The sequence below is a fragment of the Terrapene carolina genome, unplaced genomic scaffold (genome assembly GCF_002925995.2).
Source record: "Terrapene carolina triunguis isolate 2854851 unplaced genomic scaffold, T_m_triunguis-2.0 Scaffold42, whole genome shotgun sequence".
Lineage (NCBI taxonomy): Eukaryota > Metazoa > Chordata > Testudines > Emydidae > Terrapene > Terrapene triunguis.
Genome location: NW_020664393.1, coordinates 58,220,716 through 58,344,228, shown reverse-complemented (window position 1 = coordinate 58,344,228; position 123,513 = coordinate 58,220,716). Strand labels below are relative to the sequence as shown.

The 123,513-nt window shown below is 42.0% G+C and overlaps 1 protein-coding gene across 1 annotated transcript; it reads right to left on the bottom strand.

Annotated features, from left to right (window-relative positions):
* Window positions 1–33,053: 33,053 nt before the first annotated feature.
* GREB1 (growth regulating estrogen receptor binding 1) lies at window positions 33,054–113,555 on the bottom strand. The gene is made up of 32 exons (XM_024192595.1): window positions 113,399–113,555; window positions 105,774–105,896; window positions 104,740–104,916; window positions 91,714–91,896; window positions 91,255–91,398; window positions 89,711–89,836; window positions 87,563–87,685; window positions 86,748–86,885; window positions 83,674–83,859; window positions 81,192–81,542; window positions 80,338–80,466; window positions 77,854–77,979; window positions 77,181–77,378; window positions 76,920–77,100; window positions 74,018–74,210; window positions 71,992–72,128; window positions 70,515–70,854; window positions 68,938–69,053; window positions 68,039–68,238; window positions 66,978–67,067; window positions 63,105–63,718; window positions 55,250–55,352; window positions 53,658–53,816; window positions 51,888–52,030; window positions 50,706–50,867; window positions 48,195–48,399; window positions 46,854–47,028; window positions 42,536–42,754; window positions 39,501–39,636; window positions 38,738–38,938; window positions 35,638–35,776; window positions 33,054–33,217 (listed from the first exon to the last, which is right to left on the bottom strand). The coding sequence occupies exons 1-32, from the start codon at window positions 113,553–113,555 to the stop codon at window positions 33,054–33,056; spliced, it is 5,838 nt and encodes a 1,945-aa protein (XP_024048363.1).
* Between the last annotated feature and the right edge of the window lie 9,958 nt (window positions 113,556–123,513).

The following is a 123,513-nucleotide window of genomic DNA, read 5'->3' as shown; positions in this document are numbered from 1 at the left end:
ATTCACATTGGTTTGAATAGGAGTTGGATCAGACCCCTTACAGGGGAGAACTGGAAGTGCTAATAAATAAATACAACTATGACATTGTTGGCATCACTGAAACTTGGTGGGATAATACACATGATTGGAATGTTGGTGTGGATGGATACAGCTTGCTCAGGAAGGATAGACAGGGGAAAAAGGGAGGAGGTGTTGCCTTATATATTAAAAATGTACACACTTGGACTGAGGTAGAGATGGACATAGGAGATGGAAGTGTTGAGAGTCTCTGGGTTAGGCTAAAAGGGGTAAAAAACAAGGGTGATGTCATGCTAGGAGTCTACTACAGGCCACCTAACCAGGTGGAAGAGGTGGATGAGGCTTTTTTTAAACAACTAACAAAATCATCCAAAGCCCAAGATTTGGTGGTGATGGGGGACTTCAACTATCCGGATATATGTTGGGAAAATAACACAGCGGGGCACAGACTATCCAACAAATTCTTGGACTGCATTGCAGACAACTTTTTATTTCAGAAGGTTGAAAAAGCTACTAGGGGTGAAGCTGTTCTAGACTTGATTTTAACAAATAGGGAGGAACTCGTTGAGAATTTGAAAGTAGAAGGCAGCTTGGGTGAAAGTGATCATGAAATCATAGAGTTTGCAATTCTAAGGAAGGGTAGAAGGGAGAACAGCAAAATAGAGACAATGGATTTCAGGAAGGCGGATTTTGGTAAGCTCAGAGAGCTGATAGGTAAGGTCCCATGGGAATCAAGACTGAGGGGAAAAACAACTGAGGAGAGTTGGCAGTTTTTCAAAGGGACACTATTAAGGGCCCAAAAGCAAGCTATTCCGCTGGTTAGGAAAGATAGAAAATGTGGCAAAAGACCACCTTGGCTTAACCACGAGATCTTGCATGATCTAAAAAATAAAAAGGAGTCATATAAAAAATGGAAACTAGGACAGATTACAAAGGATGAATATAGGCAAACAACACAGGAATGCAGGGGCAAGATTAGAAAGGCAAAGGCACAAAATGAGCTCAAACTAGCTAAGGGAATAAAGGGGAACAAGAAGACTTTTTATCAATACATTAGAAGCAAGAGGAAGACCAAAGACAGGGTAGGCCCACTGCTTAGTGAAGAGGGAGAAACAGTAACAGGAAACTTGGAAATGGCAGAGATGCTTAATGACTTCTTTGTTTCGGTCTTCACCGAGAAGTCTGAAGGAATGCCTAACCTAGTGAATGCTAATGGGAAGGGGGTAGGTTTAGCAGATAAAATAAAAAAAGAACAAGTTAAAAATCACTTAGAAAAGTTAGATGCCTGCAAGTCACCAGGGCCTGATGAAATGCATCCTAGAATACTCAAGGAGCTAATAGAGGAGGTATCTGAGCCTCTAGCTATTATCTTTGGAAAATCATGGGAGACAGGAGAGATTCCAGAAGACTGGAAAAGGGCAAATATAGTGCCCATCTATAAAAAGGGAAATAAAAACAACCCAGGAAACTACAGACCAGTTAGTTTAACTTCTGTGCCAGGGAAGATAATGGAGCAAGTAATTAAGGAAATCATCTGCAAACACTTGGAAGGTGGTAAGGTGATAGGGAACAGCCAGCATGGATTTGTAAAGAACAAATCATGTCAAACCAATCTGATAGCTTTCTTCGATAGGATAACGAGTCTTGTGGATAAGGGAGAAGCTGTGGATGTGGTATACCTAGACTTTAGTAAGGCATTTGATACGGTCTCGCATGATATTCTTATCGACAAACTAGGCAAATACAATTTAGATGGGGCTACTATAAAGTGGGTGCATAACTGGCTGGATAACCGTACTCAGAGAGTTGTTATTAATGGTTCCCAATCCTGCTGGAAAGGCATAACGAGTGGGGTTCCGCAGGGGTCTGTTTTGGGACCGGCTCTGTTCAATATCTTCATTAACGACTTAGATATTGGTATAGAAAGTACGATTATTAAGTTTGCGGATGATACCAAACTGGGAGGGATTGCAACTGCTTTGGAGGACAGGGTCATAATTCAAAATGATCTGGACAAATTGGAGAAATGGTCTGAGTTAAACAGGATGAAGTTTAACAAAGACAAATGCAAAGTGCTCCACTTAGGAAGAAAAAATCAGTTTCACACATACAAAATGGGAAGAGACTGTCTAGGAAGGAGTACGGCAGAAAGGGATCTAGGGGTTATAGTGGACCACAAGCTAAATATGAGTCAACAGTGTGATGCTGTTGCAAAAAAAGCAAACATGATTCTGGGATGTATTAACAGGTGTGTTGTGAGCAAGACACGAGAAGTCATTCTTCCGCTCTACTCTGCGCTGGTTAGGCCTCAACTGGAGTATTGTGTCCAGTTCTGGGCACCACATTTCAAGAAAGATGTGGAGAAATTGGAGAGGGTCCAGAGAAGAGCAACAAGAATGATTAAAGGTCTTGAGAACATGACCTATGAAGGAAGGCTGAAAGAATTGGGTTTGTTTAGTTTGGAAAAGAGAAGACTGAGAGGGGACATGATAGCAGTTTTCAGGTATCTAAAAGGGTGTCATAAGGAGGAGGGAGAAAACTTGTTCACCTTAGCCTCTGAGGATAGAACAAGAAGCAATGGGCTTAAACTGCAGCAAGGGAGGTCTAGGTTGGACATTAGGAAAAAGTTCCTAACTGTCAGGGTGGTTAAACACTGGAATAAATTGCCTAGGGAGGTTGTGGAATCTCCATCTCTGGAGATATTTAAGAGTAGGTTAGATAAATGTCTATCAGGGATGGTCTAGACAGTATTTGGTCCTGCCATGCGGGCAGGGGACTGGACTCGATGACCTCTCGAGGTCCCTTCCAGTCCTAGAATCTATGAATCTATGAATCTATGAATCACCGGGACTAACAACAGCAGGGGAGAATGGCTTTTCCAGACCAAAGCTGCCATGTGAGCCAGGCGTCAGGGCCTTTCTCTGACCTTTGGCAGATCAGTGATAAAGTTTGCAAATGACACAAAAATTGAGGGAGTGGTAAATAGTGAAGAGGACAGGTCACTGACACAGAGCAATCTGGATCTCTTGGTAAACTGGGTGCAAGCAAACGCTATGCATTTTAATATGGTGAACTGTAAATGTATACATCTGGGAACACAGCGTGTAGGCCATACTTATAGGACGGGGAAAGCAATGACTCAGAAAAGGATTTGAGGGCCATGGTGGATAATCAGCTGAACATGAGCTCCCAGTGCAACACTTTGGCCAAAAAAGGTAATGCCATCCTGGGATGCATACAAGGGGGAAGCTTGAGCAGTGGTAGAGAGGTTATTTATCTCTGTATTTGGCACTGGTACAACCATTACTGGAATACTGTGTCCAGTTCTGATGTTCACAATTCAACAGTGATGTTGATAAATTGGAGAGGATTCAGAGAAGAGCCATGAGAATGATTAAAGGGTTAGAAAACCTGCCTTATAATGATAGACTCAAGGAGCTCAATCTATATAGTTTAACAGGGAGAAGATTAACAAGGGACTTGATTGCATCTATAAGTACCTACATGGGGAACATATATTTGATAATGGGCTCTTCAATTTAGCAGGGAAAGGTATGATGTGATCCAATGGCTGGAACTTGAAGCTAGACAAATTCAGATTGGGAATAAGGCATAATTTTTAGCAGTGAGGGTAATTAACCATTGGAATAATTTATCAAGGATTATGATGGATTCGCCATCACTAAGAATTTTAAAAGATCTCTAATAGGAATTTTGGTGGGTGGTGGGGGAGTCCTATGGCCTGTGTTACACAGGAGGTCAGACCAGATCACCACAATGGTCCCTACTGGCCTTGAAATCTATGAATCTAGAGATCCACAGGTACCCGGGCCACAGCAGTGTTCCAGTTCTGACAAAAGCCAGGCTAAAGGAACATGTCACCTACCAACTCTTTTCCGCTTTGTTTCAAGTTGCCAACCTCAGCATGTCACAGCCAGCATTAAACATGATCCTTTGGAGAACGGCGGTGATGTATAGGGACAGTAAGTGACATTACTAACACAGTGTGCCCATAGTCAAAAGTACTCGTGGGGGAATTCTGCACCACTGCACACACGCAGAATTCATGTCCCCTTTCCAAGGGGGGAGCAAAGGAAAGCTGCAAGAGCAGTCACACACCCCTCCCCAGTGGTGCGGGTGTGTAGTTTTGGGCACCCGGAGCAGCTGGCAGAGAGGTAAATCACTGGCGGGGGGCTGGGGATGCCCTGGCCGATGCCAGGTCAGACCCACCCACCCCCATCTGCCCAATCCCTGTGCATCCGCCCCAAGCACACCTCTTTGTACCCAGAACTCCCAACCAAGCTCTGTGCACCCAGATCCCCACACCGAGCCACTGAAAATACATACAAATTGGGAAACACATCAAAACTTGATTTACCAGATTCTTAATGGGCCAGCTTCACGCTACCGCAGGGCTTCATGATGGCTAAGATGCATGATATGGTGCATGGCTGGTGCACCACCACAGAACAGAAACAAATAATCGAATAGCAGGTTGTGACCTTTCCTAGCAACCTAAACATTCTAGCTCATGAATCTGGCCATCACATACAGTCCCCAGCTAAAACCTCTCCAACGCATCATCAGTGATCTACAACCCATCCTGGACAACGATCCCTCACTTTCACAGGCCTTGGGTGGCAGGCCAGTCCTTGCCCACAGACAACCCGCCAACCTGAAGCATATTCTCACCAGTAACCACACACCGCACTATAACAACTCTAACTCAGGAACCAATCCATGCAACAAACCTCAATGCCAACTCTGCCCACATATCTACACCAGCGACACCATCACAGGACCTAACCAGATCAGCCACACCATCACTGGTTCATTCACCTGCACGTCCACCAATGTAATATATGCCATCATATGCCAGCAATGCCCCTCTGCTATGTACATCAGCCAAACTGGACAGTCACTACGTAAAAGGATAAATGGACACAAATCAGATATTAGGAATGGCAATATACAAAAACCTGTAGGAGAACACTTCAACCTCTCTGGCCACACAATAGCAGATTTAAAGGTAGCCATCCTGCAACAAAAAAACTTCAGGACCAGACTTCAAAGAGAAACTGCTGAGCTTCAGTTCATCTGCAAATTTGACACCATCAGCTCAGGATTAAACAAAGACTGTGAATGGCTAGCCAACTACAAAAGCAGTTTCTCCTCCCTTGGTGTTCACACCTCAACTGCTAGAAGAGGGCCTCATCCTCCCTGATTGAACTAACCTTGTTATCTCTAGCCTGACTCACTCTTGCTTGCATATTTATACCTGCCTCTGGAAATTTCCACTACATGCATGCGAAGAAGTGGGTATTCACCCACGAAAGCTCATGCTCCAATATGTCTGTTAGTCTATAAGGTGCCACAGGACTCTTTGCTGCTTTTACAGGAAAATATAAAAACACTCTTTGGCATTATTTGCCTCTCCACGCAGACAAGCAGCTCCAAACCTTTTAATTTGTAAATTTATCTCAGCCACCAGCACTGCTATGAAATTATTTCCTGAATAGGCCGTATATGTCCACCTTTCCCTGTCCATACCAGGCTACACTTTCCATGGGAATGTACACATTCACCCCTCTGCAGAGGACTAGCACAAGGCCAGTGCACCAGTTAAGTGCTTCTCAATCATATTTTGAGGGCTTAATTGGGATGTTTCACGGATCTTATATGGTCCCTTAACGACATGTTCTCTGATCTGTCACCCAGGGCCGTCTCCAGGCACCAGGCAACCAAGCACATGCTTGGGGCGGCACCTGGTAAGGGGCAGCCAATCTTGGGGTGGCAGGGGGCAGCGCGACACGGCATTCTGCCGGGGGGGGGGGGTTCCGGCGGCGCGGCGCTCGGCGGGGAGGGCTCGGCGGAGCGACGCTTTTTTTTGCTGCTTGGGGCAGCAAAAAAGTTAGAGCCGGCCCTGCTGTCACCCCACCTACCCTCAAATCCATTCACTGGCTTCTCCTTTTCTGCCTCAGATTCAAGGTCCCCATCATCACTTTTTAAGCCTCTATTCTACACTGTCCCTGCCTGCATTTTCTCCTATACTTTCTCTCAGACTCTACCCTCTGTCCGAAGCCTCCATCTTTAACGCTGCCTTTCTCCCAGAAACACAGTTAGGCTCCTATTCAGCAAAGCACGAGCTCACCTTTAAACATGTGAGTTGTCCCATTGACTCTAGTGGGATTACCAACATTCTCAGAGTTAAACACTCGCTTAAGTACTTTGCTAAACTGGGTCCTCAGTCCACAAACCTTTCCAGGCTCAGTGTGCCTGTAAAAACATTTCTTTCTCCTAAAGCTGCCCCCCCTGCATAAAACACTGAGTATCTAAAATTGACTGTTCTGTTCCCCTTCTCTGTTAACCTATCACCCATTGGGCAAGTGGTGTCAGCCAGAAATTAGAAACGTGATCTAGTCTTGTTCCTGCAGTCATTAAATATTGGTACAGTATGTCTGCCAAACTTCTATTAATAAATCACCTCTCTCTCTCTCTGCCAGTGGGCTATTCTATGATAAAAGTCCAGCCCTTCCCGCCCCACCCCTTCCCTCTTCTTTGTACTTCACAGATTCTCAGGAACTGCTTTCAACACTCTGCTAGCTCCTAATCTTTTGAAATGTGTCAGTCATACCCACTCTCTAAACCAGCACAAATCAGAGGAGGAGGAATGTTGAAATCAATGGTATTACTCACATGAGTAAGGGTTACAGGATCACGCTCCTTTGAAATGTAATGCTGTGAGCAGAATATGTACAAACAAGCAAAAAATATCATAAGATTTGGTATTAACAGGAATTGACCTATGTACACACAACAATAGAAAGAAGATGACTGTGTATATTACAGGAAAAATACATCAACAGTAAATTGTTAACCAAATAATTCCTAATCTAAGTCAGCTATTATAAGAAGACTTACCAACATCTCTCAGAAATTTAGAACCCTCTGGAAATTTCTTCTAGGTTTCTTTCAGACTCTATGTGCGAGAATGTGCAGTGCTCTCCTTTTAAATCTTCCAATACTCTCAAGAAAAGACTTCAAGTAATCAAGTTTTCCCTTTTCATTCCTGTCACCATTTACCAAGTCTTAGCACCAATAACCTTCTCAGTGAGTCCCCAGCTCCACACTGAACTTGAGAGCAGTTAGACTCGTAAATGACTAAAGCATGTAGCGCGCGCACACACACACGCGCGCACACACACACACCCTCACCCTCCCTCTGTAGAAATGCTTTGTGGACATCTCTTCAGGTTCTATTCTACCAGCTGGAGTGCTCCGACATCACAAATCTAACACAGGAGTGCTGGATGAAAGCATAGTGGGCAGTGAATTTGAAAATAAGATAAATTCTCTTTTACTCTTCCTGCTGCTTTATCCTAATGTTATTTTTTATACTTTTCCATAAGGGATGGGCGTTATTTTGCACTATACAGTATATTTAATCATCATCATCCCTAGTGCTTATATAGCTCTTTGCATCAGTAGGTCTCAAAGCACTTTACAAAGGAGGGCAGCATTATTATCCCCATTTTACAGATGGGGAAACTGAGGCAAGAGAGGTGGCTGACCTGACCAAGTTCAACCAATGGTTGAACCAGAATAGAACCGAGGTCTCCTGAAACCCAGTCCAGCATGATGCCCACTAGGCCACACTGCTATAGTTTACATGTCTGTGGTATCTGAAAAGCATCTCTCTAATATACACACAAATGAAAAGCTTTAAAAGAAGGGCTTTGTAAGTGCTCGGCCATTTTTTGTCCAAACAAAAATGTTCAGTGAATAACAAGTACAACTGACTTTCCAGGAAAGATCCAGTCAGACATCCTCAAGACAGGACGACTTGAAAGCAGAAGTTGGCAGAGCAAGAGTGAGTTAAAAGTTTACCCTGAAATGAGAGCCCCTCACTGTCTAGCTAGCTATCTAAGGGTATGTCTACACTATGAGAGTAGTTCGATTTTAGTTAAATCGAATATTTGCAATCGATATTAGAAAGTCGAACGTGTGTGTCCACACCAAGGACAGTAATTCGACTTTGTCAGTCCACACTACCAGGGAAAGCGTCGACATTGGAAGCAGTGCACTGTGGGCAGCTATCCCACAGTTCCCGCAGTCCCCGCTGCCCATTGGAATTCTGGGTCGAGCCCCCAATGCCTTCTGGGGGGAAAAAATGTCTCGAGGGTGCTTTTGGGTAACTGTCGTCATCTAATCGTCACTCCCGCCCTCCCTCCCTCCTTGAAAGCGCCGGCGGGAAATCAGTTCGCGCACTTTTCTGGTCAGTGACAGCGCGGACGCCACAGCACCGCGAGCATGGATCCCGCTGCGACCATCGCTGCAGTTGTGACCATTGTCAACGCCTCGCAGCTCATCATCCACCTTTCACAGAGGCAGATAGAGAGAAATCAGGCGAGGAGGCTACGGCAGCGGGGTGAGGACCTGAACTCCGAGAGTAGCACACGCCTGTCAGAAACCATGACACCCAGCGCCGAGGACATCACGTTTGCAATGGGGCATGTGGATTTTGTTGAACGGCGATTCTGGGCCCGGGAAACAAGCACGGAGTGGTGGGACCGCATAGTGCTTCAGGTCTGGGATGAATCCCAGTGGCTGCGAAACTTTCGCATGCGGAAGGGGACTTTCCTGGAACTTTGTGAGTTGCTGTCCCCTGCCCTGAAGCGCAAGGACACCCGGATGCGAGCAGCCCTGACTGTCCATAGCCCTCTGGAAGCTTGCAACGCCGGACAGCTACCGGTCAGTCGCGAACCACTTTGGCGTGGGCAAATCTACCGTGGGGGTTGTTGTCATGCAAGTAGCCAAGGCAATCGTCAAGGTACTGCTGTCAAAGGTAGTGACCCTGGGAAACGCGCAGGCCATCATAGATGGCTTCGCTGCGATGGGATTTCCAAACTGCGGTGGGGCTATAGATGGGACTCACATCCCTATCCTGGGACCGGGCCACCAGGCCAGCCAGTACATCAACAGAAAGGGGTACTTTTCAATGGTGCTGCAAGCACTGGTGGACCACAGGGGACGTTTTACCAACATCAACGTCGGATGGCCGGGCAAGGTTCATGTCGCTTGCGTGTTCAGGAACTCTGGTCTGTTTAGACGGCTGCAGGAAGGTATTTACTTCCCGGACCACAAAATAACTCTTGGGGATGTGGAGATGCCTACAGTGATCCTCGGGGACCCAGCCTACCCGCTAATGCCCTGGCTCATGAAGCCCTATACTGGCGCCCTGGACACAGAAAAAGAACTGTTCAACTACCGGCTGAGCAAGTGCAGAATGGTGGTGGAGTGTGCTTTTGGCCGTCTCAAAGGGAGATGGAGAAGCTTACTGACTCGCTGTGATCTCAGCGAAACCAATATCCCCATTGTTATAGCAGCTTGCTGTGTGCTCCACAATCTCTGTGAGAGCAAGGGGGAGACCTTTATGGCGGGGTGGGAGGTTGAGGCAAGTAGCCTGGCTACTGATTACGCCCAGCCAGACAGCCGGGCGATTAGAAGATCCCAGCGGGATGCCCTGTGCATCCGGGAGGCTTTGAAAGCTAGGTTCCTGAGTGAGCAGGGCAACCTGTGACTTTTCAGTTTGTGTACAGAAAAGCTGAACCTGCCCCCGTTTCTTTACCCAGTTCATTTTGACTATCCTCTCCAGTTACATACCCCCTTTACCCCCTTCCCCTTCCCAAAAAATAAAATCAGTTCTATTTTGTTAATGAACACCGTTGTCTGTATTGCTGTTTTCGCGGGAATGTTTTAAACCAGGGACGCAGACTGTGGCGGGGGGCGGGTTTAGTGTTCTGATGCAAATGATGCTTCTAAACTCCCGGAATGACAGGCTCCGCACTGGTGCACTGGTTATTTCAATGGAGCCTGCCAGCACTCCTGGGGGGGACTGTGTGTATGTGTCGGCTATGTGACTTTCTGGCAGGGGGAGTAGGGTTACAGATCCCCTGCTGCGTGGATCTGTGAGCCAGGATAAGGACCGCTACATAAGATCTGTAACTGCCCTCCCCCGCCACAAAGTCACAGAGCAACCCCCCCCACCCCCCCCAGAACATGAAAACCACCTCCAAGACTGACCAGGGTAACCAGTGACCGCACTGTGTATGTGTCCTGATGCTGGACCTGACCCCGCCTCTGTACCCTGCTAAAGGTGACTGTCCTGTCCAATTACCAAGCCCCTTCCCCCTCTTCAGACAGACTCTCCTCCAAAAGAACAGGATGGAAACAGTAATGAACAGGAACAAATATTTTATTATGAACCACACATTAAACGTGGGGGCTGAAACTTGCACGGGGGCTTGTGTGAGGTGGGTAGGAAAGGACTTTTCAAATTTTGGGGAATGAGAGCATTCTAGTGCTAGAGCAGTCTGCAGGGGTGGAGTGAAAGTTTTAACGGCCCTTGCCGCCCCTCCTTCTTTGGACTTTGGGTGAGGGGGGTGTGGGACTTGGTGGCGGGGGAGGGCGGTTAGAGAGAGACTGCAGCGGGGCTCTCTCCTCCTGCCTCCAGTCCTGCAGAACATCCACAAGGCGGCGGAGCGTGTCCGTTTGCTCCCTCATTAGTCCAAGCAGCGTTTGAGTCGCCTGCTGGTCCTCCTGTCGCCACCTCTCCTCCCGTTCCATGTTTGCCCGGTGCATTTGGGACAAGTTCTCCCTCCACTGTGTCTGCTGGGCTGCCTGTGCTCGGGAGCATCCCATTAGTTCAGCAAACATGTCTTCCCGTGTCCTCTTCTTCCTCCTCCTAATGTGCGCTAGCCTCTGGGCAGATGTGGCTGTGGGAATTGGAAAAAGGGAGTGAATTCCTGAGACAGATCAATGTATCTGTGAACAGAGAACATAGTCTTTCTCTGTGAACAAGACCATGCAGAGCACCTATCACACGCGCACTGAGGACAAGGTCGAATTTTCGGCCCTCGCCTACAGTGCCTGCGGTCTTGCTGTGGCGAGCTGAGGAGCGGGGCAGGACACCGAACTTTGTCTAGCTGGCAAACATGGTAAGCCGTAGACTTGTGGCTGCTTAAAACTTTAAGAGTGGCACTGGCCTCCTTTCACATAGGAAGCAATGCGAGTCTCTGCTGGCAGCAATCCTGCAAGCATGAACTCTGTCCCTGTCCCACCCCCTCGCGGCTGTAAACCGCGTGGCTGTAAACCTGCGGTTACCGTTCTGTAAAGGAACGGGCAAGCAGTCCCAATACTAACTTTCCCCTACCTAATTCAAAGCAGGGCATCATGCCAGACATCACCCTCCTGAGGGTCTCGGAGAGCCAGAAGGAGAAGATGCTTCGGGACAGCCTGCAGAAACCGGGGCCATTTGCTGCTATGCTGTGCAAGGCCATGATCCCCGAATACCTGCTGGCGTTGTGGCAGGGAAACGTTTCTTACCACGGGGGGCCCAATAAGCTCTCCCTGCCAAGGAACCTGATAATTAGGCTGGAAAGACACCTGCAGGAGGCCTATGAGGAGTTCTCCCAGGAGGATTTCGCCTCTATCCCCGGACACATCGACCAGTTTTTGGGTTAGGTGCCCTTGGAGGGACAAAAGAGTGGAGCGTCTGGGGCAGTGTAATCATGAAGCGGACATTGTTGAATTTTCTTAAAATGGTTCGGACTATACATTGAAGCGGCCAAAGACACAATAATCATGATACCCTTTGTTCAGATTCCCCTTTTTGTTGCACTTTCCTGTTTACATGTTTAGAAGCACTTTACCCATTGTTAATATTTCAAATCTTCCTGTTCTGTTATAAATAAAAGTTTACATACTTGAAAGCACTTTAGCTATTGTTAATATTTAAAATATGCAAGTTCTGTTATAAATAAATGTTAAGATATTTAAAACACTTACTGCTTGATCCTTCCCCTGAATCTGTGTCTGGGGTAACGGCGGGGGACGGTTGGTAGGGGATCTCTGTGAGGGTGATGAAGAGCTCCTGGCTGTCGGGGAAATCAGCAGTGCCAGCGCTGTCGACTGCCTCGTCCTCCTCATCTCCTTCTTCATCTTCCCCGTCCGCTAACATGTCCGACGAGGAACCGGCCGCGGACAATATCCCATCCTCAGAGTCCACGGTCAGTGGTGGGGTAGTGGTGGCGGCCGCACCTAGAATGGAATGCAGTGCCTCGTAGAAACGGGATGTGTGGGGCTGGGATCCGGAGCGTCCATTTGCCTCTTTGGTTTTTTGGTAGCCTTGTCTCAGCTCCTTGATTTTCACGCGGCACTGCGTTGCATCCCGGCTGTATCCTCTCTCTGCCATGGCTTTAGAGATCTTCTCATATATCTTTGCATTCTGTCTTTTGGAGCGCAGCTCGGCAAGCACGGACTCATCTCCCCACACAGCGATGAGATCCAAGACTTCCCGATCAGTTCATGCTGGGGCCCTCTTTCTAGTCTGAGATTGCACGGCCATCTCTGCTGGAGAGCTCTGCATCTTTGCCACTGCTGCTGAGCTCGCCACGGTGTCCAAACAGAAACTGCGATTCAAACTGCCCAGACAGGAAAAGGAATTCAAATTTTCCCGGGGTGTGGCTGGTCAGAGCATCCGAGCTCGGACTGCTGTCCAGAGCGTCAACAGAGTGGTGCACTGTGGGATAGCTCCCGGAGCTATTAGCGTCGATTTCCATCCACACCTAGCCTAATTCGACATGGCCATGTCGAATTTAGCGCTACTCCCCTCGTTGGGGAGGATTACAGAAATCGATTTAAAGAGAGCTCTATGTCGAACTAAATGGCCTCGTGGTGTGGACGGGTGCAGGGTTAAGTCGATGTAACGGCGCTAAAGTCGACATAAACGCCTAGTGTAGACCAGGCCTAAGCTACTTACGTGGCTCCCGTGCTCACTGTTGCATCTGAGCATCTCACAATTTTTAATGTGCTTATCTGCACAACACACCTGTGAGGTAGAGAAGTGCTATTATCCCGTTTTACATATGAGGAACTGCTGTACAGAGACTAAGGGCCAGACTTTCAAAGACCCATAGGTGGGATTCACAAAGGTATTTTGGCACCTAATTCCCATTGAAATCAAGGATAGTGTCCATTTTTTCTTTTGCACAGAGACTGTCTGGCCCATGATGGCATATATCACATTGGTAGATGTGCAGGTGAACGAGCCGCTGATGGTGTGGCTGATGTGGTTAGGTCCTATGATGGTGTCCCTTGAATAGATATGCGGACAGAGTTGGCAACGGGGTTTGTTGCAGGGATTGGTTCCTCGGTTAGTGTTTTGTTGTTGCTGGTGAGTATTTGCTTCAGGTTGGGGGGCTGTCTGTAAGCGAGGACTGGCCTGTCTCCCAAGTTCTGTGAGAGCGAAGGGTTGTCCTTCAGGATAGGTTGTAGATCACAAATCAGACACAAATCAGACATCAAGAATCGTAACATTTAAAAACCAGTAGGAGAACACTTCAATCTCCCTGGACACTCAATAACAGACGTAAAAGTGGCAATTCTTTAAGAAAAAACCTTCAAAAACAGACTCCAATGAGAAACTGCAGAACTGGAATTAATTTGCAAACTGGACACCATCAAATTAGGCCTAAATAAAGATTGGGAGTGGCTGGTTCACTACAAAAAGTAATTTTTCCTCTGCTGATACTCACACCTTCTTGTCAGCTGTTGGAAATGGGCCACCTTGATTGCATTGGCATTGTTAGCACTACAAAAGTAATTTCCCTTCCTTGGTATTCACCCCTTCTTGTCAACTGTTGAGAATAGGCCACTTCCACCTCAATCGAATTGGCTCGTTAGCACTGACCCCCCCCACACACACACACACACTTGGTAAGGCTACTCCCATCTTTTCATGTGCTATAATATACATACATACTGCTTACTGTATTTTTCACTCCATGCATCTGATGAAGTGGGTTTTAGCCCACAAAAGCTTATGCCCAAATAAATTTGTTAGTCTCTAAGGTGCCACAAGGACTCCTCGTTGTTTTTGCTGATATAGACTAACATGGCTACCACTCTGAAACCTGTCAAGGATAGTTTAGTTGCCCAACCTGCTTAGATGATTTGAAAATCCCAGTAGGCTCCTAGCTACATATTTAATTGTCTAAGGACCTTTAAAAATCTGGCTCTAAGTGACTATAGGTTCCTGCAGAGAAGTTTCCCAAATAATAAGACGATAGTAGTAATAAATAATAAGGTATTGATAAAATGAAATATACAGTTTTATTACTGTTTTGACAAAAAATTCACAATTGGAGCTTGAATTTGTGTCTACAAATTCACCTTTAGAAGCCTGCCTCTGATTCTTGACAGCATAACTTCTCAGAAATTATTACTTAACAGCGTATTTCACAACCTGTATTAGCTTGCTACTTGCTACTTACATAGCTTCATCAGTGCAAGGTTTTACTACACAGAGTTAGCAAACTAGGCCTCAGTCCTGCAAAGAGAACAGTGTAGAGGGAACCTGGCATCTGTGCAGAGTCTCACTGATTTCAGTGCGGCTCTGTGTCAGGTCAAGGGTCTGCCCCCATAATTCACCTAACAGAGTCAGAGATCAACTGTGGAAGTTCTACATCTATTATATACAGACACTGATATTTAGACTTTGTAAGATTGTTTTGTACCCTCAGTGTTTTCACTATGAATGAAACACTCATATCCCAAAACGTAACTGAGATTTTACTCTGCCTGTCTTCCAACATAGTGGTTTTCAACCTGTAGTCCACAAACCCCTGGTGATCTGCAGACTTTGTCTAAGATTTCCAAAGGAGTCTGCACCTCCATTCAAATTTTTTAGGAGTCCGCAAATGAAAAAAGGTTGAAAACCACTGTACTAACAAAAAAGAAGAGAAATTGACATCAGCCAGAAATAATACATGTAGCCACTGGAGGTCACTTTTGTTTCAGCTATCTCGAGCTTTAGAGTGCTTGGTTTATCAAAAGAGAATTAAAAAGTCAGAAGGGTGCATATGGAATTTTATCTGACAATGTTCATTTAATTCCAGGCCATTTTGTGACCCACAAATTTGGTTTCTTGTGAATCATTTTTATAAAAAGGCTATTTTCATCAAAACCATTCCAGATTTCAGAGGTTTGCAACATAAATTTATTTTTGTCCGAAAGCCATTTTGAAATTTAAAAAATGAATAAATCATATTTTAAATTCAAACATAGGAACAGTTTAGATCAGTGGTTTTCAACCTTTTTTCATTTGCGAACTCCCCCTAAAAATGTCAAATGGAGGTGTGGACTCTTTCGGAAGTCTGCAGACCCCTAGAGGGGTCCATGGACCACAGTTTGAAAGCCACTGTTCTATGGTAACAACAACAACCTTTTGCAGATCCCTTACACATAGTCTGCGGACCCCAAGGGGTCTGCGGACCACAGGTTGAAAACCACTGGTTTACAGTGAAAATGAATCTATGTGCTTTTCATGAAACTGGATCATTATTGAAAATCATTAACAAAATATTAAAATCTCATGCTTGGTTTGTGCATTAAACACTGTGCGCACATCTACCATTTAACTCAAAGGCTACACGTGCCAGACTGATGCTGCCAATGAGGAAGAGAGGAGAAAAAGTAAAACAGTAAGACAGTGTACACCAAAAAAAGGGTCAGATCCTGCAAAATCATACCCCTACCAGTAGTCATTATTCATGTGATGAGTCTAATTGACTTCAAGGAGATTACTCACATGAGTAAAGTTCTGCTGGACCAGTCTCTACCGTTTGGTTTGTTCGCTCTCCTTTGACTTTTGTTTATTCAGGACCTCATGAATAAACAATATCTCCACGGCAATGCAGAGAGGGGAAGATGATTGCAGCACAGATAGACTTGAGCTGGCTAATGATGAAGCCAGCAGCACGGACTGTATAAGCTCTCTTGGGACCCTGAGTAATTATCCAGGTGACTAGCCCCACTGAAGTCCATGTCGCCCGGCTTCACTGCTATCAGTATATGAGCTAGCTATATTAAAGCTAACTCATATGTATCTACACGTGCTTCAATGACACCCCTCTGATAGCAGTATACACAGCCTCTTTTGATTAGACCAGCACATATACTACTAGGTCCCGCTGCATTCACGATATGCACAGGGCAGCAAACGTTCAGTTCCTACATCAATAACTCACAGCTGTGATTCTACAAACTCAGCACTGCGCTTTAGCCAAATAAAAGAAGAAAGAGAGATTGCAGCTGAATACCTTGACAGGCGTTCTTCAAGTCAGGTGTGGAAGTCAAAGTAGGAGACCCAACTGTGCAGAACTCCATATGCTGAACTAGAATAGGGAACGGTTGACGTGCATGAAGCACTGGGCTCAAACCATTCAAATAAAGGTTAATTTTAACTATACCATCTTGTATGAAATGTTGATACCAACCAAAACCTGTAATAGTAAGATAACATTAGAGGCATTTTTCCAGTAATCCTACTGAGTTAAGGTGTTGGCTATTATTTTATTTAGCAACTTGTTCCTGTTTCTTTACACACACAAAACTCCTATTGATTTCAATGGGCCATATTGGGAATCCGAGATCAGCCCAAGAGTTTGTTAGTGAGGAATGGGAAACAAAGAGAAAACAAAACACCTGGCAGGGATGGTTTAGATAATACTTAGTCCTGCCTTAGTGCAGGGACTAGCCCTGATGACTATCAAGGTCCTTTCCAGCCCTACATTTCAGATTCTCTGATTCTAAAATAGAAGGGAGGGAAATCATCTGGAATCTCTGTTCTGGTTTTTATTTTACTTTTTTAATATTTTACAGTCCTTTAAATGTCCGGGGAATAAAGAGATTTATTTACAGCAGTCTTCCCTTCCCATCTAAGGGCTAATGCTCAACAGGATTGGGATTAATTAGATTGATTCTTGTATGGTGTTTTACTAAATAAGCCACTAATTACATGAAGTAATATTAAATAATAAGCGGTGCTACAAGTCGCTGTTGCTGTTCCATCACACTGACAAGGAGTTCATGGTGTGTGTCCAGGAAATAACATTAGTGGGGAAATAAAGTTAAAATCCAGATGTAATCTTTCTGCCAGGCGGAGCCAGCAGCAACAGGGCTGAGTTCAATACCTTTCCATCAATACAATACAGAAGCGGCTCGAGCCCCCACCCAGTAACCTGGGAAAATTACACACCATCCCTGGGTGCCTCTGAGAGGCAATACTTCCCCACTCACAAGCACAAAGTCGAAGTGTAGAAAAGAAACTTTTAATAAAAGGAGGAAAGTAACAGCATTAATTTTGGAAAACACAGCAAACAGGGTTCATAAACATAAACCATGAGCAAAAGACCCACCCTCAAGTAAGTTGAGCAGTGTCCTTTTCCTTCAGGTTCTTAAGTTCAGCAACCCAAAAGTCTCTTTCACGTGCCGGTCCCTTCTCTGCACCCCACTCACAGTTGCTGTCCTTGGTCAGTGCAGACCCAGAATTCAGAGGTGCATCTGCAGAGTTCACCTCCCACCCTGGGTGGAGGTAAGGAGGAACCTTACTTGCTCCACTGCTCGGGCACTCACCTGCTGGCCACTCTCTGCGCCTCTCCATCAGCCACCTTGCTGGCCACTCGCTGAACCTCTTCAGCCACTCAGTCGCCAACTGACTGTCAGTCACTTTTTGCTGCCACCTGCCTCTCTGCTGTGACTTCTGCACATCAGTCTCAGTGATTTCCAGGCTGGGTAGAAACACTGCCCCATCTCAATTGATTTCAGCTCTGATTGATCATTTAAAATAACAAAAGAGGCTCCTAATGAAGCCTATTTAGCTATTTCTTTGAACATTGGGGAGGAACAGATTAAACCAGATCAGGAGAACCCTTAAGGCTGAGACACCTCCTGGCTGAGACACCTGCCCCCACCCCTCTTACCTTCACAGGGCTCTGGCATTCGAGCCCCTGGCTTAACGAGGTCCTTTCAGCTAAAGGTGACCCTCCCCTCCCCCTTATTTGGGACAGGTTAAGCACAGTCCTGCTTCCCTGTATTCCTACAATAATTACAACATTTTGGTAACAACATTTCACTACCCCTGCACTCAGTACTAAAGTGATTTGTAACCCAACACCAGACAACGTTGGTTACTTTGGGTAAAAAAACAACAAAAAAACAACAACGCTTTATTTGCTGGATATCTAAGCAGAGCAGGAGCAAACTGTATTTACATAAACTCACCCAAAGTCTCTCCCTCTCTCAGCTAGCTGTCAGGGAAGAATTCATTCCCTGCTTATAGAGATAAAAAGTAAAGTTCCACTGATATGTTCGAGAAAAGTGCCAAGGGAAAATTGACAAGGGTAACCAATATGACTCTCAGAAGGAGTGTATGTCCAATCTCTGCTACTTCCTTTGTCTTTTCTTCATTTTCTAGGTGTCTTGCATGTAGACTGTAAGCTCTTTGAGGCAGAGAACAGATCTAGTTGTATCTCTGTAAAATTCAAATCCAGTGGAAACCATTGCATTGACTACAATGTGGAACAGACCCTAAAGCAGCATGCAAAATTTTGGTGCTCTATAAATACTGATTAAAACCTCAGCCTGCCAGGCCTTCCTGAAAACAGGTGTCTATATAAACATCTAAATAAATGCATCTATAAAAGACTTCCTTGCCTTCCTCACAGAGACCTGAGAATGTGTTTGTAAAATGCTTGTGTGGTATACTCCAGTATTGCTAGTGATCAAATCTACCTCCAGTGCCCAGCCACAGTGACTATAACCTCCTGCTACTCAGTGACCACTGGGAGAGTTCTCCTTTAGCTCCAGGGGGAAAGGCCTGTGGTTTTAGTACTGAACATTCTTGCACCACTGCCGGCCAAGGTGGCTGTGTAGATAAAGCTGCCGTTTGTTACGCAGTGATGATTCAAAGTGCTGTAACTGCTAAGTGGTATTATTGCAGGGCACACAGACACCAGAACTGGGTTCTTTAGTAAAGTATTATGAAAGTATTAGAGACTGACACAACTCTGACACCCCTTCTGCCCCAACACCTTCTTAGCCCAAAAAAGAAAAACTTAATAAAATGTAAAAACTAAACCAATCCCACTGCCCCACCCCCAAATAGAGCTTTTACCCATCAAAGGGAGAAGAGCCAGAGACTCTGGGACGTCCACTAGGGACTGTGCTGTTGATTTGATGTTCAGGGTGCTCAGATACTACAATGATGGGCAACAGGATAAACCCTGAGGCCAGATCTACACTACAGACTTATATCAGTAGAATTACGTCACTCATGGGTGTGAAAAATCCACCCCCCTGAGCAACACAGTGAGACCACTCGAACCCCTGGTGTAGACAGCGCTATGTCAGCGGGAGAGCTTCTCCCGTCGACACAGCTACCACCTCTCATGCAGGTGATTAACTATGCTGACGGGAGAGGCTCTCCCATCAGGATCTTCACTTAAGCACTGAAGTGGCACCGCTGCATCGGTGCAGCTGCACTGAGGCACCATTTTAAGTGTAGACCTGCCCTAAGACAGCCAGCCAGAGAATTACATTAAGGTTTGTATTGCGTAGGAAATGGAAATGAATAGCTTCAATTTTCAAAAATATGCAAACTGTTACATTAAATGAAAGAGAAAATGTTCTATGTGCATTTCTTTCACACCTGCACCCATAAGCATTATATGGCTGATCTGCACAAAAGTTCTGAAGATTGGTTGTTGCTACCAAAATCTCTTTGATGAATCTAGGCCTTTAACACTTCATATTTTGAGCAGAACTCTCAAATGTGACAACTGTTCATGTCCTTGGTGTTTCAGAAACTGGCCAGGAGGTTCATGTTGCAGGCACTCATGACATTCAGTGCCTTGCAAAAGACACCTTCTTTACCTCCAAGATGCTTGCAGATTACAGTGATTTATTTGTAAGAGGAAATCTGGTACATTTCCATCCCCTCTCAGCTCTCTCTTTTCCTGTTCAAGTGTTTGATCACTTCTCAGCCAAGCAATTCATTTTTCCACAGCTTGCATTTTCATTTGCAATATATTTTATAAAGTTTCCTATACCTCAGCCCTAGAAAGTCACAGGGACAACACAGAGATCTACAGAGCCTGAATTCAGTGCCTAGGCTCCTATCCAATGAATGGGGAGAAATAGGTGCCTTCAACTATGACCACAAAGATAGCATGCCAGGCAGGGAGCCACCTAATCTAGCCAGTGGGAGATGCTGACCAGACAAGTACATATTAATGTATTTAGGTCACAGGTTAAAACCAAACCAAATCAGTAATGATCAAAAACGGTTATCATGTGATGGTTGTTCACTGGAGTGAGAGAGGTGTGGTATCCTTCCAGTTTGCAAGTGTGGACATGTGCCCACATCATGGAAAACACTGCCAGTTGGCACTAAGGGCTTGTCTACATGGGGAAGTAGCCCAAAATAGCTATTGCTGCATAGTTATTCCACACTAGCTCTTCATATGGACACTGTTAATGCAGAATAAGAATGTCTGGAGTAACTTTACATTAACACCCTAGCTTAAGTCCCAATAGCTTCCCCATGTAGACAAGTCCCAACACCCTTGGGGCCAATTTCAACAGGTGCTCAGATGCCATGGGAAAGGGCCTATTATAAAAATCGTAAATAGAATAGACACGAGGCTAGCTATTGACTGGGTGTAGAGATTAACTAACCTAGACACCTTACACTGCCCTTGCCCATGTTCTGTCCATACTGTGGATAGATAGAGGAGTTCAGGCCCTACTGCCATCAGTCTGGCATCATTCACATGAGAGTTTCCACCCAATTAAGAAGAAAAGATTTTTTGTGGTGGATGGGTTTCATTTCTGAAATTCAGATTTTGACTCAGCTGTGTCCAAACTGTGCCTTCCCTCTTCTCTCAGACCCCACAGAGCAGCAGCAGGGTTACCCTCACACACTAGTCCTGCAGAGCTAAGGATGCAAAGGTGATACAGACAGACATTCTATTCATTTTCTCTACCCTGCCAACTCCCTGGGTGGTTGGTCCTGGGGTAAGCTGCTGGCTGCAGAAGCTCTGGTAGCACAGCTGCAGCAAATCCTTATTGTCGGGAGTTGACGGGGGGTGGGAAGGATGTCAGCAGACACCATTAGGGGCCTCGCAATGATTTCTTCCCCTTCCCATAGGAGGAAGGGAATGATTGAACCTATACCAGTTTTTTTCCCCTCTCTCTACACTAGGTGCATTTTGCAGTTCACCGTATCATAATCTGCTGCATTATAAACCCAAATCCAAAGGCCTGCTAATGGCCATGTAAACTCAGCTGTTGGATTTACCTGGGATTTTATAAAAAATATGTAAGATATGCCAAAACCATAGGCTAAATAATTGTGTTGTAATTTAGGCTTCTAGTTCTATTGCCACTGAGTCTGAATTTGAGCAGTTTGTAAGCGGAGGTCCTTGATTCATCAGGGGGCCCATATAATACATTAGCATAAAGGCAAACATCATTTAGCATTTTCTCCTGAAACAATGTTTCTTGTAACTGCTAGAAAATAATCAAAGCGGGCAAAGAGACAGAACTAGTTATGCAAGTTTTTAATCCATAGTCCATCCTTCCTACTTATCCTATAATGAACAACAATGGTGGTTTGTTAAGCTCTTAACTAGATTTCTATTATAAGACTGAGTGATGGTTCTATTTAAATTCCTATACTGCGCTCAGAGACATGTTACATGTGCTCCTTCCAGTGATGCATTACGTGACATAATTTGTCTCTGTTTTATGAGATTATTTCTCCATTCCTCTCCCCAAAAAGGAAAATTATGTATGACCCCCTCTACATTCCCCTTTGCATGACATTTTATGTGTGTGGTCTCTGCAGTGAATCAGAGGAAGTATTTTGGAGGGTATTTCTAAAAGTGAGAGAATTTTCACTTTGGGGAGATTATTTTGATAAAATACCATCTTTAAAAATAAAAAATAGCTTGGCCTAGACACACCAAATGTGCATTATTATTCTATCCTCTGTTAGAATTAGCATCTTTCAATATTTGAGGGAAGGTTTGATTGTGGAGTTATTTACTGTGGACTCAAATACATGAGTTCTCTTATGGATGCTAAGGTCTATAATCTTCTGCATCTCCTAAGAGATCTTTACAGTTGAACTAGTCACCATACTCCTACTGAGTGTAAGCACTTCAATAAGTTTGTGGAGGCAAAACTGCCACACTCTTTAAAGTTCTCAGTAGAACTTCAGGTTTAAGAACTTAAGAAGTCAACAGTAGTTCCTTTGAATGAACTATAGTGCATCTGTTGCGAGTAGAAGTTCAAAATATGCCCATTACACAGTTGTCAATTCAGTGCAGAATAAATAGTTCCATGTAGCAATATTTGTGATTTTTTCCTTGACAATTAAAAAAATGCTAGGGACATTCCACGACAATAATGTTATCTTAATCATAGAACATCAGGGTTGGAAGGGATCTCAGGAGGTCATCTAGTCCAACCCCCTGCTCAAAACAGGACCAATCCCCAGACAGATTTTTGCCCCAGATCCCTAAATGGCCCCCTCAAGGATTGAACTCACAACCCTGGGTTTAGTAGGTCAATACTCAAACCACTGAGCTATCCCTCGCCCCCATTATGAGTGTAAATACATACCATTTAAGAAATCAGCCTTGGTAGAACATTGGCGTTATGCATTAAAATTAAAAGCCAGGACATTTTTACATGTAAAGATTAACAAAATTAACCCTTCTTTAAAATCTGGAAATTCAGAGTTATATTTCTACAAAAAAGTTGAAACTGACTTTAGAGCATTGACCATCTTCTAAGTATACAACCAGCAATGCTTTATTCAGCCAACAGGTTCTCAAAGTGAACTGTAAATGCACAGCATTGCTTGCCCTGAAGTCTCCAATGTGTGGATCTGCAGCATGATTAAGTAACACATCCTCCTCCCCATTTCAAATATATTTGTAAATGTCTGTAGGTGGAAATAGAAATGAAAATCAAATCATCAGTTAAACACTTACACTGCTGGAGAAAAGTGGAGTAGATTCAAGTCCTACCAGTTCTATCCTGTCTGATATATGAGGTTTTATACCATAGTTAGTAAAACTCTTCTACTGCTTTAAAATGTTGTGCATGTAGGTTTAGATTATAAGGCCTTACCCAAGACCAAGAAGATTCTGCAGGGGTTCCTCTGTGTCCTGCGTCTCCGGACGACATCTTGAGATGATAATTTTCCTCCATTCCCAGGGAATTCTTTACCCAGGAGTGCTAAAACTGGGTTTTGCTTTGGTCATAAACAAAAATGCTGCCTTCAAGTAATAGTTGTTGACAACAAAGATCCAGAGAAAATAATTTCACTGTGCTCATGTTCGCTTGCTAATTTTACCTGCTCAAGTTCTTGGAACCGCAGCCAGAGCAAGAAACCTGAGCCCAATAAGCTAGTGCACACTTTCCTTTCAACTGACTCCTCAAGTATTCCAAGTAAGTCACCAGCTTCAGTGGAAGGAAAGCGGCATTACAGACACAAAACACCTTCCAGCTGGATGGTTTCTTTCTTATTTTGAAAGGGTTTTTTCTGGGCAGGCAATTTGCTGAGCTCCTCTAACTGTGAACAAAACTCTATGCCATTTGCATTCTGCAGGCATTTTAATGCATTAGATATGTCTTTAAAATTGGCCCCTAGTGTCATAACCCAATCGTATCCTCCTACACAACCCCGGAACTCCGCAGCTTAAATGTGGTTACATGGGTGTAACTGAAGATAGATTTTGGCCCTTAATACCTGCCTGTCTATTTGATTTTGTAGTGTGGAACGCTACAGTTAGATTCACAAGAGTTTCTTTGTCAGAGCTAAGTTTAAAGAGAAATACAACTTCTTAAACCACTGGTTTTGAGTATGCCCAGCTGGGGAGGGTGCAGTTTCAGAAACACTTAATGTAGTCCTCCTTTTGAATCCAGATAGCCTTTCCCCTTAAAGCTTCAAACTCTGCTACTTCCAGTCCAGCAGCTGAACTCTTTAGCAAGTCCTACCGGTCAGAAACTTGACAGCAAATTAAAGATCTCTCCTGGTTTCATGCCAATACTTTCAGTGTAATTTATAAAATATCTTCTAACTACAGTATGGAATCACTGAACCAGGCACTAAGCTTCTAGTGTAGAAGCACCAAACCAATCAGGAGTAGAAAAACGTTAAACTCAATTTTCACAGCTATAGAAGTAGTAATAAGTATGATATAAGTACTTCAAGTACAGCAGCTTTTCCTAGCTTTGGTGATTCATAATATCAGACCCTAAAATCACATTGTTCAGATTACACTCTTGCATTTCTAGTATATTCTGTATTTACAGAAGGCCTAAAAGGATTTTCTCCAAAGAAAGTTTTTTCCTGTTTGCTCTTTATCTGAGAAATATCAGGACTGTCACTTCAGGTTTTGCTGGTGCTCTCTGATTGTGAGTTTTCTGAGCTTTCTTAACAGAAGATGCAGTGGTGTTTCTAATCTCTAGCAAACACAACGTTTCTCTCAAGAGTTTCAGATGTTTGAAATAAATAGCTGTTAAAAACAAAGTTCGACAGTTTGAATAAAAATAATTTACACTCTTTATTATGTTTCACTTGTTTGATGCCTCTGATGTTTTAAAACTACTAGGTCTCCAAATAAAGCCTCATTTTCTGCTCCCTTGTATCTTTGGTTATCATTTGCATTTGTGAAGAAGGGATACAGTATACTTCCATTCTGATTTGATACCAGTTTGTACGCACTGTTCAGAGCTGGAAAAGAGCAGGGCCCTTTTTTTCAGGAAAAGCAGCGTAGCCAAGGCCTGGATTTCTAATATTAAAAACTAATGCGGGGGGGAGGAGCTATATTCTGTTCTTCTTTATACATGAAAGAATTTATAAAGATTACAAATCCATTTTTTTTCCTTCATAGATATCTTTAAGAGTGTGACCTAGATCAAATGATTATCAGACTCCGCCTATCTAACTTAAGACAAAATTCTCCAAGGTTTCGGGGAGATATTACCTATGTATGGGTGACTAGAGTCCAAAGCTAACCTACTCCCATTGAAATAAAGGGCAGTTCTGCCATTTACGTCAATGGGAACAGGATTGGTCTCTTGGCCCTTTAAGTTTATTCAACACAGTGACAGCTGGAATTCCTTGCCTCACAGGCTCAGCGGCTGTCTGTTCAGTGAAGCACGCTAAGATGATTTTCGGGTATGTCATGAGGGCTGCTTTTAAATCTGCCAGTCTGACCCCTTCTGGTTTGAGCTTTATTAATGTCACTGTGTAAAGTGTTGAAATAAAATTGTGATTGAATGAACTGAGCCCAGGATCGATACATCTGCTACTTCATGTAAAGGCTTCCAAATCTTTCCATTCAGTTGTATAACTTTACTTGCTATTTATAGCAAGCTATTACAAGATACTCCTAGAGTCAGTTATAAACAAACTATCGGCACCACCAGGGAAATGCTAAATGCAATGACAGCCTCAGTTCCCTGGATGGAGGGGGCATGAAACTTCCCAACTTCTCCATAGCAAGCACTTCTCTGAAGGTTATAGCCCTAGGGTGAGGTAGTTCCTTTCACTAACCAAATACTCTCTGAGACTGTTGCTTGGGCTTTGCTAAAGAGTGTGTCCAAAGGAGTGGCTTCCACCTCCAAAGAGTTTCTTGTAAGATCCAACCCTTGAGGAGGACAAACAAGATGTCCCAACCTGAGTCCCTCTGCTGCAGTCCTCCCCACTTTGCCCATCAGCCTGGAAGAGCAGTAGGGGGCAGATACCCACCTCTCCTCCAATGCCCTACACCTTGATCTTCCTGCTGGGACAGTCCGCTGTCCATCCACAGGTGCTGAAGAGCCTCCTGCAGGGCACCATGCATTACCACCTGGTCAGCTGTCCAATATCCTCCTGCTGAGGGTCAGCAACCCCAGACTGCTCTACAACTCTGTGTCCACTACCCTGGGTTTTCAGAGACCTGGTCTGCCATTTTCTCCAGGACATCTGTTCCTATAACCACCATGCTGAACACTGCCAGCCTGAACTATGAGAGAAACTGGCCATCTGCTGTCCCATTTGGACCAGGAATATCATGTCTAGAAAGAGGACCAAGGCTGTTCTGGCTCTCTTCTCTGGGCTTAGCTCTCTCCCTATGGCTTTCATAATGGGAGAGAGACACAAATGGTAGAGTCTGTGCCCTCCTCGCTAGTGTGGACTGCTCTGGTACCCAACACCATCCTGAAAAGCTTCATCCAGGCCTGGGACACATTATTTGCATTGTGGTAGTACCTAGAGTCCCCAGCTGAAACTAGGGCATCATTGTGCTCTCTGTGCACACAGTCCCTACCACAATCTAAGTCGATAAGACAAAGGGTGGAAGAGAAAACGGGGTGAAGTGACTTGCTCAAAGTGATAAACACATCAGTGGTAGAGTCAGGAATAAAACCTAGGTCATCAGACCACACTGCCTCACAGGCCATATGTGCAGTGATCCCTCCCTCACTCCATTAAAGGGATGGGGGGGTGCTCAACATACACCTCGTGCCTGCCTGTACAAGACAGCATTGTTACAGTCTACACCAGCTTTAGCTCCATGTTCCAAAGGACAGTCTGAAGTATCAGGATCTACCCTCTGTTAACCTTTATGTATAAATCTGTTGTTTCTATGGCATTGGCTGTGTTGGCAAGATTGCGTAGCTAGTTATGTGTAAATAGATATGTTGCATATTCGCCTGAAGTGTTCCTTTAAATAATAAATCAGGAGCAGCGGCACAGATGCAGTGGCACAGGAGCCAGCAAACAGAGCTGAAAACAGGGGCGCTTGAGGGACGCCTATGTGTGTGGTGTTCTGGTGTTTGTTTGTTATTTTTTTTCCTTGCTAGTGTAGGTGGGAAGGCTATGACAGATAACAAGGTGGCAGTGGTAGTGACCCAAGGAATGGAAGGGACAATGAAGATGACTGGATGGGGAACCTGAAAAGAACTTCATTTGGATGAAGTGCCACCTGATAGAGCAGATGGAAAAGAAGATCTGAGGTTTGGAGATGCAGGTGGAAACTATGGCTGAGTTTCAAAGGGGATTTGAGCTAATCATGGAGGGAAGGGAAGAGGAAGCTGAAGGGGAAAGTCAAGACACGCAGATGGAAGCTGGACTGAAGAACTCGGAGGGGAATCTGCTGGGTGAGGAAAGTGGCCAGTAGACACATCTGACTATGAGAACCAGGCAGAGGAAAAGACTGGCTAGTGAAGGAGAAAGAGCTCAGGAACAGGTTTGCTGAAAATGAAGGAGGGGCAGAGTAGGCAGTAACTGAAGGTGGGAGGGCACGAGAGAAGAGCAGCTAGTCCTTAAGAAGACAGGAAGAGTCAGTGGAGGTACCCAGAGTTCAGAGCCCCAGGAGGATACAGGATGACTCTCAGGAGATTGTAAAGGAGAACAGAAGACTAGAGGACTTGCAGCCAGAAAGAACAGGAGGAAGGCCAGAGAATCACACCAACTCCAGGAGAAGAGGCAGGTCTGTGTGATTGGTGACTCCCTACTAAGAAGCACAGACAGGCCTGTCACCAGAGCTGATCTGGCAAACAGAAGGGTCTGGGAGCTAAGATATGGGATGTGGACCTGGGGCTGAAGAGGATCCTAACGGGACAGGAAATAATCCACTGATTGTCCTTCATGTCGGAACAAATGATACAACTAGATTCTCACTGGAACATATCAAGGGAGACTATGCCAGGCTGGGGAAGATGCTTAAGGAAATGAAGACTCAGATGATCTTTAGTGGGTTCTACCTGTCCCTACAGGGGGAGAATGAAGGAGAGACAAGATTATGATGACCAACAGATGGCTCAGGCTGCGGTGCTATAAGGAAGCCTTTGGGATGTTGGACCACTGGGAGGCATTCATGGACAGAGGACAATTCTCGTGGGATGGCCTCCACCTGAGTAGGGAGGAAAACAGCCTTCTGGGATGGAGGTTGGCACAACTGATTAAAAGAGCCTTAAACTAGGAACTCAGCAGAGATAGTTGGGAGGTGCTCATGTAACCACCACCCCTGATTCTAACACTGAGTGGAAGAAAAATCAAGAAAGGGGATATAGGAATTGAGAAAGAAGCAGCAGTGGGTAGGAGAATGGCTAATGTGGAGCAGGGATTTGAATTTGGGTCTCCTGCCCAGGAGATTGCCCTAACCACTAGGGTAGTCTCAGTTCTTCAAACTGAAGCTGTTCCACTGGGTTTAAATACTATGCATTGGCCTAGAGGGTGAATGAGTCTACAGCCAACCCATGACAGCACTAGCCCAGTGTTCCAGACCCATTGCTCAGTGACTAAGCATGCTAGTTTTTGTACATCCCATTCTCAGGTGTCTGACTCACCTCAAGCATCGCTCAGAAAGCCTGGGGCCTAACTCAGAGCTCTGGATTCCATTGGGCAGCAGGGCACCTAAAGCTAAGCATAGACACACTGAGTATTGAAGCACCTAATATCCCCCGGGGAATCTCACCCATAGTGATCAGATACAGGAACACCATAAACTTCCTCTTCATGACAGGCCAAACAATCCTGTCCTTCTTGGGCTCCTGCCCCTCTTTTCAGGGTCTCGCCTCTTTCTTTCTTTGTGCAGGGGCTCTCAATAGACATTTCCTCCTAATGCAGAGAAGTATTAGCTGATGCCACCCAAGGGTCCAACTGAGGTGCAGGGGAACCTGACCCCTCCAGCATCCAGGCCACACAGCGGAGCAGTCGTCAGCTCCATTAGTCCACTCCACTGTTTGCCAAGGTGCTTCTGCATATCCTCTTTCGCAGGCCCCTTTTCCAGGTTTCTGCTGGACTCTTCCAAGTTTTTCCCAGTTTCTGGGCACATGTCCTTTAGTAGCTTCTTCCCCAAAGCCACTACATTGGCCTGCTCACCCTGCACTTTACCCTTGCTGAAAGAAGACCGATGCTTTATATCCCAGTGGGCAGTCACAAGGCCATGTCAGTTATGTGCTCCACCTGGGGACAATGACACCCAGACTCCCTGGCCTTAAAGGGACAGCAACTCATAGCAGAAAGGTAGTGCTTGTAAGCTTAGGTATTGCACCAAGTAGAAAGCACTCAGCACAAAATTTCCACAAGCTGCACCTAGTTCTTTTATCTCAGTGTCTCTGAATGGACTCACCAGCTCCCTCCTATGACGGGGTGCTCTATTCACTGCAGTTATAGCACCTCCTCTTGGCCATTCTGGGGAAGAGCTCACCAGAGCTATACTCCTATTGAAAATTGTCCAATCCTGAACTCATGGATCAAATTCACACCCACAGAGAATACCCATAGGGATTAGTACTCAGAGAAGAACAAAGGCTGACTACTAAGCGCAGATGATTAGCGCTTAGATGGGCTTTTTGAACAGAACTGATTGTACCATGCCAAGTATAACCTACCAGGCATAACCTACATGTGCAGGCAGCCAGTTTTAAGTTTGCTTATTGGAATAAAACATTGTAAATGTGGAGTTTCTGTCAAATATGAACATTGTCATGTAAAAAGTGCAATAGAACAAAGACTAGGAGACTCGTGTATAACTGGACTTTGGTAGTTAGCATATAAACACTAAAGCAAGATGGTGCATCAGAAATGAGCTCAGTTCACTGATTTGAGAAGTGTAGTTTAGTTGTAATTATTTACAATTATATTTCAAGTATACTTGGCACAGTGCAGTGTTTATAAACATAAATAAGCCTTGGTAAGTAATAGCAAACTTCACTACAGCATTTGCCCACTACATTTTTTGTTGCGAGGTGAGGAAACTACAGGTCTCTGTGTGTGAGAGGGTGTCTGATGTCATTACTTTAGACAGGGCTACTTTGAAACCAATGAAGAGTTCTGTTTTTAAAATAATGGCATCCTATGTTTCCAATTTTCAAAGCAAAGAAGTGCAGATTAGCTGTTCTAATGACTATACTGGGGTGGATGTCATTTTGTGATGTTACAAACTAACATTTATCAGAGGGGTAGCCGTGTTAGTCTGGATCTGTAAAAAGCAACAGAGAGTCCTGTGGCACCTTTAAGACTAACAGATGTATTGGGGCATAAGCTTTCGTGGGTGAATGCCCACTTCGTCGGATTGGTTCACAATTCTAGTCAAATGAGGTGTTTTACTTTGGCACATAAATAGAGTTCAAACAAGTAACACTGAACTATAGCTTCTTAGCACCAATCAATTAAGCATACCATTCAGGAAATGCTTTTTTTAAACTGCTCCCAATTAGCTTGTTCTATACTTGGAACACTTCTCAACCTGAAAGGTTTTAAGATCCAGATGATTTTCTTTTGTTGCTGAAATTCTAAAATGTTGTAATTATTTAATTACAGAAGGATTCCGTCCAATCCCTTTTGACACAAAGAACTTTTAAACCAAGTAATCAATTAAAATATTTTGCAGTTCTCTAATGCCTTCTAACTACGCATCTCAAAGCACATTACAAACATTAAAAAATTAAGCTTCAAGACCTCCCTGTGATAAGTTATGTATTAATACATCTATTTTATGAATGCAGAAACTGAGGCACAGGGAGGTTAAATGATCTACTCAAAATCAGGAATAGAACACAGATCTCGTGAATCCCAGCCCCAGTCTAAGCATTAGACTAATCTTCATGAAATAAATATAATTGGTTAGCTTTATTTGGAGGCTGTATTGTACTTTTCTGTCTCACAGATATTTGTTGAAATGTCTGCACTCAGGGTCATACCAAAAGGTTGGACTATTGCTACTGTAACCCACAGAGGGGGATCTGTGACAAACAGTCACCAGTAGGTTAAACTAATTCTTGTTTGTTAAGAAAGAAAGAAAGAAAGAAAGAAAGAACAGATAAACAAGAAATCATTCCGGGATTTGCCAAACACTATTGCATTTCTTTACCACCTCTGTTTTAAAGACTCTGCCCAGTATATTCATGGCAGGAAAAGCCAAACAAATGGTCGACTATACAAGGAAAACTGAATATATAATGCAAGCTCTTATGAAAACACAGAGCTGAAAAAATTTTCATTCCAATGTAGCTAGTACTTAATGGCCTCTTTTCAGGTTATGCATGGTATCACTGCATATTTAATATCATCATTTGGAGAAAATGCAGGTTTGAAAGACTTGTGAAGTAGATTTTATGACTAAAAACCCAAGATACAGAGATTGCATTTACAGAAAGTTGATTTTGATTCATAATTTGAACTGTTTTCAAAGCTTGTTTTATGTTTGTATGTCATGAGTTCCCTGCATCCATAGTCCTGGATCTATCCCAAAAGTCCTGAACTGTTGAAAGCTTGTAGTAGGTGCTAAACAGCACTACATTTCCTCTTGATGCATGCAGGGTAATCCTAAATCTTATTAGCTTCCTTTTGCCAATGCAATTTTCCCCTGTGAGTGTGAGCATTTGACAGTGGTCATACATCACCCAGACACCTATCCATGCATTACATATTTTATTTATAAAGGATGAGTAAGACTTGAATATTACAACCCTTTAAAAAGTTTAAATTAACTAATCAAATGGAGGGACCTGCACAGGAGATACTATTTACACAGAATAAAACAAAACTAAAAAGAAAGTTCTTACTCCAAAAGAAGCACAATGAAATATACAAGCATTTCACTTTCTACCAAAACAGTTGTGTAAACATTAACCTAAATCTCTCCCAATCACTTAATTTATTTGTATTCCCTGAAAATAAATCTAAGTCAGCTCTTTGGCACAGATTATTAGTGTCTTAGTTACAATACCTCAAATGTGTTATAGCCACTTAATGCTGCTCCACCAGCACAAAATGGTCCTATAGTTGGCATAGCCAGTCAGGAGAGGATTCACATATTATAAAGGGTTTTCTGGTGACTTTTCTGTCACCTTTCATGCCTATACCTGGCACAGAGTGTCTAGGCCAAGCCAAGTATCAGAGCCACTGTCTCCATAAGGATAAACATGAAGTTCTGGGATAAATATAACCAGGTGTTTTCAGCATGCACTCTACATTTTAACAGTCCAGGGTGCAAAATACTATACTGCATGATGCATTTTCTAAACATCCTCCTAGATTTCTACATATACTCAGCAAAGATGCCACCTGACTGTCCAGCTCTTTTGAAGTGCCTTAGCAAAAAAGCATTCTGGAAGGGTATTCTGAAATTGGACTTCAGTGCTATATGCATCTCCTGTCTGAATTGCCTGGTGGCCAGGTTTGAAGTCTTAAGCCAGTGCAACAAATTCATCTGTAACTGGAAGCACCAGTTCATTTAGCTCAAAATTATTTATCTCAAAGTTTGGTTGCTGTTAATCTTCCCCTTAATCTCTTTGGGACTTTGTCCCAGACACTGAAGTGTTCTGGAATAAATGTTCACATCTCCTTCTTTCGCATCTCTTGTTCACATCTCTCTACTTTCAAAGTGTTCTTTCCTGACCAACCAAACACAGGCACCTTAATTACACATCCCCTTCCAAAATCCTGTATTATAAAATTATTCAGTGTGACACTCACACCATAGTTATGGTTGCAACCAGTTCCCATTACATAAAAAATATATTTTACACCTCTAGGTATAAAAGCCTCTCTGTATCAATCAGTAGCAATGGATTACCAAAATGTAAAATTTCCTGTAAAATCTGAAATTTGGTCTGATGTCTTGTGCTGACTTCTAGATAAATAAGACTTAAAAGAACAAAGTCTACTTCTAAACGTACATTCCCTATTTCTCTAAATTTAAATTCCCTAATTGTACAAAACTGTTTCTAAACATCTTAATTTTGAAACATTTTGTGTGCTCTCTGTTTTGACAGAAGAAATGTGATCTCTCTTCTTATCCAGAAAAGTTTCCACCATGTGAAGTAATAAGTCGGTACCTCTTTCCCAGGTATCAGGAATTACTTCTACTGGGTAATTAAATTAGAAGAGTCACTTCCAATGCTTGGCAATATAAACATACATTAGTTGATTAAATATAATTTTAATAAAAATATTTCAAAACTGCTCAGCTGATGGCTACTCAGGAAACATGTGCTGGAATATTTCAGAGCACAGAGCCTCTCAAATGCTAAATGCCTTCTTTTTTTTTTTTTGACCAGTGAGAACTCAGCCTCTTGTACTACCCCTTCTCATTAGCCAGTTCAGGAAGCCTGCTCGTTTTCTATCAAATATGTCGTCCAGTCAGAAAGAAAAGTGGTCTGTCTTCTTTGGCGTTGGCAGTTTGGAATTCGTCCCTCAGTCGGAACTGCCATTCATCTTCTAGTTCTAGCCGGACAACAGTCTGGCGAAGAGAATTGCGGTCTTGGCAAATAACACACAAGGTAGCACCTACATGAATGGTTAAAACAAACAAGTATGAGTGTTTTGTTTTATTTTCTAAATCATCAACCTGGTCCTGCAAGCTTTCAATTGTCTTCAGTGGGAGTTCTATGCCTGGAAGAGAGAGGAAGGATGGTTCAGTGCTTAGGGTGCTAGTCTAGGACTTGGGAAACCCAGGTTCAATTCCTTGCTCTGTCAGAGACTTCCTGTGTGACCTCAGGCAACTTACTTGGCCTTTCAGTTCCCCATCTTTAAAATGGTGATAACAATACTTCTGTACCTCACAGGGATGTTGTGAGGATAAATACATTAAAGATTGTAAAGTGCTTAGATGTTATGATAATGAGATCCATCTAGTACTTCAGATAGATCACAATCAAGCCTTAGGGCTGGTCTTCACTGCAGGGAGATCAACGCTGCTGCAATAGATGTAGCAGGGATTGAGTTAGCGGGTCTAGTGAAGACCCGCTAAATTGATGGCAGAGCGTTCTCTGGTCAACCCTGGTACTCCAGCTCTCTGAGAAGAGTAAGGGAAGTCGACTGAAGAGCATCTCCATCGACGCAGCGCAGTGAAGACACTGGGATTAGTCGACCTAAGCCACGTCGACACCAGCTATGTTATTTCCATAGCTGGAGTAGCGTAACTTAGGTCGACTTACACCCTCCCCCCACAGTGAAGACAAGCCTTTACATTTGTGACAGTTCCATGGGCCAGATTTTGATGTACTTCTTAGTGTGAATAAGGGTCTTACTGATTGCAGTGGGACTACAGGGTCCTAATTCAGCAAAGCACCTCAATTTTAAAAGAGATTGAGGAGTTCTGGATACTTAAGCACGTGCTTAAATGTTATGTTGAGCAGGAATGGACTTAAGAATGTACTTAAAGTTAAAATTAAGCATGAGCTTAAGTTCTTTGCTGAACTGTGGACTACGTTACTACGCAGTGTAAGGCTGGAAGAATCTAGACCTATATCAATTGTGCCATTTGAGGCCAATATCCTAAATAAGCAATCATGGACAATCAGGATCCAGACACCCTGGGGGGGAAAGGTCTAAACCCCAAAGAATAAGTAACTGAATCAACGGATTCTATACAATATTACTGTACTATAGAAGTATATTGAGTAAAATCTCAAACGAAAGCTAGTGAAACGCCAGTCGTGATCTATGTGCGGATGGTGTGTAAACAGTTATGTATGTGTGCTGGAAATACATCCTAGAATATATTTTTGGGGCAGACATGATAAAAGGAACGTCCTAGACAAAGGAATGTTGTTTTGTGTGTGTCTCCAGTGTCAATTGAGCAAGGTGAGGCCAGAGACAATGAAAGTTACATTTACACACAAGCCAACAGAGGGAAGGGATGTCAGCAGGAAAGGACAAACAGCAGGGGAGAAGAACTTTATGGGGGATACTCTTCAGAATGATACATTTCAAAGGTTTACTGGACTATAAAATGAAGGAGAGTGAACCCCTTAGTTATCTATCACTTAAGGGAAAAGGGGGACAGAACCCTCTGATTCTGTGAACATTGGATCTTCCTGACAGAAGGGCTGGAGATGGAAACTTAACTAACCTTCATTCCTAAAGTTTCCATCTCCAGACCTGTTCCTCCAGGTCAAGATTAAGGCCTTGTCCACGCTGCAGAATTCAGTCTTCAATAGCCAACCACCATTGCAGTGGCGAAACCACTATACTCCATCACTTGTATCAGTCTAGCATACCCCTGCTTGAAACTGGGTTAAGTTGTACTGTACTGATCCAAATGGTAGTTTATAACAGCTTTGCCTGTCTACAGATCTGCAACAATGCAGCTGCGCCAGTGGCTGGCCACTGATGGCTGCAACTGGGACAAATCCCCAGAGTAGATAAGGCCTACAACACAGTGGCAGTGTAGCATGGGAGACGCTGGCAATACAATTGCTTGTTTGTAGATAGAGGACATCAGTCTCCAGTGCCGTCAGTCTGGAACCTTGAAGACTAATTTGATTCATTTGGTTATTATTTGTTATTAATATTAAACAACCCATCCTTTTCCCCCACAATCTACTGAGTAGAATCTTATGGGTAAGATTTTGAAAATTAGAGGGGCACAACTGCAAGCATACAGTGATGCATGCCTATTGCATACACACAAATACCCAATCTGCAAACATACACTGAGTATTTATGAATATACATTAGGCAACTCAATGGTATGTACGCACCAGTGCCTGCCTAATTTCAAAAATCTATAGAACTGATAATACTTGTATGAGGATGTAGGTATTAATCTGCTGTAGTGCTGGATTGGTGTGATCCCAAATGGGGAGACATGGACCTGGTTGACGTACAAAGGCAAAACATTATTTAGTTTCTGCCCAACGGTGGATTTGGCAACTCCAAACCAGACAGACACTGCAATTTGTAACAATCATTCTGCAGCTCACCTTTCAGGAAGTGAAACTTTTTCAAAAAGCTAGCTACAACGAAGGAGTCACAGAGGTAAAGCAGGAGTCCACTAAACATCAAACCAGAGCAACTGATGTTCAAAGAGTGAGGTCGGGAACTCACATAGCAAACTGCAATCTGATTGGAGGAAAGAGGGATCAGAAATTAATTTTCCTCAGACTTCAAAGTAGTGTTGCTTCTTAGGGCTTTGCACAGAGGTGTGAATGTCTGCACCAGTTTAAAGTTTAGCAATCCTTCCTAATTATAGGAATGGTCTTTGTGATCAACCATTTGTGAGCATCCCTACTGCTCCCAAATAAAAATCCCTCCTCTGAAAAAAAAAAGTGTTGTATAAACAGGTAGGTAGACATGGCAGGATTTACATGCCTCAACAACTGTCTCTCCCCTTAAAAACAAATCTGAGACATGCCTTGCACGTTTTACACACACACACACACATACACACACACACACACAGCTGTATGGTCCAATACAGCAAACACTTATGGAGGTTCATAATTTTACTCAAGTGTCAATGGAACCACTTATGTGAGTAAAGTTATGAATGTCCATAAGTGTATTCGGGATTGGGTCCTAAGGTTTTCCCTAGAGACTGGAAACCTTTCGCTTTCCAAAACTCTCTGTTCACTCAGCCTTCTCAGGCCGGTTAAGAACCTTGGAGATTCACTGAGATGTTTAAAGATTTGTCGCTCTCCCCCAATAAAGAAATTTTCCACATAGGACTTTGTGTCCAGAGTACTTCAGCTTATCAGAAATCAGCCAGAAAGGAACTTTAAGGACTTAGAGCATTTGGGGGTAGAGCGAGTTGTGAAGTCTGTTACACAGCTGACTCGGGGAGGAAGACAAATTGGCAGGTCTACCAAGTTTGAACTTCATGTAGTTTTCCAGTTGGATGGGAAGGCCAAAAGAAACAAATCAAAACACTACCAAAAAAACTTGCTAGCATCATTCATACTTGATTTGCATTTGAGTCCAAATATGTATCTTGGTTTTAGAGAGGGGCCTGGTCCGAGCACAGGACTGGGAGCCAGGAACTCCTCAGTTCTAATCTGAGCTCTTGTGTGGAGCATTCACGTCTTGGCTTCGACTGGTCAATGTTTGTAAAATGCTTTGTAGGAGGAAAGTTATAAATATAAATGTAAATGGCCAAGTTATTATATTAAGTTGAGGAAACACTCACGGGACTGAATGGCAATTGGGACGAATTACAACATGGGTTTACGAAAGGCAGGTCGTGCCAAACCAACCTGATCTCCTTCTTTGAGAAAGTAACAGACCTTCTAGATAAAGGAAATGCGGTGGATCTAATATACCTCGATTTTAGTAAAGCGTTTGATACGGTTCCACATGAGGAATTATTGGTTAAATTGGATAAGATGGGGATCGATAGGAAAATCCAGAGGTGGATAAGGAACTGGTTGAGAGGGAGATTGCAGAGGGTAGTACTGAAAGGTGAACTGTCAGATTGGAGGGAGGTCACCAGTGGGGTTCCTCAAGGTTCGGTTCTGGGTCCGATTTTATTTAATCTATTCGTTACTGACCTCGGAACCAAATGTAGGAGTGGGCTGATAAAGTTTGCGGATGACACTAAGTTGGGAGGCATTGCCAACTCGGAGAAGGATCGGGATATTCTGCAGGGAGACTTGGATGACCTTGTAAATTGGAGTATTAGTAATAGGATGAGATTTAATAGTGAGAAGTGTAAGGTGATGCATTTAGGGATGACTAATAAGAATTTCAGTTATAAGCTAGGGACGCATAGCTTAGAAGTGACTGAGGAGGAGAAGGACCTCGGAGTCCTGGTTGATCGCAGGATGACTATGAGTCGGCAATGCGACGTGGCTGCGAAAAAAGCTAATGCGATCTTGGGATGCGTAAGGCGAGGTATTTCTAGTAGGGACAGGGAGGTGCTGCTTCCGTTATACAAGGCGCTGGTGAGACCTCACTTGGAGTACTGTGTGCAGTTCTGGTCTCCTATGTTTAAAAGGGATGAACTGAAACTGGAACGGGTACAGAGAAGGGCAACTAGGATGATCCGAGGAATGGAAAACCTTTCCTATGAAAGGAGACTCGAGGAGCTTGGTTTGTTTAGCCTAACCAAAAGAAGGCTGAGGGGGGATATGATTGCTCTCTTCAAATATATCAAAGGGATAAATACCAGGGAGGGGGAGGAATTATTTCAGCTCAGTGCTAATGTGGACACGAGAACGAATGGATATAAACTGGCCGTGGGGAGATTTAGGCTTGAAATTAGACGAAGGTTTCTAACCGTCAGAGGGGTGAAATTTTGGAATAGCCTTCCGAGGGAAACGGTGGGGGCGAAAGACCTCTCTGGCTTCAAGATTAGGCTAGATAAGTTTATGGAGGGAATGGTTTGATGGGATTACGTGATTCTAATCAATTAGGCAATAACGGCCATCGCTGGTAAAATGAGGGTCTGGCTAGAGATTCTTGCCTGTATGCTCGGGGTTCTGCTGATCGCCATTTTTGGGGTCGGGAAGGAATTTTCCTCCAGGGTGGATTGGCAGTGGCCCTGGAGGTTTTTCGCCTTCCTCCGCAGCATAGGGCAGGGGTCACAAGCTGGAAGATTCTCTGCGACTTGAAGTCTTTAGATCACAATCAGGAGACTTCAACAGCAGAGATAAGGGAAAGTGGGGGGGTCAGCTTTTGTGGCCTGCATCATGCGGGGGGTCAGACTAGATGACCATATTGGTCCCTTCTGACCTTAAAGTCTATGAGTCTATGAGTCTATGGGAAAAAAAATTCGGAGGCACTGGTCATTGAGACCTGACTAGAAAGCACAGGCTAAATTACTATAACTATTCCTTACTACAACTGTAGGATTGTGCTCGGTGTACTTTATTTTTAGTGTGCATAGTCATTCATAGCTTCTAACCATTCATTTCCTTTTTTGTAACTTACAAATTGATTTTTTAAATATCACAACAATCTATATTATACAGTTCAGAAGCCATGTAAAAATCTCAAAGGAATAGATCACAGAACTAGTACAACACTTGGGTTAAATATGGGCTGGCCTAAACTGCAGAGCTACTTGAAGATCATTTTGTTCAGTACCTGTGGTCCTAAGTTAAGGTAACAGTCCACAGATAGCACTGGATGGCTATAATTCTTCAGTGAAAGAGGAAAGAAACGATGGCTGTGGTACTGGAGATATTTTTCAAGCAGCAGCTGAGCAGGTGCTGCTAAGAAGGTGTGCTTGCTGTCAGGAGCACAGATATACTGAGCAGGTGCGGTTGAGACTGGAGTTTCAGAAACCTACATGGAAAAACATTGTGATATTGATAAATCCTGATCAGCCAAACCCCAATCATCTGAATTTGGGGTTGTACAAAATGTATCTCTGTCCCAAAAATCCAAAATGCATATAGCCACCAAAAATAGGTTATCCAAAACTCCTATTACCCAAAGGTTTCAGTTATCCATGGAAAATTGGAGTTTAATTATAGTTAAATAGCATTTTGGATTCTGCTTTGACTCAAAAAGTTCTTCCTGAACATGAAATGGTGTAAGGAGGAGTTATTAAGTAATACTTTACAACAGTTCTACATCAAATTCACAGTGAAAGTCTTTCTTGTTTGAAAAAAAAATTATGTGGTTTAAGACATTACACAGGAAGATGACATAGGAAGCGGTCAGGGTACATTTATGCCGTGGGAATTGTGGGTTCCAGGAGTTTCATGTTAAAAAAAAAATCTAATGGCACATGTGTCCCATCTCTGGCAATAGAATGTACACCAACAAACCTCACTCTCTACATTAAAGGTTAATGACTGCACAAACAAATAACTAACAATGAAAGATAATTATCAACTTTTACCTTAGACTTAATATGAAAGGACCTGTGTCCTCCTACTGCAATTTGCTTCTTCATGACACTGAAGCGATTGAACCGACAGATCAGAAGACCGGCACTGTGGGCACGCAGGTTGAAATCAACATCATCGCACATAAATCTAGCAGGAGCGGAAACCACAGCTATTAATAAACATTGCTTGTTCTTGAACATTAGCAGACATATAGGCACTCAGATACTACAGTGAGGCAGATTGTACAAATAGAAAAGAGTATGATCCCACCACAAATAAGGTCAATATAAAGGTTTCCACTGACTTCAAAGGACATGGATTAGGCCCTAGATGAGACACCCAGAAGTACACGTCTCTGACCATATATTTCTCCTCTGTAACAAGGAGCATGTAACTGTTGAAATTTTCAACTTCCCTCTGTAGAAATGCTATCAGTCTACATCAGTGAGATCAAGCATTTAAAAGTCACAGAATCACTTCTTCATCCAACAGCGTTGCAAAGAGCCACAATTAAGCAATATGGGCCAAATTCATCCATGTCTTAAGATTTAATTGGGTTGGATTTGGCCCATTTCAAATTAGAGATGGAACCGAATGGAAACTATCAATCCTGATCTGAATTCAGTCCAGATTTAGCAGGTCAAGCTTCTAAAATGGGCCATACCCATGTACCCTCATCTTTGGGTAATATTGATTCTATTTATTCCCGATTGTAAATATACATGTTCTACAAGAGAACTGGAATGACTTTTAGAAGTATGAGGATCTGATCCAGGATTTGTATCTGCGCTTTTGGTTTCACACATCTCTTCTCAGAAGTCAGAAAATCCCTATGTAACAAGCATTTTGTAAAATAGAGTTACTACATTCACCAAAACAGCAAAATAAAGATTACAGGAGGACTGGTTCTATTTAGGGCTCAGTGAGTAATCTGCCATTTAAAGCTATCAGTTTTTAAAATTATGGCTCTGTTGATAGATACTCTGTTGAGTGATACTCACATGTGTCTTTGCTATCTCTGGCTGACTGTGTCTCTTTTTGATTCAAAATGCCATGTTTTCTCACCACCAATTCATCCTTGGAATGTCACACAATATTGCCCAAGCCTTAACAGAGAGCTGCATGCAGAACTATGGTGAGTCACCAGTGATTAAACACCCACAGGTTAAGTATTGCTAGTGTAAACTGGCATAAAACCTTATTCTTGACATTTTTGCATCACTCTATGCATTAATATTACTTTGCTTTATTGCATTGTTGGGTCCAGTACTATTCAACATTTTAATTAACGACTTAGATAATGGAGAGCAGATGACACCAAGCTGAGGGAGGTTGAAAGCACTTTGAAAGACAGGATTAGAATTCAAAACAACCTTGGCAAATTAGAGAATTGGTCTGAAATCAACAAGATAAATTTCAATAAAGACAAGCATGAAAGTACTAACACTAAGGAAGGAAAAATCAAATGCACAACTACAAAATGGGGAAAAACTGGCTAGGTAGTAATACTGCTGAAAAGGATCTGAAGGTCATAAATTGAATATGAACCAACAATGTGATGCAGTTGCTAATATCATTCTGGGGTGTATTAACAGGAGTGTCTTATGGAAGACAATGGAGGTAATTATCCCACTCTACTCAGCACTGGTAAGGCCTCAGTTGGAGTACTGTGTCCAGTTCTGGGCCCTACACTTAAGGAAAGATGTGGATAAACTGGAGAAAGTCCAGAGGAAAGCAACAAATGATAAAAGGTTTAGAGAAGCTGACCTGTGTGGAAAGGTTAAAAAAACTAGGCATGTTTAGTCTTGAGAAACAAAGACTGAGGGGAGACCTGATAACAGTCTTCAAATATGTTAAGAGCTGTTATAAAGAGGACGGTGACCAATTATTCTCCATGTCCACCGAAGGTAGGACAAGAAGTAATGGGCTTAATCAGCAGCAAGGGAGATTTAGGTTAGATATTAGGAAAAATGTTCTAACTATAAGAGTAGTTAAGCTCTGAAATAGGCTTCCAAGGGCAGTTGTGGAATTCCCATCACTGGAGGTTTTTAATAACCCCTATCAGAGACGGTCTAGGTTTACTTGGTCCTGTCTCACTGGGGGGTGGGGCTGGGCCAGACGACTTTTTGAGGTCCCTTCCAGCTCTACATTTATTCAATTCTATGATTATTGTTTTCTTAGATTAGCACTCAGCTTTCCATTCAAAAACGGCCTCAAATGGTAATACTCTGTGTGAAAATGTACTATGCCCCCACAGGCTAAACAGCCTGAGAACACCGCTGTATACAGGAGATACATGTGGCTATGGTTCTAGTGCTCTTGAAAAGTGCCAGTGACAGACTTGAAGATTTAAGTCACCTGTTTATCCATAGAATAGTTAAAGCAGAGATGCTTCCCCACAAATATGCCTCAATCTAGATTTGGAAAGATCACTTCTAGAGGTGATAGTCTCTTATCCTATTCAGCCCTGTGCCCCTCTGACAATTAGTGGCAAATGTGGTGGTGGTTTTGTGATGTGAACACTTGTCCCCGAGGAACTGAGTTCACTATTTCACATGGGTTAATGAACAGCTGCCAAGTGGTATCTGTAGTGAACGGAGCTTTAAGAACCACAGTGACTATGCTTGGCACCTTTAAGGTCTGGAACATTATGTGTGGCCCAGTTAAAAAAATGGGTAGCAGAAGGTGGGTTGGAGATTGAACCCAAGAATGGAGTGGGCTGGATGCAGCTTCTCCCTAAAGGCCCCCCATCAATGTTAGAGGGATTTGTTTTTGTTGTTTTTCTTTCTTATTATTGTTCTCAACCAATTAAAGTTATTGTATTTAATTAAAGAGTATGCCTAGCTTAGGTGGAGAGAGATAACAGTCTTTTTAGCCACTTCTTACCTGGGCTGGACTGGAACCAGCAACTTAGATGTAAAATTTATCTCTATTCTATTAGCAGTCTCCTGAGAAATCCAATTCGAGTGAGTGAGAGCTTAGCCAGAGTGAAGGCTGCATGATTTGGTCCTTGCTCTACATTAGAGGCGCCTATGGATTCACTCACCTGTTCTGGTTATATTGGACATTCTGAGTCAGATCCACATTCAGCATGATGAAGTCATGTACATGGCAACAGGAGAATGGTTCCCTGATCTCACCACTATTTGTTTTACTAGACCATTTCCTCATCCCAATCAAGGCGTAGTGAGTGACATTAGGGGTTGCTTCAATGTGTTGCAGAATTTGCTTCAAGGAAACGTTCCTTTCAGTCCATGTATATTCACTACAATAGGTTGGAAAAAAATGTTTCAGATTCAAAGTGTACAAAAAATAATCCAGTTCATCTGAGCAGTATCTTACAATAGTTATAAATATGAGCATAGTAAACAGGCAGCAGTGATGCTAGACCTACTGCCTCATCTACCTAAAGCTCATTTAGCTTGGGCTGACATTATAGGTTTGAAACTCAGCCTGGATTTCTCAATATGTTCATTAAGGTTTGTAAATGTTTTAAGTTAACCTAACTCTTGCTCCAAGTGATCCTGGGAAGATATGTTTACCATCAGCCCATTACAAAACCACATGGAACTTTTCAGTTTTGACTGAACTTTGCTTTTGTTTTGGGATTTGACATAAAATCAAACATACAAATTGAAACAGAAAAAAAGATTTCTCCAAATCCCTGCACAGCAAAGCTGCTGAATTTAGCACAGCTCTGGTAATAAGTAAAACTGGCCCAATCAAGTACTGTTTTAAAAAGCTAAGAGACTTGTTTTATCGTTTGCAAACTGAAATAAAGTAGAAGTCACATTGGCTCCTTTGATAGTCCCAGCCTAAGAGATGTACTGTAGGTGGCCAACTCCCCCTGAATTTCCATTAACTCCCTTAGTTCCTTCAAAAATCTTACCCAGAATGCCACCCATGTGCCTCAACTGCTGAGTGAACTTGATGGGGGTAGCAGCAAATGGGACAGACCCGGCAGCAAGACCACTAGGTACATCCTCCACCCTGGTAGTCTCTGGCACCCACTGGTCAGTTGGGGGGAAGGATGCTGTGTGGTCTACATCCCCCAGCTCCAGCACCATGTGGAGTCTCTTTTGGCTCTGTTCCACCCCTACCCACCCAGAACTAGGAATGGGAATCCAGCCAGCAGATGCTGTGGATCTAGCCCAGAGGTGGGCAAACTACAGTCCACGGGCCACATCTGGCCCATAGGACCCTCCTGCCCGGCCCCTGAGCTCCTGGCCTGGGACCCTCCTGGCCCCCGGCCCCTCCCCTGCTGTTCCTCCTCCCCTGCAGCCTAAGCTCGCTCCATCGCTGGCACAATACTCTGGGTGGCGGGGCTGCGAGCTCCGGGGGCAGCACAGCTGCAGAGCCGGGGCCTGACCCAGTGCTCTGTGCTGTGCTGTGGCGTGGCTGGCTCCAGCCGGGCGGTGCAGCTGCCTGTCCTGGTGCTCTGGGTGGTGCGGCTGTAGCGCTGCCAGCCACCGGTGCTCCAGGCAACGCGGTAAGGGGGCAGGGAGCAGGGGGGGTTGGATAGACGGCAGGGGAGTTCGGGGTGGGGGTCAGGGGGCGGGGGTGTGGATAGGGGTCAGGGCGGTCAGAGGGCGGGGAACAGGGGGGTTGAATGGGGCAGGAGTCCCGGGGGGGGCCGTCATGGGACAGGGAGCGGGGGAGGGTGGATGGGGCAAGAAGCAGGGGGGGTCGGATAGGGGGTGGGGCCGGGCCACACCTGGCTGTCTGGGGAGGCACAGCCTCCCCTAATCGGCCCTCCATACAATTTTGGAAACTGGATGCGGCCCTCAGGCCAAAAAGTTTGCCCGCCCCGATCTAGCTGTTCGTCCATTGGGGGTCAGAGAGGATTTTTTCTCCCATAGGGCCAATTGGCAGAGGACAAGGGAGTTTTTCACCTTCTCAGCATCTTTGAGACACAGTAGGTTAAGTAGTAGGGCTGTCAAGCTATTAAAAAAATTAATAGCATGATTAATCGCACTATTAAACAATAGAATACCATTTATTTAAATATTTTTGGATGTTTTCTACATTTTAAAATATATTGATTTCAATTACAACATAGAATATAAAGTGTAAGTGCTCACTTTATATTTATTTTTGATTACAAATATTTGCAGTGTAAAAAACCAAAAGAAATAGTATTTTTCAATTCACCTAATGCAAGTACTGTATTGCAATCTCTTTATCATGAAAGTTGAACTTACAAATGTAGAATTATGTACAAAAAAACTGTATTAAAAAATAAAACACTGTAAAATTTTAGATCCTGCAGTCCACTCAGTCGTACTTCTTGTTCAATCAATCGCTCAGGCAAACAAGTTTGTTTACATTTGCAGGAGATAATGCTGCCCGCTTCTTGTTTACAATGTCACCTGAAAGTGAGAACAGGCGTTCTCATGGCACTGTTCTAGCTGGTGTCGCAAGATATTTACATGCCAGATGCGCTAAAAATTTATATGTCCCTTCATGCTTCAACCACCATTCCAGGGGACATGCATCCATGCTGATGATGAGTTCGGCTCGATAACAATCCAAAGTAGTGTGGACCGATGCATGTTCATTTTCATCATCTGAGTCAGATGCCACCAGCAGAAGGTTGATTTTCTTTTTTGGTGGTTCAGGTTCTGTAGTTTCCATAATGGAGTGTTGCTCTTTTAAGACTTCTGAAAGCATGCTCCTCACCTCGTCCCTCTTAGATTTTGGAAGGTACTTCAGATTCTTAAACCTTGGGTCGAGTGCTGTAGCTATCTTTAGAAATCTCACATTGGAACCTTCTTTGCGTTTTGTCAAATCTGCAGTGAAAGTGTTCTTAAAATGAGCATGTGCTGAGTCATCATCCAAGACTGCTATAACATGAAATATATGGCAGAATGCGGGTAAAACAGAGCAGAGGACATACAATTCTCCCCCAATGAGTTCAGTCGCAAATTTAATTAACGCATTATTTTTTTAACAAGCATCATCAGCATGGAAGCATGTCCTCTGGAATTGTGGCCAAAGCATGAAGCGGCATACAAATGTTTAGCATATCTGGCACCTAAATATCTTGCAATTCTGGCTACAAAAATGCCATGCAAATGCCTGTTCTCACTTTCTGGTGACATTGTAAATAAGAAGAGGGCAGCATTATCTCCTGTAAACAAACTTGTTTGTCTGAGCGATTGGCTGAACAAGACGTAGGACTGAGTGGACTTATAGGCGCTGAAGTTTTACATTGTTTTGTTTTTGAGTGCAGTTATGTAACAAAAAAAATCTACATTTGTAAGTTGCCCTTTCACAACAAAGAGATTGCACTACAGTACTTGTATGAGGTGAATTGAAAAATACTATTTCATTTTTACAGTGCAAATATTTATAATAAAATATATACACTTTGATTTCAATTACAACACAGAATACAATATATACGAACATGTAGAAAATATCCAAAATATTTAATACATTTCAATTGGTATTCTATTGTTTAACAATGTGATTAAAACTGCAATTAATTGCGATTAATTTTTTTGAGCTAATCACGTGAGTTAACTGCGATTAATCGACAGCCCTATTAAGTAGGAATGTGCTTAGTCCCTAACTGAGGTAATTGGTTGCACTGTTAATTTGTCTCAACTTGTGGCCAGTTTCCAGTGTGATTAAAAAGATACAGTGCACGGTTCCCAGAGGTAAAAGACCTTGGATTTTCCTGATGGGACGTGGGCTCATGGGGTAGAGGGAGATCTTGTAACCCTTGTGGGCTAAGGCCTGACATCCCCACCCTTCTGCATCCTCTGTCTCCCATATGGGTGGGGGAGGGGGTAGGATTCAGAGAGAGCTGAGTCCTGGGAGGGGGTAGTTGAGGAGAGCCTAGCCTCAGTGATGGGTTTTATGGTAGGAGCCCTGTAACCCCTGCACTGGAACCACTTAATGCCTGGTATAGGTGAGCGTGGCTGATGGGCAGGTAGTGCCCCTCCCCTGTGGTAAAGCTAAATAAAAGTTCTGGTCTGCCACTTAAAATCCATCCATGTGTGTCTGTACTCCTTGCACCGCTGTATCCGGATCAACTGTACATGTGACGGCCACCCCTCTTGGCCAACACAGCTGGGACTGAACCACACAACTCCAGAGCCAAAAGCATGAGTCACTCCAGCCTGAACTGAAGTGCCAAGCGGTATGGCTGAAGCTGTAGACTGGGAACAGATGGGAACTAACCTACATGCAGACAAATATATCAAGAAATATTTCTCTGTCGCCAGGCAAATATTATACCCTACTTGTTACACAGAGTAAAAGCCTTGCTGTTTCCATGATATCATTTCAACAAGTTGTGCTCAGAGTTTAAAGTGATCAGCTGAAAAAAGTCATGTTCCTTCATTATGGTGTTTTACCTCTTTCTGTCTCCTGAACAATCGATTTCTACCGCATTCCACATAACACAGGAATCATCCGAAATGACAATGAAAGGCCAGATATCCTGGGGTTTAATCCCCAGTTCTTCTTGCCGATTTCGTTCTAGTTCCAGATTGTGATAAGACAGCTCTTTTATTAGAAAGTGTGCAGCACCTGAAACCAAAAACAGCATAAACAAGAGGAAAATTCTGGGATGGGAGGTGGCGGTGGCAGGGGCAGGAGTTGTTTGTTGATAAGTGCCAACCTTTCAAATGTTCATGGAGCACAGTGTGGCTCACTCACTCTGAAGGTTAATAATAATATTATATAAGGAGATACACCTATCTCATAGAACTGGAAGGGACCCCAAAAGGTCATTGAGTCTAGCCCCCTGCCTTCACTAACAGGACCAAGTACTGATTTTTCGCTCCAGATTCCTAAGTAGCCCCTGCAAGGATTGAACTCACAACCCTGGGCTTAGCAGGCCAATGCTCCAACCACTGAGCTATCCCTCCCCCCACTACAAGGTTGGTAATTAAAGGACTCCAGAGCCAATCTGTCACCATCCCCTACCAAATGCAACTGAGTTGATGGGTGTGGGTGTTGTATCAGGCTGCTAAGGCCACATGGGACACCACTGAGGAAACTAATAAGATGAGTTTGATTTTTGTGGTGGGAATTTATGTGATGCCTTTAAACTGCGAGGGGCAGATTTACCTCCACTGATACCTCCTGGCACCAGCCACTGCACATGGGGACGGACCCACCTAAGTGATGAAAACCATAATTCCCTCTGTCTGTCCACCTTGGGGGTCACACCAGAGCAGACTCTGGGTGCTCCATAGAAACCCTTCTGGCAGATGCTACCTAAAAAATGCACAGGATCAGTGCATTATTAGGCACCATAGCCACTCCCCGTCCCTGGCCAGCACCAAACTCATTTAGGGCTATGCTAGTCAGCTATGAGCCCTGCTCAAGTTCCACTGCCTTGAGATGCTGCAGTTCCTCCCACTGACAAATGTCCTGTGGCCAAGGATCCTCTGCTGCATGTTGCAACTGGGAGAAAATGCCCCAAAGTCACATGCCTTCTTCACTAATGTTAGCATTATAAGGTTAAGTAGGAATGACTTATCAGGTGCTAACTGATTTTGCATTTACTTGGGATACAATACAGTTAACCACCTATCACAGTAAAGAAGGAGGGTGTGGTTTCTGAAGCACAGTATATATGGTGAGATATACTGTGTTGCAAGAGATCACTTATTACAAACCTCTCGGTGAGGGCGTCTGTACAATAACACACATATGTTTTACCTTTTTTTTCTCCTCCTAATACCTACCTACTCCAGCACTGTTGAAAATACTCGGCAGCACTAGCATGATGTGGTTCGGCCAGTATTTTTTATATATGGCCATTTCATACTCCTTGACAACTAGAACATGCAAATGGCTGGCACCATCCATTGCATGATACAGGTTGAAAAGTCCATGTTCATGACGCCCAGTTGTGGGAGTAAAAGTGGGGCTTTTTATGTAATCCTGACTCTGTAAAGTAAATACAAAAATGAAGGATGAGTCTCTGTATTATGCTGAATATTATTTAAACAAAAAAGGCCAGATCCTCAGGTGGTGTAAGTCAGCGTACAATGGAGCTATGCTGATTTACACCAGGTGAGAAACTGGCCTAATATCTAAATAAAAGAGAAATTAGGAATTTTTATAAGAGTTGGAAGAGAACAACTTCTATCAAGTGACAAAGAAAAGGGTCTTGATCGCTTGATTGGCTGGTAAGAGAGGGATAGATACATATAGCCCCAGATGGGATTGCTAAATCTTGATCTACCAGGGATATAGGATCCTCAGTGGCTTGACAGGCCCTGAGGAAGGAAAAAGAAAGTAAAGAGCAGAAGAATAGAAAGCAACCAGACATTAAGAGAAGTGAAAGAACAACGAGAAAAAGACTAAGATGATAAAACTTTACACAGCTATAGTGACCTACATCCAATGATCTCGTAGCACTTTGCAAACATGCATTAAGTCTTACAGCAGCACACCCTATGAAGAAGGTAAGTATTATACAATTTTTACAGATGAAAAAAACACAGAGAAATTAAGTGATTTGCCAAAGGTCTCACGGCAGATCAGAGGCAGGGATGGGAATAGAATCTGTGGAGACTTGACACCTAGTTCCCATGAAGTAACCATAGTAAATTGAGGGTGTTTCCGGTGGCACACAGTAAATTGGGATAATTTTGTATTCTCATCAGCTGAAAAACACAACGCTCTCTCAGATAAAAGGTGTTGCGTAACTTCAAGTTTGATTGCAGTCTGGCAGATGTATATTAAAAAACATGCTCCTACCTATTTAGGTATAAGCTGCCAAAAGTGAAGGATGGAGTATGGATCAATAACTTTTTTGTGGACAGCTTACCTTCTGCACCATAAAATCTCGGCTGCTACTACTGTTCCACAAATTGCTCCAGTAGTCTAAAGAGAGTATACTTCATTGAATCAGGCAGAGATTGTTCCGGGCTTGCAGGGGTCATTGTACAGGCTCATATCAGAGACAAGACAGACTGCTCAGATTGATAACCTCTGCAGCTGTCTTCCCTGAAGCTACCATGAGGTTCTGCACAGTCACCACAGAGATTCTTTCAAAACTCTCCTTTATGTTATCTGGTGGAACCACTTACGCAGGCCAGGACAGGCAAGCCAGTGATAAATTGCTTCCTCTTACTAGTCATAGGCTAAACAAAAACATGTACATTTGATTCTCAAAGCTGAGACCATTCCTCTCTTCAGTGTGTTTATCCAGAACCCTGAGAACTCCTGAGTCACTGCACAACAATCTCCAATTGTCATAGTCCCAGCTCACAAACAGTGTGTGCCCAGGACCAGCCTTGATTATGAGTAAGGCTATGATTATGTCACAAAGGTTGCAGAAGTAACTGAAACAGTGACTTCCAGCGACCTCTGTGACATTGGGGACCCCCGCAGCTGACCAGCCACTGCCAGCAGCGGGGGACCCTGCAGCAACCTAGCCTCCATGGGGGGCGGGGGACCCTCCCACAGCTGCCCAGCAGGAACCCCCGCAACTGACTGTTCGCCGCCGGTGACAGCAACCCCTGAGCTGCCCAGCGGCTACCACAGGGGTCCCTCCTGTAGTGGCTCAGCTGCTGTGAGCAGCCAGGCCCCTCCCCGCAGCTCCCAGCCACCGGGGATGGCAGCAGAGGGACCCCAGAGCTGCTCAGTGGCCGCGGGTAGGGGGGGCCCTCCTGCAGTTCCCAGGCATGGGCAGCGGTGGCAGAGGTACCCCGAAGCTGCTCAGTGGCCAGGGGCAGACGGGCCACCCGCAGCTCCCAGCCCTGCAGGGCAGTGGGGGGACCTGTCCAGCTCTAGCCCCACACAGTGGCAGCCACTGGGAAATGGGGTCCCTGCAGCTCCCATCCGCTGCAAGGGGGACAGGGTGCTGGATCCTTCTCCCTCCCTATTTAGTCAGAGCTGTTTTTAGTAAAAGTCAGGGACAGGTCACAGCTTCCATGATTTTTTGTTTATTGCTCGTGAGCTGTCCATGATTTTTTTTCTAAAAATATCCATGACAAAATTGTAGCCTTAATTATGAGCAAAGCAAGTATTTGATTGGGACCTTGCATTCCAAGCAATTTCTGCAGCTTGTCTTCCTCTCCAGCAAGGGCACCCAAGGAGAAGGAAACAACTCACTGCCAGACCATTCTCACCATCTCCCGGCAGCAGAACCAGTAGTGAAGCCAAAGTATGATCTGACCCTACAAATCTTTAGATCAGCCCTGTCTATGCCCCATATGTGAGTATAAATATAGTTATCCATCTACCTTATCTGTGACAAGCGGTAACCTCATACTTTCCAGCTGTCTTCCTGGTTGACTAAAGACAAAATGGTGCTCCTTTGACTTGGGGATGATAAAATGCAGCTGGATCTCCTCTCCGAGCATGGAATAGGAAAAGGCAAAAGCATGCAGGGTGGACTCATAAAGCTGAGGGGGGGAAAAAGGACAAATTTAATTATTAGATTCTAACTTTCCTTCTCAAGAGAGCACAGAACAGTCCGTGGACACCACTAAGTCAGCGCCAAACCAGAAGGAAACCACACATGGCACAGGAATACTTTTTACCTCATAACTCATATTAATACTAATCAGTGACATTTGGCTCAAGCCCAACATATTCACTAAACAATTTACCCAGCTTCCTGGCCAGAAGTCGTCAATTTGCTCTTTGTTTCATTGATGGTAGCAAGGCTTGTGGGCCAACCTCGTTTCTCAGTAATGCCATGTGCTATACAATAGCTGCAGTACTTGCGTTGCTGATGCCTTTTTCTTCACATTCTAATGAGCAGCGAACTGGAAGGTTTGTTTGAATAATCAGAGTCCACATGATGTGTATCAAATGCTCTCTGCAGCAATCAACTTACTATCTTCAGCAACTGCTCTGCCCCAGAGCAAATGTTAATAAACTCTAGGGGAAGGTTTACTGGGAAATCAATGATCATTTATAGTGGTTAGTGTAGAATGTTGATTATAGCACTTCATAGGTCAGTGGGAATGATCCAAGGAACAGTCGTGCAAAGTCCACAGAGTGAAACTGTTGACCTCCATGACCTTTACTGACCCTACCAGCCATGAATCTGGTTACTCAAAGAATACCAGAAGATATTCACAATGTGCTTTTGTCATGCACTGCTGCCACTATCAAAAATTAATTATCACTAAGATAAAACATTTTGTCTAAACAAAGATCCCAAAACTGCAATCCAATCCACTCACACAGACCTCTGTGCCTGGGCAGGACTCCACTGACTTCACTGGGGCTCAGTGCAAGTGCAAAGATCCAACTGCAGTATCAGGGCCAAAATGTATACATCAGTTCTCTGTGGAAATGCTTATAGAGCAAATATGCAACTTGGGTACCAGTACTGATACTGTAAAGTATGCACAATGTAATTTACAGATCTGCTACAGATTTACTATCCTAAATAAAAATTAGGCATGATTTACCTGATACCTGGGATTGAAGCCCATATATTGATGGCACTGTTCACAGTGGTGGTATGTATTGTATGCTGCATACTTAGATAATCTCATTCGAGTTGTCTGACGGCGCATATACATGTCCTCCTGTTTTCTGCCCATTGATCTGTCTGTAAATAAAAAAAATTGGACTGTATTCATTTTAAGTATATTCTAGGGCCCATTATATCCCCCGTGATGAATAAACTGTTTATGTAATCATCACAAGCCTGCATCGATAGTGGGAACACCAAACAAAATAGATATTCAGCCTGAGCTTTGGTTTTATTATGTGTGTATCGAAGGGGAAAGAAAATAACTGTAGATTTAAGTGCTTTGTCATGATGGGTTCAGTGCTCATTTATAATAACGCAGAGGTGCAGGTAAAGCAAAATTATTATTATGATGATTACTATTTGTTGAGTGCTGACTTGTGCTGGGCACAGAACAAACAGAGAGGAAGACACCGTCTCTGCTTTCACAGAGTGCAGTTTAAAATGCTCTCTGCGTTATTATAAATGACCACTGAACCATCATGATAAAGCACTTAAATCTACAGTTATTTTCTCTCCCCTTCAATACACTGGGGGGAGGGGCTAGTAATGGGATATCAAGTGGAAGGACAGTATCGTGGTTAATGCAATGGACTGGTACTTGGGTTCTGTTAGACACTGGGCAAGTCACCTTCAAATGCTCTAGTTTTTAGATGCCCAAACTGTGCTGGGCACCCGCAGCTCCAGCTGAAAATCAGGCCCCATGTGCCTCAAAATAGAGGCAACTAAAATCAAAGGCTATTTTTGCAAATGTTGGTGCTGATCTCTCTGGGCCAAATTTACACAGGTATTTAGACATGTACAGATGCATATAGGTGCCTTGTGAGATGTACAAAAGTAAATCGGAGTCCAGTGCCTAGCCCACTTAGGCACTTTTGTAAATCAAACTTGGTGCCTATCTGCATCTTCAGAAATAAAATTATCTTTGAAAATCTGTCCCAGAGAGGAAGTTGCTATCATGTGATTGATGTCAGAGCCAAATGAGGAGAGTGTCTAGTGACATTGTGATGTGGACTTTCATCTAGTTGGTCCTGAACTGAGACACCAACTCGTTTCACACAGCCCACCAAACAGCCATCAAATGGATCACTACTTCAGTGGACCACATTCAAACTGGTGACCTACAGTTCAATCCTAACTTTAGCCAAGGCAGAACATGGTTTTGGGCCCACTCTCCTAGCAGCTAAACAACCGGGAAAAAAAAGCCAGCCAATCAGGAGTGGAGGGAAAAACTAGCCGAGTGCCACAGCAGTTTGGAACCCCAGAAGTTGGTGCCTGGGTGGCCGCCCGGCTTCCCCACTCCTAGAACCAGCCCTGCACACATGCGGAGTCTTATTGAAACATAATGGGACAACTCAAGCAAGTAAATTTACTCAGATACATACGTGTTTGTAAGATCAGGGCCGTACTAGTGAAAGGCTACATAGCTTCCATGCCACAAAACACTCACATTGCTCATCCTTATGTGTTGTTCCTTATCTGACAAACTTTTAATCCTTTTTCAATTTAACCCTCATGTTAAAACTATAAACAATATAGCTCTGTACATTGTAATTACATATCGACGAAATCCTGGCCCCATTGGAATCCTGGCCACATTGCTATTTGCTTCAATAGGGCCAGGATTCCATCCATACTGTCTATAGTGGGTGCAAGTAAATAAATAAATACATGCATCTCTCTCGGTTATATTTTAAATTCTGACCATCACTGTTCATATTTTGAAGCCTTGTACAAATCAGACTTGCATCTTCATATTTCGGATCATGAACAGTGTAGTCAAAAGGTATCTTCTTAAATGTCTCCAAATCAGGCCACATGTCTCCTGGCTGGTGATAACATTGATCTGATTCTTCTTGGAGTTCTATAATAATAGTAAAAAAAAAAAACCCCAAACATGCAGTTTACAATAAATGGAATGATGTCTACAGTTTTACAGAATGCTTTTTTAAAGAGATGTGTGAAATCAATTGAAAGGTTCAAATGATTGCATAGAAAGATACCCCAACCTAAAGCAAGTCTATGCTATTCATATAGTTTAGGAGGTTATTAATGATTATTATTGTACTATTATTTCTTTTACTATTTTAAGGCAACAACATCTGTGAAGCTGTTTTCTGCAGAAAAACTAGTGATCATCTGATCAATTACTCAACATTCCTCACCCCTCAATGCAATTCTGCCATAACAGAGTAAAAGCACCAGTCAGAAGCCATCTGGAATCATATATGCACTGATAATAAAAGCACCACAGCAAGGATTTTGCTGGTAAAATGGACCAGCCAGCAGGAGTCTCTCCACTGACTTGGATACACTTTGGAGATAGAGTTTTCAGTTAAGGGAATTTGGTTTGTTCTTTTCCCCACTAGTAAGGAGTCCAAGGTGTTTGGGGGCAGACCCTAAGCTGTTGCAGTGTCATAGTTCCACAGAAGTGACTGGAGCTCTAATCATTTACACCAGCTGAGGATCTGCTGCTTGGAAACTAGAAGTAAATAGGAAACTCAAGCAGAGCTACTCACACAGGATAAAATTCCTCCCCATGCAGAGGGCCAGCCAGCATACAACGTATGATCCTCTTAGATTCTCCGTAAGCACTCAAAACAAGAATTTAAATGAGACTTACATGAGGCAAAAGCTTTGTACTGCTTCTCTGCACAGGGGAGAATTTTACCCCCAATAGTAAAAAAACCCATCAAATAAATCACTGTAGTGATTGATCAAAGTAAATAGCAGAGCCTCGGAGACGTCTAGAATTACATCTGGAGAAAGAGGGGAATGAGGGATATGCTGAAAATACTGAGAATAGGATCAACTACTGGAAAGCAGGAATGTGTGTATGGTCTTTTCTCATTCATATGATCTCTTGTTTACCTAAATTGTATAATACAGTGACAGTATTGCTAATGGTTATAAATCTGTCAATGTTTCCAACTAACCCCCTTTTTTGCATTTGACCAAAAAATAATCATTCCAGGCTTAAAGTCAGTATATTGTTTCTCGGCATGAGATGAACTATTTTTAACATACAAAATGCTGCTGCCAACTTTCTAAGAAAAACAGAGATGTGCTGAGAGGAGGAGTGAGCTCTAAATGGAGAGAAATTAGCTAATCACAGGATTCCAAATTAGAAATTAAAATCCTTAACTCCTTAATTTAAGAACTCTAAATGGATTGCAGTAATGTAAATGAACTACAGTGTAAAGGTGAAAAGCACATGATAAAGTAGTCAACAACTGGTCCAATTAACAATGTGACAAAAAATCCCCAGAAGCGAATGTCTCTTCATCAACAACTTACTAATATTGATTTCTTCCTCATCATAAACATCCACTTCCGTCAGTCTAATCAGCATTCTGGACAAGATACTGAGGAACTGAAGATAGGCTCCCGTTTTTCCTATCTGTAACAAACATATAAATCAGAAACTAAACAGTTGTTTATCATGAATGCCATTCTGTCATTATTTGGAAACTTGGAATTGTAATGACTATTGTAATCTAATTTAAAAGTAGGTTAAAGTCCAACTCTTAAATTCTGTTGCATATACATTCCTATTCCTGTACATTCACAAGTTTATATGGGATGATTAATGACTCATCTTACACAGTAATGCGACTTTTATGCAGGAAATTAACATTCAAAATATACCTTATATGATACCCTTGGGATATAGGCATACAAATAAAAAAAACTCACCACAAGCAACTTCTCTCCCCTGAACTATACTCCCTACAATGGGCAGGAAAACACATTTTTAATAATCCAGACAAGTACATTACATGAAAATCTGCCAGGGAAAAGCACAATATAACTAAAGCTTTACCTCAACCCTTCCAAGCCTGTGCATTCATTGATTGACATATTGAGGCAACTTTCTATACTGAAGAATGAGTTGAAACAGGTCCATAGGACGGAGAGCAGCATACCCACATAGTTTCTCTTTTCAGTCAGATATGATATGCAAAAATTTTATTTCCCCACAAAGCTTATGTGATCCATTTTTTAAATTACATCAAACATCTAATGCTTTTCTTTTTTTAACCCAAACCAGAGAAGATACAGTCCTTCTCTCCACTATGCAGACATGCATTGCTGTGCTTTTGTACAATTTACTTTTGCACCTGATTTTACAAAGGGATGGGCCAATTACTCTCAGGCAGCAGATAGTTTAACCCAGGGGTAGGCAACCTATGGCACGCGTGCCAAAGGCGGCACACAAGCTGATTTTCAGTGGCACTCAAACTGCCCGGGTCCTGGCCACTGGTCCGGGGGGGCTCTGAATTTTAATTTAATTTTAAATGAACCTTCTTAAACATTTTAAAAACCTTATTTACTTTACATACAACAATAGTTTAGTTATATATTATAGACTTATAGAAAGAGACCTAAAAATGTTAAAATGTACTACTGGCACGCGAAACCTTAAATTAGAGTGAATAAATGAAGGTTGCCGACCCCTGGTTTAACCAATGAATTGTCCTATCATCTTGCGTGTGAACTTTACTGGACACAATGTTAAATAAATAAATAAATAAATGAGCAAGCACCTAAACACAGCACTTGACAAACACTGGGCCCTTGACGTTAATGTGGCTCAGGAAGAAATGTCCATCTTGCAGGGATAAGAGCAGCTTTCATAAATCCTATTTGCACTTTGCCTTCTTTCTGTGTAATTCAACATTAAAAATTACACTGAAGACAACTTGATAATCATAAACAAGAGTTGCCTCTTCAGTGCTCGGGCTTACAAATTAATTATAATCCTGATCCTGCTTCTATTGAAACTGTACAGTTTATTTCAATGGGAGAGCATGAGGCCTGATAATAAACTGACAGTAGTGCGGATCCTGCTTTCCTGATGTACCCCAAGAATCCAGTTGCCATGAAATAACTATACTGGAGATTTGAGGAACGTAAGAAATGTAGGGTTGAGTCTAATGAGAGTTGCATTATTTTAAACAGTTATGGAATAAATGTTCATTTCACTTTACATTTAAAAGGAGGCGGCTTTGAAGCTAAAACAAGTCAAAAATAACATTTGTTCTCTTTAAAAATGACAAACAGCAAACTGGAACCTGCACTTCCTACTAAATCAGATTTCTCTCAGAACAGTTGTTAACCTTGGAACTGATCCAAAGCCCATTGATTTCAATGGGAATTTTTTTATTGACTTCAGTGGGTTTTAGATCAGGACCCTAGAGCTGAAAATAATAGCTATATTATAGTGACTCCCTGGGTCCATTTATTTGTGAATCAACTAAACAAAAATTTCATATCTTGGAAATGATCCCTCATCTAATATTTCATGCAAATGTGTAATTGATTGTGTTTAGTTCCAGGAGAGTATAGTACCTACATCGTCTCTCAGATCTGGGATTACTTCTATGTATCTTTATCAGAGCTTTCATTTCATCTGAAGTGACACTTGGATTTTCATTAAGATCATCAGTATTCTGTCAAAATTGGGTGAATTTGACAGATTCTCAGTTTGAGAATAATTTTATTGTTTGACAGTAATAAGGTGACTCTGTAGCTCAAACATATGCCCCTCATAGCTGAAATAGGCAGGATATCATTACCAAGTTCATTTTGATTGAACACAACTCCCTTAATAGGACAACAGCTTTCCATTCATTCAGTCAACTGTCAGCTCCAGAAAGCAAAATTTTAGAGCTAATGGATTTGCAACATGACCTTCTCAGTAAATGGAGCTGCCCGCAACACTTGTTGCTGATAACATTAGTTTTTACATCTAGCCTCCCTATCAATCTAAGTAAATAAGATACCAAATGGGGTAACTTTGCCTAAAAGAAAGCAGAGGTATTTTATGACTATCAATAACCTCCAAAATGTGGCAGTGCCCAGTGCCTTCTTAGATGAGATGTTTTGAGTTCCATACAATCTTTTATCCACCTTGATGTAGAACACTTACTCTGTTTCTTTTTCTGTCTACACAAAGTAGAAAGAGTGCAGTCTGATGCAGACAGAACAGACAAGGCCTTGGAAGAAAAAGGCTCAAGAAGGGAAGGAGCAAAACTCTCAAGCTTTTAGATCATTTATGAAAACTGAGATGTGTGGCACCAGCAACCATTCACTAGTCTGATTTCTGCTTGACATTTGCCATGATTTGGGACATGAAAAACTGGGGATACATTTACATTCCAACCTTTTAATCAGAATGCCATGTGACAGTATTTACTACTTATGATGACAACATTTAGGAATGAATCTGAGTTGAGGTTTTCCTTGCAAGATGCTCAATGGTGGGAAGGCCCAATTTTTGTGTACTAAAGAGACACGTATAAAGTACAATACCTGCTTAAGGGGAAAGGCAGTCCTGAGATCTTAGCCAGGATATTATTCTTTCCATGGATATCTATGGTAAACTGAAAGCAGGTGGTCCTTCTGTCCAGCAATCAGAGGGTGAGATTCCAGTCAGCAAAATGGTTTAAGTGCTACCATTTTGATTTGTAGAAGAGACATTCAAAGTGCTGTTATAACATGTACCATAATGGGTTCCCCTTTTTCCACTGGTTTCAGACACTGCACAGCAGGATGATTGACAGGAATGGCTCTCAGATACAAACTCCTGTGGTACAAGCCATCTGATTGACCACTTTCTTATCATCTCTACTACTAAGAATGTGCTTCCAAATCTTCACATTTAAAAAAATATGGCAAATGGAAAAACACTGCTATAATTTTTTCTAATCCAGTTTCCAGGTGAGAGAGTTCTGAACAGACCACAGCAGTGGTTCTCAAATTGTGGTCTGTGAAACACTTGTGGTTCACAGAAAACATGCTGATGGTCCACAGATGGTGCTGGTTCTTCTTTTTTCCACCTGCTACATTGCACTAAAAGACAGCTAACAATAGATACATTAAATACTTACCTAATATTATTTTTGCACGTGAGCAACTAGCTCTAGAAATCTGAGATGTTATCTGTGAGTGGCAGGGCAGGTGGTGTAAGCAGTCATGGATGGAAGGTTGCCCTGAAGACAATCTTTCTTTTAGGCTGTGGTTCACACAACAAACACGTTTGAGAACCCTGTATCACAGAGTCGTTCACAGGACTTAGACTGCTTTCACACTTATAGAAAGTGCTGTTTTCAGGGTACAAAAACACAACAAAGAAACCCAGCAATAGCACCAAACCTCTTGCATGTAATTTGGGAACATAAAAGAAACTTTTATTTCTTCAAAAAAAACAACACTCCAAATTTCAGTGAATTTGGTGGTCATGGATGGTATTATATTTGAGCACCCTGGATGATGAATTTATATCCACAGACCTGGTAAACTTTTTCACAGTAGTGCATATTTATCCATACTGCCCAACCAGTGTCTTAATATTTTTCTAGAGAGATCACCCCAGGGATGAAGCAGCAATACCATCTCCATGCCTTTTCACTCTTTGCCCTCTGCTAAGACTCCCAACAAGAAAGATAATTGTTTCAGTAGGTTTCTTAATAATGTGGACACCTGTCTACTGAAAAATGGACTGAGTCTACCAACTCCTTTCACGTGAAAGGAACTCTTGACAATGGACATGAAGATAAAAAAATTTCTAGGGCAAGTTGACTTCTTTCCCTCATTAATTTCCAAAACCATTCCCAGGGGATCTGAAAGGCAGTCAGAGTAGATCATTTCCAATTTACACAAAGCTTTTATGCTATGAACCTACAAATAAATCTTGAGACAATCCAACCCAGATTGTTATCCAAGAATGCATTCAAGTGTAATCAAAAGACTATAAATAGCTTGTTGAAAACGCTTTGGGGCAAAGATAAAATTGAATAAAGACAATCTAGACGTGCAGGTCACCAACCATAGACCTTGGGAAGAATCCATACTAAGGTAGGACTGTGGGATGCCATAGAAGCATGCAGCCTTCAGGACCACATGCCAGAGGGTCTTCTTACCTCAGAGCTAAAAACAATGGTGCAAAAGGATGTATTAATGAAACAAAACTTGAGTGTATTTCTTTGAGTGCCATAGGCTGAGAATCTAAGGTGGGCGATGGGTGGGAAACAAGACTTCTTAGAAACCGGAAGGAAGTACCAGGAATAGTACTCTGGAGACAAGTTAAAGTAATGGTCCAGTGGCTCCACAGAATGGGGTGAGTGTTCCAGATTTAGTAGGTTTGGAACTTGAAGCATCTTCTCTCCTTCCTTTTATCCTTAGATTTGTCTTTCTGGATATAAGGCAGAAACTGTAAGAAATGCAGAGGCACCCTGCATTCACTAAGGATTTGGGCTCACCAGATAGGGTGAGAGAATTTCTCCCCATATTTCATTCAAAAGAAGCAAAATAAAAGGCTGCTGAGAAAAATAAGTATTGGGGTTAGCTAATGGCAAGTCTGTTTTGCCCCTTTTATTCCTGTGTATGTATTCAGTCCACTGGTTGATGTCTTTACATGCAGTTTTTATCATTAGTTTATTATTGGTATTGTGGTATTACCCGAAGGCCTCAGTGGAGATCAAAGCCCCATGGTGCTAGGGGCTATACATATCTTGACTGGAAGGTAGCCAGATAGAAAACATGTTAGCCAGCCTTGGAGGTGTTATGTATATGAGGGGAAGGAGGAGAATTCCTGAATGCTAAACATTTCGGCAGTGATACTTATAGTTTTGGTTCACTAAAGTGCTTGATTTTTCTTAAATTGACTTCTTATGTTGTATGGTACGATAACAACAACAACTTTCTAGTCCCTGAAAGGATTGTGTCCACCAATTCAGAGATCTTTCTCCAGCTTAATATTCTGGCTGAATTGTTATTTATACACTTAGAATGGCATTTCTAATAGCTGATCTCTATCAGCTATTATGAACTCTGGCTTTCTGTGGTTTTAGTCATTAGTTTAGTGGTTAATGTTACAAAAACTGGAAATCTAAATCTTTGCCTTAGTTTGGATTTGTCTTTAAAAAGCTCAGACAAGATATTATCGTGTCAAAATCTTCTGCTGAGTCCTCTTAATGCAGTAGGTAGCATAACTCCACATATAGTGCAATGGTTATGAAACAAGCCCATGAGCAGAACACACTTCTGGAAAGAAAACTGTTTATTTCCAAAGTGAGACAGGAGCTCACATTTGCTATATGTTTTCTTTCACCTTTCCACTAGAATAGACGCGATACTACCATACATTAAGCCAAAAGCAACCAACATACTTTCTTAACTGTTTTGGAGGTTTTTAGAATATATTCTCTTTAGTATGTTTGGGATTTAGACATTAAATGGAGCTAAGCAGCCATGTTCCCCAATATACCCCTAAAAATGAAACATTTAATAAAATGAAACATTTAATTCCTGATTTCCTCCATAAAACATTCAGTATGAAACAGGTGTGTAATCAGGAAGAACTGGTGAGTATGCAATAAATAAATGCATGGAGAATATTTTTAGGACCTGATCCAACTCTCATTAAAGTCAATGGGAAATTGTAGGTCAGAACCTTTGTTCTGGAGACAGTCAGAGAAGAGATGGAGTTGTAGAACAGACAATGTTCTTCTGAGGTGAAATTCACCTCTGTGCAGAGGGCCAACCTTAGTCCTATGTACCACTTAATCCCTCAAAATCAGGCTTGCACTCATGCCCCATGATGCAGACAAATGAATAAATAAGCAGACTATATTTTCTGCATATATTTGGCCAATGACACATACCATATATGTGTTAAGGGCCAAGTTCTGTCCTCAGATGAACACAGGACTCCCACTGACTTTGTTGAGAACCATAAGCATACATCTGTGGGCAGAAATCAGTTATCTTATGGCCAAATTAATGGCATAGTAATACAAACTACTACATATGGTTTATTTTGTACCCTTATTGTAGCTTTGGGAACCATAACTTGGAACTTCTTGATTTTTAGGCATGCAAAATTCCAACCAAAATTACATCAATGTATGTTTTTCTTGGATATGGGAACATACTAGCTATCTGTTGCACAGTATATCAGTTTTTACCTTGTCTGTGTTTACCACATATTCATCTCTTTTGAACACTTATTATCTTAATTCACAGCAAACATTGAGAGTTTTGATCATGGAGATGGAGAGCAGTGAAGAGATGTTCTTCAGTGATCCATCTGGTACCCTCTATACATTTATAGCAGCACTTGCAAGTGCCTACGTACTTCAAATACATAGAGTCAATTCATACTCTTACTTACCCCAGTGTGACACCATCTATTTCAATGAATTGCACCTATTAAACTGGGAGCAGAATGTGGTCTTTTCAGTACTGAGACCTCTGCAATACACAGGTACAGAAGAGTGAGTGGCAGATTGAACTTTGGCTTTCTGTGGTTTTAGTCAGTGGGTGAATGTTACAAAAACTGGACATCTAAGTCTTTGCCTTAGTTTGGATTTATTTCTAATTTCTGAGGGCTCTAAGCAATATTCTCTCTGTGGCTATGGTGTTTCCCCCATGCCTGGCATGTTGCATAAAACTTCAGTGGAACATTAGAACTTTTAGTATATAGTATATGCATTGAATTGTAGAGACACTATGCTCATAGCTGCATGCTAAATATTCTTAGGGCACTTAAGAGGGAAAAAGCTCCCTGAAGTCTTTACCTACTTCCAAGTGTCCTTACAAAGTCACTTGAAAACTCTTGGGCCAGAAGTTCTGCTGTCTTTGTTGAAGTGGATCAGTCCCTCTTGTATTTGCAACAACTTCTATTTCTCTCCAAACCATGAAGAAAATGGCTGACTGCCAATTTCACACCCTAATCAGCTTGACCATAAGAAACTGATCCTGGGTGGCTATTCAAACTTTATTTAAAATTTAACTCCTATTAGTCTGTAACAAGCTGCAAGGGACAGCACGGTGTGTAAAATGTATTTTCAAAGAAAAAAAGAGCATCGTTTCCTTAAAACACAACACTAATTGTATAAAGATTGACAACAAAAAAAAGATATCACTACAACTTAATTGTCCTTGCCTCAAGTTAACAGTGAAGAGAGGAAGATTATTTAACTAAGGTGGATACAGTAATAAAAACATATAAGCAAGGTTATTTTTCGCCAGTGAAAAAAATCAGTTAGCTATGAATAATAATCTCATTAATCTAGCACTTAATGAGATGAAGACAAAATTAATCAAAATAAAACAATGATAAAAATACCCTCTTCTTATTACACACCTGAGGTGGCCCACTCAGCAGCAGCCTCCTTGGGTGAAAGGTGTCCATTCTGCCCTCATTTCTATTATTGTAGTCCATATGGATTGGTTTGGGAACTGTCCACTGGCGATAGTATAGAGACTGCTCCGTGCAGGTCATCATTTTACTCATGACAGGGCGGAAAGAACTTGCCCACATCACAGAATGATAAGGCAAGAGGGAAGATGACTTGGGAAGTCCGCTGCTGTCAGTAGAAGTAATAATGTCATACACCAGCTTAGGCAGGAAAACAATGGGGGGCTGTTTCGATGCTTTAGTCATGGAGCACTGAGACGTCTGCAGGATGAAGGAGTTGTGAGTAGGTGCAGAAGAAGAGGAAGAAGAGGAGAAAGGTGATGACGATGAGTTGATGGAAATTTGGGCACTTTTTATGTTCTGTTTTGAATCCAGCTGTTCAGCTGCAGCTGGCAAGTGCTTGCTGATCACCGTTTGCGCCCCCTTTTCTACTTTCTGCCTTTGCCTTTCGCAGTTGTTTGCGTTCTCTTCAGTAGTGCTGCTTAGGACTTGGTGGGGTGATTTTGCTATGTCCCCTGGTGTTGCTAAAGGAGGAGACGATTCAATGCAGAATGCTACACCTAAAAGCAAAATCTGTATTTCAACATGGGGTAATGTGATTCTTCAGCAACTACATTGAACCACAACATTTCTATTACACTTTTCATTGTCAAACCACAGTAAACAATATATAATGCAGACATCAAAAGCTGTGAGTCCAGACCTGCTCCTGTTGGGCCAAACTGTGTTCACCTAACTCACACAGGTAGTCTTATTGATACTAACGGGAGTATTTGTATAAGTATTTGGGAGTATAAGCCCATGCAAATTTGGAATACTAAAATATATGGCAAAGCTCCCATTGATTTCAGCACTGAGCCTTATGTTTGATAAATTTTCCATTTCTTCGAGAAATGTAAAAAAATATAACTTTAAAAAATGTAATAGTCACAGGTTATTTTCCCTCCAACTATAACAGTTTTAACATAGGCATGATTTTGATCCTAAATGTTCTACCGGAATCCCATTAACATGACACTTATCAGCCTCCTGGAAGGTAAGGGCCTGATCCTGAGAGTTGCTGAGCATCCCCAACTCTCAAAGATTTCAAAAACGAGATGCAAATGATCAGCAGTTCTCAGATTAGCTTTTCAAAATAGTCCATTTGCCGAGGCACTGATCTCCATAGCACTTATTGGAGTCTCCCCGCAAGCAATAAAAAAGAAAAGAAAAAAGTGATTGTCAGCACTGATATAAACAAACACAATCTCATAAAGTCAAGTAGACTTCAACCATCTAATCAGGGCATGCACCAATTTCCAAGAAAACAGCTATACAATTCACACTCCAAAACCAGAGTTCCCATAAACCCATTGCCTAGATGCCCATGACATCATGCAGGAACTCCACAGATTATGCCTACCAAAGATAGACACAATCTCCATGAGACATGGATCAACGAAGTTGGGGAGTGTTCACACTAAAATTCACATATCATGCTCCCTTACACCAGACACTACTCCACAAAACCCTCTGTCATGACTAGCTATGGGGGACCTTTTAAGTGTGAACTCCATAGTTTCTGGGAGATCCAAAAGTGATGTACAATAGTTACGTGCTGTGGTTCCTTTCTTGACTTTCTATTTTTCCACAAACATATATGAGGGATGCCCACTTGCTTTGTCCCCATGAAACAGGAAGAGACATCCCAATTGCATACTCCAAAGCAGCCAATAGCAGAATAAAAACAATGGTAAAAATGTCACCAACAATGTGAATACATTTTGGACTTAGTACTACTGTGACAACATGCCAAAGACCTGTATCCATGTGCAAGAACTGACCAAAGAGATTTTCTTTAACAAACAGATTCAGGCCAACAAAGCCAAAAGTGGCATCCTAGGGCAGTGGAGAAGAGATCAGCAGCCTGACTTTGAAGAACAGTATACATTTCAAAAATTAAAAAATTTGGTGCTTTTCCATTTGTAATGGCAACTGTGCCTTATGGCAAAATAATTCACAGTCAGAATACTCATATAGCTGTGGTGAGAACAATAATTATTTGGAAATAACTTGAAACATTTAATTTTACAGCTAATGCAACATAACATGTTTTGTGACGTTACATGAAATTGTAATCTTCCACATAAATATTTATGTATTTTTACTGAAGTATGATATAATGCATATTGCACATTTGTTCTGATCCATTAGTCTCCACCCATAAAAAAAACATACAAATTTAAATTTTTTAGTACCTCCTGACATTGCTTCAAACTTTTACTCCTGGGGGAATTCTGCACCACTGCACACATGCCAAATTCACACCCCCCCCCCCACAGCTTTTTTTCTCTCCACAGAATACTGTAAACCATTCTGCCAGGGAGCCACTGCAATTACACCTTTTGCCCATCAGGGGCTGTTGTGGCATCAAAACAGAGGGCAGACAGCTCCTGAGCCAGAGCAGCCAGCCACAGAGCCGTTGAGAGCAGAGGCTGCTTTTCTCACAGCGATATACCTGGGGTTCAGAACAGCTATTGGGAGGGACAGATTAGGGTAGAGGCACAGGAGCTAGTGGGATGACAGCATTGAGCCAGAGACTGAATGGGAGTGGGCTGCCGCTGTAGGGACACATGGGGACTGGGGGAAGAAGGGTGCAGGGAAAGGCAGGGACAGGGCAGAGGTGCCCGAATGAATAGGAAAGGCTAGGGGTCAGCCCGGGTCTGCATGGAAGAGGCTCCCCAACAACCCCTTGTCCCCCTCCTTCTTCTCCCTCCCCCCTGCAAAAAACCCTGTTCCATACTTCTCCCACCCACACCTAACAACACTCCAGGTTCACTCCCAGACTGCCAGAAATTAATTCCCCCTCCCTCAGCTCCTCCATTACCCCTGACTCCCCCAAGCCTTTGCACTGCTTCTGAGGGGTGTAGGAAATACATTTCTGTACAGTAGTTTAAATTAATTATTACTCAAAGTTCTGTATTAATATGCCTAGTAAGGAATCTATTTGTCAAAAAAACATTTCTTGAATCTTTTTTGTTGTCTGTATTGTTACAGACACACTTGCTGACAGGTATTTTGAAATAAATTACCAAAATAATTGAAATTGACATGATTATTTTGACAAATAAAATATGCAGAATTTTAAAATATTGTGTGCAGAATTTTAAATATTTTTGGTGCAAATTTTTTATTTTTTTGGTGCAGAATTCCCCAGAAGCAAAACTTTAATGGTCTGTTCTTAAACCAGTTTTCAGATTGAGAAGAAAAACTATATATTCAATGTATAGGGCAAAGTATTGACAAAATATACTCATTTCTAAAAGGAACACTCTACACTGAAAAATTTGTGAGCACACATTCTAGTGCCCAAAAAAAGTTCATGAACATTTTTTCAGGCAAAATTTAGGACAGTCCTTTGAACATACAGAGGCAGGTCCTTAGCTAGTGTGAGTTGTCATGAGTCCACTGGTTTCAAATGGAGCTCTGACAATTTCCACCAGCTGAGGATCTGCATCTTGGTACCTGTCATAAAAATATTAAAGAACATTTCTGTTGCTACGATACTGCTGTATAATACAGTGACCCCGCTCGCAGGTCGGTACAATGGTCTATGCATTCATGGACCAAGCATGAGGCAATCTTGTTATTTTTTTATCTCAGAAGTAAGACTCTTGAAAGCTCCGATTTTTTAAAAATTTAATTGTTAGCAAGTTCATTAAAACAGGTTTTGCCAAAAAACTAAGGATTTGTGTCTTTTATTCTTCATTTGCCAGGCTAAATGAATTGCCACTTTTACATCCTAAATACCACTTGAGAAAGATTATCATAAAGTCTTACTTGAAGCTTTTGAAGACAGAGATGAAGATGCAGAGTCATGGGAGCGTGATCTCTCTCTTTTGACAGGACTTCTCTTTTCTGAAGTGGAGCCTGTTTCATGAGAAGAGGGAGGATGGAGGAGAATTACAATTCTAAAGACCAATTCTCTGCTATGGCCAAAGTGCATAAAGTGAAGGGATGCTGGGCAAAAGTGGCTTAAAGCTCATCTAGGTGCCCTGATTCAGGTGCTGTTCTGAGTGTGGCCATTCTTCCTAGGCTATGGTGGAGCAGCCTAAGGGCTGTTCTAACTTTGGCTGAGCTACAACAGCCTCTAAGAGCCAAAAATGCAATGAAGAGCTGGCATAGTGCAGAGGTATCTCGGCCGCATTCCCTCTTTGCTAGTCATGCCTCCTCTTCTTTGCTATCCCAGCAGCATGGAGGATGAGTGACACAGTAGACCCTATGTTGATACTACCAGGTGCCCACCCTTAAAATGGGATTTTAAACCAACTTCACAACCAGACTGTACCTTTCTCTTTGATAACAATATAATTTCATCCCCCTCTCAAAATACATCTTTCTGTTAATTTTCGCCCCTATTCTGCCTCCCTTATTTGTGCTGAATAACACTTTATTCAGTTGAGCAGTCCCTTTAATGTGACCTTGAGCAATCACTTATCCTCTCTGTGCTTCAGTTCCCCCATCTGTAAAATGGGTAAAAAAATGACTTTTCAAGGGTTCTAAGGTTCAACTAATTAATGATAATAAAATTCTTTGCATTCCTCAGTTGTAAGACACAATATATAGGAGGTACAAATAACATTATTTGATAAGTTTAATTCCAAAAGTGCATAAACCATCACTGTAAATTCAAATAATGTCTCCCAATCTTTTGCAGCTCCCCATGCTACTGATTGCTGTATACTTATGTATTTACTGTTCCCTTCCTTTTGACAGTTTGCTTTGCACTCTTAAAGGCTAATGTCCATCTCACTTAGCTGAAATTTATGGTATTAGTATTTAATACACAATTGCTGTTTGAGTACCTTTTAAGAGCACTGGCACTACACAGGTTCATTTACCTTCTGTTACTATTTCTTCATCTTCATTATCAGTACTGCTCAGTTTCTCCGGGTCACTCTCCAACACATCATTCACGACCACCTTCTCCATGTGGATTTCTGAGCTAACAAAATATGCTGCCAAGCCAAGCTCTTGCTCCAAGGCTGTCCTTACTAAGCAAGAGGAATTTATTAAACGTAGGTCACAATATCTCAATGATCTGGAAAGAAACCAAAAGATACTATGAAAACTCACGGTATTCCACACCTTTGATTGTGTTTGCAAAAGAAATAACGAGGAATTTTGTCATTGCCTACTTAACTGATGTGTGAGATAGTGACCCATTGATATCACTTTGTTCTGTCTTTCAGTAAATTCACCACTATATTGTGTCATTATTACTTTAAGCAGTATAATCTAACGCATTAGGCATAAATTTAGGAGACAGATTCTTCAGAGTTCTAATCCTGGCTCTGACACTTACTTTCTCTCTACTCTAGGGATGTCACTTAACCTCTTTGGACTAATTCATAAGCAGGCGCAACACTGATGTTGATGGGAACTGCACCTGCCTACACCAAGGGTTAGTGGGATCTTTTTGTGTCTTGGTTTCCTCATCTATAAAACAGGAATAATTGGGAATGTTATGAAAATGAAAAACTGCACCCCACAGCTCAGCCTCACAACCATTACCACCAACCTACTACACCACAAATGTTCCACTTTTTTGATATAGAAACTACCAAAAATCATCCTGTCACTCAAATTTCACCAGCCTTTGCACCCACAAAGGATTATGGGTCACAGCAGGTCGCAGAATGATTTTTCAGCCATTTGAAGGGCGCAGAGAAAAAGGAAGTTGTGAGCCATTGAGAATGAACAAATGTCATGGAAATATTTGTCAGTATTTCCTTCCTACCTTGGCAAGGCTTCCCCTTGGGGGTCCATTCCACTAAATATTAATATGCAAGGCAGACCTTCTAATTCCAAATAGGTCTGTGGCCTCCACTCCGCATCTTCAATTTTCTGCCATATCTGTCATAGAATATAAAAACATTGGTGGGCATATTTACATGGCATAATTAAGAATGAAGAAACAAATGATTTATTGTCTATTGTATGGACCTAATTCTGCAGATGTTCCACAAGAGAAATCATTGCAGGATCAGGCCCTAAACTGAAAGGTCCTGAGTTGCAAAATGGTCTTATCTTCTTTCAGAAGTTTTATATCAATAATAAACTGCCCCATAATATGACTATATATCAGAACTCTAATGAATTGTTACCATAAGTGGCTAAATATAGATCCAAATGCTCCTCCAGGAAACATGAGAAACCATTGTGAAGATGTATAGCTTGATCTTCAAAGACAGAAAGCAGAGTTACTCACTATAAAGGTTTTCCTTTGTTGGTCCAGTCTTCTGACCACAGCTGTCAGTTACCCTTTGATAATCAGGCCCATTGGATGATACCTTTATTCACACTGATTAGTACCTAGTCAATGAGATTTCTTGATGAGTAAGGTACTACTCAGTGGGAGCAAGGGTATCACTATCTGGTCCTTATTTATTCATTAAGCACCAACAGTATATGCAGTGTTGCACAAGACACTTAAGACAACATGGCATGCGATTCTGAATTCACTTATATCAGCTTTAAAGCATAGAGTTATTCCTGATTTATATCAGAATGAGTTCAAAATCAGGCCCTTGTCTTCAGCTCTGTTGAGCTAAGTAGATAAACAACATGAATCAGACTCAGAATGTAAGAACAGTCCTAGCTTAGAAAATACAAATATTTTTGTTTTAATATGTGGTGACAGCATTTGTACTAAGTGGGGTAGTGTCTGTGGACTTCGACATGTGTGACGCTTGAGGTCAAACTATGTGATCATAGTTGTCCTTTCTAGCCTCGAAATCTATGAATCTATTATTTCCAGCATTTTCATATTCAAAATCACATAAGGTCCAGAAAACATTAGGCACCATGCTTAGAAAATCTGGGCCATTCAGAGACCAATGGGTAAGTGTACTGATTCAAAGCCTTTACGCCTGGTAGACTGTGCAATACAATTCCAAACTGGTCACTGAGGTTTGCTCACAAGGGGAAACCACCTCTCTGCTCTGGTAAAGGTTTTTCCAAACCAAAAGTAGCTTTCATTTTCACTTGGTCTTTTACCACCATGTTGATTCATTGATGCCACAGTCCAGTGCAATGAAGCTGATTGGGGCTAAAGCTGTTGGTGGTTGGGAATTCTAATCACGTTTGTAAAGGCCCTCCTGAGCAGCCATCAGAAGCTGGCTATAGGAATGACAGATGGATGTGTCTGATAGAGAGGAGTCAGGCTCTTCAGGGAATTTTAATTTTGCTGGGAAGTAGCCATCTCCATCACTAACATCCAAATCTCATGCCAATAAAACCTTTATATCACCACCCACTCACTGAAAGCACTGCTCCTCAGAGATTCTTTTCAGGCAATGTCATTCTGCAAGTTACCTTTAGTTGCTCCACAAAGTGCTTCCCTATGGTGATTCCAGAATTAGGATTTCCCAAGATGATTTCAAAATTATCTGCAAGGGATAGTCTTTCCCTTACGTGATAAAGTCGTTCATACGCCACAGCAGCCAATGGAATGCAAGGAATTCTTAACACCACCATGAAGCCATGACCACTAGGGCATTGCCTTGAAGAGTTTATAAGGTTTTGGGTGATTTCCAGAGTTTCAACTGAGGTGTAATTCTTCATCTGAGACAGGCCACTTACTGCCATCATAGCTGCAGAGTAATGCTGTACAAGGACAAATGTCCTTATCACTGCACTGTGTAATCTGGGAAATCTGAAATAAATTGTGAAGCATTAAAATCCTAGAATTAAAGTGAGAATGCTGCCCTTGTAAAAATTATTAAAACTCAAAATTTAATCCAGGTGAAAAATCATGCCCAATACACAGTAGAACCTCATTGACCTACAGGTAATCTGCAAATCCTGTAATTCCAAGACCATTGGTGCAATCTCTCCACTTCTCAGTATAGATGTAATAGCTAAGTGGGATAGTGAAGTTATATTATCTCCTGTTATTATTATGACTTCATCACATTTGCAAAACATACTACTGGATATTTGCTAGAGTACTATGCAGTAATATTAATCAAAACTAAAATGCACTTGTCATATAAATGAACAAAGTACTCCTCATAGTGCATTATCCTTGCTTTTTACTCGTGAAAGATCTGATTCAACTACTACTAAAATCAATAGAAAGAGCTGGATTTATCCCTAATACAAACAGATTCCCCCAGTCATTAGTACAATTTTGCAAAGTTCTGCTTGCTCAATCTTTTATTACATCCACACCTTAACACCTCCAAGGAGTCCTACTGGAGTTTTGTGCATGCAAAAAATATACCTAAATTACAATTACTATGCATTTGGAGTAACTACGTTTTTAATCTGAATCTCTCCACATGGAGCAAATCAGCTCACTGACATCATTTTTTCAAGCTCTGATGATGTTCTACAGGATTCTCCCTAACTGAGTCTTTCATTGATTTAACTCCATGAGCCAAAGTGAAATCTCACCTGCTCTTTGTGGTCCCACTAAAAAAGTCAAAAAGTATTGGCTGGGGGTTAGTTAATTTCTAACATTTCACTTTGAACACAAGATTTGTTTGTAATATTATTTCTGTGGTGCCTATAGGCACCAACCAAGACCAGGGGCTCACTGTGCTAGAAGGCGTGCACGTAGCAAGAGAGTGCTCCTGCCCTGAATAGCTTCCAATCTAAATAAAGACAACTGAGAAAGGTTAGGAGCAGAAAAGGAGACAAAGAGAGGTAACGTGATTTGCCCTAGGTCGGTGGCAAAACCAGGAATAGAAAGAACCCAGGTCTCCTGACTTGCAGCCCAGTATCCCACCCACTAGACCACGCTACCTCTCAAATTTCATAATGCTTTAAACCAAAGAATGTACTGTACCTTCTTCCTAAAGCCATGACCATAGCTTCAAAAGAGCTGTCATATCGAAGTAACGGAAGGCTGTGTCCAGAAAGGGTGGATTCAATGAATTCTGACAACCCAAAATATTTCTTGTTTTCATGGTATAGATCTATTCCCTAAAGTAAATAAGACAACAGCAATTTAAGGATAAAACTTATTGATGAATTATAAATAATTCATCAATCTACCATCACCCATATATAGACATTCTTTATATCTCGTACACACACACACACACACACACGTATATATAAAATAATCCACATACATATACACACACATTCATACTCACAATAGGTCATTCTCAGAAGGTTTAAACTGGTGTCATTCCAATTACTTCAATGAAGCTTACTTACAATTAACACTAGCTGAGGATCTGGGTAGATTTATATATATTTTTATCTTGTGCACAGTAGAAAGACTACACAGTTTTGAACTACTTGACACATCATCTTTCCACACATCAGAAAATGTATGAGCCAAAAAAATAAAAGTCTGGATAAAAATATTGAAAAAATGTCGGAAAAACAGCTAGGGAACTTTTCTGATAGTAAGTATAATGCGCTCTCACTGGTCCACCTTGCACACATGAACCACATTCTGGTTATTTCCATGTAGAGCATATGAATTAAGCCTAAAATAGAGGTATCAAAAGCATGGATAACCATGGTGAGATGTGTGAGAGGAAATGCAATGATCTCTTGGTAAGGTGAAGATTTAATAAAAACTTTTCAGAGCCTCCTTCTTTCTCAGAATTCAAAAACAATGAAGATTAAAACCTATGATTGCAAACCATTTTGTAAGAAGCAGGCAGATGCCTTCAGTGGAGGGATCAGTCATGGTCTTTGCAGCTTCCTCTGAGCAGTCAGGATCACACACTCCCAATATTATAATTCACTTATTATTGTTAACAAATATTTGCATAAAGTTTATGGATGCTTAATACAGCTGGCAATTACATCAGCTCTGTCCTTAATAGACTGGGGATCAGAGTGACATTGTAGGGCTTCTTTCCACCCAATAAGGTGTTGAAGCTCTCCAGAGAGAAAGGCATGGCCCAGAGACCTGGATTATGACATTAGTGCTCATGGAGAGGGAACAAAATGCTCCTCAGGATCTGATCTACAAATAAACACCTTCATTTCTTTTAGGCATGGGCAAGTGAGGTATGAAAATGTGACATACCTTAGTAGTGTGAGTAGCTCACCAAAAAAAAGGGAGGGGAGAAAATTTGGATCACTACAAAAAGCACAGGCCCCCCCATTCTCAGTAGCTAATGATCCAACGTCACATACATTTACAGATACCAGATGTCCTGAATGGTTTTATTGAAACTGGAGGCTTCAACAAATTTCAGTGGATTCCTAGGACATCTGGTCGCCTCAGGGTCATCTGTCTATCGTAGCTATGCCATGTTGCAATGAAGCATAGCAATGCCACACATGCCAGTTCAGGTGGCTAACCTGTTCCCGCCTGCCAGCCACCTCTCATTGGGAGCAGATAGAAATATGTTTCCCCTAAGAGGAGGAAAGAAAAAGGGGCAGACAGTAGGGGAAGGATATCAAGGGCTCTTCTTTAAGCAGCTCCTGAACCAGTGCTTCTCTTCAGGCTGCTCCTTCCACGAGGCATCAAAAACTGTAGTGGAGGGTAAGGAAACTGGGAGGGTGAGAAACAGTGAGGTGAGGACTAGAAAGGGACAAACAGTCTGGAAGATAAAAGGCATGGGGGATAGACTGAAAAGGGACTGATAGATACTGGGGAAAGGGAGGGGAGAAATGGAAGGAAGGTGAGTGACAGAAGGGGAACAAACAAAAAAGGGGAAGAGATGGAAGAATAAGAGAGACACATCTATAAACTGAATGAGGAAGAGGAGAGATAGGAGTGACGCAGACATCATTATTCATCATTTCACCTACAAGAACATGTGGTCTCCAGTGTTTTTCAGAACATGTAAATGTAAAATAGTTATTGAATGAACCTAAAATCCTGAAAACATCCATCTTACATTGCTGTATGACGAAGGCCAGTGGATTTCATTGTATGGGCTGATGTGAGTATGCTGTGTCTGCAGAGCATAGGGGAAGGAAGTCACATGGAGTGTCAAAATGTTTGGAGCCTCTTTCACCTCTCTGCAGTTCAACAATCTATCAACGAGTCCCACAGATGGTTCCGCTTGAGGATAAAGGCTGTGAACAGCGCTGCAAAAAGAAACCCCAAACTCTCCTAAGTGATTTGTATAAATGTACACTTGTGACAAATTCATGCGTGTCACCATCTCAAACCTGGACACGAAAGCACAGTGAACCACCCATAAGGAATTTGGGACTGGATTCTTTGGCCTTACTCTGCTCTCGTTGCACCACTCCAGTGGCACAAAGGAAGGGGAAAGCAAGCCGCATATCTCCTCAGCTGGGAACTCCCTGGCACGGTGGATTACACCGCAGACTAGGGGCTGTGATAGCAGACTTCCCTCAGCCCCCAGCATACTGCACAAGGAGACTGAGAAGGGGCTGACACCACAGCAATTGCCAACAGCCATGTGGTCCTCTGGGAACTGTAGTCAGGTGCCGTCCTCTTTATAACAGCCCTTAATGTGTTTAAAGACCTTGAAGACCTATCAGGTCCCACCTAGTCTCCTTTTCTCAAGCCTAAACATGTCCAGTTTTTTTAACCTTTCTTCAGAGGCCAGGTTTTCTAAACTTTTAATTATTTTTGTTGCTCTCCTCCAGACTCTCACCAATTTGTCCACATCTTTCTCAAGTGTGGCACTCAAAAATGGACACGGTGCTCCATCTGAGGCCTCACCAGTAGAATAGTTACCTCCTACGTCTTACATACGACACTCCTGTTATATGCCCAAGAGTGGTATTAGCCTTTTTTGCAACTGCGTCACCCTGTTGACTCATATTCAGTTTGTGATCCACTATAACAGGGGTAGGCAATCTATGGCATGCGTGCCAAAGGTGGCACGCGAGTTGATTTTCAGTGGCACTCACACTGCCCGGGTCCTGGCAACCGGTCCGGGGGGCTCTGCATTTTAATTTAATTTTAAATGAAGCTTCTTAAGCATTTTAAAAACCTTATTTGTTTTACATACAACAATAGTTTAGTTATATATTATAGACTTATAGAAAGAGACCTTCTAAAAATGTTAAAATGTATTATTGGCACGCGAAACCTTAAATTAGAGTGAATAAATGAAGACTCGGCACACCACTTCTGAAAGGTTGCCGACCCCTGCACTATAACCTCAGTTCCTTTTCAGCAGTACTACTGTCTACCCGGTTATTCCCAATTTGATTTTTTCTTCTTAAGTGAAGTACTTTGTACTTGCTTTTATTAAATTTCATACTGTTGATTTCAGAGCAGAGCAATTTTCCAATTTGTCAAGATAATTTTGAATTCTAAACCTGTCCTGAAAAGTGCTTGCAACCCCTCCCAGCTTGGTGTCATCTGAAAATTTTGTAAGAATACTGTCCACTCCATTATCCAAGTCATTCATCAAAATATTGACTAGTACTGGACTCAGGACAGACCTCTGGGGAACCCCACTATATATGTCCTCCCAATTTGACAGCAAACCATTGATAACTATTCTTTGAGTATAGTTTTTCAACTAGTTGCACATCAACCTTACAGTAATTTCATCTAGACCCATTTCCCTAGTTTACTAAAAGAATGTCATGTGGGATTGTGTCAAAAGCCTTACTAAAATCAAGATATATCAAGTCTACAGCTTCCCCACATCCACTAAGCCAGTAAACCTGTCAACAAATACATGGAAGGTGTCGATAAAACAGAACAAATGTGACAACCATATAATACCACCAGGAAGACCCTTTAGTGATACATTTGTTCTTGACAAATCCATATTGGCTCTTACTTATGACCCTATTATCCTCTAGGTGTATACAAATTGATTGTTTAATAATTTGCTCCAATATCTTTCCAGGTGTCAAAGTTAGGCTGACTGGTCTATAATTCCCAGGGCCATCTTTGTTCCCCCTTTTAAAGGTAAGTGCTATGTCTTCCTTCCTCTAGTCCTCTGGGATCTCACCCATCCTCCAATAAATTATAATTGGTATATTAAGCTGGTAGAGAAACTGAATTTCACTTTTGTGAAAAATGTCAATGTTTTGGAAAAATGTTCATCCTGAATCAGGACAAACTGTCAAAACCTTGGCATTCCTTACAGAAGTGAAATGCCATCTTTTTTATTTTAGAAACACTGACACATTCCTACAGTGAGAGCGTTTTAGTGTTTCTGAAATGCAATATGTCCTCTGATTCTGAAGTCCCCCGCCAGGCAAGTTGCTGAAGAGCTGGGAGCCCGGGTTTCCCAAGGAGCTGGGGATGTGGGTGGGTGACCTGGCAGAAACCACAGAACATTCTGATTTTGACAAAATTGGCATTTTTCAACGGAAAAAAAACATACCATCAGAAAAAAGTTTCCAACTTGCTCTAGTAATAAACAGCTAGCACATCATACCAACGGCCCAGCCACTGTGGAGTTTTTGCAGGCACTGAAGCAGAGGGGCATTTGAAAGAGAGATGTGAAGGTGGATATTGTGGTGACTTTGCACATATTTACACAGAGCTCCTCCAATACATAAGGGAGAGCCTGAAAGAATGCATGAAGGTACTTGTGGGAAAATGTAACTGATGGACAATGAAGGCTGGCATTGATGGCTCGATAAAGCATAAGAGATCATAGGCAGGGTGCAGATAGATCACCAAGGGCCTTAAAAGGAAGCATTTAATGTTTGATGCATAGAAAGGGGAAGCCAGTGGAGGGATGCATACAAGGCGGTGTCATAGATGAAGCAATGATCCAAGAATACAAACAATAACAACAATAATTAATAATAATCTCTCTAAAAATGGCCTAAGAATGAAGCTGTTCTTACCTCACCAGATCCCAGTGTGCATGATCATGGATAAGTACAAACAGTGTATGTGGATTCTGCATAGAGTTTTGCAAAAAGACTTTAAATTTAGTCTGGGCCTCTGCATCCAGCTTCACAACATATTGTTCCATCCTCTGCTTTGTAAGCTGCTCCTTTTCTAAGCCAAGTTCTAATAAAACACCTAAAGAAATGGAGCAGGGGTTAGATGCAGCTAACAATTTCCTGAACATATATAAAATAAATCTAGCTAATAATGAGCACCTGAATGCCAGAGGTGAAACAGTGTCTGCTGATATGTCACTTCGGAGGGAGGAACACAAATCAGAAAATCAACTTTCTCAAAGGAACCCAAATCAAGATTTTGAGTGCTGGAGTCAGCAATTGAGCAAACATGAGACAGCAATTTCTGAGCCACTGCTAGCTGGAATGGACGAATCTGATGCCGTTCAACATTATAACCTGGAAAGAGGCAAAAATCTGTTCAGCTGAATGACTGAAGCCTAATCTTATACAAACTCTCCCTAAAGTCTGGAAATCTTTAAAGTAGCTTGCTTATTGAGTTAGGACTCTGCTTTCATGAAAGCTAAAGGGGCATCCAAAAAACCTTTGTGAAATTGGATATTTGCATAATTGTGGACCACCATCTTTTAATCCTATGACTCTCAAACTCCTCAGGGCTGAAGCTCAGCTGCTGCACAGTTAAGGTCCAACCTTAAGGTTCAGAGACTAGGAGATCTACAGGAAGGAAGTGGAACTTCCATCCATGCAAACCTGGAGGACCGAAACAAGAGGAGTTTCTATTAACCTGAGTTTGGGACTCTGCAAAGGGATAAGTCTCTGCCCACATGGATCCAACTGCAGGATCAGGGCCTTAGTTTGTCTTGAAGGAGAGACACCTTACTCTGCTACATCTTCAGACACCTTCATTACTTACTTGTGCACACAGCTGCTCCAGTTATATCCAATGCTGTTGGCTTATTCACTGAAGTAGAAAGAGATGAAGACCTCTGGCCTTGATTTTCTTGATAAAACTTGTCCAGCAGAACCTCAATGTCACCATCTACCACATTGAAAGGACAGTGGATATTAGTATCCATGGTACACAATTAAACTCTTCTCTGAATGGCTCTCATAGCATAACAGAACCAAATCAACACCCAGGGCAAAGCAACTACGGGCCAGTTTCTCCTCTCACTTCTACCATTGTAAATCAGGACTAACCTCATTGAAGTCAATGGAATTACACCAATAGAAAATGGATGTAAGAGACAGGAGAACCAGGCCCTATGTTAATGGAACCTAGGTCAATTATATTCCTGTGTCATCCCACAGGAAGGGGATAGGCAGGTCCCAGCCATAGTGTAAGGGATACATTTAAAAATAAAAGAATGTCATTAGATAAGATTCCCTGCAAAGCACAAGACTTAATACAATGTTAAATTAAAAAATCAACAGACAATCCCTAGCTCTTTTAGACAGTGTTTTTCATCTGAAGATATGAATGTGCTTAATAAAGGATGTCAGTATCTTTAAACCCACTTTACAGATGGAGAAACTGAGGCAGGGAGTGGTGAAGTGACTTGCCCAAGGTTATCCAGCAGTAAAGAGGGGAATAGAACCCAGGTCTTAAAATCCCAGTCCAGCGCTTTAGCCATAGCCATAGCTCACCCTTCCTCCCCATTTAGGCAGTGTGGCCAAATGGATAGAGAGCCATAGACGACTAAAAAATGGAATACTCAGAAGCAAAGGAGCACAACAGAAGTAAGGTTGTACACTCAATCTTAACTCTGCCATCTTGAGTTTATGTCTTAAAATATGCTCTCTTTTTATATCATTGTAATTTATTTGTTAAATAAAATATAAAGCAAACCTGAATTGCTTATAAAACCTTACTTTTAGTCACTACAGACTTAGTTTGATTTCTAAATCCCAGTGAGTGATGTTTACAAAACAAGTTCTGCAGCCCATGTAAGCCTGCAATATGGGCTTCTCTAGCTATTCATAAGGCAGAAAACAGACATATTTTACTGAATAGTGCCACTGTATATCATGGAATATGCATCCACATAAGGATCCTCCTTACAACCTGTTCAGTCTTGTTGAAAGATATACAGGACACAGCGTTAGCACTGAGTACTCAGTTTGCTCAGCATTTGTGCAGAGACACATTAGTACACCCGGAGTGAGCTGAGCATGGTCAGGCTCTAGATTCTTAACTGCAGTCTAGTGAGTGAACATGATGTGCCTGGAAGCTATTCTGAGGATTTTCAGTTACTCTTACTGCCCAAGGAAAAGAAGCACCTGAGTGCTTGTGAGAGTCATCGTTAACAGAAAATGGGGGCAGAGGCAGCCACCGACATAGACATGTGTCTAACAGTTCTAAGAAAACAGAATCACTCTCAAATGGCTAGTTGATGGCTTGTGACTAGAGCTAGGTGAAAATTTTTTGGCAAATAGTAAATTTGCTAAAAAAAAAAAAAAAAAAAAAAAAGAATTTTTTGGGCACTTAAAACAATTAACAAATTCAGGTAAAATTTGCAAAATAGTTTGGGAAAAAAAAAAACACAAACTTTTTTTTGAAAAAATCAAAACGGTTCATTCTGACCATTTCAAAACATTTTGAAATTTAGCTATATTTATTTTTTAAAAAGAAAAAGGAGAAAAACCACCAAAAATGAAACAAAAGGAAAAACCCAAACCATTCAATTTTTTTTTCTTATTTCATTTCATTTCGAGTGTTTTTCAATCCAAAATTATATTTTGCTCATTTGTCTATTTTTTGGTTTTTGTTTCAGTGAGAAAACCCAAAATAATTAATTTCAAACCATTTTTTTTGGTTAGGCCCCCAAACCAAAAAATCCCTCATTCACTCAGCTCTGCTCATGACGTACTTTGTGCACACTGTTCTTGCTGGCTCCCCTGCCTGCAGCACCAGCTCCCCTTCATTTACTTCACCTTATTGGATTGCAAGTGGAAAGGAGCCATGATCAGCATCCCTACTGGTGACTCGATACTACTCTCTCTCATTTAGAGGGCTCAGGATTGATGCATGCTGAGATATGGAAGGGGAGTACTCAAATTCTCCTCTTAATCTGAACATGTTCATTAGTATCAACGGAAATTATGTGCATGCATTAAACGCAGTCACCCATCAATGTGCCTGTCCTGCGCAGTCAGAAATAGAACACAACTATACATTCATGCATTTTTATTAAAATATAGGCATTTATAAATTGACACATTCCAGGAGAATTTCTTAAGGAGAGACCAAATGTACTTTCCCAGATCTTCCTTGTCTCGTTTGTACGTATTCTTATTATATACCCCTGTTCCTGAAAAGTGATGAGCTCCTGCAATTGCCACTGACTTACAAGGATCAGGCTCTTAGAACTGTGTCTATTTATGGCATGTTATGTACCTGGACAAAGGGTGCTAAAAAAAGAGCCCAATGTTTCCACTTTCCCAGTAACTAGTTGATAGTTAACTTCTTTCTGATACTCTGCTGGGGTAAGCATGCTCTCAGACAGTACTCGTGCCTGGTACTTCCCTAAAAGACAAAAAAATAAGCTCTTTTTAATTTGAATTTCAATTTTGAATTCAGTTCAAATAAAAATAAAAATTCTCTACTTAATTGATAAAATAACTAGAACAATACCTATCGAAAGGCATATTCCCCCAAAACAAAAGTAACAGAAATCAGCATCTTTCTCTCCCACCTCCCCAAACAAACAGTCTTATGCTCCCCCTCTATTAGTCTTTTGTCTCAGAAAGTATGTTTGCAAAGCAATATATGGAAACGACTGTACAAAAACAGTCTTGGATTTGTCATTCATCCGAGCCATACTGCTTTCAAAATAAACCTTTAGATCTTAGTTCCAATAATTCTTCACAATATTATCAGCATAGCCTAGATAGGATTTCAGCTGTCTTCGGGAGAACACAAAGAAAAACCATTCTTGTGAAACTAAGAACATGCTCAAACCTCTCCTTAATGGAGATATTCCAGTCAAACACAGAAGTAGGACTGTATAACTACATTTTCAATGTGGCTTCGACCCAACTTCAAAATTTGCATGTGCACTGGTGTGCATGCGCAAAACCCTCCTTTGCATCCACCGACAGGCAAAGTTAGCAAGTACCATGGCTAAGGGCACCCATACACAAGCAAGGGTGTGCAAGGGCATGCAAGCAAGTTAACCCAACTAACTTTTCAGAACAGAAAATGATGGAGTTTTCCAGGTTTGTCCCAAGATTTTTCCCTAGGGATCTCACCTGTTACCGCAATGCAGGAATCTAATGCTCTGTTTCTGCAAGCACATATGATCACCACATAGTTCGTCTTCACTAGCTTCCCTTCAATGAGCAGTTTAAACATTTCTGAAAGTCCCTCTGCCAGAGAGTAACTGCACTCGATGATATGGACGCTGTCATTGCAAGAGCTGGCTGCCAGCCCTGCTAGCCAGGGAAGCTGGGCCGATGTCATTGGTGCAATCTGGCTGGGAATCGGAGGGAAAGCCTGTGGAATGGCCTGTTGATACTGACGAATTTCAGAGAGGTGCGACTCCCGCCACGAGCGCATGAATATTTGTTCCAAATCCTCAATCAAAGGAACCTGGTCTGGAGCTAAAGAAACATCAGCATTAGAGGCCCATTATAAATCACTTGCAAATGATGTCGAACTAAAAATCAAGCCCCTCCCCTCTGAAAAATACAGCAAATTAAAATCCTTTGAGGACTGATTTTGCTCTGGTTTTACACACACAACTACATTTGTCTTCACTGGCGTTACAGTTGGTTTACAGCAGAATCAGCCCCTTTGCCCATATAAAAGATTTAGGGCCAGATTCCGGTCCACATTGCAGCCCCTTTGTGTCACCATGTAAAGCTTCCCTAACTGGGAGTAGAACATTCCCTCAGCACTGGGGAATCCCTAATTGGCTAAGACTCTACACCACACTCTTCCAGCATCCCACTGGTGAACGGGGTGTGTCAGGGCCTGGCTTGGCGGGGAAGGGAGGGCATGGCTAGTGTTTGAGAGATGTTACACTCAGTGTAAGTTAAAGCAACCCTCAGCATAGTTTAAAGTCAGGCCTCAGCAGCCCTAGCTGTCAGCGGGAGCAAATCTGGCATATAGCCACTTTTGTTCCATCCTTGGTTCCTACACAGAGCAGAAGTCTGCTGGACCCAAACGTCAGGGTCCTTTATCATTTCAACAATGACTTTTTGGACCACTGCTGGAATGCGAAATGGATATTCATTGATTTTAAAGCCGGAAAGGATAATTATGAGCAACTAGTCTGACATTCTATATATGGACTATAAGGTGGATAGAAAGCTGGATAGATCATCGGGCTCAACAGGTAGTGATCAATGGCTCCATGTCTAGTTGGCAGCCGGTATCAAGCGGAGTGCCCCAAGAGTCGGTCCTGTGGCTGGTTTTGTTCAATATCTTTATTAATGATCTGGAGGATGGCGTGGATTGCACCCTCAGCAAGTTTGCAGATGACACTAAACTGTGAGGAGTGGTAGATATGCTGGAGGGTAGGGATAAGATACAGAGGGACCTAGACAAATTGGAGGATTGGGCCAAAAGAAACCTGATGAGGGTCAACAATGCCAAATGCAGAGTCCTGCACTTAGGACGGAAGAATCCCATGCACTGCTACAGACTAGGGACCAAGTGGCTAGGCAGCAGCTCTGCAGAAAGGGACCTGGGAGTTACAGTGGATGAGAAGCTGGATATGAGTCAACAGTGTGTCCTTGTTGCCAAGAAGTCTAACGGCATTTTGGGCCGTATAAGTAGGAGCACTGCCAGCAGATCAAGGGACATGATCATTCCCCTCTATTCGGCATTGGTGAGGCCTCAACTGGAGTAGTGTGTCCAGTTTTGGGCCCACACTACAAGAAGGATGTGGAAAAATTGGAAAGAGTCCAGCGGAGGGCAACAAAAATGATTAGGGGGCTGGAGCACATGACTTATGAGGAGAGGCTGAGGGAACTGGGATTATTTAGTCTGCGGAAGAGAAGAATGAGGGGGGATTTGATAGCTGCTTTCAACTACCTGAAAGGGGGTTCCAAAGAGGATGGATCTAGACTGTTCTCAGTGGTACTAGATGACGGAACAAGGAGTAATGGTCTCAAGTTGCAGTGGGGGAGGTTTAGGTTGCATATTAGGAAAAACTTTTTCACTAGGAGGGTGGTGAAGCACTGGAATGGGTTACCTAGGGAGGTGGTGAAATCTCCTTCCTTAGAGGTTTTTAAGGTCAGGCTTGACAAAGCCCTGGCTGGGATGATTTAGTTGGGGATTAGTCCTGCTTTGAGCAGGGGGTTTCACCAGATGACCTTCTGAGATCCCTTCCAACCCTGATATTCTATGATTCTATGATAACACAGGTGACAGAATTCCACGCAGTGATTCCATCCAGCCCAACAGATTGTCATTGAACTAGAGTACATCTTTCCCAAAGATATCCAATCCTGATTTAAGAGTCCATAAACATTTTTGGCAGTCCTGATTTCAACGGGAGATAGAACTTATTAAGGACTTAATCCCAGGGGAACTGCAGATGCTCAGCATGTCTCAGTATTTGGCCCTATATTTTTTTAAGACCCAGCAATCAGCTCTTTCACTACAGCAGGAGCTCCTTTAGTTAATCTAAAAAGCACCTAGTCTAAGAAATCTTAGTCTTTACTCACCAATGGCAAAATGTAATAATTCTAGTCCAAGATTCTACACAGGTGCAAAAAAACTCACCTAATTGAACAAGGTAATAGACGGTTAGTAAAAGCTGCATTTCCTCTGAAATAGGCTGTATTGTAGAGGCACCGTACTGTTCATAAGCCCTAGATATGGACTGTGAATTTCTGTAACAGGTGTACAAAAGAGGGCTGACTATAATGTCATTAAGGTTCCCACAAAGATAAGGGAAGTTCCCATGACCTGTAATATAAACAATATTTGCACTTGTCAGATAAACTTAATTTAATAATTCACTATGCCGCCATCAAACAGGTCACTAACACTTTAAATGGTAACAGCTCGAATAATATTTCAGCGCTCAGGGGAGTCAGCGAGAGAGATTAAAAGCAGTAGGTGAAGCCATGTGTAACACCCTGGCTTCATGTGTTGTGTCCCCATAATGATTAGTTCTATTCTAGATAGCTGCTATACTGTGATCCGCACCGCAGAAGCCAAGTGCCTTGCAGGAGCACATTAAGCAATGTAAATAACATCGGCCACGTGTGCTGTGGTTCATTCTCTCATCCTCTTCCAAGGGGAACAACTGTGTGTGGAGTGGTTTGTTTTGGTCAGGTTTTCTGTTTGGTTGGATTTTGCTGGGGGAGGGGTTGTTGGTTTTTTTTGTACATGCTGTTTTGTGTTTAGTTAGAGAAGGCCAGTCAAAGTGCACCTTGCACTTGGAGCGGACGGTGGTGAGGTTTGTGATGGTCCTTAGTTCCTGTGGGAGTTCATTCCACAGTCTCAAACCAGCCTCCAACGAAGCTCTATCACCTGCACAGATGAACTTTACCCTAGCTCCCCTATACCAGATGAGCAGAGAAGTCGACCATGGTCTTCATCCCAGAGCTTTAGGTGATCTTCTAGATATGCTGGGCACAAGCCACTGAGCACCTTAAATATAAGGACTGAGAACGTTCCACATAGAGAATAAGAAATTAAGGGTATTACCAGCTAATAGAGGTAGCTCAAGTGGCAGAAGCCTGTATTTTAGAGGCTGAAAGTCCTAGGTTCAATCCCTACTCTGGGGAGCAAAGCTGTTACAAAGTGAAGTCCCATATACAGAACAGAACTGTTGATTTCAGATGCTCAGAAGGAGCTTCCCCTGAGAGAAGAAGAGTATTGCACATTGACTTAGTGCTTGTCTACACAGTGCATTGGTGTGCAACACACTAGTGTGCACTTACTGTGCGGACCCTTGCGCACACTCAGTGTTCCTTAGTGTGTGCTGACGTAGTCCCATTTCAAACAGTACTGCATCAATGCACACTAGGGAACTTTCAGTGTGTGCCAGCAGGGTCCACATGGAGTTAGTGTGTGACACACTGGTGTGCACTAGATTTTACATCCCAGCTGGTGTGTACTAACTCTAAAGCTATGTCTACACAGCAATTAAACACCTGCGGCTGGCCCATGTCAGTTGGCTCTAGCTACAGGACTGTTTAACTGCAATGTAAACATTCAGGCTCCGGCTGGAGCCCAAACTCTGGGACCCCACGAGGGGGTAAGAGCCCGGGTTCCAGCCCAAGCCTGAATATCTACACAGCAATTTTTAGTCCCGGAGCACAAGCCCCACGAGCCCAAGTCAGCTGACCTGAGCCAGCCATGACCATGCCATGAGTCTTTTATTCCAGTATCAGAGGGGTAGCCGTGTTAGTCTGCATCTGTAAAAAGCAACAGAGGGTCCTGTGGCACCTTTAAGACTAATAGAAGTATTGGAGCATAAGCTTTCGTGGGTGAATGCAACCACGCACCAGCAACCACGCACCGCACCATAACAACTCTAACTCAGGAACCAACCCATGCAACAAACCTCGATGCCAACTCTGCCCACATATCTACACCAGCAACACCATCACAGCACCTAACCAGATCAGCTACAACATCACCGGCTCATTCACCTGCACGTCCACCAATGTTATATATGCCATCATGTGCCAGCAATGCCCCTCTGCTATGTACATTGGCCAAACTGGACAGTCACTACGCAAGAGGATAAATGGACACAAGTCAGATATCAGGAATGGCAATATACAAAAACCTGTAGGAGAACACTTCAACCTCCCTGGCCACACAATAGCAGATGTAAAGGTAGCCATCTTACAGCAAAAAAACTTCAGGACCAGACTTCAAAGAGAAACTGCTGAGCTCCAGTTCATTTGCAAATTTGACACCATCAGATCAGGATTAAACAAAGACTGTGAATGGCTATCCAACTACAGAAGCAGTTTCTCCTCCCTTGGTGTTCACACCTCAACTGCTAGCAGAGCACCTCACCCTCCCTGATTGAACTAACCTCGTTATCTCCATACTGATTTATACCTGCCTCTGGAAATTTCCATTACTTGCGTCTGATGAAGTGGGCATTCACCCACGAAAGCTTATGCTCCAATACTTCTGTTAGTCTTAAAGGTGCCACAGGACCCTCTGTTGCTTTTATTCCAGTGTAGATGTACCCTAGGTGTATCATGGCTGCTCCCCAAAGAAGATAATACCCTACTACTTAGCCAGCATTTTACATGAATAGACTGTGCAAGCTTTACATCTGTCCCTCACAATACACCAAAGCTGCAATGCTTTCTAATACTCCCCCATCCCAACCCAAACAAAGACTACAGGTGTTCCTAAAATACCTGATAGAATTGTGATGTAGATAATGTCTACTTTAGTCTAGACTGAGATGTAAACACGGAGTACCCATCACAAATTTAAATCTACAAAGGCCAATGCATTAATTTATGGCCTTACACTCCTTAATTGTTGACCAATCTTGTTCCTATTGCATTAAATGGGAATTAAGCATTTGATTTGCATGGGAGCAGGATTACAACCTTAAGCTTTTTGGACCTTTGCTTTTTGTTTTAGGTTTTTTTGGGGAGTGGGTTGATTGGTTGGGTTTTGGGGTTATTTCTTATAATTATCAAGTTAATTAGTTAATGTTTGCACATGTAAAATGCTATATAAGTTTGCTCTCAGAATACATTAAATTACCTTTAAGCCTGTGTCCAGTGTGTTTAAAGTTTCTTCCCTAAATTATAAAAGCAGGCCAATATCTTTGCATGTCTCTTACACACACGGATAGTTTTTTTTACCTTTAAATATAACTGGTTTTGCTTTACATATTTTCAGCAAGTTATCAGGAACAGAAACTGGTTCTCCAGAGGCCACCATTGGAGAAGAGACTGGTCCCACCAGAGTAGAATGTGTCAAACATGATAGTCCTCCCACATCTAAGAATTAATTCATAATGTTAATACAATCAAGTAATAATCATATTGATGCAAATAAATTCAGAATGTTGTTTTCCTTGATGAAGAGTATTAAACACCAACCAGCATGTGCATTCAAGATCAATGTTCCATTCTTTTTACAATTACAAAACAAATGACTCATGAAATGCTAATAAAGCCTGTATTTATTACGTTGGGTTCCTTGGAGTAATAATTACATTTCCAAGCCCTTGAGTATCACACATGTCTAAACATTGTAAAATGAGCATAAAAAACAACATGCCGGCATGAGTTCAATAATATGGGCAGGCGTGGCTTTATCAACAGCAAACATGTATGATCTGCATTTTTCCACTATAGTAACATATTCAGGTGTTCTGATTCCAAGGGAATGTTCTTGCTATAAATACCTAGAGAGGGAAATTAAAAATCACCAAAATGTATCATTTTTTTCAATATCCCATTTTTGATAGCAGTCATACTCCAAACAACAGGAGATAAAAAGACTATTTTAAGGAAAGCTAGTAGATTACAAGACTGATTTCAAAGCAGTTAGATGCTGAGGCACTTTTCAGAATCATCTGAGGCACCTAGATGGATCTTTAGGCTCCTAAATACCATGTGAAATCTCACCCTTCACTCATTATCTTTTAGACAAAACAATTCAACTAACTTACCATTTTTATTTCTATTTGGAGTCTGCAGGTTGGGCTGCAAGTTCCAAGTTTCAGTCGATGATGGCGACTCTGGAGACCATCCTTTGTGGCGCTTTTTAGGAGGCCCTGAATTTGTTAAAGTGCCTGGGTAATATTAATACATCAGAAAATTATTAATATGCAAAATGGACGAATATTTTTAATTTGTTAAATCACATGCATGACAGTCCGACATGATTTTTGATAGACCAGCCTTGTATACACATTAATTATTATACTAGTTTGCATCAAACATGCACACAGACTCACTAGTCTGTATATGACCTTTATTTTACTGTACTACATTACACCTTAATAATTTCAACTCTCCAGGGCAGGGACGTGTGATTCATGGTAGCACAGTTCATCTATTTTACAGCACTGTGAGTTCTGGGAAAACGATACTAGTATAGCATTGATTAATATGTTCTTACCCTGGAAGCCAAGAACATATATGTTTTATTCCTTGTATGTCCAGATACAAGACTCAAAATAAGCAGATTTAGCAATTAGGAGACATTGGATAAAATTTGCCAAAGTGCATTCAGGGACTTAGGAGCTTTTGAAAACATTACCCACCATCATTATTTTTGCCACCCCATACTGGTTATCAGCTCTATTCCTCTAATATTCAAGGTTGGCAGCTGGAGAGACTCAGCAGCTGGCTCCGGCACCTTTGTTTGTACTACCAAACACCATGCTGAGCCACATTTCTGCTGAAGTTACTGGTCTTTGATTTCTTGTGTTTTCCTGTGCATTTCTGCAAATTTCCAGGATGGTGAACTTGCACGGTTACCAATGGGTATTTCTGACCAGTGGATGTTAAGGGTTTTCTAGGTTTTGCTCAGAATCTTGCAAGACTTAGCTCTTAGTCTCACCATACCTTAATATGCAAAGGTACCAGCACATCTATTCGCACTGTCAAGGCTATCTTGACAACAGAATGGTTATTTCCATGTATACTTGAAAACCTGAGTTTGAGTCTTATAGACTAAAAAAAAGGTTATGACATTTTCTTTGTAAAAGATACCATACAAAAATAAACTACAATGTATGTGCAGAACTAGCATGCCTTCAGATCTGGAATAAAGTTATTCGCTTGAAGATTCATCATAGAGCTAGTATCTATTAAAAAGATAGCCTTTTGTCCTTTATATTTTCCCCACGTGAGGGCAATATATGGCCATTTGTTCTACTTTCAATTACTTATCTTTCCAGCATAATCCACAGCAGAAGGCACAATTTCAAGAAGAGCAAATCAATATAATGTATTTATTTTTTGCAAATCCCCAAATCCTGCCAGGTCTCACATGGGTTATGTAATTAACTGACATCTGATGGTTTTCTTTGTGAAATGAGAAGGTGAGATCAGTCCATTTTCTAATAAGCAAGTGCCCATCCACTTAGAGAGGCAAAGTGGTCAAGGACGGAGTGGGCTTGGAAACTGAACTGGGATGAGGCATGCTGGCAGTGCAATTCAGTGAAGATTACCTAAAATTAACCTCAAATCTGATATGGCTATTAAGAATTTTCCTGCCCAAACAGCAGCTCCATGGTGCTTGCGCAGAAAAGTTTGGCAATCACAGATCAGACAGAACCATGCTGGACAACCATTTAAAAACAATATTGTTCCTGGTGCAGTCCAAAGAATAATGTGAACAGTGTCTTAAAATCTGGAGCTAGATGTCTAAGTGGAATGATCTTTCCCAATGTGGACTGCATCCTTTGATAAGTAGCTTCGGACTGGTCAGAATAAAGCTTTCCTGGATCATTGAATTGATGTATAAAACCTGATCTGGAGTGACTATAAGAAACTGACACAGACAAATCCTTCCAAGAGTCAGGACGCCGAGTAAAGGCTGCTTTCTTTTCAAACTAAAATAAGAGTAAAATGAAGTAAAAATAATAAATTACTGTTCTGACTTCTACGGAAGCCATGTCAGAAAATACATAAAACACACCTTGAAAGTTAATAAGGAACAAGAGATTTTATTAACACAATGACTCTTAGGGGAATATTCTGATCCAGAAACAGAGGAATTTATGCCAAATAGGATACTCCAATTTCCCCTCACGTAACCAAATCAGAATATACTATTTAGATTGTTTAAACACAAAGTTCAAAGGTACCTAAGACTGATGGTCTTGTCAGAGCTGGCAGGTTATTTTTCACCAGCTGTTGTTTGGGAGAATCTTTGCCATTGTAAACAGTTGAACCTAACGCTGCTGTTGATGGGAGATGATCAGATATTGTGCCTGCCACAAAAAAAGAAGCTATTTTAAATAAATGATTAGAGAGGCAGATCCTCAGATGGTGTAATGAACTGATCAATTGGTCGCGGATTTCAATGGAGCTATGACAATTTACATCAGCTGAGGATCCCCTCATAGTGTTTACAGCACTGAACACAGTGGGCCCAGTTTGGATCTCATATCAGTTTTACAATAGTGTAACTCCACTGACTTCACTGGAGTTACTTGGGGTTTATATGTGGATAAGGCCCCAATCCTGCAATCAGATCCACACATTCAGCCCATCAGCATGAAGACACCTGCTTCCATGGGAAGCTCACTGCAGGAATGGGCCTTAAAAGAATCACGCATTGTATCAATACAAATAAACTCAAGCAAAATTTTGAGTTTACATTTTTTTCCCAAACATCTTTTTTATTTATCAGGAGTTGACAGTGTCATATTAATAAATAGGTAGATTTTACTAACCCTAACTCTGTTTATAATTACTTTTACTTTTTCTACATTCATCTTTTGAAAATATACACACATCAGTGATGTCCTAGGGGGATTAATGCTTTGTTCTCAATAGACACCAGGTTTCCAAATCTTAACTGTTTAATATATTTGGAGTTTAGGCTCCTCTCTGATAGAGAGAACAAAAATGTCAATGGAGTTACTGCAGTTCTCAAAATACAAATACCCATCACACTCACAAGACACTGGACAGCTGATTTCATTAGGAGGAAATCCAGAGAGATCATTTCACCTTTCATCAGTAAACACCTACCTATTCACCCCAGGAAATGGAAAAGCAAACCTTCAGAAAGTAAATATTTTTAACCATAGAAGATATGGTTATTTTTTTTTAAATATGAAAAACTTGACCTTAATATGTCTGAAATATAAAAAATAAACCAATGCCTTTGCTAGCAAAAGAAAAAACCAGAAGCTTTTAACCTAACTTCCATGTAACCTCTGAAATAAAGAGGATTCCCACTCATATCATAAAATGGATCAGAGGAACAAACTGAAATAAACAAACAGATTTCCAAAGCATTTGTGGCTAGATAAGCAACAGCTGCAAAATGGTAAAGTCCACTTTCACCACCTTACAACAGATGGATCTCAAAGATTTGGCTTGTCCTAGCTATGAAGAAGATTACTGACTCCAGAAGAGAAACATTTTCTGACCATTAAGCTATTTGTCAACTCTTCATCAATAACTTTGAAAAACCACTTGTAATGAAAAAGCCATCAAAGAACCATTAACTTTCTTTTTTCAGAGCTATGACATTATTATACCAGTTACTTGATTTAGTTAACCCAAACATTTTATTCATTTTGTGCTGTGTTTCCATTTATACACACACACACACACACACACACAAACACACACACAAATATTTAGTAACCCAAAGGGTTTCTCTTCTCCAAGTTACCTGTTTGTTGAGTCCCAGCCGGAGCATTTGGGTTTGGTGCTGGAACAAGCTCACTTGTGGTGATTAGCGGGGGACCAGAACTCTCTGGAGGTTGGAACAAAGTGCTTGAACAAGGACCAGATGAAGCCTGTCGGCCTCTGAACTCTAAGAAAACAAGACCCTTCCACTGAGAAGCAATACAAAAGCTTTATCTTTGCAAATTTAAATTGCGAATTTAGAACATGAACTAATTTGATTCAGTTGCTATGATATTTGGAAAGCGGGCACTAACGGTTTGTCAAACATGCCATCTTTTTATTAGACAATTGCTTTCTACAGCTGCTCTTTAGTAATCACCTAGCTTTAAAGACTCCTTCTTTTATCTGTCTATCTCAGGCTTTTCTCAGAGGCCAATCTCTGTGCTATCTAAGCTCTGCAGACGAGAACCAGAGCTCCAACAAGACAGCTTCATTATCTCACCTGCCCCTTTCCAGCAGATTACAGATCCTTTGGTAAGAGCTCCTTGTGCATTCCTGACCAGATAATACTTTAAGTGTTTCTGTTTCTTGGGCTGAGTGGTCAGTTTAAGATTGATGTGATTTGAAAATTCAGTAAAGTAGCAGAAGCCCTTCTTGCCACAGCCAACACAATTGCCAGAGAAACCTGATAAAATAAACAATACAAAAGATCTGGTAAGATAGGTGACGGTAATATGTAGACACATCACTTCCCTTGGGATGGTGAGCATTTGTTGTAAATAATTCATCTGATACAAACATTTTCTTACTAAAAAAATTATGTCAAAACCTCCAAATTGCACTTGGCCATCAGGTTTCCTAAATTAAGCTTCACAGTTAGTAAATACATACCTTGTTTTCATTGTCTATGGTTATATTTTTCATTTCAGACCACTTTCAAAAAATTCCAGATACCTTCATACCCAGGTCATAGAAATGGAAACGGGCTTTTTAGGCTTGGTCTACACTACACAGCTTTTAGCGACACGGCTGTGTCGCTAAAAGTCAGGCAGTGTAAACGCTGTTTGTCAGCACTTTTGCCAACAAAATACTTCTACCCCCTAAGAGCAGGGTTCGTGTTGTCAACAGGAGAGCACTCCCGCCGACAATGAGCCGTTTACACTGCCACTTCCCGTGGCAAAACTTTTGTCTTTCACAGGGGCTTTTTTAAGCACCTGTGATGACAAAAGTTTTGTCATTCAATTGGCAGTGTAGACAAAGCCTTAGACTATTAAGGCCCTGACTAGAAAGTACTTAAGCATGTGTTTAAATCTATCCCTATGCAAGACAGCACTGAGCAAGCGCTTAACTTTAAACGTGTACTTAAGCACATTTTTAAAGTGCTTTCCTTATTAGGGTTGCTCTCCTGAGTCGGGGCCTTCAGAAGGAAGTATAGCAAATCCCTCGTGGGTTGCTGACTTAAGACAGCCTTCCCAAATTCAGGGGCTAGTCTGCGTGAGCAATCTGCAGTATCACAGGATTTGTTTTAAAAACTATTATTTATCTGTATGATACCACGGTGCTTGGGGCTAAATGGAGCATGAAGGAGACACGCTCCCTGCTTGTGCCAAAGAGTTCACGGCCTGCTGGGATAGCTGCTCCACACACGGAACTCCCAGGGACTTTGTGCCATTCACTTAAATGGGAATTCCTCACACTGAGAGACTGTAGGATTGAGCCCCAAGGAGCAGGTTTTGTGCTCTATTTGTTATTTAAATATATAACAGCACTCCTTTGGGGGCAGATTGACACTGATAGGTTAATTTGTACTGTGGTCTGGGATAGCCTTATTTTTCTTGCTATTTTGTTATGTATTTACATAGGAATTGTCATAATGGATCAGACCAGCACTCCACATAGGCTAGTACCCTGTGAAAGAAATGGGCGGTTATGGAATAACCGGTTCCTATGGACATTTCTTTCTACTCCCTCATCAGTTAATATATGGCTTAAGCCCTGAAGAATCAAAGTTTTCCTTTCCTTTCCTTTAATCCTATCTAATGCACATGTGGATGTGTCATCATCCGCATAAAGGTCTAATCCATTTTCGAATCCTAGGATCTTTGCCAGGAAAATCATGGGAAAACTCTCATATGAAGATTGAGAAGAAACTCTCATATGAAGACTGAAAAGATTGAGATTGTTTACCTTAGAAAGGAGACAAACAGGAAAGGATGTGATAAATGGACAAAGAATAAGGAATGGTCTAGAGAAGGTAGATCATGAGCTTCTGTTTCCTGTCTAATATTACAAGGAAAAGGGGACATTCAGTGAAATTGAAAGATGGCAAATTAAAAACCAGTACAAGGAAATTCTTTTTCATTAAATGGGTGATTAAACTGTGGACCTCATTAATACAGGATGCCACTGAGGCTAAGAATTTAGCAAGATTCAAAAAAGTGGCTGGACATTTATATAGATAACAAGAATATTCAGAATGATCATAGTTAATGCTAACACATTTTGGAAAGGATATTAAACCTCATACTTCAAGGCTTAAGCCCAAACCTAACTATCAGGGTTAGGAAGACACCTAATGTAGGGAGCAGATTATTCCACATCTTTCTAATATGAGGTTGAGTGCATCTTCCTCTCAAACATCTGGTACTGGCCACTGTTGGAGACAGGATATTGAACTACATGGAGCCCAGGTCTGATTTAGTATTGAAATTTTCATGGTCCAGTATATTGCTGCAATGAGTTCCACAGATTAATTACTCATATGTTAAAACTATTTTCTTTTATCAGTTTTAAATTAGTTACTCTTCAATTTCACTGAATGTCCTTGTTTTGTGGGTTATAAGAGAGTAAATAAGAATGGTTTTACTTTCCACCATTTGTTATTTTGAATCCTTCTATCATTTCCTTCTTATTCACTTCTCCTCTAAATTGAAGAGTCACAATCTTGCTAAATTCTCTCTACACTGAAGTTTTTTGATGCCAATAATCATTTTCTTAGACCACTTCTGAACTCCTTCAGTTTCTGATTTATTTATGTTGAGGTAGGTGCCCATATCTGAACCCATTATTCCAGGTAAGGATGTACCATCAATTTATATAGCAGCATTATAATATTTTCATTATTATTTTCTACCCCAGTCTTTATACATCTCCACATTTTTTATTTTTATTTTTTTTTGCTTTTTGGCCACTGCTGCCCACTGAGCAGGGGCCTTCAGAGCTATCCACAAGTCAGCCCATATCTTTCTTATTCACCCATCCTGTCTGTTAAGAGGTTCAGGGAGGAGTTTAAGACATAACCCCTCCCCCAGCCCCCTGTGGAGTGGCACAGCACTGCACCAACTCTACTTACAAGGCTACAATTTTGCCTGATCCTGAACCCACTGGAGTCAATAGCAAAACTCTCCTTGGCTTCAGTGGATGCAAGACGAGGCTTCCTATTCAATAGGTGATAATAGGGAAGCTTATGTTAATATTTTAAGTCACATCTTTCACACAAATTAAGTTTTCAAATTAACTGTCAATATTTTTGTTTTACTGAGATAAGGTAAACTAAAAGCACAGCCACTGAAATATAATGCTCTATAAACACTTGTTCAGGAGAATACCAGGAAAAGTATTGTTCGCTCTGCTTACAAATCTGATTACTCTCCCCATTAGCCTCGTAACGGCTCAGCAGAATGTATTAAAGGCCAAAATTCATCCTCTGTTGGTCTGGTATCTAAGAGTACTAGATCTTTTTGCTGGGTATATGTTGGAGCTAAAGTGTATTGAAATATGACTGTTACATCTCAGGTTCTGGTATATAGGTTAGTAAAGGTCACTATGACTTATAACACTAGGACAAATTAGCACTCTGCATAAGCCTCCATATTAAACCAGGTATCACAAAACCATCTGTCTAACATCACACAAACATCAACAGTAACAGGACAAAACCTTCAGTTACTTCAGTAATTAAAGGCAACAGTAAAAGGAACCAAAAATAAAACCAATGTGATTAAAGCTGTACAGTGTTACGTGTGTTCTAACCAGATTCAGAGTTCATGAAAACTGGAGAATGAAATCCCCTGTTCATCCACAGAACACAGAAACCGTGGCCAGCAGCAGTGAACTTTTCCCTACACTGACACCTACCCAGATTTTTTTTAAGCCTGACCATAGAGGGGACCATTTCCTATTGCAAGACAGTGTTGTCTGTGCATGTTCTAGCCTTTATCTATTTGCTGAGACCGACTGCCAGGCTGCCAAAACTGGTGACAGAAACAGCTGTCCAGTGAGAAGCAGGTCATGGAGCACAAAATCTTTTCATGTGCACCACAGAACGGTCACTTGGATCAGTTACCATGATACAGTGCCTGCTCTGTGGTAAACTTGAAAAGAGTTCGTGCTCCATGACCAGCTTCCTACTAAGCTTCCTAAATCACTCACTTAGATCAGTGACCACAAGCTGGACCAGACTCAAACTAGCAGAGACTGCACTGAAAGGTTCCATAGCCCCTTACGGACCCCCTGAGCAATCTCATTTAGCCATGTGAGATCAATTAGGAAACCTAATGTTCACTTAGGGCTCATCTACACTTAAAATGCTTCAGCAGCACTGCTGTAGTGCTTCAGTGTAGAGACTACCTATGCCTGCAGGAGCGATTCTCCCATCAGCATAAGTAACCCACCTTCCCAAGAGGCAGTAGCTAGGTCAATGGAAGAATTCCTTTGTCAACCTAGCGCTGTCTACACCACAGGCTAGGTTGGTATAACTAGGTCTCTCAGGAGTGTGGATTTCTCACAGGGATTTATTGGAACACTGCAAGTACCAACTCCAGCACAAGCAGGCAGGACTGAACTTCCTGCTAACCCATAGGTCAGATCAACAACATAACAATGTACAACACAACACCTTAACACTCTGATAAAGATATAGCACCATATACTGGATGAGTTGCTGTCTACAATAACCATTACAACTTTCCCCCCTCTAGTTAAATAAGAGTTTAAAAACAGTAACTGCTAGGAACCCAGGTAGTCTGCCATCCATGCAGGTTTCTGTGTTGGTCTGCCCACTAGAGGCCTATATTCAGTCACTGACATCTCATTCATAGTTGGATGTAGATTATCAGTAACTGCAGGGTTCATGTCCTCTATCTGTTGTACACAGACTGTCTGCTGAAGACAGCATGTGCTGAGGTCCCAAGAACATCCCAGCAATTCCTCCTCCACAACTGGCCTCCCATTATGACCCACAGGAGCCTGCTAGGTTCCTGTTCTGCATCCTTCTGGGATAATTGTTGGGTATCCTCAGTGTTTGCCTTCCCCTTTCTTTCAATGAATGTGTGCACCAGTTTTTGATGCACTACAGAATGGCAAGGTCTTACTTTCTGTATCAGTAAGGATAAGCTGTTTAGTTTCTTAATCACTGTGTAACATCCCCTCCAAAAAGGAGTACTTTGGGGATTTTTTCCAGACTGTTTTTTCCAGTTGCATAGCTATACCTTTTCTCCTTCTTGGATGGGCACAATTTTCTTTTTTTCTGGCATCTTGTATCTGACATGCTCGCTTCCAACTCATCTGTTCCTCCATCTTCTGGAATGCTGTCCTCAGGTCACTGATATACGGCTCCACCACATCACCCACCTGCATAAGAGCAGGGGGTCTTGCCAGTTCTTGAAGCCTGAACATCAAGTCGCAAGGAAGCATGAGTGTGCAGAGTCCAAAAATAACCTCATAGGAGAGTAATGGATAGGTGAGTGTACGCTTGTGTTCTATGCAATGATGACAAAAGGTGACTTAGTATCCCAGTCTCGTTGGTCTTCGCTGACAAACTGCCAGTGGTGCACTCTCTTCACACTCCCATTACTTGCAGGGTAGGCAACTCCAGCTCTCACCTTGGTCATCTGGAGTTGTCAGAAAACCTCCTGTAACAACCATGATTCAAATTCCTTCTCCTGATCACTGCAGATGCAGTTTGGTGGGCCAAACTGCAACACTACATGTTTCATCAATTCATCTGTAACTGTCTCAGTCCTTTTATCCTTCAGTGGTCATGCCACAGCATACTTTGAGAAGGTGTCAGACACTATCAGCAAATATCGATTTCCAGCTGGTGTTTCTGACAGAGGGCCTTTCCAAGTCAGTCTGTATGAACACCTAGAACTTGCCGGGTTGGTGTGCTCCTAATTCTGTCTCTTCTTTGCCAGCGCTTTCCTTTCCTGACAGGTAAGATGGGAAAGTACCCAGTCCTTAACATCTGCAGCCACGCCCAGCCAAAATATCTGTCAGATAAACAGCTGTGTCTTTTCATACCCCAGATGATCTAGTATCGTTCTCTGTAAGCTTGCTAGCAAAATAATCCTGTTACCATCAAACATTAACAAGTTGGTAGCTGGATCCACGGATTCCTGAACTGTGTAGATTTCCCCAGTCTCCTTCAGTAGATAAAATGGTTACTTACCTATAGTAACTTTTATTCTTTGAGATGCATTGTGCACATATACATTCAACTGAATATACGTTCCACTGCAGGCATAACGTGCGCCCAGTACACTTGAGTCAGAGACTTTTGCTAGTGGTACCACTAGGCGGCACATGCACTCCAGCTCTCCTGGTGTGCTGAGCCAGGACCATAAAAGGGCGTGTCTGCCACCTCCCTCTCCATTCCTTCATGCTACTTGTGAAATTATCGTCCGAAGTAGCAGAGAAGATGGGGCAGTCATTGAATATATATGTGCACAACAGATCTCAAAAAACAAAAGTTACTTTAGGTAAGTAGACCATTTTTCTTCTTGAAGTGATTGTGAACATATATATTCCATTGCAGGTGACTCCGTAGCAGCTCACTTACCGATGGGGGGACTTTGGATTATCTGAATAGAGACTGCAATTCCTACTTGCCCAATCTGCCATCGTCCCAAGAGGCCTAAGTGATGGCATAATGTCTGCAAAAGATATGTACAGATGACCATGGTTTTTGATGGTAGACATAAATGTCTCTTAGGCCCAATGAATCACACAGGGCTCCAGCACATTTAGGTGCAGAGACACCTCCTACAGTGACTACAGATCTTGCGCACAACGTCAACCAAGGTGGACCCCCCAGCCTTTGGTAGACACATCTGTAACCAGAGTCAAAGCTGGCTCAGGAGATAGAAAAGGCAGCTCTTTCCACACATTGTGAGGGTCCAGCCACCAGTCCAGGGTTTCAAGCACTCGTGCAGCTACATAAACGAGCACGTCCAGAGGATGCTTAGTCAGAAGATCAACCAAATGAAGCAAGGCCCATAGACAATGAAGGTGAAGTCTGGCATGCAGAGTTACATATGCGTACAAGGCCATGTGGCCCAGTAGTTGTAGACAGGAATGCACTGCTGTAACGGTATTGGATTTTAGGCCTTCAGAGAAAGTGGACTGAAACCTGACCACCAGAAGACAGGCCATCACAGTTATGGCATCGAGGTCTGCTCCTATGAATGTTATACACTCTATCAGCTGCAACTTTGATTTGTCTAAATTCAGCTTCAAGCTCAGATGTAGGGTGACCAGATGTCCCGATTTTATGGGGACAGTCCCGATATTTGGGGCTTTTTCTTATATAGGCTCCTATTACCCCCCACCCTCTGTCCCGATTTTTCAGACTTGCTGTCTGGTCAGCCTACTCAGATGAGAGAACAGCTGTCTGATAATGAGGATGCTGCTGTTGACTTGGATGCTTGAGCTCCACCTAATAGCCAAATGTGTAGGTAAGGGAAAATTTGGACACCTAAGTGGCACAGGTGGGCCACTACTACCAGCCTGCATTTTGTGAAGACCTTTGAGGCCAATGACAGACCAAAAGGGGTGCACCATGTACTGGTAGTGGATGTCTCTTGCTATAAAGCAAAGGTACTTTCTGTAGCTAGGATATATTCCCATGTGGAAGTATCCGTCCTGCAAATCGGGGGCAGCATACCAATCTCCTGTTGTCTGCAGTGGCTGATGATTAATGGTCATCAGTTTAACTCCTGCAGTACAAATCTTTTTCCCTTTCAGGACTGGGTGTTCACCATAGATCAGACTTATTTCAGCTCCTAAGTCCATAGCCACAGCATTGTGGTTTTCCAGCTGCTGCTATTAGTTGTAATACTCACTTATAGAATTACAGGAATTTATTGGAATGTTACAAGTAACAACTCCTGCACACATAGGCAGGGCATGGCTTCCTCCTAAACCCCTCAGATCACAAACCACTACATAGTAACATACAAGACAACAACTTAAAGCTAAGGTAAGGCTAGAACACCACCGAATGTTGTCGACACTAATCATTTCAGTATGCGTGAGAGAGCTGATAAGTGTCTCAGATGCATCTAATATTGACCACTCGCTTTGAAAAGGACTCAGAGACTGCACATTTTACAACTTCTTTTATTTGAAAAGCCTTTTAAAAATCGAAACAGTCTCCTTTCTCTACCACCCACCAGCTTCTCAGCACTCTCCTGAGATCTCCCTGCTGCAAGTTCCCTCCAAAACAGCTATCCATATCATGTCCCCCTATTGTTACTCTACTTTCATTGACAGTCAGCTTTGTCCACTTATTTTTCATTAGCATATTTCAACTACTATAACTTGAGAACTACAACACAGCATGGACTTTATGTCAACTATTAAGAGCATCTAAGAAATCCTTTATCAGTCAAATATGGATTAGAAGAGGGTCCTAGTGGAGCTGAGAACATTCGACTAACTGGGAACCCTTATCTGACTGAGAAGAGATCCTAAGAGGATCTCATTTTGTTTTCAAGTGTTGATATTGTGCTCAGATCATGGTGAAATAAAGATGCCACACAGCACTTATATTATCATCATATGGCTAACTCAAGGGTTTAAAAAGCATCATTCTGACCTTATTCATAACCCAATATATGGCAACAGGGATTATGCAGGATGAGAACTCAAAATTTCACTATTCCCTTCCTCTTCACATGCCACATTTACATGCCAATGTCTGGAAGCAGCAATTGATAGGAAAGACAGGTAGTTTCATAAATAAACTAAATCAAATAGGCTTCCATACATTATAGAAAGGGCAAAGGTCAGGGGATTCAGGGCAGCTGTCCTAATTTATCTATGTCATAAGGCTGATTTCACAAGAGAACAAGAGATCAATTCATAGAATATAAGGGATAAAAGCCTTTCACCTCCAGGTCACCAGTTCAAATCCACCTACATCAATAGTGACTGAAGGTTGTTACCATCAGAAAAGTCTTCAGCTTCTATATGAAATGGGTTTGGATGAATCTGTCCACAACCTAGCAGACAAGTATACCCAGTTGTCAGTTAGTTAAAGTAGAGAGGCAAAGGACTGACAGAGCATGAAGACTGACCTGTCTTCTTACTGTACAATTACTGACTCTCTGGGTCAGGATTGAGGCTCATTAGTAGGACAGTTTGGAAAAGTTTGTTTGCACTGACCCTTACTATGCTGCCCCTGGTTAAATAGAGCAGTGGTTCCCAAACCTTTTAATAAGGTGACCCACCAACTGCATTTTGTCTTTTTTTCTGCGACCCACCATTACATGTATGCACACTCTACCCCAGCACCGCGAACCTAATGCCGGTCCAGTGTGGAGGGGCTTTCAGTTCAATTTCGTCTGAAGCCATGTTTGTTTTTATAAGACCAGGCAAGACTGCTCAGTCCTGCTTGTTATTATAATGAGCTTGGGATACACCCTGTGCATTTCATCCAACAATAGTAGTAACAATACAATACTTCACAATGGAACCTTTCATCTACAACCAGGTTTACAAACAATATGCAAATTAATCTTTTTTGCTATATTATTCTGTCCCCAGCCAGTGACTAAAATAAATGCACTTCTTACTCCTAGCAATGGAAGTGGGGATGATCTGTGCAGCTGTTTTCTGTCTCTGGGAGGAAGATGGTAGGAGACACTAGCAGCATTATTTGTCCTCACAGTCCCACTTCAAAGCATGAAAAGTAGGGGAAATAAACAGATAAACCTTTGGGGGGGGGATGTATTAGCTGCATCTGTTGGGGAAACAATGACCCCAATCACAACACTGCCTTTTCCATCAGTTTCTAGCAGATCTCCAGGCACGAGGAAAAGGCTTCTTATTGGCAAAATACTGAGTTCCTTGCAGGGCTGTGAGGCAAGGAATCTAATTCTGATTAATAAAGATAAGCTGGTGCAATGGAGCTTCTCAGGGTACGAATTAAGGCTCCTGTGCTATTACACACAAATGGTTGTGCTTGAAGCAGACATCCACACGTTTCCAAGAAGGGGGCCTTTCCAGTGGAATATTATGTGGAATATGAATGGCACATGAATCACAGGAACAGCTATCTAGGAGAGTAATACAACCTTTTACCATAATCAATAAACTAACCTTATACATGCCCCAGAGACATGTCAACAGCCTGTCATGGAGACAAGACTAGGAGTCAAAAGATAACGTCAGGAAACTATGAGACGCTCCTCAGGTGTATTTTCCTTCTGAGCCTACAAATGCCCCACAGGCATATCCACAAACTGATATGGAGCCAGCTCAAGAATAGCCTGGAAACCACTAAGACATTTCTTGGGTGTGTTTTCCTTCTGAATAATCTACAATAGTGAACAATACCCTCCCCCTTTACACAAACATCACTGACCCAGGAAAGAAAATGAGGTGTCTCATGGGTTACAAACATTGCACTTCATCCTGTAAGGTGCTCAGCACCTCCTGGAAAGCGCCAGATGTCTTCAGCTCCAATAGACTCTCAGTAAGTACTCAGCATTTTGGAAAATGGAGCCTGTTACCTCTACAGTTACTAAATATTTTGGGGCACCAGTTTCATTTTTGTTTACAAATACACATACCCACGGCTTTGCAAAGGAAAATGGTCTCAAACCCAGACTTTCAGGAATAATTAATCTGTTCCCTTCTTTCAGAGCCATCAAATAAAAAGAGGGGGTTGATCACTTGATGATTACCTGTTCTGTTCATTCCCTCTGAAGCACCTGTCTTTGCCCACTGTCAGAAGACAGGATACTGGACTAGACGGACCATTGGTCTGACCCAGTATGGCTGTTCTTATGTTCCTATGTTCTTATGTTCCTTTCTATAAAGTCCTTTGCAGTTATCAGCTTGAATTTAGTGCAAGACAAAGTGGTTACCATGTTAGTCCAGCAAACAATAAACTGAAGACAAACTCAGTTGTCAAAGACAATACCTTTCATTTGTAAATAAAACTGTTTGGCTTGTGAGACTGTGTGCCTGATTCTAATTTCACTTACCCTGGTATAATTCCATTGGCTGCAACAGAGTTAATCCTGGTTTACACCAACATACATGGGTATGTTTACACAGCAGCTGTGAGCAAGCCTAGATATACTCTTGCTAGCAGAACCCGAGCTAGCATGCTAAAAATAGCAGTGTGGACATTGCAGTTTGGGCTGGAGCGTGGGCTCTCAAGTCCACCTGATCCCCTACGCTTGAGAGCCCAAACTGCAGCCCAAGACAAGCTCGAGTCCTGATAGACAGGCTGTCTACCCAGACTGGGAGGCTTGCTCCCAGCTGCAATGAAGACATAGCTAGTGAGAACAGAACCAAACAATCTTTATTTACCTAAACATGGTTAGTGTACTGTTGTACCACCACCATGCTACCCTGATGACAATAAACTGCACCCTATTCTTTATCAGATTATAGGACTCAGGAGTGTTCCTTTGTTTGCAATTTCTGTGGCCTGAATCAGGATGTTAAATATGTAGCTTCTTTTTGGTTGAAGTTTATTCCAGACTTTCCAGGGTTAATTCTACAGCTTTGCTAAAATGTTTCACAAAAGCAAAGTGTTTGCTTCATTGGTTTTCATGTGTGATAAAATTATCAAAAATGTTAAGCATATAAATAGCTTACAGGCAACTAATATAGCATCGAATGTGCAAACTGAGGACACAAGTAGCACAAAAAATAGTGAGTTATTATCAAATGCTCCTTATTGTCCTTTTCTGTTCTTGTTTAGCATGCAATTAACAAATATACTACTTCCTCTGTGCTTACAGCCTAGGGAATTTAAGTTGTTAATAGTGCTAGCAGTGAATGAATTGAGTGGTACAACATTCCTGTCTGTATCTTTAAAATGACAACACTTGGCTGATTTACAACCCCCTTAATTCCTTTACAATCACTGGTCAATTTTATTGTGGCTAATCCAAGTCAGGAAGATCCCATGCCGAAAGACATTACTGTACATGGAGTTACATTATGCACCTTCACACTATGCTGTTATCCCAAATGCCTTTCAATCTTATTCAAATTGAGATAGCAACCGAGTTCACATCGGAACCTTTGGCGTCGGTAAAAGTGAAATTGCGAGGATCATTTCTTGATCATCAAAAAGGCTAACAAACCCAGTGACAACTTTCTTTCTTTTGTTCTTTTAATAATTAAAGCTCAGTGTTGGACAGAAGAGGCACAACAATTTTTGATAAAATGCTACATGTCAAACTTGAAAAGCGTGACCAAAAAAACCCATTTTCTTGTAGATTTAAATATCACTGCACCTAATTACACAAACTACTTCAGTTTTTATCGTGTTCATAATTAGCTCATTCATCCATATGATTTCAGATGTTAGAGGCTTTTCAATACTACTGTCAACAGTAATACTGGGCCTGAGCCAAAAGAAAGACTCTCATTGACTTAAATGGGCTTTGAATCAGGCCCATAACTTATCGGAAGGGCTGTGACCACTACCAACCAGATACCAGAACCTAATTACAGTTCAGGGGCCAAACACCTACATTGATGAATAACAAAATTCCTGTGTTTTCCCCACTATCCTTGGCATTAAATATTTTCTATTTTAAGACCAAAGACAGACACACAATATTGTCTGCTTATGTGTCAAATCAAAACTTTGACTTGTAACTCTTATTTTTATGTATACATACATACTTCAGTAGCATCCAAAGTCCCCAGCTGGGAGCAGCAGAGCCCTGTTGTGCTAGGGACCGTCCAAATACATTGGAAGACTTGATTCCTGCCCAAAAGGGATCACAATCTAAAAAAGGGTTATGAATTTCTGTGGCCCAAACGACCAATAGCAACTGCACTGCAGAATCTTATGATTCATTCCAGGTATCTGCCACAATGGTTCACTAAGAGTAACTGCATCTGAGAAGGGCAGTGGTACATATCGGTGTTTAGAAAGGTAACAGACAGACAGCAGTGCAGAAATAGCTCAGTTACTGAAGGTGTAGTTCAGGCAACCGTAATTCAAACTGACCTGACAATGACTTTAACCTTCAGCTGGAGGCACAGCATTCTCTCAGGATAAAAGGAGATGCAGCATTTGTATTGGAGTGGCTCACACTGTACTCTTTCCAGTGCAAACACAGCCAGCTCTAAAAGGTTATCTTGCTGTGAGCAATCAGGGAGGACTATTGTCTACAAGTGATGGAAATAAGATCTACCATATTCACTTTGCAACAAGAGTAGATATGACTGTAGTCCAAAACAGCATCCACTTAGTGTGAGCAAGGGCACTTACCTAACAGGGCATTACGCCCATTGTCATCTGGCAAGAATCTTTTATCTACGGCACACACTAAAAGGTGATCAGGCAGATTTGGCGATTTAGCACCAACAAGTAAAAAACCCGAAGGCACCTCAATTTGATCATTGGAAATGGATACCAGCCTCAAGTCTTTACCAGCCTGGCAGAAACCTAGAAAAAACAAATGCAACACGTTTCTGAGGTCAAAGGTCATTTTGCTTAATTCTTCACAATTTCCTTATTGAACAAACTCCAACTTTTCTTTTTATTTAAAAAACATGTTAACCTAATGTCAAGTTTAACTTCAGTGTCAATATTTTTCCGGCTACTTGGCGAGCTATAAACGAATGCTAGAAATACAATGAATAAATAAAAATTGGGAAATGTAAAAATAAAGTTTTCTGCAGCAACAGAAACACATCTATGTTGCACAACATATACATTTTATGGAACTGTATACATTTAACAATATAAACAAGATTATATTAAGCTGTATGTTTAACAAGAGACAATAGCACTTGGTGTCTGGGCAGTTTTACAGTTTTGATACAGTCTTTTCCCTCTTGTTTGTGTGGGTCTTTCTCCCAGCCACAGGAGAGGGCAGAAAATTTTTGTTTTAAATAGGAAAATATGGTGATAAAACCACAAAAGTTGGCAGAGCACTCAGCAGCAGGTGTAATATCTGAAACTACTTTAAACTCGAGTTTTTTTAAAACTGGATAGATTTCAAGTTGCTGGCTAGTCCCCTCCTTCATCCTGACATAGAAGTGCTCCTTTGAACGATTCAGCAAAGACACACGTATGATCAACCAAGTTTCTAGTTTTGTCTAAGAGGTAACAAACTGTGATAGCCCCACAATTTCTATATACCTAATTTTGATGAGCCACTTGGAAGGTGCTTGTTATGATGTTTGGAATCAATCCTGCACTCTTTACTGGGACCCCAGTTCCCACTGATACCAATGGGAGCTGTGCCTGAATAGACCATTGGATCAGTTGCCAAACTTTGAGTCTTGTGAATTTCTTACCATCAGTAGTGCAGCAGCCTTCAGGAGGAGGTTTCATCTGATAAGAGAGAGGAGGGCTACTTGATTCTGAACTTTCTTCTTCCTCCTCCTCCTCTTCTTCCTCATTATCCACTCTGCTGCCTGCTACAAAAGTACCACAGGAAAAAATTACATTTAGACAATAGATAGCTGTGGCAATAGCTGATCCTGGGAATGAGCAGTGTCCCAGTTACAGCAAGCGCTATAGAAAAGTAAGATTCCCTTGTTTTTGCAAGGAACTGTGGTGTTGCCAAGTCTCACAATGTTTGGTGTTTTTCTTAAAGCTCCAGGTCCTGGAACCCTGTGATCATGTGAGAATTTCAACTTTCATTTAAAAGAAAAAAAAGGTTCGGCAATTGTGATTGTGAAGAAAAGCTTTGAAATGTGACCTGAGTGCACTTAAATCTCAGAAAACAGAAGGCAAATAGAAACAAACCCCCAAATTTTTATTTTTAAAATCTTATGATTTTGAAGTCAGACTCATGATTTTGGGGGGGCTGACTCACGACATTTGAACCCAGGGAGTTGCCAATAATAGAACTCTGTCCTCATAAAAGCCCCCTTGACCTTTGTTTTCGATATTTACAATGTCTAATCACTTTGAGATGCTCTCACAAAGCAAAAGATCAAATGCAGATTATCAATAGTTAAGTGCTGACTATATACTTGATGCTGTACCCGAAACAGAACAAAAAATAGTCCCCTGCCCCAAAGATCTTAAATTGATGGACAATACAAAACCCACTGGGATGGGGAAGGTGTGTCTGTTCCAAAGCTCAAAGTCAATGGGAGTCATTCCACTGGTTTCAGTGGACTTTTGGATGAGGCCCTGGAAATCCCATGGGCGGGGTCAGCCACAGAGGAGTTTTCTCTGTGACCCTCCTCCCCCACTTTGTCCCCTCCTTAATTAAGGGCTCCAGGGTTAGCATTTGTGAGTTTTGCAGAATAAGTGAGTTTTAATGAGGGATCTGAAAGAGGAGAGGTTGGGTGTTGGAAGCTTGACCCTGAAAGGTGCCAAGCACTCTGGCCTCAAGACAGCAAAATATTTAAGTATATGCTTACCTTTACTCACATGAGTAGCAAGATTGATCCCCTGGTGAACAGGGATAAAGGCAGAGTGGTACGCACAGGGAATAACATGGGAGAAGGCACAAAGACAAGAGGTAAAGAGGGGACAAAGGGAGAAGTGAAGCAGCCTTTGTCACTGGAATGCAGAGACGGGAGTAACAAAACGCGGGAGCAGAGATTTAGGCAGGGGAGAGCTGTGCAGGCTTTCAGATTAAGAATGAAAGGAATCCAAAAGCAAACGTGCAGCTATACGACATGAGTGACAGCTCCATTTTGCACTAACAGGCATAGTTCAGGGGTTTGGTCTTTATTTTCAAGCATATTGCAAATCATGGTTATGAGTCAAAATCCGATTTTAAATCTGAGTGTAAAAAAACGGCTTCCCACATTAAGCCCCATGTTTATGTGGATGAGATCTTAAGGTATGTCTACACTACAAAGAAAAACCCGCAGCAATGTGTCTCAGAGCCCGGCTCAATTGACTTGGGCTTCTGGGGCTTGGGCTGCAGGGCTAAAAATAGCAGTGTCGGCATTTGGGCTCAGGCTGAAGCCCTGGCTCTGAGACCCGTCCCACTTGCCAGGTCTCAGAGCCAGGACTCCAACCTGAGCCCAAATGCCTACACTGCTATTTTTAGCCCCGCAGCCCAAACCCCAGAAGCCAGAGTCAGTTCATCTGAGACTGGGAGCCGTGGATCTTTTGTTGCAGTGTAGACATCCCCCGCACAGAGCACAGGAGACTAATGGTCTACCCTCACACACAGCTGTCAGCATGATAAAAAACTGTACATTTTGAGTATCTGCAGTCTATACAATATAATTCCATTTTTTTTTTAAAATAGTCTACAGAAGGTGAAAGTTGCACAATGAAGCACTTGTAAATTAGGAAACAACAATGTTACAAATGGACTCAACGTTAGCTCTACCCCTTGTGTGTTACAGGGCCAGATCTTTGGCTGATGTAAATTAGCATAGCTCCATTAAGTCAACAGAGCTATACTGATTGACACCAGCTGAATTACATGATCAGATAATATTTCACAGCTAGTGCAATGTATCAGACCGTTATTGCTACCATCTTTATAGAATTATTTCTACAGCCTCATTGCATTTTTCAGTCTTTTCTGCTTACATTATTTTCAGTCGTGATCAAGTGCATCTTTATTGATTGAAATTTTACATGATAGGTTCTCCTCTTGCTAAGTATTCTTTTAAAAACTAATCTAAGCCCCAATCCTGCAAACACTTAAATATGTGTGTAATTTTACTCAATGGGACTATACTCACATGAGTAATGTAATGTATGTGTGCAAGTCATTGGGATGAAGGCTTAAATCAATAGCCATAACACTTATTTTCAACCAGCAACAGAGACTTCCTTAGGTGCAAATCAGGGGATGAGCCAGTTAACTGCAAAGATAATTTAGCTGCAAACCTAGATCTAGGCTGTGATACCCTTATTAATGTTGAATAGCACCTTACTCCACAAACAGTCCCACTGAAGCTGAGTGGGGTACTAGTCAATATGAGCAAGGGCATCATACTCCTGACCCCCCTTGGATGGTCTGTATATGCCAATTAATTTTACTATTACTATGTTACTGCACTTAAATCCCAGTCCTACTCCCATTGAGATCAACTGCCATTGATGTCGATGTGCAGAATTCAGAAGCTAACATGTCATATGATCAGTGGTGCAAGTGGAATCCATTTTTTACTGGTTCGCAAACCCCCCCCCCACACACAGGAGGGCACGTGACCTCCTCACGTGACTCCTCCCAGCCCGGGGCCCCCACGCTCTCCCCATGATCCACCCCCCTTACCTGAGGAGAGAGCCCATAGTTCTTTATGGAGTTTTAGTTGTTTTTAAAGAAGAAATGACTAAAAATACATTTTGTAATGTGGGACCACTTGATTAGACACTGCTGAAAAGCCTTAACCCACCCACCTTACAGGGGCTGTCTGCTGGGGCCCTTCTCCTGCACACCTTAAGTAAGCTGCAGGCACAAGACCCTCTCCTGTGCACCTTAGGAACTATGTGGATTTTGCCTTATGAGACACACAGTACCCTAGACGTCTCCAGTAAGAGGCAGCAAAAGCTCTCATGCCAGTTGAGCCACCTCAAGGTGAGGCCACATGTCCCCACGTCCATAGACAGAAGGCATTAATGAGAAAGGAAAAGTTCACATTATAAGATCGTCCCCACCAATCTCAAAATGGAAAAAAATATACAGGGCTAGATCATCAGCTGGTGGAAAATGGCACAACTCCGCTGCCTTCAATGGGCCCATACAGATTTACACCTGCAGAGAATCTGGCCCCCAATCTTTTAAGATGCAACAGGGAAGCATGTCCATACTGTAACAGACACAGACTAGCTACAGCTCAAAAATGCCCCCAATAGTCAGGGCAGAGACTACAAGAAATCTAAACTAGCACCAGCCAAACACCCTCCACATCTACTACACCCATCAAACCATCCTAGGAAGTGCCTGTATGTCACTCTACTAAACATCTGGAGGAGGGTTCTCCAAGCTCCAAAACCCACGAAAAGAAGAAGACTTTAAAAGCTAGTCATTAGAAAGGCAAGATTAAAGGTGAGAGGTCACATCAGACTCTCTAGGCTTTTAGACAATCCAGCAAACTGGAAGCAGGATCATTTAAAGAGAATCAGTATTTAAAGAATATTTTCAAGCAGTTTCAAAAGCTGAATGAGCCAATACAGGAGAAGAGAGAGAATGCATCACTACATGGGCAAAGATAAAAAAGAGTGACAAACAGTGTTGATGGAACCCATGGAGCTTTTAGTTTATTTAATATATAGTCCTCAAAATGATTATGGATATGATGATTAATGGACGCAAACAGATCTATATAAAACAGTAACAGCAGCAAACAAGACAATAGTTGTCTAGAGATGTCTAAACAAAGTTTTAGGATACAGAAAAAAATGTTTTAAAAGCAATCGTTTTGTTGAATAATATAGTATTGTAATAGTAACAAGGGGTTATCCCTTGCTCTATCTTGTGTTATCAAAATGATATGCAAAAACTGGAGTTAAAAATGTTGTAATTTAGACATAGTGACATTTGAAAAAATAGCTTAAAAATCTACAGGCTGAAAAGAGACCTTAATTTCAGCTGGTTTACTTTGTGCATATTTGGCACAGACTTTTAAGTTCAGAAGGGACCATTATGATCATTCAGTTTGATTTCCCACATAACACAGGCTATAATCTGTTTCACATTTATAGGATTTAAATTGTAATATATAATCATAAATTGTAATAACACTAGTCTAGTTTTACTGCGTAGGCACTTTGCCCTATTATTTGTGAAGGTCTTTCACACAGCAACAGGGGAGAGAAAAACATTTATTTTAAATAGGAAAATGATTATATGAACCACAAAAATCGGTAGGTGGGAATTAGGGGTAGGGGTAGAACCTGAAACTACTTTCAACTCATTTATTTTTAAATTAACAATATTTCAAGTTCACAGTGTCCCTTTTAAATTAACAATTTTAAAATTAGAACAACAACAGCAGGAACAAAAAACCTGACTGATGTCATAGTGGTTGGTTTTGCTGCCAAGTGGTATGGTGAACAGGGCAAACTAACACCAAAAAAATGCAGTGTGAGCTGCAAGATCACTTCAGAAAAGCACTCTCTTCAAATATGGCAAGAAGCTATAGCAACTTGTGATGCCATTAGTGCCTAACAGGATACCAGAGTCATTCTGCTTAGAGACAATTCTGCATCTGTATTTTTGTCATTTTGTGCCTATACGACTTAGCTGGCAGTGCAGAGAATGTTAAATCAGAACTCCTGGACTCTATTCCTTGCTCTGCCACTCACTGTATTACCTTGGGTGAATCACTTAACCCATGGTTCCCTCCATGCTTGTATAATGGCGACAGACCCCGGTCATCAGCAGGCAGGATCGAACCTGGGACCTTTGAAGCTTAGTGTATGAGCCTCTACTGCAGTGGTCCCCAAACTTTTCTTTCACGCCCCCCCCCTTACCATTAATAGACTGTGCCTGTGCCCCCCTCCACAGGCCGGGAGCAGAGCCACAGCTGGGGCCAGGAGTCGAGCCGTGGCTGGGAGTGGGTCCCGGGGACCAAGACCGGGGGCCGATGGCTGGAAGCAGGGACACGGCTGGGCCGGGGGCCGAGCAGGGGCCACACCTGCAGCCAGGGGCTGGGGCCAGGCTGGAACGGAGCTGGGGGCAGAGTGGGGCTGGGTGGTGCTCCCTCCCCACCCCTGAGTGGGGACTTGCCCAGGCCCCGTCACGTCCCCCCCCCCGGACATTCCTCCATGTCCCCCTAGGGGGGTGTGCCCCATAGTTTGGGAGCCACTGCTCTACTGCATGAGCTAAAAGTCACATGGCACTTAACCAAGTGACTCATCAATCTCTAGATGGTCTAGGTGCCACAAGAGGGGGACAGAGCCCCACACCAAGTAGGCATGGGTTACACTTTGAAAACACTGTATTGGGGCAGGAAATGCTAGGACCACAAATAAAATGCACCACAACAGACCCACTGTGTCAAGGAGTCAGGGAATAGGGAGGATACAGATAGTTGGGGGACCAAGAGCTGGTGTCGTGGCACAGTGCCTCCACAAGGATGGCCCATTGCTTCAAGGTTATTGCCCTCCACCCCTCAGATCTTAGCGCTTCATGGTTCCTAGAGGAGGAAACTCCTGTTTGTTCTGGGGGGGCTGGAGTTGGATGTAAGATGTGAGATTGCAACCTCAACCATCTTATGCAACAACCCAGGAAAAGCTCTATTAGGCAATCCATAAAGAGTTTCCACCCTCTGATATTTGCATGAAAGGGAATGCTTTAGGCAAAGATTTGTGAGGTTTAATTAATTGAGGCCTGATTCTCTTCACATTGACTGCAAAAAAAACCCAAAAACGGATCAGGCTAGGAAGGTCTGTAAAGCCCTTTGAGACCCTTAAATGAAAGGAGCTACAGAAGTGTGAAAACTGCACCTTTGTCCCGGAACTATGCATCTGCTCTTGCAGCATCTTTCCCAGCTGATGTCATAATCCACTTTGTGACATAAGAGTTAGTTGCCATGGAAACATTTATGAAATTCCCAATAGAGGATAAGCACTTCATGTGGGGAATAAGCAGCAGGAGCAGATGGACACTCAGAGATTATGTTTTCATGCAAATGTCCTTAGCTAGCAGTAAAGAATGGAGGGAGAAAATTAAACGTGTATGAGATATAAGCAGATCTGTTTCTAAATAGAATGTTTTTTCAATATTTTCAGTGAGATATTGGCAAGTGTTTAATCTTTTCAAAATGATTTCATTTGTTTTCAGTGGCTGGATTGATATTTTTTTAGAATGCTTATTTCATTACAGACTATATTATACCTTACACATTTTGCATTCCATATGTGCCTACATCATCTTTTGCAGGCTACAAAAGAACACACACACAGAGGAAACAAATGCAACATTACTCCAGTAGTTAGTTGAGAGAGAGAGGAAATATGTGCACCAACAGGATAATGTTGCCTGCACATTGTCAGACCCACTGAGAACAACACAATTTAGCACCTAAGTAGACTTGATGTTATGTATTAGCACTTGTTTTTCTAATTAATTTGGTTGTCAGATCTACACATTTCATCTAAACTATTCCACCTCCAGAGAGAAAAATGAATGAGTACAAGAAACAGACAAGGTAGGTGAAGTAATATTTTTTATTGGACCACAGACCTCTGGGTAGCTTGAAAGCTTGTCTCTTTCCCCATGAGAACTTGGTCCAATAAAAGATATTACCTTACCCACTTTGTTTCTCTAATATCCTGGGACCATCACAGGTACAACAACATTGCAAACAGAAGTAGAAGAGACACCAACAAAGCAGCTCAGCAAATATATAAATAAATCAAAGAAATCCAAGACACTAAACATCAGTCCAGAGGCCATGAGCAGGATTTACCATAGAACACGAGGTAACAGCTTAAGCCAATATCTTGAAAAATGGAGATCAAGTTAAAAACACTGTCACGCCAAAATTAATCATAAAATCTTCTTAGCATACTTAATAGGAAGGCTGCAAATATTTTTGCTTCTTTCATTCATAATCAAAATTATTTTTAGCATCTCTCATTTGTAAATCTGTTGTATTTTTGCAACTGTCTAACATGGTAGAATTTTCTATTCTATAAAGCAAACTACCAGATAAAGCTCTGCTCCTCCAAAGATTTCTGCTGTGTTTAGTGGGTGAACTCATAGTGCTTCCAGTTATGTATGTCCATAAGTGTTTGCAAAATAGAGCCTTACTTTGTAAAAACAAAGAGCATTCCATAATTATTCTCTTCAAATAGTTCTTTTTTCAAATTTGCATTAGATCTGGGGGGAGGAGGAGGTTGCACAGAACATAAAGCACCCAAACAACTTCAAATACTTTTGCATCTCTCTATATTTAATTTGAAAGTTTCATGCTGATCACAGGATGAACAAGGAATGGATTCATAGTTCTATTTGAACAGAAATATAAATGCCAAGATTTCCTACCTTCTAGTGATGAAAGTTGCTGCTCGGCTTCCAAATACAGCTGAGAAAAGATTGGTCTCGGGACTAAGTTGTTTGAGCGGAGAGAGGCCTCAATAGAATTATGCAATACTTCTTCGAATCTGGTTGTCTTGAGCTGCCCGGCGTAAGAATTTCCCATCTTCTTATTCAAAAAAAGAAGAAATAAACCACGTTTCAATTTTAGTTCACAGAGCTAGGAGATCACATTGTGTGGAAGCCAAACCACAACATTTCTCATGAAAGAGGAGCACTGCATTGTCTACACTGAAAGGCGGAAAAAAAGAAAACTGACAGCAGCAGCCACTAAACAGATCCTGCTGCTAAATTACAGGAAGTTATCTAAGTAACAGCATTCTGTAATTCAACAGAAAGGCAGCAAGGTCTGACACCTTTTTGAAGATGTTGCTAGAAATCTGATTCTAGTAATTCCCTACTTTAACAAACTACGGCAATTCAGGAGATGCATTTGCAATAGTCAGTATTCTTATCTGTCAAACAATCTTTGTGTTTTCCGTATCTCAAACAGAATATACTTTAAAGGGTCTTGTGGATAACAGTTATGTATATGTGTATTGACAAATCAATGGCCCATCATAACACATGCCTAACATTCATGGTTAGAGCAGTTTAACTATTCTTTTAGAAGTGTTTTCTCCAAGCAAAATAGTGTTGCCTATAACTAAAATCCATTTTAAAAGGATGGCTGAAAGTATCGCTGGCATCTTTCCCCCACTAATTGGAGATTTATGAATACATTGAGACAATATATTTCCTTCTAAACAAGCACAAGTGTTTTTAGAACAAGAGTCAGATAAGTTATCAATTTGATTCAGTATTTCATTGCATTTATTATTAGTAAAACCACATGATTTGTTCATTTTGGAGTTTACTGAACCATAATAGTCTAATCCAGTAGAATATTCTAGTAGTTTACTTTCCACATACTCACTTACTGCCTGCTTTCCACTGTGAACACAATGAATTGGTCTAACGCAAAGCCATGTCAGCTTTTTTTTTTCTACTACAAAGTAGCTCTTGCCCTGGGCCCCACGAACTTTCCCTCCTCAAGTAACTGTGAATTGAAAGCATGAAATGCTTCCTGTTTGTGACAGTAATTCCTAACCACTGAACAGCCCTGTCCCCACACTGGATACTGCTTGGGAAATAAGCCTGTGGGGAAGTAGCCTCCAGGAATCACTCAGTCAAGAGAAAAATTACTTTGAACAAGCTAAGCCACCTACCACGCTCTACACAAAAATGTGTCTTTAGTGAGCTGCTGTCTGTGTGTGACAGTACATGGCACAGTCTGATATTATATACTTTATTGCATATTTATATTGCCCACCCCAGTAAAACTATATACAACAATTAGCAAGCACAAAGAACCAATAAGGAAAGTGTGCAACATGTAACATAAGCATGTGGTACACAGAAAACAAACAGTGCCAACATCTCTCTCACACACACATTCCTTAAGTACACTCACTGACATTATCAGATAAAAACAGAACTAAAGAGAGGAGACTTCAATTTGTTGTGAGGCTTCACAAAGACACAACGGTATCAGGTAAGCTGCAGAGCTTCCTGACTATGTTCAGGACTTAAATAAGGGTCGGGCACATCCCCCTTCCTCTGCTAAAAGCAGAAGGCCAACTCCCAGCTTGAGTAAGCAGTGATCTCCCCAGCCCTGCCCCCTCCCCCACATGCCCCGGCCTCCCTTTCCTTCTGGACTGGTGCAATGAGAGTACTCTCTCCTGTTGCAGGCTACTTTAACCTCGGGCTACACCAAACACAACTGCAGACAATGAGGAAACACTGCCATTGCCAATGTTGTCCTGATGTTATCTCAAACCACAGGGATACAAAAGGAAACCAAGGTGGATTCATAAAATGAATTACATTAAACATTTTCTACTTAAAGGTATAAGACAGCTGCCATTAATGAAGCTACCAAAAGATTAATGCTAATTCCAGTCCATCCCCCAAGCCTCATAGTTGTAGGTATAGTTACATACATCTACATAACACATTTTAAAAAAATAACATGGAAATAATGAAACACCTGCTAACAACGTTATCACTTTGTTCACGTGCTGAACCCCCCTCCCACATCCAGAACCAAGATATTCTCTGACTAAATTATAAACATTTCTGGGTAGGGCCTCTTTTCACGGTGAAAGGGCAGGCACCATTTGAGTGCTATATGACTGGTTGTAGCACACCCACAAGCCTGCATAACAAATGCTTTCTTCTGGAAAAAGATGGGGTCAGCCTGCTTGCTCCCAACATTTAGTCACCATCAGGAAGTTAAATGCCATTCAGCAATCATGCATTTTATAAACATTTTTTCTATATTGGTTGTTAGTTAATAAACGAGACCATTAGCCTTAACTTGCAAGATCCGTCAGACCTGATCATGTCCACTTAGGAAAATGTTATTGGTGACTCTATACCCATGTTTTGTTTGTTTTTAAGGACACACTGTCACCTAAATTTTATGTTTTTACAGCATCATATGCTTCAATGCTATTTGCATCTAATTCTTATAGGTGGGAACACATTCTATAGGAAATTTTCAAGGTTCTTCCAGTTTATAAACTCTGCCCCACTCAAAAAAACACCTGTTACTCTATTATCTTTTCTTTCTTTCGAATAGAAATATGTGTATTGTTAAGTGGAATGTAAAAATATGTCTTCAGCACTTTCATAGCAAGTCAGCCAATGGAAAGAGCAGAAATTCCATCTCCAGATCTGTGAATACTTCAGAAACCACCATCACAGACACAAGTAAATTAAATGATCAGGGAAAATGAAGCCATTTTAAACTGTTGGGTTAATGGGTCTAATTCTCCTCTCATTTATACTTGTGTAAATCAGCTCTAACTCCAAAAAAGTCAATGAGTTACATCAAAATAAAACTGATATAAGTGAGAAAACAATCAAGCATTATTTTTCTCCATTAACAGTGATTTTTAGCTTGAGTATTTCTGAAAGAATCTTCAGCCACTCACATTCCACCTAAGCCCAAAACACTTCTATATGATACCAGTCAGTGACCATTTCATTCCTAAGGAAGGACCTTGTCCTTTGTTAATATCTCACATTCCAAACAGGGGCGGCTCCAGGCACCAGCACACCAAGCGTGTGCCTGGGGCGGCAAGCCGCGGGGGGCGGCCTGCCGGTCGCTGTGGGGGCGGCAGTCAGGGAGCCTTTGGCGGCGCGCCTGCGGGAGGTCCGCCGGTCCCGCAGCTTTGGTGGCAATTCGGCGGCGGGTATGCCGAAGCCGCGGGACCGGCGGACCTCCCGCAGGCATGCCGCTGAATCCGCGTTACCAGCCGGACCTCCCACAGGCGCGCCACCGAAAGCCACCTGACTGCCATGCTTGGGGCGGCAAAATACATAGAGCTGCCCCTGATTCTAAATATGAAAATTAGGACACATGTGGTCTTAACTGGCTAGTCTGAATTTTTATAACAGTCAACAAGTTTCAAATGCAAAAAATGGAAAGCCTCTAGGAAAGGGCCATTTAAAAAAGTAAGCTCTTTCTAACATTGCATTGGTTAATAATTAGTTGTAAAAATATTCTATTGGTTATGGCCAGAACGAGGGGATTTTCAAATGTATATAAGAAATAATAATGCTTCACATTCATAATCTAAGTGATAAGATGTTCTGGTGATGGGGGCCATATGAACCCATTAGATAGTGATCCTTATTCTCCTTTGTAAATCTAACTCCATTTTACAGATGGTGAAAGTGAGAACTCAGAGAGGTGAAGTGACATGCTCAAGGTGACACAGCAGGATAGTGACAGGATTAGAACTCAAGTCTCCTGATTCCCAACACTGTAACTTATCAACTGAACCATATCGATATTGGTAAGGTTACCATTTGCAGTATGCTACTGTTGGTGTCACTAGGCATCACCCTAGGTAACTCGGGGGGTTGGAAGACCACGAGAGTCGATGAAGCCACCCTGCACTAGGCCAAAGTGAACCAAAGCCCCTCCATGTTAAACTTTACTAACCTCACAGGCCAGCAGCTGGCAAGCGGTAGTGATAAGGGAAACCTACATGCTTCTAGCTGAAGGACAAGATTACTTGCAGAAAGGAACAGTGCGAACAAGCTGCACAGCCAAGGTCGTTTAATGTAACTGCTGCAGATGGAGGAAGGGGGGAGGTAGGGAAGGGAAAAAAAAAGAATAAAAAGGAAAAAACTACTTGTATCAGTGCGCTTGATTTGAGACATGCTGGTCTCCTAGTGCCTATTCAGAGCTCTTGAATAAACTTTGTCTGCTTCTCCACCCTGGTGTGTTCATTGGCACGAAGCACACCGGGCAACGAACCCTGCTGTTGCCCCCCTCGGGCCCTCTGTGCCGGCAACACTACTACTAAGTCTCTGAATATCTGCCTACTCAAATGCAGTTTAAAATCAGCCTTGATCTAGGGTTGCCAGGTGTCCGATTTTTGACCGGAATGCCCAGTCGAAAAGGGACCCTGGCAGCTCCTGGTCGGCACCACTGACCAGGCCGTTAAAAGTCCGGTCGGCGGCACAGCAGAGCTAAGGCAGGCTCCCTGCCTGCCGTGACTCAGTGCGGTTCCCAGAAACAGCGGCATGTCCCCACTCCGCTCCTATGCATAGGGGCAGCCAGGGGGCGCCACACGCTGCCCCCGCCCCAAGCGCTGACTCTGCAGCTCCCATTGGCCAGGAATTACAGCCAATGGGAACTGCGGAGGCTGCGCCTGCGGACAGGGCGGTAGGTGGAGCCTCCTGGCCGCATCTCCGCGTAGGCAGAATGAGCCCTTCATCAATTCTCCCAGCTGCTTGAGGGCTTTTAATGCCAGTATAAGCAAGCTATGGAAGGGTTGTTTCTTACTAGCTGTAAGATGACTGACATCCCTTCCAACCAACAAGACCAGCCATTTCTTTTAAACTTGGGAGGCTGAGCCCCACCCACCCAGAATGTGGTACCTGAGTTGTCAAATGCTGACCCCTGGCTCCAGGCAGTGATCACAGTGAGCCCCATTTTCCTGGTCCACTGGACTTGGCATGTACAGCCCAGATTTATGTCTCTCTCTCTCTCTCTCTCTCGGCTACAAGTGGGTGTCACAGGCAGAAGTTTTAAATGCCTGTGAAATTCCAAGCAACAATCAGAGACAGTGACCAGATCAATTGAGAAGGCTAGTGCAGCAGCAGAATAGCCCAATATCCTGGCTTTACTGATAGAGAGTTTCTCTTTGAGTTATCACATTGTCACTCACCCTGGAGAGGATACAGAGGAAAAATACCTTCCACTGCTGCTTAAATCCATGATAAACAGGAGACTAGGATCACACTGAAACACATCAGCATCAAAGCATAGATGTTGCCTCCAACGAAGCAATTTAGGGCAATATAATGGGATCTCTCAGACAATGCTGCCTTGCACATGTAAAGATAACTGGCACAGTAAACAAGAAAAGAGCCATCCTAAAAATGGAAAGTGGTAGCAAGAGGTCTATGTGAATCCAGAGAGATCAGCATTCAACCTCCAACCACGGAATAATCAAAATTCCTACAGCAAGGGGTGTTTGTGCAATATAGAAGGAGAAGGATGGCCACTCTGACTAAGAATTACAATTCTAGTGTATCAGGGAAGAGACTCAAGGTCAAGTTCAATTTTTCCCTACCCAGACCTTGACAAAGGAAGCCACTTGCATTACTCTGCAGTGGCCCTTTCCCCAGGGTTACAAAGTCAGTTCCTTCTCAGCCAGGAAGCCATCTCGGGCATCAGTCATGGTAGAATAGGGGAAAGACTATAGCAAAAGGAGATCCAGTCAAAGAAAGAGGATTCAGCTAGAACTCCCACGTTTAACAAGATCAACCAAAGTGCAAACCTCATACAGAAAATTGGCTGCAAGTTTGTATAGCATCCAGTACTATGGGGCTCCAATTCGACCATAATGTACTACCACAACGTAAATATTTACATTATTTCTAGTACTTCTATTTGGAGATCTTGGAATAGGGACTTTAGAAAAGAGGGTGCAGTGCCAGGCCTGGGCCAAGGAATGTATATTTAGTAGAATTGATATAGTACAGTAAATGTATTATTGAGAAGGAGACAACAGTCAATATAAATTAGAAATTATGAACTACACAAAACTGATAAGGGAAACTAAAGACATCAGGGAAAAATTATGGGTAGCAGGGCTAAGGACAATAAGGAGGAGGATTTCTTCTGGTCTTGGCACCTTTAGGGTGTGCATTTTAGAATATAGAATAGAATCATAGAATATCAGGGTTAGAAGGGACCTCAGGAGGTCATCTAGTCTAACCCCCTGCTCAAAGCAGGACCAATCCCCAGACAGATTTTTGCCCCAGATCCCTAAATGGCCCCCTCAAGGATTGAATTCACAACCCTGGGTTTAGCAGGTCAATGCTCAAACCACTGAGCTATCCCTCCCCTTTGAAACTCCAATGTCTAGCTTACTTTTTTTTTATTTAATAAGATGAGAGTTTCAGGTATTCATATAAATTGAGGAGCTGGAGTTTTTAAAAGACACCTAAGCTTGTGAGAGTTGGAAATGCTAAGACACGGACAGACATAGCTTGGCTTGTGTGGAAAGGGAGGTGTGCGGCTCCCATGGTACCATCCCCCTTTTCTTGGAGCCTGAAGAGAAGGCTTTGTAGGAGGAGGATTATTGGGTAGAGAAGGTAACCAGGACTGTTGAGATTAATGCTCTCTGCGCATTGTCTCTCCTGGCAACCCACCAACAGGGAATCCGCAGAAAGGTGATTGCATCTGTGGACTGTGTGCAGTCTTATTCTCACTGAAAAAGGGGAGAGGAAGGCGAGCCCCCAGAACCATTAGCCCAATGGTTAAGGCACTCCCTGAGGAAGTGGGAGACTGAAGGTCAATTCCCCCCTCTGTCTGATGAGAAGGGATTTGAACTTGGGTTTCTCATCTCTCAGGTGAGTGCCTGGGATAGTCTGATGTGGAAATCTCTCCTGCTGAAGCTGCTCCACTGTGTGTAAATAATTAAATATGCATTTGAAAAGAGAGAGAATGACTCTGTAGTCCAGTGGTCAGGGCACTCACCTAAAAATGGGAAACCCATGTTCAAATCCCTTCTCCTCATCAGGCAGAGAGGGGAATTGTACCAGGGCCTCACACATCCCAGATGAGTTCCCTACTACTGGGCTAAAGGTTATAAGGAGGCTGTTATCATCTCCCCCTCCCTTGTGTGTGTGTGTCTGAGCAAGCCTATAGGATAGGGTCCCACATGTGTGGGGAATGCTTAGTTTCACCTGGTATGATAATCCCTATTGAGGCTTTTGCATGAAAGAGGTGCCAGCTGTCAGACGTAGGTAGCTGTACTCATGCCCAGAGGCAGAAACTTCAAGTTGCCTAGGTACCAAATGTTGTAAATTTAGGGGCTGAAGAACTTTAGGTGTCAGCTCAGCAGGGGTTTTGAGGATTTGGGATTTCGTAGCCTAAAGTGGGAGTTAGGCGCCTAAGTCCTTTGATGAATATGGGGTCTACTGACTGCAGAAAGTGGGGTTATGGAAAATAGGCCAGTGGAGTCTGTATCTATTTAAGTAGATGTCTATTAAGTGTTCCCCAAGAAATATGTGAGGGAAAGGGGAAAATATATGGCTACCAAATGGAAAATAAAAGAAACAGTCAGGAGAGAAATGGTATTTTGGTATTTAAGAATAATACAAATGAGAGAAAAAAATTAAAATCTGCCAAGAGTAATTGACACTGTCCTTTTAAAACACACTTATGCACTCAGGAAGTTAATCCCAATAAATGTATTAAATTAGAGAGAGAGACAGTGTCTAGAAATGTTTTTTCATTTCACACACTTTCTATTCTGGAAATCAAATATGAACATCTAAAGGACCCATTAGTTACGACACTACATCTGATAGGGATTGGTTTGCTTATGCAAAATAACTGAGTTAGCTCAACTGTGGCTAGCCATCCACATCACTAAAAAAAAATCCTACAAATGGCACTAATTGGTTCCCATTCGACTCTCAATAACACCAAAGTGGGCACTTTCACTCCCAGAGGCCGTCCTTTAAATCAGGACTGAAACACAATGGCAGGCCAGTGTGAGGAAGCTGTATGTCCACTTCCTTTGCTGTACTTGTCCCATCGATAAATGATGGGAGCTGTTCTCTGGGCATGCCCATCAGCACCTTTCATGAGCAGAGTTACACACAAGTGAAGAAAAAGGAGTTGAAAAGAACAGAACTAGGCTTTGGTTGTTAAGCAAAATTCTGGTGGGAGCTGCATAGGCATGTTGATTTAACACACCTCACATTAAAGATTGCGTGCTGATAAAATTATATTCAAATGACTATAAATACTACAGCCATGTACAAAACCATATCAGTTCTCTTCAGAGAAAAGGAAGCTGTCACTGGCGTACCACAGAATTGTCATTCACTGTAGTGCTCTATGGTGTGGTTTTTGTATAGGGCTATGCACATCTACAGAAGAACTGGCTAGAACATTTCCGCCAAAGTGAAATTTTGGCAAAATATGCTGGTTCTTTGAAGTTGTATCAATTTCTGTGAAACTTTTGTCAGGAATGTTTTTACAGAGAGAGAAGCCAAGTGGTCAGGGTACTGGCCTAGGATGTGGGAGACTCAGCGTGATTTGCAATTATTTGGGACGAAAACCTCTACAGTGAATCAGGCAGAGCAGGGACTTGAACCTGACTCTCCCACAACCTAGGCCAATGCCCAACCCAGACTCATCCTTTTCACAAAACCATTCAAAATGTTTTCTTTTCATTCCATTGCAGAATGAAAACAAATTTTAAAACTGTGAAGGTTGTCACCAGACGGAGTTGTCATACTCTGGTCAGCTCTAATCTATACAAAGTGTTAATTGTAGTCACTTACCTATTAGGCTCCAAAAGGCTAATGGAATCTCACCATTAAAAGATCTACTTTTTCACTTAGGAGTCAGGTTATGGCAATTCGCTAGGCCCCACCTCAGCATTACAATTTTAAAAGCAACGTTAAAGCTTTAACATCAAACACAGTTATCCTAGCTAGAACTCCGACAGTACCCTTTTCTGTAATCATATCTTAGAATTCATACCTCTTCAATGGAATTAGATCAGAAATTGCTTTCTAATAGTACCAATTTGGAAAGTATCTAATCACTGAACATAGAGGTTGATGATTAAGGCTGATGACAGGACACAGAAAATAATCCTACCCCTTTGTCCAGCCACAAACAGTTTTGCTTCTGTTTCCATGAAAAGATATATGCTGTAAGAGTACTGGTCTGATCTCTGAGCTGCCACTTTCTTTGCTGTTCTTTTTATTTTTATCTCATTTGTTATTTTGGTCCTGCAAACTAGTTCAACATGAAGACTGGATTTCTTCTGCACTGAAAGTGATCCAATAATGATTTCCTCTGCTGACTCATGTTTCCAGGCAACAGAATCTCAGAGTAAGAATTCAGAATGCAAATTGCCAAACTTTCAAGTATACCATGCAGAAGAGCTCAAAAGGGGGAAGGGGACCACCCGGCTTTCTAGCAATTTTGGATTAAAAATAAAACTATTTCAAATCCAGTCTTTGAAATTAGTGTCCTTGCCCAGAGTGAGAAAAACAAGGAGTTTTTTTTTTTCTTTAACATTGGCACCCTTCACAAAAATTAATATACATACTGTTGCAATAAATATATAACTGTCCCTGCTAGGGTTTTGCTAATGAAAAATTTATCTGCTCATTGTTGCCTAATTGCCCTCTGTGCCTTTGAAAATCACCCCAAAACATCCATACCAAAGTGGAAAACCTGCTAGGAAAGCAATGCTGCCACTCTCAAACAGACAAGGTATCAAACAATTCACAAGAGACCAAGGGCTCATTTTTTGCCATACAACCAATTTTCTTTTTCATTTTTGGCCACTGAAACAGGAAACATTTCAGCCCAAAAATCAAAAGCTTTTGGGCTTTGGCTGAAAAATTTCAGCCAGAAAAAAAAATCAGTTTTTTTGAAGGGGCTAATTTTTCACTGTAACCCCCAAAATTCCTGCAGGAAGTTTTGACAAAAATGAAAAATGTTTCATCTAAATTTTCTACAG

Excerpts from the sequence above, each read along its gene's own strand:
- GREB1 (XM_024192595.1), bottom strand. The coding sequence starts at position 113,555 with ATGGGAAATTCTTACGCCGGGCAGCTCAAGACAACCAGATTCGAAGAA. Across the intron at positions 89,837-91,254 it reads GGCTGGGACTCAACAAACAG|GCACAATATCTGATCATCTC; the intron begins GTAACTTGGAGA and ends TTTTTGTGGCAG. Across the intron at positions 72,129-74,017 it reads GGCCTTCGTCATACAGCAAT|GGAATAGATCTATACCATGA; the intron begins GTAAGATGGATG and ends TATTTACTTTAG.